Source organism: Vitis vinifera, chromosome 1 (assembly GCF_030704535.1).
Source record: "Vitis vinifera cultivar Pinot Noir 40024 chromosome 1, ASM3070453v1".
Lineage (NCBI taxonomy): Eukaryota > Viridiplantae > Streptophyta > Magnoliopsida > Vitales > Vitaceae > Vitis > Vitis vinifera.
The window spans coordinates 7,773,981-7,918,159 of NC_081805.1; the positions used below are offsets into that span (position 1 = coordinate 7,773,981).

The 144,179-nt window shown below is 33.1% G+C and overlaps 9 protein-coding genes and 1 pseudogene across 16 annotated transcripts in view; 4 read left to right on the top strand and 6 right to left on the bottom strand.

Moving 5' to 3' along the window:
* Positions 1 to 23,360: 23,360 nt before the first annotated feature.
* On the bottom strand, positions 23,361 to 26,429 carry LOC100243159 (polygalacturonase At1g48100). The gene is made up of 8 exons (XM_002266063.4): positions 26,053 to 26,429; positions 25,748 to 25,876; positions 25,423 to 25,590; positions 25,293 to 25,328; positions 24,886 to 25,093; positions 24,493 to 24,574; positions 24,207 to 24,315; positions 23,361 to 24,102 (listed from the first exon to the last, which is right to left on the bottom strand). Exons 1-8 carry the CDS (start codon positions 26,347 to 26,349, stop codon positions 23,692 to 23,694), a joined length of 1,440 nt encoding a protein of 479 aa, XP_002266099.1. The 5' UTR covers positions 26,350 to 26,429; the 3' UTR covers positions 23,361 to 23,691.
* Positions 26,430 to 38,299: 11,870 nt separating this feature from the next.
* On the top strand, positions 38,300 to 44,051 carry LOC100253407 (cysteine-rich receptor-like protein kinase 3). Its single transcript, XM_002265979.4, has 7 exons — positions 38,300 to 40,060; positions 41,252 to 41,365; positions 41,453 to 41,592; positions 41,680 to 41,887; positions 41,982 to 42,216; positions 43,053 to 43,197; positions 43,293 to 44,051. The coding sequence occupies exons 1-7, from the start codon at positions 39,283 to 39,285 to the stop codon at positions 43,620 to 43,622; spliced, it is 1,950 nt and encodes a 649-aa protein (XP_002266015.1). The 5' UTR covers positions 38,300 to 39,282; the 3' UTR covers positions 43,623 to 44,051.
* Positions 44,052 to 59,125: 15,074 nt separating this feature from the next.
* LOC100241439 (cysteine-rich receptor-like protein kinase 2) lies at positions 59,126 to 62,722 on the top strand. The gene is made up of 7 exons (XM_002265874.4): positions 59,126 to 59,982; positions 60,100 to 60,213; positions 60,559 to 60,698; positions 60,864 to 61,074; positions 61,267 to 61,501; positions 61,624 to 61,774; positions 61,901 to 62,722. Exons 1-7 carry the CDS (start codon positions 59,211 to 59,213, stop codon positions 62,240 to 62,242), a joined length of 1,965 nt encoding a protein of 654 aa, XP_002265910.1. The 5' UTR covers positions 59,126 to 59,210; the 3' UTR covers positions 62,243 to 62,722.
* Positions 62,723 to 63,028: 306 nt separating this feature from the next.
* Positions 63,029 to 71,423, bottom strand: LOC100246556 (2-phytyl-1,4-beta-naphthoquinone methyltransferase, chloroplastic). The gene is made up of 8 exons (XM_002269828.5): positions 71,061 to 71,423; positions 70,891 to 70,955; positions 70,699 to 70,789; positions 69,147 to 69,235; positions 68,784 to 68,917; positions 68,607 to 68,668; positions 63,403 to 63,502; positions 63,029 to 63,318 (listed from the first exon to the last, which is right to left on the bottom strand). Exons 1-8 carry the CDS (start codon positions 71,193 to 71,195, stop codon positions 63,218 to 63,220), a joined length of 777 nt encoding a protein of 258 aa, XP_002269864.2. The 5' UTR covers positions 71,196 to 71,423; the 3' UTR covers positions 63,029 to 63,217.
* Positions 71,424 to 77,085: 5,662 nt separating this feature from the next.
* LOC100251695 (cysteine-rich receptor-like protein kinase 2) lies at positions 77,086 to 81,816 on the top strand. Its single transcript, XM_002265793.4, has 8 exons — positions 77,086 to 77,269; positions 78,488 to 79,269; positions 79,386 to 79,499; positions 79,846 to 79,985; positions 80,149 to 80,359; positions 80,552 to 80,786; positions 80,909 to 81,059; positions 81,190 to 81,816. Exons 2-8 carry the CDS (start codon positions 78,498 to 78,500, stop codon positions 81,529 to 81,531), a joined length of 1,965 nt encoding a protein of 654 aa, XP_002265829.1. The 5' UTR covers positions 77,086 to 77,269; positions 78,488 to 78,497; the 3' UTR covers positions 81,532 to 81,816.
* Positions 81,817 to 82,045: 229 nt separating this feature from the next.
* LOC100256830 (2-phytyl-1,4-beta-naphthoquinone methyltransferase, chloroplastic) lies at positions 82,046 to 92,823 on the bottom strand. 6 transcript variants are annotated; one of them, XR_009466616.1, is made up of 6 exons: positions 92,417 to 92,823; positions 92,216 to 92,264; positions 90,557 to 90,655; positions 90,203 to 90,336; positions 82,262 to 82,362; positions 82,046 to 82,177 (listed from the first exon to the last, which is right to left on the bottom strand). XR_009466616.1 is itself a non-coding variant. In XM_059739735.1 (5 exons), exons 1-4 carry the CDS (start codon positions 92,549 to 92,551, stop codon positions 82,349 to 82,351), a joined length of 372 nt encoding a protein of 123 aa, XP_059595718.1. In that variant the 5' UTR covers positions 92,552 to 92,822; the 3' UTR covers positions 82,046 to 82,177; positions 82,262 to 82,348. The 6 variants fall into 6 exon arrangements, 3 of the variants coding, with proteins under 3 accessions (XP_059595718.1, XP_059595714.1, XP_010651640.2); XR_009466618.1 differs by lacking the exon at positions 92,216 to 92,264 and having other exon boundaries at positions 92,417 to 92,822; XR_009466617.1 differs by lacking the exon at positions 92,417 to 92,823 and having other exon boundaries at positions 90,557 to 90,648; positions 92,216 to 92,289.
* Positions 92,824 to 105,184: 12,361 nt separating this feature from the next.
* LOC104879716 (cysteine-rich receptor-like protein kinase 2) lies at positions 105,185 to 106,155 on the top strand (annotated as a pseudogene).
* Positions 106,156 to 112,520: 6,365 nt separating this feature from the next.
* Positions 112,521 to 115,302, bottom strand: LOC104879673 (2-phytyl-1,4-beta-naphthoquinone methyltransferase, chloroplastic). 3 transcript variants are annotated; one of them, XR_009466622.1, is made up of 5 exons: positions 114,846 to 115,296; positions 114,676 to 114,740; positions 114,494 to 114,584; positions 112,865 to 112,998; positions 112,675 to 112,749 (listed from the first exon to the last, which is right to left on the bottom strand). XR_009466622.1 is itself a non-coding variant. In XM_019220068.1 (4 exons), exons 1-3 carry the CDS (start codon positions 114,978 to 114,980, stop codon positions 112,878 to 112,880), a joined length of 321 nt encoding a protein of 106 aa, XP_019075613.1. In that variant the 5' UTR covers positions 114,981 to 115,296; the 3' UTR covers positions 112,521 to 112,749; positions 112,865 to 112,877. The 3 variants fall into 3 exon arrangements, 2 of the variants coding, with proteins under 2 accessions (XP_019075613.1, XP_059595728.1); XM_019220068.1 differs by lacking the exon at positions 114,494 to 114,584 and having other exon boundaries at positions 112,521 to 112,749; XM_059739745.1 differs by having other exon boundaries at positions 112,675 to 112,998; positions 114,846 to 115,302.
* Positions 115,303 to 121,231: 5,929 nt separating this feature from the next.
* Positions 121,232 to 131,629, bottom strand: LOC100246480 (homeobox protein knotted-1-like 6). The gene is made up of 5 exons (XM_002263277.4): positions 131,041 to 131,629; positions 130,345 to 130,464; positions 130,129 to 130,264; positions 122,422 to 122,657; positions 121,232 to 121,590 (listed from the first exon to the last, which is right to left on the bottom strand). The coding sequence occupies exons 1-5, from the start codon at positions 131,344 to 131,346 to the stop codon at positions 121,432 to 121,434; spliced, it is 957 nt and encodes a 318-aa protein (XP_002263313.1). The 5' UTR covers positions 131,347 to 131,629; the 3' UTR covers positions 121,232 to 121,431.
* A 10,309-nt stretch (positions 131,630 to 141,938) lies between these two features.
* Positions 141,939 to 144,179, bottom strand: part of LOC100249925 (protein trichome birefringence-like 2) — a 5,261-nt gene continuing 3,020 nt past the window's right edge. Inside the window, exons 4-5 of the mRNA XM_002265622.5 lie at positions 144,019 to 144,177; positions 141,939 to 142,551 (exon numbers count right to left, since the gene is read on the bottom strand). Of these exons, the coding sequence (XP_002265658.2) occupies positions 142,209 to 142,551; positions 144,019 to 144,177 (502 nt within the window). The 3' untranslated portion in view covers positions 141,939 to 142,208. The remainder of the gene's footprint in view (positions 142,552 to 144,018; positions 144,178 to 144,179) is intronic.

Below are 144,179 nucleotides of genomic sequence, written 5' to 3' on the forward strand. Positions count from 1 at the left end.
CAGTCGAGAGATTCAAGGCTCGTTTGGTAGCTAGAGGGTTTACACAATCCTATGGGATAGACTATCAGGAGACTTTTGCTCCTGTTGCAAAACTGAACACTATCAGGAATCTTCTCTCATTGGCTGTCAATCAAGATTGGTGCTTGCAACAACTGGACATAAAAAATGCGTTTCTGAATAGTGACCTAGAAGAGGAAGTCTACATGGAAATACCACCTGGTTTCGAAGAAAGTATGGCAAAGAATCAGGTTTGCAAACTCCAAAAATTCTTGTACGGCCTTAAACAATCTCCCCGAGCCTGGTTTGATAGATTCACAAAAGCAGTCCTGAAGCTGGGCTACAAACAAGGTCAGACTGATCATACTCTATTTGTCAAGAAGTCTCATGCCGGGAAAATGGCCATATTGATAGTCTATGTCGATGATATTATTCTATCTGGGAATGATATGGAGGAATTACAGAATTTGAAGAAGTATTTGTCAGAAGAGTTTGAAGTTAAAGACCTTGGAAATTTGAAATATTTCCTTGGTATGGAAGTGGCTAGATCAAGGAAGGGAATTGTAGTCTCTCAAAGAAAATACATACTCGATCTTCTTAAGGAGACCGGTATGCTTGGATGCAAACCAATTGATACTCCTATAGTCAGAAGAAACTTGGTATCGAGAAAGAAAGTACACCGGTAGATAGGGGGAGATATCAGCGGCTTGTCAGGCGCTTGATTTATCTCTCACACACTCGGCCAGATATTGGCTTTGCAGTGAGTGCTGTAAGTCAATTCATGCACAGCCCCACTGAGGAACACATGGAAGCAGTCTACAGGATTCTTAGATATTTAAAAATGACACCAGGGAAAGGTCTATTCTTCAGAAAGACAGAGAACCGTGACACTGAAGTATACTCAGATGCGGATTGGGCAGGAAACATCATTGACAGGCGGTCCACTTCTGGATATTGTTCTTTTGTCTGGGGAAATCTTGTTACCTGGAGGAGTAAGAAGCAATCAGTTGTAGCCAGAAGTAGTGCAAAAGCTGAGTACAGAGCTCTTGCACAGGGAATCTGTGAAGGGATTTGGATAAAAAGGGTTCTTAGTGAACTGGGACAAACGAGTTCATCTCCAATTCTGATGATGTGTGATAATCAGGCAGCTATAAGCATAGCAAAGAACCCCGTGCATCATGACAAGACCAAGCATGTTGAGATTGACAGACACTTCATCACAGAGAAGGTGACTAGTGAGACGGTTAAATTGAACTATGTTCCTACCAAGCACCAAACCGCTGACATCCTCACCAAAGCTTTACCTAGGCCTAACTTCGAAGACTTAACTTGCAAGCTGGGATTATATGATATATATTCTCCAGCTTGAGGGGGAGTGTTGAAATTTGGCATTCAAAGTTAGGGTTTTAATTTAGGAAAGTATTTTAGGAATAAAAAAGGAGAGATCATTTAGGATGATTCAGTTTCCTAATTTTAGGAGAGAATCAAGCTAGATTGATATTTTCTTATTCAGTCATTTGTGTATATATATGTGTATGGTGTGTATCTAAAAAATCAATAAAGGAATTCAGAAATTCTTCAGTTGTATTGCAAGCAAGTTAAACAGTTGCAAGCTGTCAAAGAATAAATCGAACACTAGGTAGTGTCAATGATTATTTGTTTGATACCCCGACTAATGAGAGCTTTGCAACTTTTTTTTTGCTTCTTTTTTTTCTTCTTCTTCCTTATAAGATTTTCATCTGTGAAACCATCTCCATGTAGCTCAGATTGAGATCGTCTCCTCAACCCAACCATGATCTTTGGCTCCTAAATCAATGTTATTAACTCAACTTGATTATCGAGTTAATCATAAACTTCCATTTCATATTTCTTCCAATCACTCACTCAGCCTTCCAAATCCCTATATTATTTAGCAGCAAGTGACAAACAAGCCATTTGAAGATTCTTACTATATAGCAGGAAAATGGATATGGACACAGAATTTCTTATAATAATAGTTGTGCAGTCCATGAATAGTTCACATAAATTATATGTGAGGAAGAAGATAACAATAAAAAGTCCTACTGCCATCTTATTTTCTTGACCAAGATGATATGAGCTTTCAAAATCAAATCCAATGATTTTAGATAGCCACTCATGTAGCATAGGAGTGGCGATATGTTTTTCCAATAAATATTTGAGGCTATGATGGTTAGTCTTAACCTTAAGTACCAACCCAACAAGTAACACCGCCACTTGAGAATGCCATAAAACCACTACAACATTTCTTTTTCATAGGTAGAAAGGGCTTGGTTTTCAGAGATAAGGTTTTGCTTACAAAGGCAATGGGTCTTCCTTCTTGCATGAGGACTGCACTTAATATGTTTCCAAAGGCATCACGTTATAACACAAAAATTTTATCAAAATTGGGCATTGTAAGATCTAGTATTGTACTCATAGCATGCTTGAGTGAGTCAAAAGCTTGTTGTGAGTCTTCCTTCTTGCATGAGGACTGCACTTAATTGGTTCCAGAAGCATCACATTCTACCACAAAAATTTTATCAAAATTAAGCATTGTAAGAACTAGCATTGTACTCATAGCATGCTTGAGCGAGTCAAAGGCTTGTTCTGCTTCAAGAGTCTAGTGAAAATTATCTCATTTAAGCATTGCGATTAATGGCTGACTAATCTTCCCATAATCTTGAACAAACCAACGACAGTAACCAACTATGCATGCAATTTTAGCAGGATCTACAATAACTCCATTTGACCACACAAACACTTAGCCAACTTTACATATAACTGATAATCTTTCAATACACCCAATACAGTACTCATATGGTGAGTGCGAGCATTCCAGCTACGACACTAACACAAGTTTATGAAGAAACAGTTTGAATACCTCATTTGAAGGCTTTGAAATGTAGAAGGTGCATTGGTTAGCACAAATGGCATAACTAAAAATTCATAATCACCTTCATGCGTCTGAAAAGCAATTTTATGAACATCATTGGAGTGTACTCTTATTTGATGGTATACAACCCGAAGATTTAGATTCAAAAGAAATTCTACACCATGAAGCTCATCCAGCAGTTCACCAATGGTTGGGATAGTTGTCCTTGATGTAACCCGTTTCAAGGATCGATAATCAACACACATTGACTAAGTATTATCCTTTTTTTTGACAAGCAAGACTGGAGAAGAAAATGAGCTCACACTGGGCCGAATAATTCTACCTTACAACAATTCCTCCACAAATCTTTTCAATCTCATTCTTTTGGGCATATGGATAATGACAAGGTCGTACACTAGTAGGATAACAACCAAGTTTCAGGGGATGATCCTAGGTTCTAGTGGGCCAAAGTTCCTTTGGCTTAGCAAAAATAGATTGGATTGTTCCAATACAACAACTAGTTGTGGTTGCTCAATGTCATTGAGTAAGATAACTTGGTTAGTATTTGGCTGATAGGAATTTGTAGAATAGGATTGTATGGAAAACAATTGTGCCAAGGCACCATGACTGGATTGCTTCAAGGTCTTTTGCATCCGTGTAGCATTGAGTACTCTTATAAGTCTAGATATTGCTCTCAGTAGCAGATGGTGCTTCCCCTTTAGCATAAATTCTATGCGAAGATTCTTAAAATCCAATGATAGAGTTCCAAGGCTATAGAGCCATTGTATGCCTAATTCCATATCACACCCTCATAATGCAAGCAACCTCATATCCATGAAAAAGTGGAGCCTTGCATGGTCCATGACAATCATTTGACGCAGGACATGAAGTAAAATGCAAGGAAAGCAGTGGTGTAATTGAAAGAACTCTAGGAATCCCTGTTAGAAACATTTACACGTCACACCCAAGTGCTCTTTGTATCACACAAAGAAAATAGTGACTACTGGAAATTTTATCATTTATTCATTGATTATTTTCAAAAGACAAATCAACTACTATATATAGACCTTTTCTAGGGACTTATAACTCCTTGGAACTAGTCAAATAGTAGTAATGCAACTTGAAAATAACAAAAACTTGGACTAAATACTAGACCATATTAAAGACTCTTGGAAAATGACAATATTAATGAATGAATATAGTAACATATGACCATTGACTAGGCCTATAATTTGATTTATGAAGAGGACTTTCTAGGTTGAACTCATATTGAATCATAGAAAATGCCAACTAAGCCCATTATGATCTAGAGAGTGCCAAATTAAAGTTTAGGCGTTGGAGCCCACTCCTTTATGCCTTAGATAAACTTTTAAAGGTGTCTACCCCTTGTCTCCATCAACTCCCCTCGACTTAGGAAAACTCAACCTTGACCAAGGCATGAAATTTCTCATAATGGCCTCAATTTTTGTTGGAATTCTCCATCTATGTGATCCTTGTGCAATCTGAAAGTGACCTCCCTCTCCATTTGACATGATACTTTTGATAGCCTCCTCCTTTAGTTGAAACAATTTGGTGATATCTCCAATAATGTCACAAGTTTCATGTCTTCTTTCAAGCAATCCTCAAGCCTGTTCATAGGGTATTGTGGTGCTTGAATTACCTCTTACTCTGCATTTTCTTGGTTGTTAGCCTGAGATGTTTCCTCTTACTCAACATGTGATGACTTATTAGCGAGCTGAGATATTCGTGTCTCAACGTTACTTAACTGAATATGGAGGCTATCAAGATGATCCACCATCCGAATCAATATCTCATCACACTAGCTATCAGTTAGTCTTCCTCTAAAACTCCTTCCAAATCGTGTAGCATAATCTCACCCTCACTTTGATACCAAAATCAATGTAGGACAAGAAGTAAAATATATAGAGAGTAGTGGTGTAATTGAAAAAACTCTAGGAATCACTCATAGAAACATTTAGACTTCACACCCAAGTGCTCTTTGTATCACACAAAGCAAATAATGGCCACTGGAAATTTATCATTCATTCATTGATTATTTTCAAAGACAAATCAACTACTATAAATAACTTTTCTAGGGACTCATAACTCCTTGGAACTATTCATATAATAGTAATGCAAGTTGAAAATAACAAAAACTTAGACTGACTACCATACCATATTAAAAACTCTTGGAAAATGACAATATTAGTGACCAAAAATAATAACTTATGACCATTGACTAAGCTTGGAATTTGATTTCTAGAAAGTACTTTATAGGTTGACCTCGTATTTTTTGATAAGTAAAAAGGAGAATATATTAAAAGCGCTTGTAAAATGGCGTAACAGTGTACACAGAGTATACAAAATATGCCAAAGAACAAGCAAAAAGAAGAAAAGGAAAAAAGGGAGCCAACACCAACCACCCTAACTAACTGACCATCCCTAAGAAACTTGAAGCCCCTCTTAACCCAAACACAAACCAAAACTCTCGACCAACCTCACAAAACAGAATTTGAATCCCAAAAACTCCTTCCCCTTCCCTTGATAGTGATTGAGGACTAATTCAATGAACACTTTAGTTTACGGATTTCTCGTTCAAGACCGGAAACTAAGGGAATACTCTTTTTTCCACCTAAAACCTTGACCTCATGCCCTTTTCTTGACTCAAATTTCTTTAGCAAGGAACTAATCTCCTTTTTAAACTCCTCCATAGGTAACCCTTAGAAGCTACTGAAATTGACAAAATTTGTGGGAAGGCTATCAAGAACCCCTCCCCTCCTTCGGGACACAAGCAATCACTAAGGCCTTCTCAGCATTTTCGGGAAACTCTAGCAAATTGCCATTTCGTAGCAACATGGTAATTGATCGGCTCGCCGATCCATAGTCCCCAAAGAAAAGAGTGAGGAAGGTCTTAGATACCTATTCGCTTTCGCCACGAGAGCTTTGTCGATGAACGCTACATATGAGCTCGCTGAAATCGACACTAGCACCACCTCAAGCCATACACCCCTATCTTCGATGCAACTGTATTGCGTCATCTCCTTGAAATTTATAGAGAAAACCATCCCTTTAAGAAGCCCTAGAGAGCCCTTCTCTCTCTCAGCCAACCACTAAGCAACGACCCTCATTTTTATCCTTTAAACCCATTAAAGCCACCCCCTTTGAAGTACAAGACTTACCCTGGGCTTGGCCTACTCTTAAATCATCCTCCACTTCATTAATAGAATTTGAATGAGCCTCTGAAGCTTCTGACCCACTAAGGCTTTTAGCCTGATGAATTGCACTGTCACTGGGACTTTGGTTCCCTTTAACCACTTATGGCCTAACCTTTGGGTTCCTAAGCTAGCCCCACTAAAGACACCCTTAGCATAGTGATTTTCCACCAAATAGGGTCTTCCTACAGCACCCGTACATCTCACACTACTTCCTTGGACATCCTCTTTTCCTACAGCATTTGCATGACAGAGATTTGCCTCCTTCCCTACCCAATGATGAAAATATCGGTAATTACAGATATATCGGTACTTGGATTTTATGAATATATCGAATATATCGGGGAAATATCGATAAATATTTTGACACAAAATATTTTTATTAAAAAATATTGATAACTTTATTTATGATTTTATATTTGTCTTATATTTAATTAGTATACAAAATATATTATAAGATAATTAAAATTAACTTATTTATAATAATTTTATTTTAATTAATTTATAAAATATATTATAACATATAAAATATATATATGTATAATAATCATATATATAAACAATTCTAAGCACATATATACCATAAAATAAGTTTGACTTAATGGTAGAAGTCATTTGTTTTAAACCTAAGCATCTGAATTCAAGTTCTTATCTTATATGAGATTTTTTCAATTTGTGTAAATAAGAGCACAATCCCACATTGAAACTTTAAGAGATTGCAAAGCTTTATAGCCTATATTTAAGGTGCTACCTTATACAACACTTGACCACAATAGATGGGTGGGTTGGGCCTAAGTCTGCCTTTAGCCCATTGTACTCAAGTTAAAAATTTACATTTATTAAGTCGTTGGACTTCATCCATCTTTTGACCCATTAGAGAAGATTAAAAAGTCATCATGTATAGGTTGGTTGGATTGATCCAACATTGGCCCATTGAACAAAGTTAAAAAGTTTTGGCCATTAGACATCATCGATATATCGCTGAAATTTCAACAATTTTTTCCATCTAGGGCCAATTTTTTGTTTATGTCGCCGATTTATCGAAAATCATTGATATATCGTCAATTTTTTCAAATAAAATTAGATATTTCCATCAGTCGATATATTTTATATATCGTATCCATCTTCTTCAATACACGATATATCATCAACAATGCACGATATATCGCCGATATATCCTAATATTTTCGTTCTTACTCTTGTTAGAGCAGCCTTGTCACATTGTTGCAGCATGTCAACGCTTGCAAGTTGTTGGGAGGGCCCTTCCTTTCCTACTCCCACCTCGACGCATGTATCACCCTCCACATCTCCTCCTACTTTTAGCCTGTGTGATCTACTGTAACTACTTTTTTACACCACCAAAGAAACACTAGTTGGAGCTTCCCACCACAACTATAAAGAGAAACTAAAAGATCCTACTACCACTTGAAGCGAGTTTGGCTTGACTCTCCCATTGGGCCTAACTAAAATCCTCACCCACTAGAGATGAGATAAAAATACAGTGTCTTCATCCACAACAATAAATCCCCTGCAATAGTCCCCTATTTTCTTAAGCATCTCCCAATTCCAAAAATGCAAAGGGAGACCCAACACCCTCACTCAAACGTCCTTAGCAAATCTCCCCTTAAGCAAACACCTAGCTTTAGGAGTCCACCTTACCAAATGCAACACCTTGTCCTTTAGTCTTCTAGTTCCTCTTTCGAGCACCCTCTTTGCCTTAGAGTTGTCTTCGAGGTTAAGCAAAAATAAAGTTCCCCCAAACACTAAGATCTTCACCCCCCCTCCCCTTTAAGGACCATAGGCCAGTCACCACATTTTTTAGTGAAAAGATATTTAGAAACGGGTCTAAAACCTTTCCCAACCATCCTATCAGACACTTTCTTAGCTGCTCCTCCCTACTCTTCACCTCACTCCCCCCTAACTGTAACCAAATGGCATCACCCACCATACTTGGAAACTTCCTAACCACCTCTGCATAAGTCTCATTAACAAGTCTCTCATTTTGAAAACTCCTCTCTTTTGAAGGGGAAACCACTCCCCTAAACTCATTTGAGGAGATGACTCCTAGAATATGAAGCTTCTTCGCCAAAATGGACCACCCCCCTTAGAAGCCCTTCCCTTTAGGGAAGATCAATGAGAACCTCATTGCCTCTTCAGTCACTACTAAACAAAATAATAACCTCTCTGCCCATTCAACCTACGCTCCAACATGAACCTCTTCCCAAGCTTGACTCCACCTTACCAAGTCTTCATCCCTACAACAATGTTCCACCCCTTCCAACAAATAGCGTAAGCCTAAATCTCCAAACCTAATCCACGTAGAAAGACCTTTTCCTCTTGCCTCAATAACACCTCTCAAATTCCTCCCCACCACTTCTACCGACAGATTGAATGACTTGGATTCCATTGCAAATCGACAATAGCCACCCCTCGTTGACATTTCATCCTTGCAACCTTGAACCTATATTGAATTATGTAAGATCCCAACTAAGCTCATTATCATCCAGAGAGTGCCAAATTAAAGTTTGGGCCTTTGAAGCACATTCCTTTGCACTTTTGATAAACTTTTAAAAGTGGTTGCCACTTGTCTCCATCATTGTCTACAAATAGCAAAGCTAATTATTTTGGCACCATTAGTAACAATTACCAAAAAGGGGTTGGATTATTGAACAACACACCTTGCTCTTTTTGCAACATTTGGGTCAAGGAAGTTGTGTGTGCTACCTAAGTCACTAAGGACAGTCACTAGCTTTTGTTTGATGTACACATGCACCCACATTATGTGGTAGGAATTAGAACCAACCAAATTGCATAAAATCCTAATTTAATCCTATTTTAATTCCAACTAAATTTCAACTAATATTAATCCTAATTTAATTCCAAGTAATACTAATCCTACTTTAATTGCAACTAAGACAAATTCCCTTTCTTGATATATATCTTTAGAGATTCATCCTCATCATAACCACTTGGATTGCTACCACTGAAGTAAGGAAAATCAAGCTTAGTGTATTTGGTTCAAACAAAATTATACCAAATTGTTGACATGGACTGGTGTGGCTCAAAGCATCTCCATGATCTCTTTCACCCGATTTGCTAACCAGTTGATTATATTTGAGATTCATTGCTATCACAAGTTGAGATATCTCTTTCAAGGTCGTTACTTGCTTTTCAAAGTTTTCATTCAGCTGCTGTTTCACCCATGCACCTAACTTCTTGTTGTCTAGTCCCTTCCACCATAATCACTTGACACTAGAGCGATGCTCTAGTACCAAATGATATGCCATGAAGAACATAACAACAACAATTCCTACTACTGGTAGCAATGGAATACAAAGCATAAAACCTCAGAAGTCTTGATTGCCTAATTCCTCTCTCCCCTCCCTTTTTATAGAAAAACACTTATTAAGATATTATTCCCATAATTAAGTCAACAGCTAATCTATAATCCTTGATTGAAGATTATGTTCCTCAATTTATGCTCCATAATCTATGATCTGCTCCTTTACCTTTCCTTCTATGACAATAAACCTTGATGCCATGTCTAAGGACTCTGTTACAGTGCTACCATTGAGACAATAAAGAGTTTCAACAAAATCATTCGAAGTAGTGATACTTGACCGAAAATTCAACTATGATAAGATTTGAACTAAAGCCTATGAACTAAATTACAAATCCTTAGATGGTTTTTAGATAACCTAACCTACATACATGCGGGCAGTCGATCCTCAATCTTCAACTCAAAGCTTTGACAGTGGATCCACTACCAATACAAGGATTAGGCATTGATGGAGCCTGGAGTGAGAGGTGATTAAGTGAATCTGATTATTTGAGTATTGGCATCTTATTTTTCAACATTTAACGAAAAGCATTATGAAACTCTACATTTACGGGCCAAAATAACACAACCAACATTAATAATAATAAAATAACAAGAACAACAACAGCAGCAACAACAATAATAAAAGAATAAACACATCATGATAAAAGAAGCAGACCACAGAGCAAAGGCATATCAATGAAATAGTTCTTAAAAATCAGTGTTTTGCAGTTCAATTAAATCGTGATCTAATCAGCATTCTAGATCAGAACAAGATGGCAAACATGTTTCAACAATATCACCGTCACTGCATGCCATATGCACCAGAAAATGTTGCAAAACATATCTCACCAAATTCGACAACACAAAGCGAGTCTCCAAACAAATCAATCTACTAATTACAGTAAAATGGCATTCAAATTCCATTGGCATTCCCAATTTCAAACAAAACGCATGCAAACTCGCAGTTACCACAATTTCCGTTCTAACCTCCGTTTGTTTGGCAAGAAAATGAGGGAAAAAGGAAAGAAACGAAGATTACGACTCCTACGTTTTTTTATTTGAAAAGAATGGATCTCTATAGTCCGTGCAATCCAAAAAGTTCAAAATGATGGCAAAAAATCTTGAAAAGTTGGACCCCTACAATTTTCTCATGAAACAATCAGAACAAGAATCGGAAAATCCACGCACCTGCTCCACAGAATGTCTCTTCAGAGAAAGAAACAACAAAGCAGGTGAGCAATGGAGCAAGAAAGCAATGCGGAAGTGAATGATGTCGCATCGTATCGAAGCATCTCCACATAAGGTAAGTGGGTCGTTGTCTATCCTAACGAGCAATAGTTATGCGTTGTTTCGGACTCCCAAAGGTCGCACTAAAGTGCCAAGGGTCGTCAAAGATGAGCACTGTTTCATTTTCTTCTGCTTTAGACTCCTTTTTGGCTTTTGCCACGCGTCAACTTATTATCAAATAAACAATGTTTATTGTTTCTTTATAATGAAAATTTGGCGAGACAGAAAATAATATAATAAAGTCTTGTAACATCGAAGTTTTTTATAAGCAACGATACGTTTTTTTTTAGATCCGTTAGCTTTATATACAAGTTTCATTCATTTGTATTTTAACCTTATTTTTATGTATTTTTTATTCAACTAAACAAATTTTATTATTCATTTTCAATCAAATAGCTTAATTTTTTTTCCAATGTGATATATTAATCTAAACACTATCAAATCAATTTTTTAAATATATCCATTTTCTAGTTTATATATCCAAATATAAGACAAAACCAAACATTAAAAATTCTTGTTACCTAAAATTATTTTTTAAATCAGCTCGTAATATTTTAAAATAAACTAATTATTATTATATATTTAGAATTTTTTTAATAATAATTTTAGGAAATATTTTTAATTTAAAAAGTATTTTTGAAAAAAAAATTTAGGTGTTTTATAAAATTTAGGACACATTTTTTAAATTTTGAAAAATCAGTTGTAATGATAAAAAAAAATTACTTGTAGTGTTGTAGACCCATGTTGGGGTGGATTTTATGTATTTTTGTTTTGCCAGGTGTCCAGATTTTGGGAAGCCACGTGGAGCTTGAAGACTGGCCATCAGGTAGTGCATTTGGCCGTTGGGAGAAAGCTGGTTGTAGCCATCAGAATGCGACACGTACGGAGAATATTCGGCAAGAGCATGTATTCTGTTTTGGAGGATAGCAGGCCATTAGTGAGGGTATTGGTGCAGGAGGTTCTCTGGCAGACAGGAGGTGGTGCTTTTTGGGAGTGTTGCAGGGAGATATTTTGAGGGTGGCTGCTTTTGCTTGAGGGGAGGTTTTTTTTTCGGGGAGTCTCCAGGCTGGTTACACAGAGAGAGCTTGAGAGAGGAGCCAGACGGGTTACAGAGAAAACGTAGAAAACCAGAGTTTTGAGAGGGTTACAGTGAGTATCAGGTTGGGAGTTGCAGGGAGGCATAGTGAGTTTTTTTAAAAGATATTCTGTGGAGAGTTACAGGGGGATATTCTCGCTTTCCTGAGGAGTAAGTTTGAGGAGAAAGAGGCTTTCAGGTATGACCATTTATGATTTTCCCGTATATTCTCATCTTTCATATTTCTCCTATCTTATTCTCTGTGATTTCAGCTTTGCTTGATGGGTTGCTTTGTTTCGATGATTGTTGGTTTAATATTTGAAAAGATGGTTGCATTTTTGTGTTTTACCTAAGCAAACCTCTTCCATCTTAACCCACTGATTGCTAAACTCATGGACAAAAGAATGAAATGAGGTTAGCATATTCGTCAAAAGGTTCCCTGCTTTGTTCCTATTTTTGTTCCCTTGCTCTTCTGTTTTCCTTTGAAAGAGACTTCCAAGCTTTAAGACTAGAAATCTGGGGAGATTGGCTAATGGAGAATGATGATGATAAGAAGAGGAGGTTATCAACTACAGAATTTGAATCTGAAAATGTCTGAAGCAGGTATCAGTAGTTTTTGGGATTCCAAGAGTCTTTGCTTGAGTATGTGGGTATCGATGCTAATAGTTGCAAAGTCCTAGCCAACATTGTACAGTAGAGCCCAGATGTTGCTCAAAGGGTTCATGGTCATCCTGTCAAGTGCCTAAGGGCAAATGGTGCTTGTGACCTAGGTCACATGTTTGGTTATGCCGTCACGGAGACCCTTGAACTTATGTCTCTAAGCCATGTTCTCTCTTCTAAGCTTGATGCCCGCTTGTTTGAAGAAATGGAGTAACAGAAACGATTAGAAGAAGAGGAAGAGAAGACAGAGTAAGGTTTCTTGCTGTTATTTTCAGTGCTTATATCATTACACTTCTGTAGTATTTATACACTTAGTTGTTGATAACTATAACTAACTTGAGAGGTTGGTTGTAAACAGAAATGATTGGTTGAAACTAACTGGACTTCACAACTAACTCAACTAGTTCACTAACAGCCCCCCTCAAACTCAGGGTGGACTTTGGTTGACACTGAGTTTGGCACGTATGGTGAGGAATATGGAGTTAGGAGTTGTCTTGGTGAAGACATCTGCTAGCTGATCGGCGGAAGGTACATGATGGATTTGTATTTGCTTCTGAAGAACTTTTTCTCAAACAAAATAAAGATCAATTTCGATGTGCTTAGTCTGAGCATGAAGAATGGGATTAGCCGAGAGGTACACTGTGCTGAGGTTGTCACACCAGATGACCGAAGTTGTGGAGGAAGATATGTTTAATTCTTTGAGGAGAGACTGCAACCAAGAAATTTCAGCAACTAAGGTAGCTACACTTCGATATTCTGCCTCGGTGGAAGACTTAGAGACTGTATGTTGCTTTCGTGAGTGCCAGGAAACCAAGTTTGGACCAAGAAAGAGGCAATATCCTGATGTGGAGTGGCTGTCATCAACATCTAATGCTCAATCTGCATCACAGAACCCTGTTATGTTGAGGTGTGAGTTGGAGCTGTGCTGAAGATGGAGTCCATGGTGAAGAGTGCCAGCCAGGTAGCGTAGAATTCTCTTGACAGCCTTCCAATGAGCAGTCAAAGGAGCTTGCATGAATTGGCAAACTCGGTTGACACTATAGGTGATATCTGGCCTTGTGATGGTGGCATATTGGAGGGCACCAACAGTGCTTCTATAGAGTTGAGTGTTGCTGAATGGAGCACTTCCAGAGTTGGATAGGGACTGATTAGATACCATAGGTGTATTAACCGGCTTGACATGAAGCATCTTGGTTTTTTTAAGTAGAATGGAGATATACTTGGCCTGTGATAAGTGCATTCCAGCGGATGTATGCTTGACTTGGATACCCAGAAAGTAATCAATATCTCCAAGATCTTTGAGAGCAAATTGGTTGTTAAGCTGAGTGATCACATGTTGAACAAACTGATCATTGCTGCCGGTGATAAGAATGTCATCCACATATACTAGAATGTAAGTGGAGTGAGTAGGTGTGATGTTGATAAATAGAGATTGATTTGATTTGGTGGATGAGAAACCAAGAATGCCAAGTGCTTGATGTAGCTTTTCGAACCAAGCTCTAGGGGCCTGTTTGAGGCCATAAAGAGATTTATTGAGCTTGCAGACATAGTTTGGGTTGACAGGGTCGATAAAGCCTTGAGGTTGATGCATGAATATGTCTTCATGTAGGTCGCCATTGAGAAAGGCGTTATTGACATCTAATTGTTGAACTTTCCATTGTAGATTTAAAGCAATAGTGAGAACAATGCGAATGGTAGTCGATTTGACAACCGGGCTAAAAGTTTGATTGAAGTCAAATCCAGCAATCTGATGAAAACCCTTAGCAACTAAACGGGCCTTGTATTTGTTTATAGTTCCATCGGGATTCTCCTTGACTTTGAACACCCATTTGCAGCCGATCAATTTACGATCAATGGGAGGAGGAACAAGATCCCAAGTGTTGTTTTGGAGGAGAGCGAGATATTCATCAGTCATGGCTTGTTTCCAATGGCTAAGTTGGAGGGCTTCACAGACTGAAGTGGGAGTTGTAGAAATGAGATAAGCCTTTGGTTTAAAGATGTCATTTTTGGATCGAGTGATCATATGATGGGTGGGAAAAGGAGGGGCAGAGGATGGTGGAGGTTGTGATGCTACGTTGTGCTTAGAGGTGGCAGGAAATATTGATGGATTGGTTGGAGAAGAGATTGAACCAGAGGTTTGATAGGGAAGGGAAGTGGATGAAAAGCTAAAAGAAGAGGTTGTCTGTTTTTGGGACTGCAGCTGGGCAAATGGAAAGGCATGTTCATCAAAGATAACATCACGGGAAATCAATATGTTACCATTAGGGCTGAGACATTTATAACCTTTATGGTTGAGATTATATCCAAGGAATGTGCAGGGAATGGACCTGAATTGCAGCTTGTGGTGGTTAAAGGGCCGGAGGTTGGGGTAGCACATGCAGCCAAAGACTTTGAGCTGAGAATATGATGGTTTTTTGTGGAAGAGAACTTCTAAGGGAGATTTGTTTTTCAGGACTGGAGTAGGCAATCGATTAATGAGATAAACACTGGTGCGAAAGGCTTCATCCCAGTATTTAAAAGGAAGAGAGGCTTGAGCAAAGAGGGCAATGCCATGTTCGATAATGTGTCGGTGTTTACGTTCAGTAAGTCCATTTTGTTCATGAGTATAAGGACATGAAATATGGTGGATAATTCCATTGGAGGTAAGATATTGAGTGAATGAACGATATTCTCCACCCCAATCAGATTGCACAGCTTTGATCTTGTGGCCTAGTTGAAGTTCAACTTGAGACTTGAAGTGAAGAAAGACTTGAAATGCTTCAGACTTATGTTTAAGCATGTAGATCCAAGTGAATCGGGAGTAGGCATCAATGAAGTGAATATAGTATTGATGTCCATGTGAGGAGGGTGTTGATGCTGGCCCCCATAGGTCAGTATGTATAAGTTCTAAGGGTTTGGTGTAGGAGGATGTTGAATGCAAGAATAGGGACTTATGAATTTTTCCCATGCAACAAGCTGAACAGATAAGAGATGGAATTTTATTAAGGTGAGGAAGATTACATTTATTGAGTACAAGAGAAACGATATGTGAGGAAGGATGACCAAGTCTATTATGCCACAATGTAAAGGGAGATGTAGATGAAGCAGGTGCTGTTGGTTCCTTGGACGGGAAAGCTGTAGAAGCAAAGCATGAAGAGTTGAAAGTTTCTACACTGTGAAGAGGGAGTTTTAGCTGTGTGTTATCGAACACATATAATCCCCCCTTAAGCTAGCCGTGCATGAGGATTGTCCGGGTGGAAAGATCCTTGACAAAACAAGAGGTATGATGAAATTCAAAAAATACATGATTATCAGCAGCAAACTTAGAAACACTAAGAAGATTCTTTGTAATTTCTGGTACATGGAGAAGTTGTTTTAAGGCAAGTGTTTTGGAGGGAATGAATGATGATGAAAATGAGGTGTGACCAATGTGATGAATAGGGAGACCCTTATCATTTCCCACGAAGACTTCGTCTGATGAAGGAAACTGTGATTTGGTCAGGAGATTGTTGAGGTCTGGTGTAAGGTGATGAGTGGCTCCAGAATCAGGGTACCAGTTGTTGTCTTGGATTATTTCTGTTGTTGTTAGTTTGACTGATGAGGTTCCTGGGAAATTTTTTTCAGATGGTTGTTGATGAAGATGAACCATGTTTTCTTGTGGACGATTTCCTTGAAGTTGTGAGGGTCCTGTGAAAGATTGATCAAATCGGTAGTAGCACTGCATGACAACATGTCCAATTCTTCCACAAAGTTGACATTGAGGTTTGTTGTTGCCTTTCCAGGAGCCTCGACCATGGCGTCCTCTTCCTTGTTGAGTGAAGTTCCCACGAAAGTGTTGCATTCTATTTCCAGAATGTGTAGGTGGACGAAAATTTGAGTTTCTGGTGCTAGCTCTGTAGTTGAAATGTGGATAACCATTTCTGTTAGTTGTGATGAGATGAGCCAAGTTAGGAATGGAAAGGTCTGCAATCTTGATGTTTTTCTCAATACGGCTTTCTTGAGCAAGAAGTAGAGCTTCAATTTCCTCAACTGTGTATGGATCAAGTCTGGAATTGATAGAGATGATGAAATTTTCATAATCTTGAGGGAGACCTTCAAAAATTGCATCTATGTGATCTTTGACAGAAATCTTGTGGCCAACCAGAGCAAGAAGGTCAACTACATTTCTGATTTTAAGGAGGTAATCAGTTATAGACAAGTCTCCCTTCTTGGTGTTGTGCAATTGCGTTTTGAATTGAGTTACTTTGGCTCTCACTTGAGTAGCAAAGTATAGTTCAAGGGTTTTCCATACCTGGGCTGAAGTGTCACAATTCACCATACGAGTGAGAAGAGCATCGGTTATAGATGCAAGAAGCCAAGACATAATAAGCTGATCTTGTTGTTCCCAATCCTGGAACTTGGGATTTACACGATTTTGGGTTTCATCATCTGAGGAGAGAAACTCTGAGGGTAGAACTAAAGTTTCAGAAAGGAAGTGTTGCAGCTTATGACCTCTTAATATGGTGAGTATCTGTTTTCGCCAAACCAGAAAGTTGTGATTGTCTAGTTTGGATGAGACTGGATGGGGAAAGGAAACTGGGAGAAAACTGGTGGTTCTTGAGGTTTCTTCCATGGCGGATAACTAAGCTAAAGCCTACTCTGATACCATGTTTGAAGAAATGGAGTAACAGAAACGATTAGAAGAAGAGGAAGAGAAAACATAGTAAGAGAAAAACAGAGTAAGGTTTCTTGCTATTATTTTCAGTGCTTATATCATTACACTTCTGTAGTATTTATACACTTAGTTGTTGATAGCTATAACTAACTTGAGAGGTTGGTTGTAAACAGAAATGATTGGTTGAAACTAACTAGACTTCACAACTAACTCAACTAGTTCACTAACACCGCCTTACTAAGGATGGGAGGACGGAACCTACTCACAGCTGAAACCCAGTGGTAAGATTCAAGTCAATGTTGAGTATCACAATGAGAATGGTGCCATGGTTCCTTCTTCGTGTGTACACTGTTCCCATCTCTACCCAGCTTGACTAGACTGTCACCAGTGATGAGATTGCTGCCGATACCAAATAATGCATCATCCAGCCTGTTATTCATGAGAAATACTTAGACGAGAAGTCCATCTTCCAACACCCATTAAGCCATTTCTCACACTACTCATTTCACCAATGATGCACATCCCTTCTAAACCCATCAAACCCGTTTCATCTCACCATCACCTTCCAGCAACCGCAAGTCTATTCCTCCCATAACCTATTTCATTAATAATGCCCTCATCTCTCATACTCAACATATCACCATCTCTTCATCTCCCTAACTTCCTTCACCCTTCCCACCGTTCATATTTCCTAACTTTTATGCACCCATGCAAGCCCTCCACGTCTATATATCATACTCAGCACGCCTATTGAACCATTTTCTTTCATCATATTCCGCTTCCCATCCTTCTGACCATATCCTTCTCCCTTTACACCACGCGCATGGCTATTATTCCATGCATATATTCACACCCACTGAACCCTTCAAATCCATTTTCTCTCCCCAAGTCTATCCATACCCCTTTCATACGTCCTGCATAGCCACTCTTATTTTTCCACCTTGCCCATCCATGAAAGCACTAGAATGACCGAAACCAAGGGGAACGCCCATAGCAGCAGCATCATGGGTTATCATGTTTGATGTGAGCTTCAATCATCTCCAAAGCTCACTGCCATCCGCCATTGGCAAAATGAAGCGCTCGGAACAGCTGGGTGTTGTCCATTACAATGTCACCAGTGTGATTCCACTCATCCAATCTCATCATACCCACTAATCAATCCACATGCCTGCGTGATGTCCCATGAAGTAGAGATATCACTACAATGTAGCAGACTCAAAGGCTTCATTGATTCTGGGGATAGAGATGGGGTCAACGAGGTTTTAACATTGATGGAGTGGATTGAAGCTTTCCTGACTTGTCGGCGAACCGTCTTTTTATAAATCTTGTTGGAAGTGAGTGTGGTGCAGATACTGCAGGTGATGATAAACTGACAAGAATAAAAGGTTGCTCGCCTTGATAGAATGCATTGGAGTTCTTGATTATTATCAAAGTCATATTCCTTTTGAGGAAGCAAGCCGACTGAAGTACTTAGGGATTCCTCCTCTATTGCAGTAATTAGAGCAATCATATGGGATGTCTGATGATGTTGATGACGACAATATGATCCAGTCCTTATATCGCGAGTGGTGGGCGCACCAGATTTGAAGAATCCAGCATATAGAGCTTATCTAGAGGGGCGACAAGTGTTCAGTTTTGAGGTGTTTGATTTGAGAAAGGAAGGCCTCATGAAGTTGCTTGCCGCTTGGGTCTCCTAATTTACTCCATTCCTCTCGGCTATCTTATACCCAATTCCAGTACTCTTACCCTCAGACCTACTATTGCATGAGTTGCATGGTCACTTTTGACGTGCAGTTGTGGTGACCACGTACCCTCTATTTTCATTTCATCATCCTTATTTTAAAATAAACCATCAAATTCCAATTTTCAAATGCTTTCTTAATTTCTAAATTCTTCAAATAATTTTGACTTTTTTTTTAAGTTCTCATCCTTAGTTTATTTTTAGGACCTAAAAGTCCTATTTTTATTAAAATTTGGCCGCCAATTTCTTTTTGGTGAGCCACTTTCGAATTTTTCATGATTTTAAAATGTTTTAAAATAAACATGAATTTAAATTCTGTAATTCCGAGTAATGAAATTTACGAAATTAATTCATGCAAAAATTAATTCATGCAAAAATAAACGGGCTTTGGTGGGGGCCCTATATATTTGATTTTATGATTGATTTATTGATTGATTGATTTGATTATTGCACATGACTGATTCATTCTGCTTTGACATGCATGATATTATTCTTTAATTGTGTACTAACCCTCTTTCTTGATAGCGCATTGATCGTTTGATACCAAGGTATGCCTCGTTCTCACTTTGGTCGTTCTTTATCGAGTGTTTTGATTCTCACACATGCATGATCACCTTGAGCATTCATTGATTTCCACATCAATTGTCACATCAGTTTCATTTTATTAGTAGAGACCTATTTTTAGGGACTTAGAGGAGTGCTACGGTCTTTATCGTACCTTCCTGATAAGTAACCTGACCCCCGAACCCAATCCGATTTTTCGTAAATCACATTTTTCAAAATAAGGAGTCGCACTTAAAGTTTTCTTTCTTATTTTGTTTACCCTTTTAAAATAAAACAAAAATAAGTGGCGACTCCAAGTCATTTTCTTAATTAATAAATTATTTTTCAAATAAAAATCGAGCTCGCTATCAAGTGGGAAATGCATAAGCCGAAATGCGGGGTCCACAAGTGTTTTTTGAAAAAATATTTGATATGTGATTATCTTAAAAACACCTTTAAAGTCTATTTGATCATTTGTTTTTTTAGATAATCACCTATAAATTGTCTTTAAAAAAACATTACAAGTAATTTTTCAATATTATAAACTATTTTTTATATTTTTAAAAGTGTTTCTTAAATTTTGTTAAACACATAAATTTTTTTTTTCAAAAATATCTTTTAGATTAAAAACACTTCTTAAAATCACAGTCAAATAAATTTTTAGAGTGTATTTGGTAATGATTTTAAAAAATATTTTTATTTTTTTTTATATTTGAAATTTTTTATTTTTAAATATTAGAAAAACTAGAAACACTTCTTAAAATTATTATAAAACACACTTAAAGTCCGTGTGACACTACTTCTGGTGTTTTATTTTACAATACTTTTGTAAAAAATGTTTTTATGAGAGTTTGAAAAATGATGCTAATAGTGTTTTTATCGGGTAAGGGTATTTTATAAATATATAAAAAATATTGAAGTATTTTTTTAAAGAAACATCTTTGAAGTGCTTCTTTAAAAAACATTTCAATTGTTTTGCTAAATTTTCAAAAATATTTTTCAAAATATTACCAAATATCTATTTATTTATTTTTTACCTTAAAAATGTTTGTAAGTATTTTTTAAGGCTAGAAATACTTTTAAAAAACACTACTTGACGAAACTTTAAATTACATTTGGTAGTGATTCTAAGAAACATTTCTAACATTTTTAATACTTGAAAAATAAAAAATTTTAAGTGTTAAAAAAATTAAAAACACTTCTTGTTTGGTAATGATTCTAAGAAATATTTCTAATTTTTTTAATACTTGAATGATAAAAATTTTCAAGTATTAGAAATGTTAGCTTTTTTTCCCTATAATGTGTAACCTTATATAATTATATTTATGTAAATATTATTTAAAAGTATCAATTGATAGGTAGGTGAATTAATTGATTGAGCATCCAAGAGTTTTATGTATGGAATGCTCAAATTATAAGTGGGGAGTTAGAAAATTTAATTTATATGAATGTGATGTTATAATTTTTGTAACCTCATCATTATAAAATTTAATTTGTACATTATGTTTATGAGTAATGGAGGAAAATGAAAAAGCATAACATATACAATTATATTAATGCATTCAAATTCATAACCCACCATTACTCATTAATTTATATATAATGGTTGTAAATGATGAGTATAACTCTCATATTGTCTTTGATGGAAAGACTAAGAGAAGTACAACTTTATAAGTTAAGGTCTCAGACCACACTCTCATTCTTATATCATTTTGTTGTTTTATTTTTAACAACATATACCACACAAGTGACTTATTCACTATATGAGAGTAGTAAGTTGAAGATATTGACAATATAATTCATAAGGTGACTCAATCTTACTGTAAAAGTGTTATTGGTATCATGGATCAAGGTAAGAATATGATTATTATTTTAGTACTTATATTTATTTTGTTTTATGTATCCAAAATTATTTTTTTAAATAATTATTTTTGCACAAAGTTTATAAAGTTTGATTAATAAGAAACGCTTCCTAAAATCACTACCGAATAAGTTCTTAATCATTTCGCTTAACGTAAAAAAACTTTTGAATCGACTTCAAGGAGGATAAAGGAGTTACAAGAGTTTTTTCCTATCTAATTACATTTTTAAAACTTCATGGGGTGCAGGAATGAGGAATTAAACAAGATTTAAACATAATAATAATAATAATAATAATAATAATAATAGGTATATCCACCGAAAATCTTTAATGACCATTTCAAATTTCTACTAATAATATTTTGATGTCTTCGTCTTTGCCTAAGCAATTAATTTATCTGCATAAAGGATCCTTCATTACCAGAATCATTCAAGTGATTCCATTTCTTTAAAAAATATCTTAAAATGTATCCAACTTGTTCATTAATTATTCCCTCTACCACACTTTTAATTTGTCCTATGGCATCAAGTACTTTTGACTTCAAATACTATTCAAGTAGATCATTATAAATGCTATACATTATTTTAAATTAAAAGGTTGTGGGTGGGCTAGCTATGATTAATTCGAAATTATTACTGAATTAATATTCTATGTTGGATTATCAAATTTAAGATTATCCGGATCACAAGTCTTATGAAAGAAAAAACCAAATAAAATGTAAATATGATTAAAGAATCTATAATTATTTGGAGAAGCTGAGTGTGTATCGAGGGTGAACGCAGTACATAGCTATAGGCAACAGAAAAATCAGCTTTAGAACAAAAATGGTGTGTGGCACCATAGGTTGAATGATTGAATTAAAGCTGCAGAAGTAGAAAATTAGGGGGTTAGGGACAGCCTCCACTTTTATTTCCTCTCAAAATTAAGAGACCATGCGCGTGCAGTGAAATTCTCCAAAGATTAATGTGTTGGGCGGTGCACGCTCCTCCTCCTCCTCCTCCTCCTCCACCTGGACCACCACCACCGTCCACCTTCCACCTACCACCTTCCACCCTCCAACTTCTACCAAACTAACTAAACAGCAGTACCATAAACTTTAAAGAAAATTAAGGAATAATCTGCTAGAATAGCACCATCCATGCGGCCCTAACTCTTTTTGCGGCTTGGTGTCAGGTCAGGAGGACTTTATGATGGTCCTCATATATGTAAGTTAGTGCATGTTTCCAGTGTCTTTGGGTTGTCCTTATTTGGTAATATTGGACCGTGTTGAGGCCCAGTCACTGAAATTAACTTTGGTCCCAAACCTTTTAGAAAGAACAAGTTGACGTGAGAGTTGGAGTTGATTAACATATTTCCGAAAGTGCCTTTTGATCCCTGAATGAGTTTTGTGGCCTTCTAGAATCATTTTCCTTCACACTCAGTTATGAGTCATCTCCGGATCAATTCCTTTTTATCGCCTTTTGATATATATATATATATATATATATATAATGGCCTTTTCATTTGGGGAATGGTCCCCGAAACCTGGACCACCTGACTTACATTCGATTCATTGATGGTGAAGCCTGTAGCCCCACCAATGTCCTCTAAGTCAAACCTTGCAAGATTTCTTAAACCCCTCTCCTGCTTCTGTCGCGGAAGACCCTGGTTCCACCATCCCACCCGGTGTCACAATCATTTTTCTTCCTTGGGAAAAAGGGAATGTTAAAAAAAAGAAGCTTAATTCACTCGTAAGACTCGTGACAAACCTTATCACTTACGAAGAATAGTTTGGAGAAGACAAATAAAACTAAAGGAAGTTCCTTCTAATAAACTCACTCACAATATTAGACAGAAAGCCCTCCCACAAATAGATCTGAAAGGATAAAGTTTTGGCTGCTCTCAACATTTGAAAATGACACAGTATCCGAGGATTAATCTCGGGTGGATGATTAGATGATCCCGTCCAATGGAGGCACCAAAGAACATCTAGACTGCTGCTAGCTTGACTGGAAGGATATAACCAATTTTTTTAGTATCATAGGATATATTTTATTGAGTTATCTATGAACAGTAGGAAAAGGTAAACGATAATATAAAGAATAAATCTTTGAAATGTGGGGTTTGAGTGGAAGTCGATGTGTTTTCCCTGCTACCTTTGGTTGTTAATATTTAAACAGAAATAAAGATATGAAACTGAGTTGAAACCTTTGATGTAGGGAATGGGCCTTTCCTCTTTTCTGAAAAAGTCCAAGAAGTGGAAGGTCAGTACTCAGTAGTGAAGACATCACCCTTCCCCGTGTCCGAAAGATAGCAGAAACATCATGGTAACTTGACTTAAAACCGGCTCGCTCATGAATTACAAATACACTGAAAATTATCAATCTAAGGCATCACCTTTCTACACAAAGAAAACAAGGCAGAAGGGGAAGCATATAATAGATACAAACCAACCAAAAAGCGAAAAAGAAGAGAAAAAAAGCCACTATATTCATGGTCTGAAGCTTCTTCATGATCGTTGGCATATAATCTCATGTGATTTAGCTATTTCCATGAAAGAACCACTATGTCTTCGTAAGCAATAATCTATGCTTGAAGGAACAAGGGGAGCTTGTGATTTGCCATAAGAGTTCCAACACAAGGCCTGTTGGAAACTTCGGTATCTTGGGGATGGATTCAACTGAATATCAATTAGATCGACGTCAGTGCATGGCACATTGTTGCTGCAAGCTAGATGAATGGGCTGCACTGAATAAGTCCCAATTATTTGATTATATGTAACCCCAGATATTGCCACGGCTCCTGTCTGGTTCTTGCAGATATGCTTGTCACAATAGTACTGGTCAATCATTATAGGCACCTTTACATCGGAGACCTGAATATTGGAAAATGACACATTCTTGACAGATCCAATACCACCCTGCCACACAAATTTTTCCTTTCTTAAAAAAAGGGGGATAAAAGAGGGAAAAAAAATCAATAAATTTAAGTTCGATTAATTCATAATGACTTTAAGTTAGATACCTGCCATGTTTTGATCCTTACTCCATATAGTGCATTTTGCACTGAGATGTTATCAACAACTAGATTAGAGACGCATGCCGCACTTTTTTCTTTCCCTAGTCCTCCTAAGCTGCGGATTACAAGAAAAAGAAATTGTACGAAGTGACCTTATCAGGCTGATCAGCAAAATGGAAATATATATAAATTCAAATTATATTTATGCCCTCTAACTTTGGTAAGTAGATATTATATTAACTTTATAGCTATCCTTTTGCTTTTTCTGATTTTAGTATATTGCTTTAGGTACCTTATTCCATGTCCAGGCCCACAGTTAATATGATGAACATGGACGTTAGAGCAACCAGTTTGTATGGAGACACAGTCATCTCCTGTCAAAAGAGAAAACCCAGAATTAGAAATCATTTTCAATATACTAGTTTCACTATTACGCGCAATTGTGTGGTTAATAATTAGATAATGACTCAGACCTTATGTCACAAAAGAAAAAAGCTTTAGATGTTCAGTTACTTTTTGTTCCTTCTAGTTTCAAAAGTTAGTCTAGCTAGTGGCCGTCTCCAACCTGTGTGTGCCATGCACCTTGGGCTGAGGCCTGAGCAGTGGAGTACTTTTCCTTCAAAAGTTCCTATATTTTATGGTGGGAATCCAGAGAGCTAAAAGAAGTGGTTTTCTTAATTCTTACCACATCCAATATTGGAATGCTGAATTTCCACATCTTGGGTGTTCTGCAGGTGAATGCCATCAGTGTTTGGGCTGTTCTCTGGTGAAGATATTGTGATATTGGTAACATTCACTCTGCCAGAGTAGTCAAATTTTAGATGGCACTGAGGGCTGTTTATGATTCGGATATTGCAAACGGTGACATCATAGCTGGCATAGAATCTCAAGGCCTGTAATGAAGGGAGAAAAATGTAAAACATGATTATAGTGGCTATTCCATAGGCGTGTAATTAAAGTAATCAGAAATTTCGTCAGCCACGAACTTGGAAAAGAAAAATGAAAAAGAAAAAGAGAAAGATAGCCAGGATTCTCATATGGGAAAAGATGATTATAGAATAAGAAGTAAGTGATTATTAGGAGGAATCTTACAGTTGGTTTCATATTTGGGATGTCTTTGGATCTCTTCTGCACAAACACAAAACAAAGAAGTTTAATTAGCTGCTATTTCATGTACTCTTCTTAGTTGATTCTTGAAGACGTCAATGCTACAAATGATCACCTGAATATAATGGATCTGGGAGAGGCTCCACCAATTTGAACCTTGACCATCAACAGTACCAGTACCTTGGATGGTGAAGTTATGGAGCCATTTAAAGTTTATCCATTGAAACAAACTGGATTTTGGCCAGGAAGCCACTTTTGGAGGAGCCAAGAGAGTCCCATCTATCTGTTTGGATTTAGTGACATTAGTATTTTATCAAGCCTTAAAATTGCAAATAAAACTAAAACATGTGGGAATTTATATGCCTTTTGCCTTTTCAGTATTTTATTTAAGTAGTCTTTATGAGACATAGTGAAGTAACACAAAAAGGAAGGACATCAACCTGAAGAACGAGGCGAGGCATACATGGGCCTTGTAGTGTTATGGGTTCAATAAGAAACTTGAATTCTGATGGAATTTCTAGAGTAGCCCCAGGTACCTTGCAGGCAGCTCCCCATGCTGCTAGAAGTGCCTGTTTGGTTAACGTTCTCAAGAAAGTTAGAATGCATCCTAGCAAGTAATATATATATATATATATATATAGAGAGAGAGAGAGAGAGAGAGAGAGATAATATATACTTGCTAAAATCATGATGACTCTATCTACACTCACTAACAAATGCAGTTAGTTCTACCCATTTTAATTACCTTAGAGTCGTCTGAGATTCCATCACCCTTAGCTCCAAAGGACAAAACATCAAAAATTCTGGACTGGGGCGGATAGGAAGCATAAGGAGGAAGAGGGGCTGGCGCAGGAGCTGGAGGATTTTCAGAATCAGGAGCACTGTTGCCATTGCCACTTCTGTGTTTATGATGCTTAGAATGGGATCTGCTCTTCTTGCTGTGATGCTTTCTGGCATCCACAGAAGTTATAGACAATGTGGTGAAGATTAGAACCAGAAAAACCAAAAGAAAAACAAGACGTGGATTCTTGTCTCTCTTCATCTATGAAATCCCTTTTGTTTTGCTTTCTTGGAAGCTCTCTTTAGAACAGAGCGATTTGCAACTCAAGAGAGTTCCAGATGTGGCACTGTACTTGAACCACGAGAGTAAGGTGGTTATATACAGTTTATATATAGTTGATGTTTAGGAAAATAGCCTCCACTGTGTTATAATTTACAAGCAAACCTCCATTTTACTCTTTTTTTTCTCCTCTCCCATATTCACTTTTCGAAGTGACTGGAACAATTTACAGCAGCAACAACCCATCAGTGGGGGAAACAAAATCTTCTAGCTACTCTGTCTAAGGGTGATTCTAGTTTCCATTAATTGATAGTTAAATATTTATATATAGGATGGTGCTTGTCCACCTCAGTCCACCTGGGTTGCATAAAATAATATCTTTTGATGATAGAATTGATTAAGTATACTTGCATATATTATCAAAGGATAGGTTGTCCCTCTAATTTATTTGGGCTCATCATTAGGAACTGAATGCTCATTGGGTTAGTGGAAACTGGAAAATACAAAAAGGACTATTATCTAACTCCCTAGCCTCATTTAATCATTTATAGATATTGAAGGTACCTCAGCCTAGAGAACACTGGATTGAAAGCTCCTATCTCACATTGAGAATAATAGGCACTGATGACCTGCCATTCAAACTGATCCTTGCAAATGTCTTTTTTTATTTATTTTTATTTTGACTCGCATGTATAGCAAGTACATGCCATGTATTGCTTTATTAGACTAGAAATGTTTTTACATTGAATAATATACATGAAAGAGTCTCTTGAGATTGTGATTCTATCATACTCATATTAATATGTCATAAAGGAACCACGAACATCACCCATGTATGGTATTTATCTCTTTCTGCAGAGTTGGAGGGTAGGTGGTCCTATAGATATGTTAGATTAGGATGTAGAAAAATAAGAGATGGCCACTGCAGGAGTCACTCAGTGAAGGTCAGCATATACCCAAAAAAAGGTTTCCCTCATGGAGCATTTGGAGGGAGCAATTTGGTCTTTTAAGAAAGTTGTGGCAGTTTTTTTGGTTACTAGGTAAGGACCCCATAACCAGCTTTTTTAGGGCATCTTGGTCGAGGTAGAGAGTGGGTCACACGTTGTGGTGTGGGGATAAAAAAAGTATTGTTCTAGTGAAGTCTACCCCTTTATGGGCACTAGGCAGCAACAAATGTTAAGGTATTCATCATGTTGTTGCACGCTAATGGGTCCCCTTGTGGGACCGGTCGGTGGTGCCATTTACACCACTGCTTAGTAGGGCCAACTTTCGTGGTTAAACCCATCCCGCCCGCGCGCCCCCCCCCCTTCTTGGCCTGGGTTGTAATTTAGCACATAGATGTTATTAAACCAAATTAAATTTAGTTCAAGCTTGGGTTAGGGGCTCAAGTTGGGTCGTACGTAGGTTTCGGGTTTGGGCAACATGAAGTGTGAAGCTTATCAATATTTGCTTTCCTCATCATTCTTAATTTCCTCAATAGGTTTTTCTATTGAAGAAATGATGGATAACACCAAGACCATAAATTAAGAGGGTGATTTGGTTTAGTTACAATAGGATATTTGTGGCGTTTAGCTTGATTGAGATCAAACTAAAACACTAATGAAAGGTTTAAATATTAAAGTTGAATTTTTTTTTGTTGAATAGGAAGACATGGTTTGTGATGGTAAAGAGACCCTTTCGTGGTATTTGATTATCATCATTTAGGTGACTCATCATTAGCTCAATAGTAACTAAGCTTTCTAAAGAAGACTCAATTCAAGCCTCCTTCCTTAACTTTGATACCATGAAGAGTTTGATAATTTGGTAATGAAAATGATGATTTCTATTTTTTTTTCATAAATTTATATGAGTTATATAAAAACAAAAATAACAAATATCCTAAAATTATGGGAATAAAACATTATTAATATTTGGTTACTCTTAATTTAAGGAATTATTTATTGAAACTGCGCATGCTTGATCTTGTGCATCTCCTTTATTATTTTAATTCTTATATCTCTTTATTATTTCTCTTAATATGATATAGAATTGAAGATTGATGCACCCAAAAAGATTTTGATTATTTGGAGTCAACAACGGTTAATTGATCTTTCTTAATTTTACTTTTATAGTATACTTTTGTTGTTATGTGAAAAATTGCTTATGAACTTTTAAGTTGCTTTGAGAAACTTATTAGAGAAATTATGAAGCCTAGTTTTGATTAATCTCGGTTATGATGATAACAAAATTATGCAAGAATCAAATGGTTATATTTAAGTATATTAGGCAAGACATATTTCCAAAGAGGAGGTATTCAAGAATGCATATCAAAAGTAAATCATGAAATAAAAAGAAGATATCATTAAAAATCAAATAAAGCAGCAAAATGAAGTTGAAAATCAACTTTGACTTTGCATTGAATTTTTTTTTATATTCTTATAGGAGTTATGAGTCACGTTACATATGGTTTCAAAGTTCGAGAAGTTAGTAATCCAACACTTTAAATAGTTTATAAATCGGAGTTGAGAGAGGAAGTTATGGTTGAATGAAATAAGTTGTATCAGTGTTGCCCATCCTTATGTAGTGAGTTACAAAGACCGTTTTGGCTCAACCCGTTGGTTAATTGGACCACTCATATCTCTCTTAATAGTCACTTGCAACACATTAAATGTCAAACGACTAGTTAGGTAGCTGACCAAAGCTTTTAGAAGATGTCTTTAATGGCTAATTGGCTTTTAATCTCTATATAAAGGATCATTAACTCTCATTGTTATTCTTAGAAGGACCCAATATTGATGGTCACTTATTAAAAGAGTGTTTTTCAATGCACCATTGTTTTTAAAATTACATTTTCATTTAGTATGATGCCTCAATTTTAGTGTGCATTTGTGAGTAAATTTAGAAAACATTTCTAGTATTTTTAATACTTGAATGATAAAAATTTTTAAGTATTAGACACTACAAGAAAATTGACTTTTAGCGACAAAATATTTTGTCACTGAAAGTCTAAATTTCGTCTACAAAAACATTCCCCAACGAAAATTCTTTCGTGCCTTGTTCGTTGCCCTAGACCCGTCGCTAAAAGTTTCGTGACAAAAATCTTATTTCGTCGCCCAAAGTTTTCCTTGATGAAATAAAATCTTGTCACTGAAGGTGTTTTCCAATGAAATATTTCATCGACAAAAGTAAGAATTTTTGTCACGAAAAAAATAAAATTTGTCCCAAAAGTCGTCAATATTTAATGCTGACGAATTTTATTTTTATTGCCAAATATTTTTGGTAACAAATTAATTTCGTCGGTGATAGTCTACCGTCTTTGTTAGTTGTCTTGGCCACGCCCCAGGCCTTCGCCATTCACCCATAGTGCTAGCTCACCCGTCAAACATGTGACCAAGCTCTGATACCACTTGTAGATCGAGGTGCTTCATACTTCCCAGTGGGTCACTCATCCTAAGATTTCTTTGACTGCAGCACGCTTAACCATAGAGTATTTTATGACAAGGCCCCCATTTGTCCTGAAAACCAATTGATGATTAGAATTGGGACCTTATATTATTTAAGGTCACTCTCCATAGTCGACATGAATTTCACTTGAACTCAATTATACTCAACCCAAAATCATGAAAGGGTGTTAGATTCAAGTCATATCAAATTTTGTCACCTCTAAAAAAACCTAATGTTGAATGAGAACAAATTAGAGGACTATAGTTTATTAATAGCTAGAATAAATTCAATTCCAGACTTATGGATTAAAGTGATAAATTTGAAATATAAAATAAAAGTATAATTGAAAGACAATGTTAGGAGAATGCCAAAGTGTAATACTCATATTGACATTAATAAAATAATGATCAAAATGAAATTAGGATTCTACATCATTTTTTTTTCTTTCCCTTTCTCATCTATTCCAAACAAAAATATCAAACATAATGAAACACTATAAATATAAATCATATAATAATTTATGATATATTTCAATTATTTTTATAACTACATTTGTTTTAAATATTTGATTAAAAATGCATACAAGTATAAAAACTCCTTTACAAGTTAGTAGTCATAGAAGTTACTATTTTGCGGTATAATTTAAGATTTTATTCTTAATAACTAATCAATTTTGATAAATTAGTAATTAATAATTAAAAATAATAAATATATAATTGATCAATAAAAAATAAAATAACCAATTATTAATAAAGATGTGGTTGAAAACTTTTAAAAAAAACTTTATATTTATATAGAATTTCATATGTGCTATATATATCAGACAATTTTTATTTTGTAAATATGAAAATAGAGCTAGGCATATAGTACTTACAATATATTATATCATATAATATTTAACTTATACTTATTTATTTATTAATAATATATGATATCTTTGTACACATAAATAATATTTGGAATTTTATGTAGGTAGAATGTTTTTATAGATACTAGACAATTTATTTGAGAAAGTTAATTCTGACCAATTATTTAAAAACCAAGTAATAATTAAAAAAAAATCTATTAATTTAAACTAGGTAACTAAATGTTAGTATAAATTTACTTCTTGAGTGGATAAGGTATGATTTTGAATAAATTTACTTATTCATAGCTAACATAAATTTAATACTACATTGGACTTGTATGGATAACTTTTACCTAATATAATAAAAATCATTTAGTAGTATTTATGTATGTGTAGCACCATATAATAATATTGAAATTTAAATAAATTTATATCATAGGATGTAATCTTACATATCTTGGATTATCTATTGTTATTATTTATATATATATAAATATAAATAACATATTACACTATAAATATTAATTGCTTAAATAATTTACATTTTTGTTATTTCATAACAATACTATTATTACATAATAGAACATTTAAATTTAAATAAATCTACATTCTAGTATTTAATTTTGTGGATCCTTAATTTTTATTATTATTTATATAAATAAAATATTATAGTATAAATATTAAGTGTCAACAAATATATATTATATTATTTCATAGTATAAATAATCTACTTATTTATTAATATTCTTTATTAATATCACAATTTAATAACATTATTTGGTGACAAAATTACTCAATTTGTCAGGAAATAATATAATTATCGACGAAACCATTTTGTAAGTAAAAATAGATAAAAGGTTGTAACTTTTAGTGAGGAAATTATTTTCATCACCAAAAATTATAATTAGTGATAAATATTTTCGTAGGGAAATAGTTTATTTTTGTTACAAAAGTGTTTGCGCAAAAAAAAAAGCGCCAAATTTTCCCGCCACATCTTTTAGCGACAAAAATTTCAAATTCGTTAGAAAAAGTTTGTAGAAAATTGACATTATTGACAGCATCTAAAATTTCATCGGTAAAAGTTACTTTTAGCGACAAAATTAGAATTCGTCTCTAAATTTTTGTCACGAAAAGTACATTTTCTTGTAGTGAGAAATATTAAAAACACTTCTTAAAATCATTACCAAATAAATTCTTAGTTTCCTTTGTATTCATTTGAACTAAAAATTATAAACTATGAACTTTATTCTTTCCAAAGCAATTTGTAAATTTTATGAGGATTATCAAGTGTAGGATCACCTAGAGAGTTTAAGAGTTGTTGTTTTCAGATGTATTTAGAGGGTTCCTTGGGATCGTAATCCAAGAGAGTGTTTGAAGTCAAAAGTCCAAAATTGTTGATTGGAACCACAATTCAATTGTAAACTTGGAGGCTTGGGTTAAAAGTTTTGAAATAATGAAACATTTCCTTAGTTAAGAGCTTGAGAAAAATAGATGGAAGTTGGACTAAGTCGAATCACTATAAAAACGTTTAATTTGCAATTTCTCTATCTTTTATCTTTTTATTTTTATGCAATTATTCTTCTATTATATTTACCACATAATTGCATATAATTGTTACTTGTATTTATAATTTCACTAAATTTGCAAGAAATGACTATCATTCTATTCACCCACTCTAGGGTGATTATTTTAGGTTGATTAGGTTATAAAAGTAACAAAAATTGTACTCCTAAATGGAAGTCTTCTAGAGGGTACTTTCCGATAATGATTAAAATATTAAAAATTATGAAAATATGAATGGTTGGATTTTATAGAAATGTTAGGAAATATTAGATAAAATTTGAAATAAAAAATATCAATGAAATAAAAATGGATTAAAACTCATAATTTACATATATTAAAGCATTGTTTTTTTTTTTTTTTTTGTTTAAAAATGGTGCTTATATTTCTTTACATTTTATTTGAAAGTTCATTACGAAAGTCTCATTAAAAAAATATCTTGTTAATTTTTAATTATTAAAATGATTAAAAATCATAATTTAGATATATTCAAGTATCGGTATTTTTTTTAAATGCTGCTTATATTTCTTTACATTTTATTTGAAAGTTCATTATGAAAGTCTTATTAAAAAAAAAATGTTGTTAATTTTTAATTATTAAAATGATTAAAAGCTATATTTATAATTTATTTTATCAAATTGATTTATATCTAAAACTTAGATTTCATAAAGTATTAAAAGATTTTATTAATTTTTTGAAATTTTTGTTATTTTTCAATCGCTTTGTCTCTTTTAATATTTAAAATGAAAATAAAAAAATTTAAAAATTAATATCACAAATGTGTATACAAAGTGTTTGGCGATCTTCTTTATCATTTTTAAAATAAAAATTAATGAAATAAATATGAAACAAGAGAGAAAAATAAAAAGACAATTTAAATAAAAATAAATAAAAAAGATAATAATGGATGATTTTTTGAAAAAAAAAAATACTGATTAAATTGCCGGTAAATTGGTGATATATTGCAAATGGGAAACGTGGCGCATTGTGGGTTGCTTGTTCCACTTCCAATACATCAACTATTTTTGCAAATTTCTTTAGAAAAATTGGTGGAAATTGCTTTGACCAAATTTCCAGTGTTTCATCTTTTCATGCCTCTCATTTACGTCATATTTTTTTCACATGGAACACTAGTGTAACTTCCCAAGTGGGCTTAGTTATTAGAGCTGTGAACATCAAGGCCAGCGCCACCTACAAGTATATTGTAGGATGGTTTTAACCTATGGGCATCGGCTAGAGTTTTCTCCTAGGCTTGGCGTAGAGTTGGATATAGGGATCACGGGCTGGGTTTGGGACGGGCTATTCCAAACCCATCTCATTTATTAAAAGTAATTCGCATTCTTATTTTATTAAAAAAAAAAAAAACGAGGTAAATATATGAATTTTTCATACTTGTTTCATTTAATTTTTTTTTAAAAAATTAAAACTTTCTTTAAATAAAATTTACCTTTTTTAATTACATTAAAATAAATATATTTTATAAGTAATTAAAATTTTATAATTTTTATAACTTATTTTATTAAAAAATAACATATATATATATATATATATATATATATATATATATATATATATATTAAAAATAGAAAAATAAAAATTAAATTAAACTAATTTTATATATAATTTGGACGGGTGAGGGTGGACAGTACATAAGCCCACCTTGAACCGGTCATGGGTCTTGGATTTTTTTTTAAACTTTCAAACCCACCCCTAATCCATTTCTTTTAAGTTTTAAATTTATCCAATTAAGAGTAGGGGTGGGGCAAATATCTGAAAAGACCCGCTTTATTACTATCTCTTGTTGGATATATTTTTGGAAAAATAAAATAAAAAGTTTATACTTAAATAGAAAACAAACCAATCTCTTAGTGATAAAATAAAAAGAACAAAAAATTTTGGTTTGATTTAACTTAAATGATTGATTAGATGCAACTTAATTTTTGCCTTAATTCTAATTTATTTTAAAAACTAATTGAAGTCAACTTAGATTTGGAAATTTAAAATATATTTAAATATTTTAGAAAATATATTTAAAATTTAATTTAACCCTAGTCTAAAAACAATATTATATATATATATATATATATATATATATATATATATATAACACTCATTTGATATTGAACAATGATATATAAATCTTATAATTTTAGTCTGACTTAATTTGTGTTGATTTTGGAGATAAGAAAAATTAAAAACGGTAAAGTTGGTTTTCAAAATTTTTTAATCGAATTTATCTTTATAATTATTGAAAATCAAATTGGTATAACTGGTTTTGATCGACATTGGTTACTTATTTTACTTACACTCCTAGATTTTACATCCCAACATCATATCACTATGTTGCTGCTCCTCTAATTTCTAATCAAGTATGGTTTAAAAAAAAAAATTAAAACATATAGAAAGAGGTTGCTTTTTGATACTAATAATAATATGTTTCACTTTTTAACCCTGCTAAAATTCATTTGAGGTATATATTTTATAACTAAATTACTAAATCTGGTTCTAAAAAACACTAAAAAAATAAAGAAAATTACTATAGTAAGCTTATATTTGGTTCAAAAAATAAGAAAAGAAAAAAAAATTAAGAACTTTTTATATATATATATATATATATATATATATATATATATATATATTTGATTTTGTTATAGAAAATATAAAAGAAAATTAAATAAAAACTTATATATTTAAAAATTATTTAATCTTTATACCAAGAGTTAAAATAAGTTAAATGGATTTGAAATAGTACAGAAAAGAATTTTTTTACTTTAAATCTTTTTATTTTCTTTTATTTTTCCTCTTTATTTTCTTCCCTTACATAACATAGTCTAGAATTAGTTATTCCTAACTTTTGAAAACACGGGAATGACTACTTTAATTTAATCTTCATCTGTGTAGAAATTACTGATATTTAATTTCATGTGGACTTATACATCCCGTTATACATTTAAATGTTGGATCATCGGGATGTGTTACAATGTGTGTTAAATTATCTTCCACTCATACAATTCTACGTTGAGTCACTACCCACACATACTGATATATGCATGCATTACACTGGAAGGATGCTGGGCACGAGCATTGACTCTCACCTTAGTGGATGTCCGCTTGTGATGGATGTTGAAGATATGCACCATCACCTGCAATTTGGAAGAGACTTGCTAATGAGACATCACTTTTTAGCCTTTATGAGGAGAGGATGATTGACCTTTTAAGCTCGTGAATATGGTTTCATAAGGTTCGTCGATCCAGGCCCCCACAAAGTAGTGTCAACCCGATCCCATATGCAAGGTTTGCGTTAACTTACTTTCCCACAAGGTGGTGTTGACCTTATCCTTTATATGGGTAATCTTATGACATGAAGAGTGAAAGATGTTTTTTTTTTCAAGTTTGTACCATCTCAGAGCCTTTCCACTTTGTCCCCGCAATCTCTTGAAGATGTCCCACTTCAGGCATGACATCCTAGTGCTATTAAGTGTGCCAAGTAAAGAGCAGGGCTCAAGAGGTATCAAAACATGTTTAGGGCCTTGCCTAAGTGGATCAAGTTGAAGGATCCTCAAAGGCAGGATAAATTATGCAAGCATGGAACCCATTTTGACCATGTTGAGAGGAAGGGAGCATGTTGCCACTGGGGAACCCACCACCATTTAATTCTATGTGGTATTGTGAACATGAGGATGTTGGTGCAAGAATTAGTGGATATGAATATGTGAACGCCTCTCATTAGTTGACCCCTACCAACCAATGAAGTTTAACCTTTGGTTTCACCAACTGAAAACCATTTAACTCGGTGAGACATTTGTGTCCATCACATGCGCAAGGAGGAACCCCTTGGTCTGGGCCCTCATGGGTATGTCTGAATTAGACCACTTTTTGGCCTAAATATTAGTAGCGTTCAATTAGTCGTTCTATCATCTATGTTGTTTATCATAATTCTCTTTAATATTTTAGGAAAAATATGGAGCTTCTCTTTTTTATTTTATTTTATTTTAAAACATTTAATAGACATAAATATCTTTCATATTTGACTTTGACCAAATACTATGACATCTCCTATGGCTGCTATCCATTGATGGAACACTTTGTTATGAATAAATACAAATATATTAGTATTTAAATTTTATAGGTATATTAAAAATATTTGGTGAATATTTTAAAAAAAATATTTGGTGAATATTTTTTAAAAAATATCAGTAAGATGAAAAGTATTTAAAATTTATGAAAATATTTAGAAAAATTAAAAGGAAAAATGATAAAATAAATAAAAATATATCAAAAATATCGATAAATACAAATATATTGGTATTTGAATTTTACAAATTTATATGTGGATATTTTGAAAAAAAAAATCAATAAAACGAAAAATATTTAAAATTTATGAAAATATTTAAAAAAACTACAAAAAAATGATAAAATAAATAAAAATATACATGTTATTTTTAAAGTGTAATTAAGATAAGTATAATCAAAGAGAAAAGTATCAATAAGTAAAGATAAATCAATATTAATAATTTATTATTTATTTAATTAAATTAATTTTATTTTATAAAATTTTAGAACTTTATTATTATTATTTATTTTAGTATTTTTTTTAATAAATTTATATTTTAAGTATTTCAAAATAAAAACATTCAAAATTAAATAGATAAATATAAAAAATTTAAAAGTGAAGTGATAGTAATTTTTTAAAATAAAATTAATGAGATAAATGATGACACATTTAATATTAAAACTATAATTTATTTAATTTAAATACATTCAATAACATAAAATAAATTATGATGCATATATTAATTTTTAATATTTATATTTTTTATATTTAATTATCATATAAATGATATTAAAAAATATTGTTAAGAAAATTATAATGATGGTTTTTATACATTAATTAATTAATTAAAATTTTAAATAAAATAATTAATTTTTTTTTTTAATAATAATCTTTGACATGTTTATTGTCAGCATATATTTATAAATGCACATTTGGCCTAATGAAACCAAACTTGAATCTAAACCTTTTGGCCTGAGTTCACATACCCTTGACCACCATATAAACAAGGTGGGCAGACAACTAAAAATATCGAGAAATTCTTATAAGAACTCCGATATTTAGGCTAAAAAAAATTATAAAAAAAAAATCTTCTAAAGATCGACTGATTATTAGCCTTCTCAACAAAAGACGATATTTTCGCGAAATAAAAAAAAAAAAAAACCATCGAAAAATCGACTGATTATCAGTCTTCTCGGATAAGTGAAATATTGGCATATTTCGTTGCCAAAAAATCCCTACATTTTTTGTTGCTGCAACAATTAAAGTACGCTGAGTTTCTGTAAAATATAGTTATAGTACCTTGGAAATTGACCACCGTCCACTCTATTGCACCAAAATATAGGCTCGGAGGGACATGATCTACTTTTAGGTAGTGTGATTATACGCTTTAACCAATCTTGACAAGTTCTCAAATCAATACTATATTTTGATTCTCATTTTTCTATGCGTTTACCAAATCATAGAGTAGGAGAGATCCTTTAACATCATCATGGTCGGGCATTCAGGTTCTTTGGTGTTCAAGTCACTTAAGAGATAGATTTAAGATGGACATTCCTATTCAAATGCTGTATAAAAATACATGACTTAAAACATGATTCTCCTTGATTGTTATCGGGCAAAGAATTTTCTTTCAAACAAAGTTAAGGGTTTGTTTGGTTTTTGAAAAATTTGAGAAAAAATGTAAAAAATAAAATAAAATAATAATAAAGGAAACTTAAAAACATAAACTTAGCAATAATATTTTTACTTAAAGTTTTTTTATTTATTTTAATAAAAGTGTTTTATTTGAAAATGTTTTTGAATAATCATTTACAAAATATTTTTTCAAAAATTATTATAATTAGTTTTTAAAAGTGTTTTTTAAATTTCATCTAATATTTTTCACATTTTTAAAAACATTTTTCAACCTAAAAATACTTTTTAAAATCAATTTAAACAAACTCTTACCCAAGTTTGGGACTGTTTGAAACCTAAAGGCTGGAGCGCTGGGGGGCTGCTTGCTGGTACTGATCAATGATTCTTTTCTAAATTCCCACCACCGCCACCGCCACCGCCACCGCCTCCACTCTCCCATCCTCACCATTTCATCTCTTCTCCACAAGGCCCTGCAAAGATTAAGATCAAGCCTCCGTATTTAGAAAATAATAGAAAATGGCATTCAGACCAGAAATGGCCGTACTTCAATTTGACCGTCCACCCACAATGTACTCTTATTCCTAGATTTGACCCTCACTTCTTCGTGACTCTGTCTTAAAATCTTTAGCCAGTTCACATCTTTTCTTATACTTTCTTTGACTTGTAAAGATGTGAATCCTGAAGCAAGGTCCAGCTCGCAATCCTGTCAACGCGAAGAGGTCGGCTTTCGTTAAAAATATGAACATTTTGTGGCCGGAAAAACAGCGCCAACGCGAGAAAATGGTGAAAGAGATGGGTTGTAAGTTACCCACCAAACAGGGCCTGCAAGTCAAACGCCAAGGCGCGTATTCTTTGATGAATTATCATTTACGAAACAGCGTTGAAACTTGAAACTCAGTTGGCCCTATTGTCCATCATCATGTATTTTCGTACTTATCTAGAGATCGATTAAGGGATCACTTAATTGCATTAAGTGGCTAGTAGTCAAACACCCATTAAATTAATTGAACAGAGTGGCTGTCAAAGTGAATGGATTCCCTTTCTCTTCTCCTTCCTGTCTCTTTCTCTTTCAGAGCGCCTCCGCTGGGTCGATGAGAAGGCGGAGTGCAAAGCAGAGTAAAATCCAGACCTTTTTTTTTTTTTTGCATTTTTGGGCTTCCAGAACATGGAAAGCTCAACCCTACTTTTCCCCCGATCTTTCGAGTCGAGGTTTTAGTTTTCTGAAAAATCTGTGATCAAAATTCTGATTTCTTTTCTTTTGCAACAGTTCTTTTGTGATCAAACCTTGTTTCCCTTCATCTTCTCAGCTATTCGAAAATCTCTAGAACTTCTCTCTGTTTGAACACTAGCTGAAACGTCTCCCCAAATATCAATACAATCTTTGAATCTAATTTCAATGTATTCTTCTTTCCCTTTTACCTTTTATCCCCTCTGTTTACTACTTTTGTGCTTCTTCATACCCCATTCTCTTTCTGATCCAAGAACTACACAAGTGGCCCTTATATGCTCCAACAGAACCGCATTAATGCCTGAGCGTCAAACTTTCATTGCAAATTTCTTAGAAGCTATGGACCAAGTGACTCCATTGATTAGCACCCAGAGATATGCAGACGTTACCAGTGGAACTGGTAGTACCGCAGTTTTTTTGTTTGGTGAATGCATGGAAGATCTTTCTCAGAATGATTGTAATCTTTGTTTTGCCCTCTGCAAAACCCAACTCCTCAGATGCGTCCCATTCCAAAAGTCCACCCGGGGTGGTAGAAGTTTCTATGATGGGTGCTATATAAGGTATGATGATTATAAATTCTTTGATGAGGCTTTGAGTGCTGAAGACAAGACTGTGTGTGGAACTAAGGATTTTAGTGGAGATCAAACTGTTTTCAGAGCTAATGCTATTGAATTGGTGAGGAACTTGAGTGTTGAAGCGCCTGGGAATGATGGGTTCTTCGTTGGCTCTGTGAATCGAAGTAATATATCAGTGTATGGGTTGGCTCAGTGTTGGGAGTTTGTGAAAGGGAGCGCCTGTGCAGAGTGCTTGGCGAATGCCACCTCAAGGATTGGCTTGTGTCCTCCCAAGGAAGAAGGGAGGGTGTTGAATGCTGGGTGTTACTTGAGGTATTCTACCCAAAAGTTCTATGACAATTCCACGAGTGATTTTGTAGAAGAGAATGAAGGTGAGTATAGAGCTTTATTTTCCTTTCATTTTTCTCACCATAATAGTATGATTTTTGGCCCATTGATATGTTCTTTGAACTCCTTAAACATCTGCTTCTTCATTTTTATTTTTTTTTCTCTCTTATCGTTTTGATTTGAATTCGGAGCAGGTGTTTGGACCCCTTAACTCCTGTATGCTTCCTATATCTAAGAGTCGAACATTTTGATTGTGCATAATTTGAATTGATTTATATGTAGAGGGTTGAAATAGTAGTAGATAGCCATAGATACATTCGTGAAATTATTTTTGAGATGATCTTATGAAGAATAAAGAATTAATTGAGATTGTAGTTAGGACAATGGCATGTTTTATTTGTTTGGGTCTGAATATGGTTATGAAAAAGAGAGATGTTATTTCATATGAGATTACAAATTATGGAATTGATACCATGGACAATTATGGGCTTGTATTATCTTTTCATGTTTGGGTCGGAGAAGGAATAGATGGTCAAAATTTCTGCCACCTGCATATTGGAATTGTGGTTGTTGTTATGTTTATTTCCCTTTCTAAGTTTGACAAAGAAACAAGAGCATGATTTATTTTCAAGTTTGTAAATTGGAAAGTTGGAATACAAGTGACTTTACCTTTTCTTGGAAAATTCAAGCCACAATTTTCTCAACTTCCCACTTTTAGGTTAAGGAAAGTTGCATTGAAGACACCACACTTAAGAAAAGAGCATATACCCTTCCTTTGAGGAGAAGCCAAATATCTTTTTAGATTACCGATTCATTCAGCCTTAATGCACCAATGGCTAAAAAGGGTACGTACCATAAGGTCTATTTCTTTTGGGAAAGAAGGACTAGAAGCCAACCTTGGTTTAGAAAAAGATGGAAGAGAAGAGGCTATGGGAACTGGTGAAGAAAGGTCCAAGCCAGTATATAGCTTAGCTCGTCCCATATGTTAATAGACAAAACGGGAATTTCAAGAGGTCTTTGAAAACATGTTTTTATTTCTTTGTATGCGCAGATTAAGGCCCATGTAAGGTAGTTGTATGATCGCACGGCATCCCTTCATAGAAGCTTGGAAAAATGCACTCATGTAGATTGCACTTGGCTCCATGCATTGTGATTCCTTAAAATAATTTCCAGTGAATGCTTTACATCTTCACTGATTATTCTGTTGGCAAAATTATTTTGTTTATGGTTTTTAGGAAGCAGCAGACTAGCTATTATTCTGGGTGTAACTTCATCTTCTTTTGCTCTTTTGCTGATCATCGCGATGACCGTTTTCTTTGTGAGGAAGAAACGTGCAAAGAGGAGGAGAGGTACCCAATTTCAAAATTCAATGTTATATAATCATTTTTGAAATGTTGTATAATATTTAAGGTATGTTTCTGTGTCATTTTCTTCAGAAAAAAAGCAACTAGGTGATCTGTTGGCCACTGTGAACAAGTCCAAACTCAATTTCTCATATGAAACTCTTGAGAAGGCCACAAACTACTTCCACCATTCCAATAAACTTGGGCAAGGAGGATCTGGTTCTGTATACAAGGTAATCTCCGATTTCCATTTATTCTTTTTGTGGAGATTCAGGTTTTGCTTTTATCGTTAACTGACTGTGTTTGATCTTGTTGGACAGGGGATTATGCCGGATGGAAAGGTTGTCGCCATAAAGAGGCTTTTCTTCAATTCAAGACAATGGGTTGATCATTTCTTTAATGAAGTCAATTTGATCAGTGGCATTGACCACAAAAATCTTGTAAAGCTATTAGGATGCAGCATTACAGGTCCTGAAAGCCTTCTTGTTTATGAATATGTGCCAAATCAAAGCCTTCACGATTATCTTGGTTGGTCTCTAATCTTTGAAATCCTATTTTAAGTACATAAGAATTCTCCCTCTTTGTCAATCCTTCTAATTATGCGTTGGTTGATTTTGACCAGTTAAAAGGAATGCTCCACCTCTAGCATGGGAAATGAGGTATAAAATTCTATTGGGTATAGCTGAGGGCTTGGCCTATCTGCATGAGGAATCTATGTTAAGGATCATACACAGAGACATAAAATTAAGCAATGTTCTGCTTGATGAGGACTTTGCAGCAAAGATTGCTGATTTTGGGCTTGCTAGATTATTTCCAGAAGATAAGACTCACATCAGCACTGCCATTGCAGGCACTCTGTAAAGTCAACACCTTTAATCTTATCAATTTCTTGTTTTTCTTTTCACTTACAGAACTAAACATGGAAAGCAAGCTAGAAACTGAAGGGGTTAGACTCAAGAATATTTTTTTTTTTGGTTTTATTAAGAGAAAGAGAAACTTAGATGAGATGGAAACATTGGAGGCAGCTGTTGTAAGTATCTTAACTAGGAAGTAGTCACTTTCAGCATGGAGACGGCTGTCTAATGGAAATCTCATAGAATGAAAATTGAAGCAATGAGTGATACTAATAGTCAATATGCAGGAAATAGAAATTGACAGGCACCTTCACAAGTCTTTTACGCACTAGGAAGAAAATCTTTATTGATTCTATGATTAGTACGCCTCTGGAGGGGACAATTTCGGTATAGGTCTTTGAGACATCAAATGGCAGATCATCACATTTCATTCATGTAATAGGGACACTTAACCAATTTTTTTGTTGTGAAGTAGTTATGATTCTGATAATATCATAAATGTTCCAGCTCCTTGTCTTGAGGAGACAATGACAAATCTTACCTACCCATTAGCAACAATTGTATCACGGCCCTTATTACATTGCATTTAGTTTGTCATGCCAGCGGTTGGGTCAAGGGTATATATATACTAATAATTCTCTTGCTTTTGAACATTAGTTTCTTTTTTCTTTTTCCTTCTTTTTAACTAATTTTAGGTGTATGGTATGTAATATTTTTGTATTTTAGACAGTATTGACTGAATGCTGATCTTCCATCTCGGGGCCAGTGTGATATTGGATTTATCATCTCTATTTGCATATGCACTATGACTATAGGATTAACGAAATTTATATGTACAGAGGCTACATGGCTCCAGAATATGTGGTTCGGGGAAAATTGACTGAGAAGGTGGACGTCTATGGTTTTGGAGTCCTTGTTATCGAAGTTGTCTGTGGAAAGAGAAACAATTCCTTCACTCAAGATTCATTCTCTATCCTACAAATGGTACCTCTTTCTCATGCTCTGTATTCATGTTCTGGTGAAAAATGTTCTCCATCTAATTCCAAGTGTTTTTAACTCATTAAATCTACCTTTCTCAGGTTTGGAACCTTTATGGAACTGGACGATTGTATGAAGCTGTTGATCCATCGCTTGGGGGTAACTTTCAAGAAGATATGGCATCTAGAGTACTTAAAGTAGGGCTACTCTGTGTTCAAGCCTCTGCAGAACTGCGTCCATCAATGTCATTAGTTGTGAAAATGCTTACTGAAAACCATGAAACTCCTCAGCCAACGCAGCCACCATTTCTACATTCTGGTAATGCAGAATCCAGTCCATTGGTAAAAGCAGAAACTTCCCATTCCCTGCCCGAGTCCGGCACTCAATCTTCCAAGAATAGCATGACACAAAGCTGGATTGAGCCTAGATGAAATATTTCCTTGCAAGATATTCTTGTAATATTGGGCTTAACTCTGAACTCATCTGGGCTGGGGTCCCCATTCACTGGGTAATTGTGCTGTTCCAGACATGAATCAGTCTTGCTTCCTAGATTTCCTTCCTGTTTGCTTCATTCCCGAGTTGGACATTATCTGGAACGGACCATTTTCCAAGCTGAGCTGGTTGCTCGACTTCCTGGGTTGTTCACAGCTATTCTGGATTTATGATGACGCTTCAACTTCAATCATCTACTGGAATTGTGCCGGTTCGATCCAAATGCTTTCTGTAAATTACATGTAAATCAGTGAATCTGCTATACTGGATGAATCTTTCTAAAACTTTTTTTTGTCTTAGGGGAATCTCACATTTACGAGCCATCTGATTTTTAGATAAGTCATGCCATTTGGGGCTGCTCTTCCTTATGCTTTCTTCAGAGCTTCATAATTTCTTTTTTCTCACGCTAAAGCTGTAACTTTTATAACGTCATGGAATGCCATTTTGCGAGAAATCATTCATCGTTCCTTGGCTTGCCAAGAAAGTCCCAAACTAGTCGGTTTCTATACCTTCTCGACCATCGCTAGTGGCATGACTTGCGGTGGAAATTTTGAACGGGAGAGAAAAAAAAGGTTAAGAAGCGGGCATGTGTCAAGGGCCGAAATGATTGACATATATATATATATGCCTTCTTGGAGGACTCTTTTAAGTCCAACCTGGCGTCAACCACGTTGGTACTTTGTTGCTGAAAATTTCTTAGTAAGGCTCCAAGTTGGGTGCGGGAGTGGGGAGGTGTTTGGATCACTGATAGCCAATTCTAGCATGATCTAAATTAAGAAATAATCACTTCAACCCAATCTAATTCCACTTCTAGACGGAGCTATTCAATATCCTTTTTTGGAGATTGGTTTTGAGTTCGGATTGAACCGATTATTTTCGTGTTAATTTGATTAGACTTTGATTAGTTAGGTGCCCATCTACCATGTTCTTTAAGGCCAGATTCATAGATATTTATACCAAAATTTAAGTAGTAAATAAAATAAAATTTTAAAATAATAAAAAAAAATAAAATAAATTTATATATCTTTCTGAAAAAATAAAAATAAAAAGTTCATAATTTGATTTTCTTTCTAAAAAATGAGTATTATTATATAGGTAATATATATTATAAAAATATTAAATTGAGTTGGGCTTATAATCTCAAACCCTTATCTTAATCTCTATTCAAATTGAATTTGATTTAAATAAATTGAAAAAATTTAACCCCAACCGGATGCAAATTTTTAAAAATGATTATCGAAACTCATTCAAATATTAAGTTATGATTAGATTAGGTTTAGGTGGGTCCTAGTCCACCCACCCTCCACTGACCTCTCAAATCATGTTTGATAACCATTTTGGAAAATAGTTTTATATTATCTAAAAATAAAAAACACATAGTTTTATATTATCTTAAAAAAACATGCTTCACAACCCCAAAAAATAGAAAATATTTTTTTTTTCAAAACAACAAATATGATATTTCCAAACATATTTTAGTTGTTCTAAATTAATTTTTAAGAATATTTTTTAAATAATTATATAAATATGATGAATAATTAAAAATAAATCGTAACATATAAAGTTATTTTAAAAATATTTCAAATTCTTGAACAAAATTTTATTTTATAAAACATTATTAAATAATTTTTAAAAATATCATTAAATAATTTTCAAAAAGTATTTTTGAAAACACTTCCTCAATTAAAACTATTTTTTTTTTGGAGAATTATCTTTTGGGGGTAGATGGGCCCCCAAATTAACAAAGGGTCCATGTAACTCTTCAAATTAAGTTGAAGGATATGAAATAATAACGGACAAATATACCCTTTAAGAACACATATAAAATATTTTATAAAATTAAGTTAAATAATTTTTTTAAAAAAATATTAAATTAAATAATTTTTTTTTCAAAAATATTAAATTATTTTTTTTTCAAAAATATTAAATTAATTTTTTTTTCAAAAATATTAAATTAATTTTTTTTCAAAAATATTAAATTAAATTAAAGTATTTAAAAAAATATTAAATTAAATATTTTTTAAATATTAAATTAAATAAATTTATTTTTAAAAAATATTAAATTAAATAAAAGTATTTTAAAAAATATTAAATTACATAAAAGTATTTTTTTAAATATTAAATTAAATAAAAATATTTTTCAAAAATATTAATTTTTTCTCAAAATCAACAAAGGGCATTTTTGAAAATACTGAAGAAAGATATCCTTCAACTCAATTTCCATACTTTCATTGGGTTTTGAGATCAATTTGAAGAGTTATATAAACCTTTTGTTAATTTGGGGTCATCTACCCCAAAACATAATTCTCCCTTTTTTTTTTGTCCATGAGATGAACAAACTATTAATGTTGTAGTTATGTTAATGATGTAATGGAACTAATTATTCTAAATTTTATATGCTTCGGTCAAAGTCATGCAAATTGGACTTCGGCGTATGAGTTGGGGCATACTCAAAAGTCAAAAGAAGTCGAAGTCATTGTTGACGCTAAATTACGTGTTCACATTAGTAATCTTATGGAAATATTGAGGAAAAGAAGGAAATAAACCTTAAACCATTATACACTGCAAAATTGCAAATACAAGTAGGGTATAAGGGTATAATTATAAATTCAATCATTTGAGCCTTAAACTTATATTGTCACTCCCATGGCGTAGGATTTTGACAAATGACTGATTTTTAATATTTAAAGGATGGTCGCATGGAAAGAAACCTAAAATTAATATTAATAATCATGGCTTACACCACATTTCAGAAGTTAAACGTTTCTTAATGAGGTTTTAGTAGATCCTTCGTAACCCTTTAAAGAGCAATGCCCGTTGACTCTCAAAAAAACCCTTAAACAAAAGGGCGGTGGTAGGGGTAAAATGGTATATCCGCTGTAACTGCCTTCGCCCAACTGTGCACGTCGGGCTGCAGTTAGTTTAAAAATATAATTATTAGAAAATAGTAGTTTGGGAAAAAAAAAATTTAATATGGTAATTATTGATAAATCTATGAGAATTTTTGTCATTTTTAAAGAGACACCTTCCATATTTTTTATATCAACTATATATATTAAAAAAAAAAATTTGAATTTACACTTTTTATAATTTCATAAAATTGAATTTATGTTAAATATGTCTCTTCAAAAGACACTTTTTATAATTTTTTTCTTATTTATATACATTAAAAAAATTAAATTTACACTAAAGAAATATTTTTTTACAATACCATATAATCGAATTTATACGAAATGTGTTTTTTGAAGAGACGTTTATTACAATTTTCATATCGACCACATAGTAAAAAAAATTGAATTTACATTGAGATTTTACAAAATTGAATTTATACTAAATGTGTCTTTTAACTAAAGAAGAAAGGGAAAATCATCTAACCATACACCAATTACAAAAAATATGAGAATTTGGAACTTCACTTTTTTCTTTTTAATTTTGGTGTAAAATGGAAAAAAATATTGTCTATTCATGCACTCCAATAGTGCTTTCAAATTTATTCCACAATTACCCTCAAAAGTAAAGGACAAAGTACACATCTATTTAATACCACCTATTAACAAGTACATGTGTCATTTATTTTTTATTATTTTTCTAAAATCAATAAATATCTCTTACCACTTGTCACGTTTCCACTTTTTACTTTTTTCTTCTTTTTTTCCTATTCTGCCACCATAATCCATTGTCACCTATTATAAGTTTTATTATTATTTTTCTTTTCTTTTTTCCTTCATATTTTTTTTAACATGCTCGTGCATTTTCTCATAAAACTTCTTTAATTTTAATTTATTTTTACTCTCTAATTTATCTATATTTATTGATTTTAATTATTTTTTTAACATATTAAACTTAAAATGATAATATATAATAAATAATTAATATAACAAATTAAATAAAAACAAAATATATAATGGACCCACAAATAATAATGATTTTAAATATTAATTATAATAATACATTTTATAAATTAAGGTTTAAATTTAAAAATTCCATTTTATTATTTAGAACTTTATGATATAAGATTTATTTATTTCGTAAATTCTATCACATGTAAAAGTAAAAATATCATTGCAATACTATTTTATTATTTACATTATTTTCCTTTTAATTTTCATTTTAAATATATCATATAAAAATCACAATAAGTGATGGTGCTTTTATCATTTTTCTTATGATTTTAAATTGATTGTGGATCTAACTTTTTTTGGGTTAAAATCTTTAATTTTTAATTAAAATAAAATATAAAAAAATCTATTTTTCATTAAAAAAAATGTATTTAACCTTTTATATTAATCTCATAAAAAATAGGTACATCCTTAAAAAAAAATAAAAATAAAAAAAGATAAATTAATGCTTTGGAGAACCGGAAACACTATCATACTTATCATGGTGTATATATTCCTTTGGGACCCTCGATAAGTAATTGGAGGTATTTGCCCACCCCAAAAAGAACTTTGGGATCCTAGGTATATCCATTCTTAGAAGAACCAAGACCTCTGTTTTCATTTTCATGGTTCATATATTCCTTTGGGGACTCTTGAAAAAGAATTAGAGGTTATTCCCCACCCTAAAACGGACATTGGAACCCAAGGTACATCCTAAAAACAATTTGGTATATCATTTATAAAATTTGGTATATATTTCATAAAATTTGGCACATCCTTAAAACAATTTTGTACATCCAATCCATGAGCTACCAAGACCTCTATATTATTACCCGTGGTTCGTTTTATTTCTTTAGGGATCTTTAGGAAGTAATTAGAGGTCGTTCCCTACTCCAAAACGAACTTTGGAACTCTAGGTACATCCTTAAGTAAATTTGGTGCATCGTTAAGAAATTTTGGTACATCCAATCCTCGGGCTATTGAGACCCCTATCTATCTTCCCATGGTCCATATTATCCTTTGAGGACCCTTACGTAGTGATTGAAAGTCATTCTCCACATCGGAACGAACTTTGGCACTTTTGGTACATTCTTTAAAAAATTTGGTTCATCCTTAAAAATATTTGGTACATACTTGAGCTATTGAAACCTCTATCTTATTACCCATGATCCGTTTATTCCTTTAGGGATCTTTGGGAAGTGATTGGAGATCGTTCCCTACTCCGAAATAAACTTTGGAACCCTAGGTACATAATTGAGAAAATTTGATACATCCAATCCTTGAGCTAACGAAACACTTATCTCCATTTCCATAGTCCATTTTTTCCTTTGGAGACCCTCAGAAAGTTATTGAAGGTTGTTCCCCACCTCATAACGGACTTTGGCAACATTGGTATATCCTTTACAAAATTTGGTACATCATTTATAAAATTTGGTACATCCTTCACAAAATTTGGTACATTATGAAGGATGTACCAAATTTTGGGCATGATGTACCAAGGGTTCCAAAGTGCGTTCCGAGGTGGGAATCGACCCCCAATCACTTTCTTATGGGTTTCTAAATGAAATTGTGGACAATCTATGTTTAGATGGGGTTCTCGGAAGCAATGAGTTCGGATGTACCAAATTTAATGAATGATGTACCAAATTTTGTGAAGGATGTACCAAGCGTTCCAAGGTGGGGATCAACCCCCAATCACATCCTTATGGGTTCCAAAATGAAATCATGGACCATTCATGTTCAGATGGGGGTCCTGAAAACAATAAGATCAGATTTACCAAATTTAATAATATCAAATTTTGTGAAGGATGTACCAACGGTTCCAAAATGCGTTCCGAGGTGGGGATCGACCCCCAATCACTTCCTTATGGGTTCCAAAATGAAATCATTGACCATTCATGTTCAGATGGGGAAGCCAGAAGCAATAGGATCAGATGTACCAAATTTTGTGAAGGATATACCAAGGGTTCCAAAGTGAGTTTTGAGGTGGGGATCAACCCCCAATCACTTTCTTATGGGTTTCTAAATGAAATTATTGACCATCCATGTTCAGATGGGGGTCTCGGAAACGATATGATCGGATGTACCAAATTTTGTAATTGATGTACCAAGGGTTCCAAAGTGCCTTTTGAGGTAGGGATCGACCCCCAAACAATTCCTTGTGGGTTCTAAAATGAAATTATGTACGGTCCATGTTCGATTGGGGATCCCGGAAGCGGTAGGATCAGATGTACCAAATTTAATAAAGGACGTACCAAATTTAATGAATGATGTACCAAATTTTGTGAAGGATGTACAAAGGGTTCCAAATTGCGTTCCGAGGTGGGGATCGGCCCCCAATCACTTTCTTATGGGTTTCTAAATGAAATTATGGACCATCGATGTTCAGATGGGGGTTCCGAAAGCGATAGGATCAGATGTACCAAATTTTGTGAATGATGTACCAAAGGTTCCAAATTGTGTTCTGATGTGGGGATCGACCCCAAATAACTTTCTTATGGGTTTCTAAATGAAATTATGGACCATCCACGTTTAGATGGGGGTCTCGGAAGTGATAGGATCGGATGTACCAAATTTTGTGAAGGATGTACCAAGGGTTCGAAAATGCGTTCCGAGGTGAGGATCGGCCCCCAAACACTTCCTTATTGGTTCCAAAATGAAATTATGGACTATCCATATTCAGATGGGGGTCCCAGAAGTGATAGGATCAGATGTACCAAATTTAATGAAGGATGTACCAAATTTAATTAAGGATGTACCAAATTTTGTGAAGGATGTACCAAGGGTTTCAAAGTGCGTTTCGAGGTGGGGATCGACCCCCAATAACTTTCTCATGGGTTTCTAAATGAAATTATGGACAATCCATGTTCAGATGGTGGTCCCAAAAGCGATAGGATCGGATGTACCAAATTTTGTGAATGATGTACCAAGGGTTCCAAAGTGCGTTTCGAGGTAGGGATCGGCCCCCAAACACTTCCTTATGGGTTCCAAAATGAAATTATGTACCATCCATGTTCGAATGGGGGTCCCGGAAGTGATAGGATCAGATGTACCAAATTTAATAAAGGATGTACCAAATTTAATGAAGGATGTACCAAATTTTGTGAAGGATGTACGAAGGCTTCCAAATTGCGTTTCGAGGTGGGGATCAGCCCCCAATCACTTTCTTATGGGTTTCTAAATGAAATTATGGACCATTCATATTCAGATAGGGATCCCTAAAGCGATAGAATCAAATGTACCAAATTTAATTAAGGATGTACCAAATTTTGTGAAGGATGTACCAAGGGTTCCAAAGTGTGTTTCGAGGTGGGGATCGACCCCCAATAGCTTTCTTATGGGTTTCTAAATGAAATTATGGACCATCCATATTCAGATGGTGGTCCCAGAAGCGATAGGATTGGATGTACCAAATTTTGTGAATGAGGTACCAAGGGTTCCAAAGTGCGTTTCGAGGTAGGGATGGACCCCCAAATACTTCCTTATGGGTTCCAAAATGAAATTATGGACCATCCATGTTCGAATGGGGGTCCCGGAAGTGATAGGATCGGATGTATCAAATTTAATAAAGGATGTACCAAATTTAATGAAGGATGTACCAAATTTTGTGAAGGATGTACCAAGGGTTCCAAATTGCGTTCCGATGTGGGGATCGGCCCTCAATCACTTTCTTATGGGTTTCTAAATGAAATTATGGACCATCGATGTTCATATGGGGGTTTTGGAAGTGACAGGATAGGATGTACCAAATTTAATGAAGGATGTACCAAATTTTGTGAAGGATGTACCAAATTTTGTGAATGATGTACCAAGGGTTCCAAAGTGTGTTTCGAGGTGGGGATCGGCCCCAAATCACTTTCTTATGGGTTTCTAAATGAAATTATGGACCATTCATGTTCAGATGGAGATCCCGAAAGGGATAGGATCGAATGTACCAAATTTAAGGAAGGATGTACCAAATATTGTGAATGATGTACCAAGGATTTCAAAGTGTGTTTTGAGGTGAGGATCGGCCCCCAAATACTTCCTTATGGGTTCCAAAATAAAATTATGTACCATCCATGTTCGAATGGGGGTCTCAGAAGCAATAGGATCAGATGTACCAAATTTAATGAAGGATGAACCAAATTTTGTGAATGATGTACCAAGGGTTCCAAAGTGCGTTTTAAGGTGAGGATCGGCCCCCAAACACTTCCTTATGGGTTCCAAAATGAAATTATGTACCATCCATGTTCAGATGGGGATCCCGGAAGTGATAGGATCGGATGTACCAAATTTAATGAAGGATGTTACCAAATTTTGTGAAGGATGTACCAAATTTTTTGAATGATGTATCAAGGGTTCCAAAGTGCGTTTTGAGGTGAGGATCGGCCCCCAAACACTTCCTTATGGGTTCCAAAATGAAATTATGTACCATCCATGTTCGAATGGGGGTCCCGGAAGCGATAGGATCGGGTGTACCAAATTTTGTGAAGGATGTGCCAAATTGTTGAGGTGGGGATTGACTTCATATTATGTGAGAAGTCAGTAAAAGGGAGGTTGGCCCATTAACACCTTTGGAAGGCATTCGAACATTTACATTGTACCCTTAGATTCAATGGAATTTTCTTTGTACAATAACATTAGTTTGGTATGTTATGTGTAGAAGGCAATCTAGGGGCGCACCTTCCATTTGAAAGGCATGCCTATGTGTAAATGACATTATATTACCATGCCACATGCAAAAAGTAAAGTAGGGGTGCACCCTTCGTTGCATTGGCATGCCCATGGGCATGATAACATTATTTTGGTGTACTATATGCAGTATGCAAACTAGGGGCACACCCTTGATTTTAGAGGCATGCCTATTGCTGAAACCATTATATTGGTAGGCTATGTGCACTAGTCAAGAGCACAAGCTTCATGGAAGATGCATGACTGTGGGTGAAAAACTTATTTTTGTTAAGTTATGTGCAGTAGGAAAAAATATAGGCATGACTCTTTGTCAGAGGCATGCCTTTAGGATGACTAGATTTGAAGTGTGGGTTGGGTAGTAAGGCAAATGGAGGCATGTTGATAGCTTGAAAGGTTGGCCCTTGACATTCATATGAAATAAGCAATGGAAATGATTGCTTGTTGATTTAAAATCATAGATTTTTTTTTAAAAATATTTATCATTTAAAAAAAAATTGTTCATTTTTAAATTTTTTTATTTTAAATCTATATTATTATTTTATTTATATTTTTTTTATTTTTAACTACTTTTTTTATTTACCTCATTACAGGAAACTAGCTAGTATATTTTGTTTCATTCACATAAATTTCAATATGTATTATAAAATGGTACCAATTGAATCTCTATACCAAAAAATTGGTACATCTAATCCTTGAGCTACTAGGACCCCTATCTTATTACCCATGGTCCATTAATTCCTTAAAGGATCTTTGGAAAGTGATTGGAGGTTGTTTCCTACTCTGAAATAGACTCTGAAACCCTAGGTACATTCTTAAGAAAGTTTGATACATCCAATCCTTGAGCTAACAACACACCTAACATCCTTCTTATGGTTCATTTATTTCTTTGGACAACCTTAGAAAGTGATTGGAGATTGTTCCCTACTTCGGAATTTGGTACATCATTTACAAAATTTGGTACATCATTAATTAAATTTGGTACATCCGATCCTATTGCTTCTGGGACCCCCATCTCAACAAGGATTGTCCATAATTTCATTTAGAAACCCATAAAAAAGTGATTGGAGGCCGATCCTCACCTCATAACGCACTTTGGAACCCTCGGTACATCATTTACAAAATTTGGTACATCCGATCCTGTCGCTTCCAGGACCCCCATTTGAACATCGATGGTCCATAATTTCATTTAGAAACCCATAAGAAAGTGATTGGTGGTCGATCCCCACTTCGGAACGCATTTTGGAACCCTTGGTACATCATTCACAAAATTTGGTACATCCGATCCTATCGCTTCTGGGACCACCATCTGAATATGGATGGTCCATAATTTCATTTAGCAACCCATGAGAAAGCTATTGGGGGTTGATCCCTACCTCGAAATGCACTTTGGAACCCTTGGTACATCCTTCACAAAATTTGGTACATCCTTAATTAAATTTGGTACATCCTTCATTAAATTTGGTACATTCGATCCTATCGCTTCTGGGACCCCCATTTGAATATGGATAGTCCATAATTTCATTTTGGAACCAATAAAGAAGTGTTTGGGAGCCGATCCCCACCTCGAAACGCATATTTGAACCCTTGGTACATCCTTCACAAAATTTGGTACATTCGATCCTATCGCTTCTGGGACCCCTATCTGAATATGGATTGTCCATAATTTCATTTGGAAACCCATAAGAAAGTGATTGAGGGTTGATCCCCACCTCAAAACGCACTTTGGAACCCTTGATACATTTTTCACAAAATTTGGTACATCCGATCCTATTGCTTCTGGCTCCCCCATCTAAACATGGATGGTCCATGATTTCATTTTGGAACCCATAAGGAAGTGATTGGGGGCTGATCCCCACCTCAGAACGTACTTTGGAACCGTTGGTACATCCTGCACAAAATTTGATACATTCTTTATTAAATTTGGTATATCTGATCCTATTGTTTTCGGGACCCCCATCTGAACATGAATGGTCCATGATTTCATTTTGGAACCCATAAGGATGTGATTGGGGGTTGATCCCTACCTTGGAATGCTTGGTACATCCTTCATTAAATTTGGTACATCCGATCCCATCGCTTCTGAGAACCCTATCTGAACATAGATTGTCTATAATTTCATTTAGAAACCCATAAGAAAGTGATTGAGAGTCAATCCCCACCTCGGAATGCACTTTGGAACCCTTGGTACATCATGCCCAAAATTTGGTTTATCCTTCATAATGTACCAAATTTTGTGAAGGATGTACCAAATTTTATAAATGATGTACCAAATTTTGTAAATGATATACCAATGTTGCCAAAGTCTGTTATGAGGTGGGGAACGACCTTCAATAACTTCTTAAGGGTCTCCAAAGGAAAAAACGGACTATGGAAATGGAGATAAGTATTCCGTTAGCTCAAGGATTGGATGTATCAAATTTTCTCAATTATGTACCTATGGTTCCAAAGTCCATTTCGGAGTAAGGAACAATCTCCAATCACTTCCCAAAGATCCCTAAAGGAATAAACGGACCATGGGTAATAAGATAGAGGTTTCAATAGCTCAAGCATGTACCAAATATTTTTAAGGATGAACCAAATTTTTTAAAGGATGTACCAAAAGTGCTAAAGTTCGTTCCGATGTGGGGAATGACCTTCAATCATTGCCTAATGGTCCTCAACGGATAATATGGACCATGGGAAGATAGATAAGGGTCTCGATAGCCCGAGGATTTGATGTACCAAAATTTCTTAACGATGCACCAAATTTACTTAAGGATGTACCTAGAGTTCCAAAGTTTGTTTTGGAGTAGGGAACGGCCTCTAATTACTTCCTAAAGATCCCTAAAGAAATAAAACGAACCACGGTTAATAATATAGAGGTCCTGGTAGCTCATGTATTAGATGTACAAAATTGTTTTAAGGATGTGCCAAATTTTATGAAATATGTACCAAATTTTATAAATGATATACCAAATTGTTTTTAGGATGTACCTTGGGTTCCAATGTCCGTTTTAGGGTGGGGAATAACCTCTAATTCTTTTTCAAGGGTCCCCAAAAGAATATATGAACCATGAAAATGAAAATAGAGGTCTTGGTTCTTCTAATAATGGATATACCTAGGATCCCAAAGTTCTTTTTGGGGTGGGCAAATACCTCCAATTACTTATTGAGGGTCCTAAAGGAATATATACACCATGATAAGTATGATAGTGTTTTTGGTTCTTCTAAGCATTAATTTACCTTTTTTTCTTTTAAGGATGTACCTATTTTTTATGAGATTAATATAAAAGGTTAAATACAATTTTTTATGAAAAATAGATTTTCTTTTATATTTTATTTTAATTAAAAATTAAAGATTTTAACCCAAAAAAAGTTAAATCCACAATCAATTTAAAATCATAAGAAAAATTATAAAAGCACCATCACTTATTGTGATTTTTATATGATAAATTTAAAATGAAAATTAAAAGAAAAATAATGTAAATAATAAAATAGTATTGCAATGATATTTTTACTTTTACATGTGATAGAATTTACGAAATAAATAAATCTTTTGTTTAGTATTAATATAAAAAATCTTATATCATAAAGTTCTAAATAATAAAATGGAATTTTTAAATTTAAACCTTAATTTATAAAATGTATTATTATAATTAATATTTAAAATCATTATTATTTGTGGGATAATATTTTCATTTTTGTCCATTATATATTTTGTTTTTATTTAATTTGTTATATTAATTATTTATTATATATTATCATTTTAAGTTTAATATGTTAAAAAAATAATTAAAATCAATAAATATAGATAAATTAGAGAGTAAAAATAAATTAAAACTAAAGAAATTTTATGAGAAAATGCACGAGCATGTTAAAAATAATATAAAGGAAAAAAGAAAAGAAAAATAATGACAATGGATTATGGTGGTAGAATAGGAAAAAAAGAAGAAAAAAGTAAAAAGTGGAAACGTGACAAGTGGTAAGGGATATTTATTGATTTGAGAAAAATAATAAAAAATAAATGACACATGTACTTGTTAACATATGGTATTAAATTGATGTGTATTTTATCCTTTACTTTTGATGGTAATTGTGGAATAAATTTGAAAGCACTATTGGAGTGCATGAATAGACAATATTTTTTCCCATTTTACACCAAAATTAAAAAGAAAAAAGTGAAGTTCCAAATTCTCATATTTTTTGTAATTGGTGTATGGTTTGATGATTTTCCCTTAAAGAAACACCTTTCATAATTTTTATTAGTCACAACAAAATTAAATTTATACTAAAAATATCTCTTAAAGGAAAACTTTTCAATATAAATTTAATTTTATAAAATTATGAAAAATATCATTTGAAGAAATACCTTTAGTATAAATTCAATTATTTGAATAGATGACTAAGACAATGATTATTAAATTCAATTATTTTCAGAGATATCTTTAATGTAAATTTAATTTTATAAAATTATAGAAAACGTCTAAATATTTTTAATATAAATTCAATTTTTTTACTATGTAATTGATATAAAAATTGAAAAAAATGTCTTTAAAAATATACTTTTAATATAAATTTGATTTTATATAATTATAAAATGTGTTTTTCAAGAATCTGTTTAGTATAAATTCAAAAAAAAATTTTACGTGTCAAACGGGAAAGATCATAGTAGATTTAAAAATATATTTTAATGTACTGTATTTTAAAAAATTAATTTTAAATACACTGTACAATTGTCAAAAATCCCGTCAACGTCCACATTTATCATTCTAATTTTTTGTCTAAAAAAATCAGTCTCCCAATTAGTCGTGCTTCTGCTCCACGTTTGACTTGTGCGTCCATTTATCTCCATATACTTCGAGGACTCTTTTAAGTCCAACCTGACGTCAACCACGTTAGTGCTTTGTTGCTGAAAATTTCTTAGTAAGGCTCCAAGTTGGGTGCGGGAGTGGGGAGGTGTTTGGATCACTGATAGCGAATTCTAGCATGATCTAAATTAAGAAATAATCGCTTCAACCCAATCTAATTCCACTTCTAGACGGAGCTATTCAATATCCTTTTTTTGAGATTGGTTTTGAGTTCGGATTGAACCGATTATTTTCGTGTTAATTTGATGAAATTAGACTTTGATTAGTTAGGTGCCCATCTACCATGTTCTTTAAGGCCAGATTCATAGATATTTATACCAAAATTTAAGTAGTAAATAAAACAAAATTTTAAAATAATAATAATAAATAAAATAAATTTATATATTTTTCTAAAAAAATTCATAATTTCTAAAAAATGAGTATTATTATATAGGTAATATATATTATAAAAATATTAAATTGAGTAGAGCTTGTAATGTTCATTCCTTACCTTGATCTCTATTCAAATTGAATTTGAGTTAAATAAATTAAAAAAATTTAACTCATGCAAATTTTAAAAATAATTATCCAAACTCATTCAAATATTAAGTTATGATTAGATTAGGTTTAGGTGGGTTCTAGTCCGCCCACCCTCCACTAACCTTTCAAAACAAATCTTGTTTGATAACCATTTTGGAAAATATATTATCTAGAAAAAAAAAAAACACGCTTCACAACCCCAAAAAATAGAAAATAACTTTTTGTTTTTCAAAATAACAAATATAATATTTTCAAACATATTTTAGTTGTTTTAAATTATTTTTTAAGAATTTTTTTTAAAATAATTATAAATATAATAAATAATTAAAAATAAATCAGTACATATAAAAGTTATTTTAAAAACATAAAAATAGTTAAAAATATTTCAAATTCTCAAACAAATTTTTATTTTACAAAACACTATTAAATAATTTTTAAAAATATCATTAAATAATTTTCAAAAAGTATTTTTGAAAACCCTTCCCCAATGAAAACTTTTTTTTTATGTAATGGAACTAATTTATTCTAAATTTTATATGCTTCAGTCAAAGTCATGCAAATTGGATGACACTTCGGCGTATGAGCCGGGGCATACTCAAAAGTCAAAAGAAGTCAAAGTCATTGTTGACGCTAAATTACGTGTTGACATTTGGGTCATCTCGAGTTGGTGTCAAGAATTTAAAGTAATCTTAAGGAAATATTGAGGAAAAGAAGGAAATAAACCTTAAACCATTATACACTGCAAATACAAGTAGGGTATAAGGGTTTCTCTCCCTTTTTTTCAGCTTGATTTTGAATATACGCCACAATTTTATTCGTTTTCCTGCAAGAAAAAATAAAAAAATAAAATCGCGAAATTCAACTGAAGCACGTGTTGAGAACTAAATTTTTTAATTCCGTGGGAGCTTACATGTGTTATGGTGGTCGGGTGTTCATCTCAGCCGTAGACGGCGGAGCTTACTTACTCACGCCATCACACAGGGTGGCACTGGTGGGAACATTTTTCGTCGTCGTTAGAAATGGGTTGAATGTCGTGCTGGAGGCTCTCACATTTCAACATTTTAACACCGACGTGACTTCTGGAAACCTTTACGACAATCATCCATTTTAATGGTGGACCCATGTGTGCATTACCAGTGATGATGATGGGATGTCTTGGATCACTGATCACTCGGTTTCAGTGTTTTGAGTCAGTTGACCCCCACTGTTTGTAGTTAAATTTTTATCAAATAAAACATATATTAATTCACTGTCCAAATTTAGGTGATGTGACTTACCGTCACAACCCTTGATCTCATCAACTCCCATATACTGAAATTGGCTGAATATTTATCATATTGTGAAATCTCAATAAGTCCAATATGGAACATAGTGCTTATTCATCGCCTTCCGACTTTAAGTAAGCCAAGGGTACCCAAGGGTCAATCCTAATCATATTGCCTTCACACATGATCTATCTCATTGTTTGTCTTCATCTTGAATTTTTCTTTCTAGCTTTCAATGAAGACTTTTTTCTTCTTTTCAATTATGTTGTTTCGCACTCCAAATTATTTCAATTATCTCAATGCTACTCTCTTTTTGAATTCCATCTCAAAACAGACTTTCAAAAATGAAGATGAAGCAAGCCAACCCATCAGCCCCTTCCCCTTCTCTTCTCTTCTTTTTTATCCTAACTCTATCGGTGATAGAACTATCCGCCGGAGACCCCAGATCACGAACGATCCAAATGATGTGCGGGAACCAGCGTGAGCACAATTCAACCATCTTCGTCATCAACTTTGTGGCTATGATGGAAAATATCAGTAATCAAATGCGCACTTCTGGTTTTGGCGTGGCTGTTCTTGGCTCTGCACCTGATGCTACCTATGGTCTTGCCCAATGCTATGGAGATCTGTCTTTGCTTGATTGTGTATTATGCTACGCTGAGGCGCGAACATTTCTTCCCCAGTGCTTTCCTTTCACTACGGGTCGCATTTACCTTGATGGTTGCTTTATGCGAGCTCAAAATTACAGCTTCATTGAGGAGTATACAGGACCAAGTGACCATGCTTTGTGTGGAAACGAAACCCGAAAGAACTCCACGTTCCAGGAGTCTGCAAGGCAGGCTATAAAGCAAGCAGTTGCTGATGCACCAAACAATAATGGGTATGCAAGGAGTAAGGTGATGGTGCCGGGAACAGCAAATGAGTCGGCCTATGTGCTGGCTAATTGCTGGAGGACTTTGAATGCAATATCATGTAGGGCGTGTCTGGAGAATGCATCGTCATCGATATTGGGATGCTTGCCTTGGTCTGAAGGGCGGGCACTGAACACAGGGTGCTTCATGAGATACTCAGATACAGATTTCCTCAACAAAGAACCAGATAATGGAAGTTCAAGGGGTAAAATACTGTGATTTCTTCTTACATTGTGTAGGCATGTTTCACGCAATAACATTCATTGTATTTGATCATGCCAGATCATATGTTTTAAGTGACAAAGCTTGCCAACATTTGCAGGGACCATAATAATAATAGTAGTATCTGCTGTAAGTGCTGTGATTGTTCTTCTAGTAGGGGGAGCGATTGGAGTTTATATCTTGAAGCAAAGAAAGATCCAAAAGAAAAGGAGAGGTAAAAAGATTCTTGCAAACAAATTTTTGTTTGAGAACGATAAGAGTATTAAACATACAGTCCCTGTCCAACACTTCTGTCACTCAAAAAGGACACCAACCTTAGAAGAAGTGTGGTAGTCATTGTGCTGTTTTATGGGTTAGGTTACTGGAATGGACTTCTTATACCCCACCTGTTGGGGTTTTCACCGCTTATTACTGGTGGAGTCTCTAAATAGGCTTGATGTCTATAGTAATCTAAGCCTCCTCAAATTTGATATTCCTAAAATTCAAGAGACGAAAATTTTTGGCAGCTCATTAGGATTGGAAGTGGTGCTTATTCCCTTGCTTTTTCTTATTGAGTTAGGTTCCAACGATGCTATAAAATTAGTTAAGACCCTCCATGACAGTAGCTTGAACTTCAAATATGCTACACTTGAGAAGGCCACAGGATCTTTTGACAATGCCAACAAGCTTGGACAAGGAGGATTTGGAACTGTTTATAAGGTAGTCTATTATTAATTTATTATCCACATCAAATGTACTATGCAGCTTTTTTTTTTTTGTTTTTTTTTTCCCTTTCATAAATGGCTTTTATAAATATTTTACATAAAGTCAGACAACATAATTTATTGGATTTTATCAGAGGTTTACTTGTTACTTCCATAACAGGGAGTTCTGGCTGATGGAAGAGAGATTGCTGTGAAGAGGCTTTTCTTTAACAACAGACACAGAGCAGCAGATTTCTATAATGAAGTTAACATAATAAGCAGTGTTGAGCACAAAAATCTAGTCAGGCTGTTGGGATGCAGTTGCTCAGGGCCTGAAAGCCTTCTCATCTATGAATTTCTGCCAAATAAGAGTCTTGATCGCTTCATCTTCGGTAATTACTAGAAATCTAATTAAGACTAATCTCTGAGATAAACAGATATAGTTTCCCTAGCAGAGGTCCAATATTTTGAAAAACGACTATCACTACTTGTCAAAGTAATTGCTACCACTCTTGGAGCATATCTTACTATCTTGATCCTGTGTTGATGAAGTCTGACAAATCGTTGACAAATAACTGTGGCAGATACAAACAGAGGTAAAGCACTGAACTGGGAAAAGAGATGTGAGATAATCACTGGGACAGCAGAAGGTCTGGTCTACCTTCATGAAAATTCGAAGATCAGAATTATCCACAGAGATATAAAAGCCAGTAATATTTTGTTGGATTCAAAGATGCGTGCTAAAATAGCTGATTTTGGGTTGGCCAGGTCTTTCCAAGAAGATAAGAGTCACATAAGCACTGCTATTGCAGGAACACTGTAAGTATCTCTTTTTGGGTTCAAGGAATTATAATAGCAGATCAACTTCTAGAACATATTAAGCTTTAAGGATTTATCAGCGTACATTTAAACTAGAAATATTTCCTTTTGTGAATCTATAGAGGATATATGGCTCCAGAGTACCTGGCCCATGGCCAGTTAACAGAAAAGGCAGATGTCTACAGCTTTGGTGTGCTCTTGTTGGAGATTGCCACAGGAAGGCAGAACAACAGGAGCAAAACTGCAGAATACTCAGACAGCCTAGTCACCATCGTAATTTTCATGACTTGATCTTTTTTAATATTTAATCAGTTTTCTTTATCATATTCACACAAAAAGTGCAAATGAAAGGGCTTTTTCCTCTTTTATCAAGTTGTTTTGTGCTTTTGGGTAAAACAGGCATGGAAGCATTTCCAGCTAGGGACCTTGGAGGAACTTTTTGATCCAAATTTAATGCTGCATAACCACGACAATGGCAACATTAAGAATGAAGTTTTGAGAGTGATGCAGATAGGACTTCTTTGCACCCAAGAGGTTCCATCGTTACGACCATCAATGTCAAAGGCCCTGCAGATGCTGACAAAGAAGGATGAACATCTTCCTACGCCCACTAGTCCCCCATTTATAGATGAAAGGACCATGGAACTTAATGAGGCATGTGAGAACCCATCTTACCCCCTCAATGCTGCCATTTCTGGTTCAGATGCCAGTATCTCCCACAGTTCTTTCTACCCCAGATGACCTTAAGAGGAGCTTGAAATGAATGTTTTACAGCGTACAGGTAACTCACAAGCTGTGGGCATGTAAATGAAAAACCTGTCTCAGGTTAAGCCCATTCTTCCTCAACTTCATGTTGTAAGCATCCCCCAAGCATATGTTGATGGGCACATGGGCAGTTGCTAAAAAACTAAAGGTTTATATCCAAGTGAGTTTACAATAGTCATCACAACACTAGAGGAGGTACAGGACAATGTGAAAATGGATTCTGATTCAATTTATGATAAATTTTGGGTTATTCCAATATATCTATATCTATATATATATATATATTTATTAACTTGTCCAGCTGGTTCAGATGATTTAATTTTTCCCCTCTGCAGGTTTGGAAGTTTGATTATCAATTTCTAAGAGTTCACAATATGCATTGGGCTGTTCCTATAAAATATTAACTAGTAAAGCTGGTTCAGATAACCTTCCTCTTGTAGGGTTAGAGTGAATTTTATTAGTTTACTTAAGGGAGAAATTCAGTCTTGCAGTTGAGTTCCATGCAGCATTTTGAACAACAGTTGGTCAACATCAAAACGATAAAAACAAGATAGAAATGTCATTTTTGGATTCTTAAAATGACCTAATTTAAAGAAAGTTTTGAAACATAAGAGATTTGCTATAATGCATTCTGGGCTTCAATTCTTTCACTATCTAAAGATATACCTTTCACAGAGATGCTCAAAGTTCTTCATTCTAACTGTAGCCATTTTCTCGTTTGGAGATGAAAAACAGAATGGCGAGAAGATGAGAAGGGTAAGGTAAGAGTATAAAATAATACTTAAATTGCAATAATTTAAAATTTAGATGAACACTTCAATGAAAAATCCTTTAACCTGAACAGTGAGCTCAAGGTACAATTCAGAACTCACATTAAATATATCCTTCAACACAGAATGCTAATCCTTACAAAATAAAATTAGAAAAATTTGCAAGAGAAGCAAATCCTACCTACCGTTTGGCTACTAAGTTCCCCATGATGCCTCCACCAATCTCATAATGTTTGGCATTGGAAAATCCCATTTCTAAAGCAAGCTTCTCCAACTCCTTCCCTAAATGACAGAACAGAACACAACACATATTTCAATCATCCACCAGATAGCATGATGTGCATAAGCAAATGAGGTGAAGTAAACCTGTTAAGAATTCCTGAACTGAGCTTTTCAAATATGCATACTCATCAGCAAGGCCATAACCAGTTGCAACAGGAACAACTACATTATCAATCATCCATTCCTTGAAAAAAGAGAAACAAATAAATAAAACATAACTCTATTACAACAAATACAAGTGAAAATTGAATTTAATGCCCAAGCTTGTATCATATTATTAACCCCTTCAGCCAAGCTTAACTGGCATGAAGATAGGGGATATCCCACATGTGATTCCATACACCAGAAAAATGATAATTACCTAAAAGGAAAAAAAAGATTGTTTGATGTTTTAGGATGAGGTTTCACCAATATAATGAATAGAGACAATATTTTCTCTTTCAAGTTGAGACTGGCCAAAAACATACATGATGAGCATAAGATAGAATAGCATGTCTATCGAGTGAAAAGAACTTCATTGGTTTCTGATATTCATCTGAGCAGTGATTATCCATTAAGAAGGAAGCTGCCTTGGAGTGGATAAGATGTTGGGATAGTATAGAAAGAGTAAGACCTCCTTCGAAGGAGGACAAGAGGAATCAAAATTTAGTTAAGGATAAATACAACCGTGTAGCTATCTAAAAAAAATCTAGGGTTCTTAGCTTAAGATAATGAGATACCTATACAAAATTCTTTAATCATATCGTTAATGCAGGCAAGAATGACAATTTCATTAGTAGTCTCAAAATCAATTAGGTTTGGCTTGCAGAAGAGGAGCTTAAGAGTGGGAATCATGTCCTATTTTCAAGTCTATGTTTGAAAAACCCCAAGTGAGGAGACCTAACATGGTAGTGTATCTATTTAATTGCATTGATAGATTAGATAGAGCAGTTTAGAGAGCTCTTTTTAGAGGAGGTGGTGTTAACTTTATCAAAGATGGGGGAGATAAAGTGTCAGGGTCAGATGGATTTTCAATAGCCTTTAAACAATTTTCTGGCCTACAGTGGGAAGGGGAATATGCAGCTCATTCTAAGTGTTCTATTTAATGTAGCATTAATGCTACATATAGTTTTGGGGGGGTGTTTGGTAATGACATTAAGGATAGGATTTGAGGCCAATTAATCTCATAGGAAGATCCTTGAAGCAGCTCTTATTACAAATGAGGTCATTGATTCAAAGAAAAGAAGCTATAGTGCATGTTTAGTTTTTAAATTGGATAGTTAAAAACAAAAAAACAAAACAAAAAAGAAAGAAAAAAAAAAGGCATACAAGTATGTGAATTAGAAGTTTCTCTTTTCAAGCTTGGAAAAGAGGGGTTTTGGTCATAAATGGAGAAAATGAATACATTTTTGGTTAATGACACTCCCACAAACTTTTTCCACACTTCTAGAGGGTTGCAGCAAGGTGATTGTTGTTCTCCCTATCTATTTGTGATGGTGATGGAAGCTCTCAACTAACTAATATCCAAGGTAGAGAATGGAGGATTCCTTAATGGTTTTAAGTTAGAGGGTAGATGGGGAGAAGGAATGAATGTCTCTTATTATTTGCACATGATACTCTTTTTCTTTTTATGAGGTCAACATGGATCAATTGAGACACTAGAGATGGAATGTGATATGCGTCAAACTGATGTCAAGTTTGAAAATAAACATGCAAAATAGTGAACTTCTTCCCTTGGGGGAAATGAACAAATTGGCTTCTCTATTCGGGTGCAAGGTGGGGAGACTCCTTACCTATCTTGGTCTTCCTTGAGGTGTATCTTATAAGTCTCTTGTCATGTGGGATGTAATAGAAGAGAGATGCAAAAGGAGATTGGCCTCTTGGAAAAAGCAATACCTGTCTCAAGGAGGAAGATTAGTGCAAATAAAGAGTACCCTCTTGAGTCTTCCAATATATTTCATGTCCCTTGTGTGATCCAAATATATATAACTATAGATAAGGATTAAATTGAAAAAAACAAATTGTGGGAAATCATTTGGAAGAAAAAAAGGTGCATCTAGTGAGTTGGTTGATTGTTTGCAAAGATAAGAAGTATGGAGGTTTAGGAATTAGGAGATTAAAGGTTCAAAGCCCTACTAAGCAAATGGTTGTGGAGGTTTGTCCCTAAGCCCAATAGCTTGTGGAAGATCATTCGAGGAAAATATAGGGAAATGAATGGGGGTTGAAGCACATAAGAGGTGAGGGGGAATTTTCGAACTAAGTTTATGAAAAGAAACTAGAAAAGGATGGGAAGACTTTAAATTCAAGACAACTACTTGGGTAAAAAATGGTAAGCAAAGTAAATTACGGTCAGATAGGTGGATGGGGGAGAACAAGTTGAAGAGGCTATCCCTTTGTTGTTTAGATTAACTTCTATCAAGAATACTAAAGTTGCAAAATTTATGGGAATGGAGAGAAAGTGGAGGCCATTGGTCATTGCAATTCAAAAGACTCCTTCAAGATTGGGAAGTTGAAATGGTGACCCAATTCTTTTGAGAACCTACTTTTTTGGTTAGGAAGCAGTTATGGAAAAAGATCTTAAGTATATATATTCTAATGAAGAAAAGGTGGACAATGGTAAATGAATGTAGTTGCTACAACGATAGTGAAGAATCAGTTGATCATATCTTGATATATTGTGATAGGACAAAAAAACTGTGGATATTTCTATTAGTAGTCTTTGGTCTAAAATAGGTGTTTCTAGCTTTAATGAGAAAACTTCTTCTTAGATGGAAGTCTAAGGAGTTGGATAAGAGGAAGAGGAAGGTATGGCATGTGGCTCCCCTATGCTTGCTCTGGAGCATGTCAAAAGAGCATGATGAAAGGGTTTTCAAGAACAGTAATATCAAAGGTTGGAGAAGAACTTCATTAATCCCCATTGGTGTGGTCCCATGTTTCACTGTAAATGGAGAATTACACAATGTTAGACCTCTTAGACAATCTTAACTATGGTTAGATATGTCTTTATGGAGGTTGTTTTGGATAAATGCTTTCAGCATGTTCTCTTTCACACTCATTAATATATGTTTTATTTGTCCATCAAAAGATTTTATACTTGTTGGAATCCAGAATAAAAAGGTTGTCCTAAACAAAAAAACATGACTTTATAAGGCTTACACTATGTTTTGACCCCCACTAAAAGAAAGATTAGAAACCAATTTCCACCCCTTAGAATCCATGATGCAAAAGGTTGTCTCAGACAAAGAAGATAAGTTTATAAGTCTCACCATATATTTTGATATAATTTTGTTGCTAGTGGTCATTTCCTAAGGGTGACATGCTCCAGAGGACATTATCCCAAAAACAAACCCCAATCTCTAAGCATCAATTTTCTTTTGAAAGTTTGTGGGCCTCACTTTCTAATAGATAAGGCACCATATCAATAAAGCTCAGGATTAGATATTTATTGACTATTGCCTTCTAGGTTTTGGCGGTAGCATAAAGAGTAAGACCTCTAGTGAATGGCATACTTGTTATTCTTTGGGTGATTTGTCTGGATAGAAACGTCAAGATCTTTGAAGATCAATATAGACCCTACAATTCGTAATTCAGGACTTGATATGTTTAAGCCTCAACATCTCAAGTCTTTCAAGGGATTTAGATGAACTTGATATGTTTGGATTAAAGATCCACTTGCTTATTCAACAGGTCATCTCTGGAGGTTTAAGCAAAATGGGAAACCCATCAAGAGGTTCACCTCATGCTAAATTTTGATAGTTTGCTCTTTTGGTAATTCAGGACTTCTTGGGACTGAAAGCGTATTCAAAATCTATAGGGGCCATATGATTAAGGCCATCATTGACCATTGAGGCCAAGATCCTCGCTTTGTTATAAGGCCAAACCCTTGTGATCTCAACAGGTTAAAACAATCTTTTGGTTAAAAGAAACTCGACGATTGTGATAGTTACTCTCTAGTATTTCATAGTACAAGAGAGTGTTAACCCAAAGTTTATTTAAACCTAGTTTTGATCATAACAAAACAAAGGCTTGATCTAATGTTTGATTTAAGCATAATACACAAGCAGATTGGTTGTGTAAATAAAGAAGAATCCATATAGCTAAGAAGCTTAAGAAGGAGCTATTAAAGGCAAGATGAAAGGTGTGAAGACATCATTTAGGCATCTTTTAGCCTTAGGATTGTTTAACTCACCTTGTGCAATCATAAGGGCATCCTTTTAAATTCTTTATGCACTTTTAAATCCTTTAACGACCTTTTGAAAACACTTTTTTAGAGCTTTCCAATGTCTTACAAATTCAACAATGGAAGTTATTCTTCAAAAATCAATAATAAATGCATGGTTGATGTACTTGCAAATGATGTTCTGAGAAATATTTACAATCTAAAAAGAGGAAAAAACGGAGTCATGGACCGTTATGTGGATGAGTGAAAGGTGGACAGGCCACAACTGATTGTATGTAACAACTAGTTTCTCACAAAACTATATATATGACCTTTTATGAAAGCATTTAGAGGCCACCAACAACACGTTGAGTCCAAACTTTCATTAAGCATCTATAGTGCATTAAATCCAAACTTATATACTCTTTGTTTGCACTCAAAGCCTTCAACTTGTAAATCTACAATTGAAGAGAGTCCTTGCGTAATACTCTTTCACTTCCAATTCTTGTCAAAGGTTGAGAGAACCCTGAAAGAGCTTTTGAAGCATAAAAATTAGAGAATAGGAAAGACACTACATTGTAAGAGATCCCTTGGTACCTTAACAAACCAATTGTGTACTTATAAGGTTTGGCATTAAGACTCTGTGCTAGTGAAAATTCTCAAGGTTTGGAAAGGTTTTTGGGAGCATGGATGAAGGTGGAGATTTGTCAAATCAAGATAAAAACTTTGTTTATGTTCTCTTACTCTATCTCTTTACTATTGTATTTTAACTATGACATTGTTCTTATTTGTTGGTATTTCTTCACTAGTGGCTAAGCATTTTGAAAATTGACCATCACTTAATTCAACCTCCACCCCCTCCTCCACTGTCCCACCACCCCTAAACCCAATCTTAGGTGGTTTTTCTTATACAAAGCAAACTTCAACAAGAGGGCACTCAGTCAAAAAAATGAATCTCATTATGACAAGTAATGCATGAGAACACTCAGTCAAAGAAATGAGTCTCATTATGACAACTAGTGCATGAAGAATCATAAAAAAATAACATCAAAATGTCATATGAATGTTAAAAGTTGCAACTGACTTCACCTCTCAATTTAATTCAAGACATAATTACTCCTAAAACTAAAACCCCTTATCTCAACAATACCTGAATTGATGTAATAAATGGTTTAGTGCTTTTATTGAAATCGAGGATGGATACCCTTGACCCTGAAATTTTCAGAAAAAAAATGACAAATCTTATCAAATAACAGAACAAGTTTTACCAAATCCCTTATCTCCACACTCTCACAAGAACAAAATAGAGTGATTGTAGAAAGCGAACCTGGTTTCAAGACTCGAAACATCTCTTGCATGGCCTTGCCTCTATCTAACACATTTCGTAGCCCATAACCCATGGTAATGGCATCAAAAGAACAATCAGAAAAAGGCAACTTAGTTGCATCGCCCTCAATCCACCTACAATGTAACACATGGCATCATTACCTCATTTTGTTGGTTAGCAATTCTTTTCAACTTAAACCGAAAAGGAATGAAATTATAATGGATTATATGAAATTAATCTATAGACAAATGGTAAGTTTTCGGGACTTATTCCATAATTTGTAAACATGAAATGCCTTTCCAAATTCTTAATAAGCACATTCCAGTTATTAGACTCATCAACACTAGATTTACCAATGCTCACTCAATGTTCTTGTAGCAGGCTTTTGAGAGCAAGTGTTGTCGAGATGAAGCAACCGATAATTGCTCCCTTGAGAAATCAAAACCTATCACCTGCAAAATTGAGGTACAAAAGAGAAAAAAAAAAAGAGAAAACCTAACATCAATTTCTTTCACAAGTTTCTGATGCTATAGGCTAAACTTAGGCTATAGTGTTGGGATGCCGCATCACAATGATTTCTAGCACATTTTTGTATAAAAAATAACATAGCATGGAACCTTGATTTAGTAAAGTCCAATAAACTGTTTAAGTCACAAGAATAATGAGCTCTTCTTTATTAAGCAAAGCCTTAATTAGTACTCACAACTAGAAAGGTGCACAAACCATGGTCTCGTCTGAATCTACCATAACACCCCTTTTAAAGAAAAAAGTTGTGCTCAATCATACGAAGGAAGTACCCCAATTGCTTTTCCAAATAGACATGATCACTAATCACATTTGACTAATTCAAAAAATTTATACCCATGCCATTGAGTCCATTACTTATGAGCTATAGTAATTTTCTTTAAAAAGAACCCTCTTGTGAAATCAATAAATTATTGACAATAACTGATCATGACTTTTTGGATGTTTCTAAGCTCAATGCACATGGGGCATAATGCATAGGATTACAAGGAGCATTTAAGTAAAATTCATTTAATTCAATAAAATAATTTTCACTATTTCTAATAAGTGATCCAATCATAGTAATGAATAAGAAGAGAAGTGTATTTCCCATTTTGATTCTCTATTTCAAACTTCCAAACGTTCCCCAAGTTATTTCACACAAGTATAAGAGTAGAGTAGGTGTATATAGACATAGACACAAACATTTGAAACTATAAAACTAAATTTTAACAATAATAGTCTATACTAAGGGTCTGTCCAACATAACTTTTTTCTTTATTTTGTATATTTAAAATAATTTAAAAAATATAAACATTAAATACTACCAGAAGAAGTGATATATTTTGCTAATTCTTCTTTTTTCTTAGAAGCAATTAATTCTTAATTTTCCAAGCAAGACAAAAGCCACTTATATTTTTGTGGCAACTATAAGAAAGCTTCATCAACAAAGAGAATTAAAAGAAATGTTTTCCTTTTTTTTCTTTCCCTTAGAAAAAGAAAAGTTATTTATGATTTTTTTTTTTTAATAATTTGTCTCTTTACATTTTTTTAGCATATTTTATTTAGCATAGTTCTCTCTCTCTCCCTTTTTTTTTCCATAGAAATAATACAGAAATTTGTATTTCTACTTCAAAAATATATAAGCAATTTGCAAGTCAGACCAATATAAAGAGTTTCAAACTTGTTTTATTAATTTACACTCTCTGAATGTGTGTGTGTGTTTTTTTTGTTTTTTTTTTCATTTCTAGTGTTTTATTAAGTACTAATAATTCAATAAAATTAAATCAATCAAGAGATATTGAAAAATATTGAAATTCATAAATAGAAAAAATCTGCATGTGAAAATAATAACAAATACGTGATTTCAGATTTTAAGGAATTTTAACTTAATCAAGAATTTGAAAGAAACCTTGCCATCAGACCCAACTCTTTCTGATAGTAGAAATGCCAAATCCCCACTTCCACAACACAAATCCAACACATCGTCTCCCCTCTTGGCCCTGACCCAGATTTTCAGAAAGCAAAATTAAAAAAAAAAAAATTGATAAATCAATAATAAAAGAAAACAGAGAGAGAGAGAAAAGTGAAATACAAAAATTACCCGCTCCATGATACCGCCATTCTTTTCCATATCCGGTGCTGCCCCAAACTCAAGAAATCATTCAGCTGTAAATGTAATTGAGAAATAAAAAATTAAAGAGACAAAAAAGAATTCAGAAAAAATAGAAACCGAAAATTTGGTGGGAGATGATGATGAGGGGGAAGGCGTACATTATCGTAAACAGGAGCAATGCGGCTAAACAGCGCCTGGCGCTCGTTAGCACATTGAACCGGTCGAGATCTGGAGGGTAAAGCGAGAAGATTGGGATTGGAGGATGGGCGAAGAAGGAAGTGAAGTGAAGCCATAGGAGGTGAGTTTATCTCCTCTCCGCCCGATGAAATGAAAACAGAAAACTGAAAACTCTAATCTATATGCTTCCTCAAATTAAATCCAATCACCCATCCCGATATGATGTAATCCGGTTTTCCCTTAAGCCCACTCCAAAGTTCACATTAGCGCTTGGGGCTGAGGTTCAACCGTCAAATTTACTTGCCATGGGAAGTGCGCTATTTCCCCATTTTTTCCCTTTTTTTTTTTATTGTTTTTTTTTTTTGACAACAGAAAAAATTGTTGTCAAAACAATTACCAAACTTGCTCTTAAAAACAGTTTTCTTGTTTTAGAAAAAATATAGCAATATTTAACGGTTAATTTCATAAAACAGTTTTTAAAAATAAATTAGCATTTATCAGAATAAAAGGCAAAAATTTTTACATGTTTTTAAAAATAAGAAAAAATAAAAAATAAATATATTTTAAAATTTTATTAAAAACAAATAAAGTAAAACATAGTTTTTTATCTTCTTTTAATTTTTTTTATTTAATAATCAATACGGAAAATCTTTGATTTATTAATAAATGTAATAATTTTGAACTCAATTAGTACAAGAAAATAATAACCAAAACGGATAAGGAATAATTCATGACTTTATTATTTCTCTTATATATACAATTATATTCTTCTTAATTTTCTTACAACACAAATGAATTCTAAATCAAATAAAATGAGAATTAATGTTTTACCTTTTCTAATAAATTTACTAATTTTAAAAAATAAATTTTTTAATAAATTTATTAATTTTAAAACATAATTCAAAATTCAAAAATATGATCCAATTAATTGTAGAAATAATCAAAACTAGTACAAAATATTATATATGTAATTAAGTACTAAATATATATGTGGTAAAAAAATTTGGCTTAGTTTCTAAATTTATTTTCAATAAAATATTATTAACCATTATTATTTTTATAGTATTACTATTCATTTTAAAACAATCAATTATGCCTTTATGAATATATTAATATCTATATTTTATATATACTAAAATAGTATTATTTTTTAGTAAAAAAATATTATTTGTGATGTTATTATAATTTTATTATTCATATTTTACTAAAACTATTTTTAAAATTAAATTTAATTAATAAAGTTTTTACAAAATCAAAATAAAAATTATTTTTAAAAATAACCAAAATTCATTTATGTATATGAGGTTTTTGGTTTTTAGAAATGTTTTTTTCTAAATTAGTATCCTTGCCTCCAACTTATTTTCTAGCTCTAGAGATGATGGAAATTAAGTATCTTAATGGGATGCATGTAAATGAAACTTAAAACTTGAAATTTGAATTATAGGATTTGTAAATAAAATATAAAGGTTCATTTGATGAAATTTGACTTATAGAATATTCTCAATGCTTCATTAATGATTTTTTTTTTTCCTTTACATTTTTTATACAAAAATTTATGGTCACAAGTGTAAAATCTTATGTTTGTTAGTACACCTAGAGTCACAGCCAAAAGCCAATCATGACTACTAGAAGCACCTGTTACTGAATTATGCAATGTTTTCATAACCATTAAAATAATATATATATATATATATATATATATATATATATATATATATAAATTTTTAAATAATTATAAGAAATTAAAATTATATATGATTAAAATTTTTAATAGTAATTCATTTTTATATTTGATATATCAAATTAAATGATGAAGATAAATATAAATATATTAATATTTTAAATTTTATTAAATAGAACATTTATAATATTTTGTAAAACCAAGGTTTTATTAATCTTGATTTTGATGATAACAAAACAAGGTTTAGAACTAATGATTATATTTCAAGTGTGATTAAGCAAGATGATTTTTAAAGTGGCAATCACAGAGACAAATCAAGCCAAGGAGAAATCATGAAGAAGAAGATAACCTTAAAGAGAAGTGTTTTTTCAAGATCCAAGTTTTATAAGATCTCTTTGTAAGGTTGTTGGTACACTAGGATTTTCATGCATTACATTCTTTACTTATGCACCAAAATCATCCAATAGTTATTTTGTTTTAAATATTTTATGAATTGGATGATTTCATGTTTTCAACTAAAACATTGTGTTAAATGTCTTTCAAACTTGTTTTAAAAGGTTTTAAGTTGAAAAAGTTGGTTGTTGAGCCAAAAAACGACTCAATCGGTTGAACCGGGTGAGGAACCGGTCGACCGTAAGCTCAATCGGTCGAGGTTCGGGTCGACCCACAACTCAATCGATTGAGGGTGCAAAAAACTATCTCTTTCTTCCAAAACGGTTGTTCAACAGGTTAAGGTCCGGTTGAAGTTCAACGATCACCTGCCAAATATTAAATACTAACGGCTAGTCAATCGGTCGAACCCCCAAACGACTAGTTTGGTTTTTCTCTTCTATAAAAAGGCTTCAATCTTCATTGTTTAAAAAGCTTAATCTTCCCAAACCTTTCTTGATTATATTTGAACCTTGGAAGAGTGTTTTTTAGTGCACCATTATTCTAAAACTTGCATATCTTTAGTGCATCCTTCAATCCTAGTTTTCTTATATCATTTGAGCTTAAAGGATTTTTGTGAGATCATTTATTTGTAAACCTTTGAAAGGAAGTTTCTCAAGAGTGTGGTATCCCCTGAGAAGTGTAAAGAGTGCTTGGAGCCAAAAGTCAAAGAGGGTGAATTGGAACCATAATCCATTTGTATTGCTTGAAGGCTTGATTTGGAAGCCTTGAATTAGTGGAACCTCAAGCTCGAGATTGAAGTTAGAGAAGAGTGGATGTAGGCCGGGTTGCGCCGAACCACTATAAATTCTTGTGTTTGCATTCTCTCTTCCCTACTCTTTAATTTATATGTAATTGTCTTTATATTGCTTATTATATACTTGCATATAAATTGTCTCTTACTATTGCATAGTTTAAATTTGCAAAAAGAGACCATCACCCTTTTCAAACTCCCCCCAGGGTGATTACCATAGGTTAGATTAGCCTCATATTTATAACATATTTAAATATAAAAATACATTTAAAATGAATAAAAATTATAATATTTAATTTCATTTCGAAGTCTTTTGTATTTTATTATTTTGAAATTATTATATTAACTAATTTATATTATTATTTTTAATTATATTATATAATTATTATAAAAATAAATGTGAAATGTTTTATACTCTTATACAATAAAAATTTGAAAAAAAATATATTAATTTTGTTATATATTTTTATTTGCAAATATAATATAATAAAGAAGTTTCATAACTTAATAGTTAAGTTTCAATTTTTACATTGGAAGGTCCTAAGCTTGCAAATTTTTTTTTTCTTCTCACTAACTAATCCCACATCGAAAATAAATAAATAAATATATATAGGAATTGTGGGTTATAAAAGACATGCAAGAATCATTAACTTGTAATGGAACATTCATGCAAACAAGATAGAAATGGAAGTATGCTTTCAAAACAAATAAACAAATGGACATTTATAATGGAAGATGCATAGGATCCACAGTCGAGGATTTCTAGTGTTCCTCCCGCATAGTATAACTTACCAATCTAAACTTTCCATGTGGTGAAGAATAGGGTATGGAGAGACACCAAGGCAATTGAGGGTAGCTTTTTAAGCCAAAGAAGTAGCCCAAATATCGAGCTAGGTGGAACCATTCATGGTAAATGAAACCACAGGAAAGGAACAAACTACAGGATCGAGCCAGCCAAAATCATTTTAGTTTTGTGAATTTTGTTTTGTTTAATTGCAGGCTAATCATTTCTCTCTCAATTTTAGAACACAGATGGAAAAGCAATCTCCACCTACAGTAAGTTCTTTATGTTAAGCACGTGAATATACAGACAAAAATAAAAAGAAAAGGACTATAAAAGGAGTACGCGTCCCTGCTATCACTGTGATAACCAAGTTGTACTGCACATGGCAAATGGCAAATTGTATGGTAGCAGATTTGTTGGTTTCCAACAGCAAACATGATACTAGATAATGACTATGAACTCCTTCCATGTCACAAACATATACCAAAAGGCATAAATAAATAAGAATGACCACATAATTAGTAATTCAAACTAAGTAAAACTTTCATTATCAGTATAGGTAGGGATAGCAATGAGGCGGGTCTTTTCGGGTACTCGCCCTACTCCACCCCTAATAGGATGAGGTTTAATTTTAACAAATGGATTTGTGAATTTTTTTAAAACCCCGAACAGGTTCGGATATTGCCCTACCCCGCCCCAATTATATATAAAATTAAATTTAATTTAAAATTTAAAATTAATTTAATTTAATTTTTATTTTATTATTTTTAATATATAGATAATAATAAAATATTTTTAATAAAATAAGTTATAAAAAAATATAATAATTTAATTATTTATAAAATTTATTTATTTTAATATAAATAAAAATTCAAAAAAAAGTTAAACGGACCGATATGGGAATTTATCATACTCGTCCGCTCCCGTTTAATTTTTTAAATAGGACGGGGATGTAAATTGTTTCAAATAAACGGGACGGGGTTGGAATGGGGGCGACCCATCCCGAACTCGTCCTGTTGTCATCCCTAAGTATAGGTCAAGTTCAAGAATATACATTAAGCAAAATAGGGAATTTTAAAATCAATTCTTTATGCAAAAAGTGCATTATGTTATTTCGTTCAGTGCCTTTTAAACATCTAAGGCTGTTTTAGATTTTACACATGCCAATTGCTTGACATCCACTCCTTGTGAATGGAAACAACAACAGCTTTTCTCTGATAGAGATTCTTAAAATTGCACCAACTTCACGCCAAGCTAAGATTTGTAGTTTAAACCAATAAAGAAGTTACTAAATCAACAGTATCAATGACAAAGGCTGATTGTAGGCTAAGTGTACTTTGTTTACTTGTTTATTGTTTCAACCATTATTTAATGATATAGACGGTGACACAGATCAAAAGGAGATTCAAGAATTCAACAAAAATAAAAAGAAGAATTAGATGTCAAAGAAGTAAAAGTGCGGAAGCACATCATCAAGCCCCAAAACATCAGTCCTTTTAGAAAGTTGCAGAGATCAATGTTATCACGTGAGTAGTGAGATTCCTATTTCAATCTATTATCATTGATGATGAGGATGATTAAGGGTAATAATGAAACAATTTTTAAAAATATCATTAAATAATTTTCAAAACCCATTTTTGAAAACACTTACCACCCAAAGAAAACTAAGGCTATGCTTGGTTCTCAGAAAATTTAAGGGAAAATGTAAGGGAAAGAAAATACAAAGGAAAAATAGAAGGAAAGAAAAAGTGAAGGAAAATAAAAAATTGATTAAAAGTTGATAAGTTATTTTTATTTTTTACTTCAAACTCATTTTATTTATTTTAACTCATTAATATAAAGATTAAATAATTTTAAAATAAATAAATTTTTAATTAGTTTTAATTATATTTGATTTTCTTTTATATTTTTTATAGGACAACCAAACATGAAAAAATCATTTTTCTTTGTATTTTTTTTTCTTTCCTTAGTATTTTTTGGGAACCAAACATAACCTAAATATTTTTTGTTTCCAATGATAATTTTTTGCCCGGTAGCTACATGAGATGTTGACTATTAATGTTGTAGTTATGTTAGTGATGTAATGGAGCTAATTTATCCTTAATTTTATATGCTTCAGAAAAAAGTCATGCAAATTGGATGACACTTTGGCGTATGAGTTGAGCATACGCAAAAGAAGTCAAAGTCATTGTCGGCGCTCAATTACGTCTTGATGCTCAATTACACGTTGACTCACAAAAAAACCCTTAAACAAAAGGGCGGTGGTAGGGGTAAAATGGTATATCCACTGTAACTCCATTCCCACAACCGTCAACGTCCCCCGCGCCTCGATGTTCAGAGTTTCAAACCGCGTTTACCCAGAAAATTACTTTTATTATTATTATTATTGTTTGACGAAAAAAAATCATTCTCACAATTAGTCGTGTTTTGAAGATTTTTTTAATTGCGGTCTGCCCCAAAGCTTGCGCGTCATTTATCTCTTTATACTTTCAACTTCATCGTTCACACAACTCCGCTCTCTGCAGATCTCGTGCACTAAAAGGTAAGCGTTCGAATCTACTCCTCCTAATCAATTTCTCACGCTTTCTCTTTTATTTTCGTGTTTCGAATTTATTAATTTGCTCTCGCTTTCTTGCTCGTTTACTATTGAAAAAGATTTGCTGCTTGATGTTCGATTATGATGATGTTCTTCCTCAACTGCAACATCTTTTTCCAGTTGGCTATTTGATTGAGTTTGGTGGTTTTCTTTTCTATGCGATCTCTGTTTCCTTGAATTTAATTGCTCAACTCCTCCCTCGTTCTGCGATTTTAGCTGCAATCAATTTGAAGAAGTTGTTCTTCTCTACCCAGAAAACTTAAGATCGTGGTATTCAGCCAAGTATTGCGGTTTTTTTTACTGAGAGCTTTTGATTCTTTGAACGAACGTTCTCTCTCTCCCTTTTTTCTCAGCTTGATTTTGAATATACGCCAAAATTTTATTCGTTTTCCTGCAAGAAAAAAAAAATCGCGGTTTGCGGCGAACTTCTACTGAAGCACGTGTTGAGAAATTAATTTTTTAATTCCGTGGGAGCTTACATGTGTTATGGTGCTCGGGTTTTCATCTCAGCCGTAGACGGCGGAGCTTACTTACTCACGTCATCTCACAGGGTGGCACTGGTCGGAGCATTTTTCGTCGTCGTTAGAAATTAAGTGGGGGTAGGTTAGATGTCGTGCTGGAGGCTTTCACATTTCAACATTTTAGCACCCACGTGGCTTTTAGAAACCTTTACAACAATCAGCCATTTTAATAGTGGACCCATATGTGTGTTACCAGTGATGATGATGGGATGTGTTGGATCACCGATCACTGATCACTCAGTTTCAGTGTTTTGAGTCCGTTGACCCCCACTGTTTGTACTTAAAACTTTTATCAAATAAAAGTATAAAACATACATTAATTCACGGTCCAAATTTATCATACTGTGAAATCTCAACGACTCCAATAAGGAACATCAGTGCTTATTCATCGTCTTCTGACTTTGAGTAAGCCAAGAACTACAAAACCATTGAACCCAACCCATGGGTGCCCAAGGGTCAATGCTAATCATATTGCTTTCACACATGATCTATCTCATTGTTTGTCTTCATCTTGAATTTTTCTTTCTCGCTTTCAAAGAAAACTTTTTTCTTCTTTTCAATTATGTTGTTTCATCTCGAGTGCACTTGAAATTATTTCAATTATCTCAATGCTACTCTCTTTTTGAATTCCATCTCAAAACAGACTTCCAAAAATGAAGATGAAGCAAGCCCACCCATCAGCCCCTTCCCCTTCTCTTCTCTTCCTTTTTATCATAACTCTATCGGTGATAGAACTATCCGCCGGGGACCCCAGATCACGAATGATCCAAATCACGTGTGCGAACCAGCCAGAGCACAATTCAACCATCTTCGTCCCCAATTTTGTGGCAATGATGGAAAATATCAGTAACCAAGTGCGCACTTCTGGTTTTGGCGTGGCTATTTCTGGCTCAGGACCTGATGCTAACTACGGTCTTGCCCAATGCTATGGAGATCTGTCTTTGCTTGATTGTGTATTATGCTATGCGGAGGCGCGAACAGTTCTTCCCCAGTGCTTTCCTTACAATGGGGGTCGCATTTACCTTGATGGTTGCTTTATGCGAGCTCAAAATTACAGCTTCATTGAGGAGTATACAGGGCCAAGTGACCATGCTTTGTGTGGAAACGAAACCCGAAAGAACTCCACGTTCCAGGAGTCTGCAAGGCAGGCTATAAAGCAAGCAGTTGCTGATGCACCAAACAATAATGGGTATGCAAGGAGTAAGGTGATAGTGCCGGGAACAGCAAATGAGTCGGCCTATGTGCTGGCTGATTGTTGGAGGACTTTGAATGCAAGCTCATGTAGGGCATGTCTGGAGAATGCATCGTCATCGATATTGGGATGCTTGCCTTGGTCTGAAGGGCGGGCACTGAACACAGGGTGCTTCATGAGGTACTCAGATACAGATTTCCTCAACAAGGAACCAGATAATGGAAGTTCAAGAGGTAAATTACTGTGCTTTCTTCTTACATTGTGTAGTCAGCCTTCACTCAATAACATTCATTGTATTTGATCATGCCACATCATATGTTTAAGTGACAAAGCTTGCCGACATTTGCAGGGACTGTAATAATAATAGTAGTACCTGCTGTAAGTGCTGTGATTGTTCTTCTAGTACTGGGAGCGATTGGAGTTTATATCTGGAAGCAAAGAAAGATCCAAAAGAAAAGGAGAGGTAAAAAGATTCTTGAAAACAAATTTTTGTTTGAGAACGGTAAGAGTATCAAACATACAGTCCGTGTCCAACACTTCCCGTTACTCAAAAAGGACACCAACCCTACAAGAAATATGGTAATCTTTGTGCTTTTTTATGGGTTAGGTTACTGGAATGGACTTCTTATACCCCACCTGTTGGGGTTTTCCCCGCTTATTACTTGTGGAGTCTTTAAATAGGCTTGATGTCTATAGTAATCTAAGCCTCCTCAAATTTGATATTCCTAAAATTCAAGGGATGAAAATTTTTGGCATCTCATTATGATCGCAAGTTGTGCTTATTCCCTTGCCTTTTCCTATTGACTTAGGTTCCAACGATGCTATAAAATTAGTTAAGACCCTCCATGACAGTAGCTTGAACTTCAAATATGCTACACTTGAGAAGGCCACAGGATCTTTTGATAATGAGAACAAGCTTGGACAAGGAGGATTTGGGACTGTTTATAAGGTAGCCTATTGTTAATTTATTATCCACATCAAATATACTATGCAGCTTTTTTTTTTGTTTTTTTTCCCCCTTTCATAAATAGCTTCTATAAATATTTTACGTGAAGTCAAACAACATAATTTATTGGATTTTATCAGAGGTTTACTTGTTACTTCCATAACAGGGAGTTCTGACTGATGGAAGAGAGATTGCTGTGAAGAGGCTTTTCTTCAACAACAGACACAGAGCAGCAGATTTCTATAATGAAGTTAACATAATAAGCAGTGTTGAGCACAAAAATCTAGTCAGGCTGTTGGGGTGCAGTTGCTCAGGGCCTGAAAGCCTTCTCGTCTATGAATATCTGCCAAATAAGAGTCTTGATCGCTTCATCTTCGGTAATTACTAGAAATCTAATTAAGACTAATCTCTGAGATAAACATATATAGTTTCCCTAGCAGAGGTCCAATATTTTGAAAAATGACTATCACTACTTGTCAAAATTATTGCTACCACTTTTGGAGCATATCTTACTATCCTGATCCTGGGTTGATGAAGTCTGACAAGTTGTTTACAAATAACCATGGCAGATACAAACAGAGGTAAAGCACTGAACTGGGAAAAGAGATGTGAGATAATCATTGGGACAGCAGAAGGTCTGGCCTACCTTCATGAAAATTCGACGAACAGAATTATCCACAGAGATATAAAAGCCAGTAATATCTTGTTGGATTCGAAGATGCGTGCTAAAATAGCTGATTTTGGGCTGGCCAGGTCTTTCCAAGAAGATAAGAGTCATATAACCACTGCCATTGCAGGAACACTGTAAGTATCTCTTTTTCGGTTCAAGGAATTATAACAGTAGATCAACTTCCAGAACATATTAAGCTTTAAGGATTTATCAGCATATATTTAAACTAGAAATATTTCCTTTTGTGAATCCATAGAGGATATATGGCTCCAGAGTACCTGGCCCATGGCCAGTTAACAGAAAAGGTAGATGTCTACAGCTTTGGTGTGCTCTTGTTAGAGATTGTCACAGGAAGGCAGAACAACAGGAGCAAAACTTCAGAATACTCGGACAGCATAGTCACTATCGTAATGTTCATGACTTGATCATTTCTAATATTTAATCAGTTTTCTTTATCACATTCACAAAAAAAAAAAGTGCAAATGAAAGGGCTTTTTCCTCTTTTATCAAGTTGTTTTGTGTTTTTGGGTAAAACAGGCATGGAAGCATTTCCAGCTAGGGACCTTGGAGGAACTTTTTGATCCGAATTTAATGTTGCATAACTACCACAATGGCAACATTAAGAACGAAGTTTTGAGAGTGATGCAGATAGCACTTCTTTGCACCCAAGAGGCTCCATCATTACGACCATCAATGTCAAAGGCACTACAGATGCTGACAAAGAAGGATGAACATCTTCCAACACCCACTAATCCCCCATTTATAGATGAAAGGACCATGGAACTTAATGAGGCATGTGCGAACCCATCTTACCCCCTCAATGCTGCCATTTCTGGTTCAGTTGCCAATATGTCCCACAGTTCTTTCTACCCCAGATGACCTTAAGAGGAGCTCGAAATGAAAGTTTTACAGAGTACAGGTAACTCACAAGCTGTGAGCTGTAAATGAAAAATCTGTCTCAGGTTAAGCCCATTCTTCCTCAACTTCATGTTGTAAGCATCCCCTCAGTATATGTTGATGGGCACATGAGCAGTTGCTAAAAAACTAAAGGTTCGTATCCAAGTGAGTTTACAATAGTCATCACACTGCTAGAGTAGGTACAGGACAATGTGAAAATAGATTCTGACTCAAATTATTATAAATTTTGGGTTATTCCAATTCCAATATATATATATATATATTAAATTGTCCAGCGGGTTCAGATGATTTAATTTTTCCCCTCTGAGGGTTTGGAAGTTTGATTATCAATTTCTAAGAGTTCACAATATGTGTTGGGCTGTTCCTATAAAATATTAACTAGTAAAGCTGGTTCAGATAACCTACCTCTCTTAGGGTTAGAGTGATTTTGATTAGAAAATATATCCTTCAACAAAGGGTGCTAATCCTTTAAAATTAGAAAATTTTTGAAGAGAAGCAAATCCTACCTACCGTGTGGCTACTAAGTTCCCCATGATGCCCCCACCAATCTCATAATGTTTGGCATGGGAAAATCCTGTTTCTAAAGCAAGCTTCTCCAACTCCTTCCCTAAATGACAGAACACAACACAACACATATTTCAATCATCCACCAGATAGCATGATGTGCATAAGCAAATGAGGTGAAGTAAACCTGTTAAGAATTCCTGAACTGGGCTTTTCAAATATGCATACTCATTCAGCAAGGCCATAACCAGTTGCAACAGGAACGACTACATTCTCAATCATCCATTCCTTGAGAAAAGAGAAACAAATAAATAAACATAACTCTATTACAACAAATTGAAGTGAAAATTGAATTTAATGCCCAAGCTTGTATCATATTATAAACCCCTTCAGCCAAAGCTTAATTGGCATGAAGATAGGGGATGTCCCACATGTGATTCCATACATCAGAAAAATGAAAATTACCTAAAAGGAAAAAAAAAAAAGATTGTTTGATGTTTCAGGATGAGGTTTCACCAATATAATGAATAGAGACAATATTTTGTCCTTCAAGTTGAGACTGGCCAAAAACATACATGACGAGCACAAGCTAGAATAGCATGTTTATTGAGTGAAAAGAACTTCATTGATTTCTGATATTCATCTGAGCAATGATTATCCATTAAGAAGGAAGCTGCCTTGGAGTTGATAAGATTTTGGGATAGTATAGAAAGTGAAAGACCTCCTTGAAAGGAAGACAAGAGGAATCAAAATTTAGTTAAGGATAAATACAACCATGTAGCTATCTAAAAAAAAAATCTTGTGGAGGCAAAAATCTAGGGTTCTTAGCTTAAGATAAGGAGATACCAATACAAAATTCTTTAATCATATAGTTAATGCAGGCAAGAATGACAATTTCATTAGTAGTCTCAAAATCAATTGGGTTTGGCTTGCAAAAGAGGAGGAGCTTAAGGGTGGAATCATGTCCTATTTCAACTCTATGTTTGAAAAACCCCAAGTGAGGAGACCTAACATGGTAGTGTATCTCTTTAATTGCATTGATAGATTAGATAGAGCAGTTTAGAGAGCTCTTTTTAGAGGAGGTGGTGTTAACTTTATCAAAGATGGGGGAGATAAAGCACCAGGATCAGATGCATTTTCAATAGCCTTTTGATAATTATCTGTCCTATAGTGGGAAGGGAATATGCAGCTACTCAAGGAACCTCATTCTAAGTATTCTATTTAATGTAGCATTAATCCTACATAGGGTTTGGGAAAGGGGGGGTAATGACATTAAGGATTTGATGCCAACTAATCTCATGGGAAGATCCTTGAAGCAGCTCTTATTACAAATGAGGTCACTGATTCAACGAAAAGAAGCTATAGGGCAAGTTTAGTTTTTTAATTGGATATTTAAAAAAGAAAAAGAAAAAAAGAAAAGGCTACAACTAAGTGAATTGGAAATATCTCTTTTTAGGCTTGGAAAAGATGGGTTTTGGTCATAAATGGATACATTTTTTGTTAATGGCACTCCCACAAACTTTTTCAACACTTCTAGAGGGTTGCAACAAGGTGATTGTTGTTCTCCCTATCTATTTGTGATGGTGATGGACGCTCTCAGCTAACTAATATCCAAGGTGGAGAACAAAGGATTCCTTAGTGGTTTTAAGGTAGAGAGTAGACTAGGAGAAGGAATGAATGTCTCTTACTTATTATTTGCACATGATACTCCTTTTCTTTTTATGAGGTCAACATGGATCAATTGAGGCATTGGAGATGGAATGTAATATGCGTTGAACTGATGTCAAGTCTGAAAATAAACATGCAAAATAGTGAACTTCTTCCCTTGGGGGAAATGAACAAATTGGCTTCTCTATTCGGGTGCAAGATGGGAAGACTCCCTACTTATCTTGGTCTTGCTTGAGGTGTATCTTATAAGTCTCTTGTCATGTGGGATTTGATAGAGGAGAGACTCAAAAGGAGATTAGCCTCTTGGAAAAAGCAATACCTATCTAAGGGAGGAAGATAAGTGCTAATAAAGAGTACCCTCTTGAGTCTTCCAACATATTTCATGTCCCTTTATGTGATCCAAATATATATAAATATAGATAAGGATTAAATTGAAAAAAAAAAATTGTGGGAAATCATTTGGAAGAAAAAAAAAAAGGTACATCTAGTGAGTTGGTTGATTGTTTGCAAGGATAAGAAGTATGGAGGTCTAGGAATTAGGAGATTAAAGGTTTTAAGCCCTACTAAGCAAATGGTTGTGGAGGTTTGTCCCTAAGCCCAATAGCTTGTGGAAGATCATTCTAGGAAAATATAGGGAAATGAATGGGGTTTGAAGCACAAAAGAGGTGAGGGGGAATTTTCGAACGAGTTTATGAAAAGAAACTAGAAAAGGATGGGAAGACTTTAAACTCAAGACAACTATTTGGGTCAAAAATGGTAAGTAAAGTAAATTATTGTCAGATAAGTGGGTGGGGGAGAACAAGTTGAAGAGGCTATCCCTTTGTTGTTTAGATTAACTTCTCTCAAGAATACTAAAGTTGTAAATTTATGGGAAATGAGAGAAAGTGGAGGCCAATGGTCATTGCAACTTAGAAGACTCCTTCAAGATTGGGAAATTGAAGTGGGGATCACTAGAAAAGAGAGATTCAAAAGGAAGTTGGCTGCTTGTAAAAAACAATACTTGTCCATGGGAGGAAGACTTACCCTTATTAAGTGCACTCTTTCAAACCTCCCGATCTATTTTATGTCGCTTATTGTAATCCCAAAGAAAGTGAGAATCAAATTAAAGAGAATTCAAAGGGAGTTTTTGAGAGGAGATTTGGAGGAGAGGAGGAAGATCCACTTGGTAGGTTGGTCAGTTATTTGTAAAGATAAGAAGCATGGAGGGTTAGGGTTAAGGCACTTGGAGAGATTCAATCAAGCTTTGTTAGGAAAATGGCCGTGGAGATTTCCCCTAGAGAGGGAGAGTTTTTGGAGGAAAGTCATTGTTGACAAATTTGGAGGTGTGGACGGGGGTTGGACCATTAGAGAGTTCAAGGATTCTTATGGGATGGGCCTTTGGAAAGACATTAGAAAAGAATGGGAGGATTTCCTTCTTAGAACTAGTATCCATATTGGAAATGGTAGACACACGAGATTTTGGTGAGACATTTGGGTTGGGGGTTCTAAGCTAAAGGATTTTTTTCCTACATTGTTCAAAATTGCAGCCCATAAATCTGCTTCAGTAGCTGACCTATGAGGGAGGCAAGGAAACGGAGACGGAGACGGAGACGGAGACGACTGTTGGGAGATTGGGAATTGAATGAGTTGACTTGTTTTTTGGAACATATTTATGTGGTAAAGGTTCAAGAAGGGAAGGATTCCATAGTATGGAAGAATGATGAAAGGGGAAAGTTTAGTGTCAAATTGTATTATAGGTCTTTAAGGGCTGAGAATAGCTTTTTATTCCCAACTTAGAACTCATTTTTTTTCTTGGGAAGCAGTTTGGGAAAAAAATTTAATAGTAGACATGTTAATGAAGAGGGGTTGGTCCATGGTCAATAGGTACAACCTTCGTAAAGGTAGGGAGGAATCGGCGGACCACATTCTGATTCATTGTAGCAAGACAAAGGAGTTATGGACTTTACTATTATCATCTTTCAAACTGGTGTGGATGTTCCTGACTTCAGTGAGAAATATTTTATTGGAATGGAAAGTTAAGGGACTAAGGAAGAAGAGGAGAGTAGTTTGGAGATTGGATCCTATTTGTCTTTTCTGGTGTATTTGGGGAGAATGAAACTGATAAATGTTCCAAAAGGAAGAGTTGTCAGACCAAAGTTTGAGGAACCTCTTTTTCTGTTCACTTTTAGAGTGGTCTCAGCAGTTTTTGGATTTAGACTTTTTCTCTTTTCTGAATTTTTTAGGTCATTGGCATGGTGGCAAGCTTTATCTCTCTCTAGGTTTTATCTTTCTTTTTGTAGCCTTGTTTTGGCTTTTTTTTGTACACTGCCAGTATACGTAGGGTGTGCCCCTTGTTTTGGCGTTTTACCCCCCCTCCCAAACTTATAGGATGTTTTGCACATTACCCCATCGAATTCAAAATCGAGTAATGTACCTTTCATTCTTTATAATTGCATGCAATGTGCATTTTTTAAAGATGACGTTATTTTTTTGGACAGAGAAGCACGTGCTCTCCGAATGAGTAGGGGTAAAATGGTCATTTTCTTAATAAGTGAAGGCAAAAAGGTCATTTCATTTTAACCTTAATCTACAACTCTCCTCTCTCCTGTCTCTTCTTCCTCTATTGCCTGGTGAAGCCCCAAGTCAAAGCCTTCCTCCCCCAAGGAAGATAATGCAAGGTTGACATCGAAGAGAAGACATGGAGTTCGGTGGTAATTTTTTTACTTCCAATTCTTTAATGGGTAGAAGCATGTCAGGAAAGAGGGTTAGGCTTTTGTTTTGATTTTTTAGAAAATTTTGGGAGAATAAAACTAGGCCAAATTGAGGGTTAAGGTTTTGTTTGATGTTTCAAAAGAGTGAGGCAAAGTTTGGGGAAAATTTGGGGATTTTAGGGTTAGAGAAATTATTTGGTGATTTTGCAAATTTCCACCCCACGAACAAGGAGGAATAATGGACAAGGAGAAATTATGTGGGATTTTTAGCAGCAACTTTGTGGGATTAGGATTTTAAGGCTTCAATGAGAAGGAAGAATAAGGGAGAAGAGCTTCGGCTTGGGGCTTCATTAGCAGCAACAGGGAAAGAAATGGTTGATCGATCGGAAAGAGAAAGGCTATAGATTGAGAAAAAAATTATCATTTTGCCCTTGGTCACGCAAAAAACACATGCCTTTTGGTCCAAAAAAAATAATGTCGTTTTTAAAAAATGCACATTGCATGCAATTATAAAGGATGGAAGGTACATTGCTCGATTTTGAACTTGAGGGGGCAATGTGCAAAACACGTTATAAGTTAGGGGAGGTAAAGTGTAATAAACCAAAAAAAAAAAAACAAAAAGGGAAATTGAAGTGGTGACCCAATTCTTTTGAGAACCTACTTTTTTGGTTAGGAAACAGTTATGGAAAATGATCTTAACTATAGATATTCTGATGAAGAAAATGTGGACAATTGTAAATAGCTAGTTGTAGCATTAGTTGATCATATCTTGATATATTGTGATAGGACAAAAAAACTATGGATATTTCTATTAGTAGTCTTTGGTCTAAAATGGGTGTTTCTAGCTTCAATGAGAAAACTCCTCCTTAGATGGAAGTCTAAGGGATTGGATAAGAGGAAGAGGAAGGTTTGGCATGTGGCTCCCTTGTGCTTGTTCTGGAGCATGTCAGAAGAGCATGATCAAAGGATTTTCAAGAAGAACAGTAATATCAAAGGTTGGAGGAGAAATTCATTAGATCCCCATTGGTGCAGTCCCATGTTTCACTGTAAATGGAAAATTACACAATGTTAGAACCCTTAGATAACCTTAATTATAGTTAGATATGTCTTTATGGAGGTTGTTTTGGATAAATGCTTTTAGCATGTCCTCTTTCACACTCAGTAATATACGTTCTATTTGTCCATCAAAAGATTTTATACTTGTTCAAACCTAGAATAAAAAGGTTGTCCTAAAAAAAGAAACATGAGTTTATAAGGCTTACACTATGTTTTGACCCCCACCAAAAAAAAGATTAGAAACATATTTCTACGCCTTAGAATCCATGATGCAAAAGTTGTCTCAGACAAAGAAGACAAGTTTATAAGTCACACCATATATTTTGATATAATTATGTTGCTAGTGGTCATTTACCAAGGGTTACATGCCCTAGAGTACATTATCCCAAAAACAAACCCCAACCTCTAAGCATCAATTTTCTTTTGAAAGTTTATGGGCCTCACTTTCTAATAGATAAGGCACCATATCAATAAAGCTTAAGATTAGATATTTATTGACTATTGCCTTCTAGGTTTTGGAGGTAGCATTAAGAGTAAGACACATACTTGTTATTCTTTGGGTGATTTGTCTGGATAAAAACATCAAGATCTTTGAAGATCGATATAGACCCTACAGTTCGTAATTCAGGACTTGATATGTTTAAGCCTCAACATCTCTAATCTTTCAAGGGATTTAGATGAACTTGATATGTTTGGATTGGAGATCCACTTGCTTGTTCAATAGGTCATCTCTAGAGGTTTAACCAAAATGGGAAACCCATCTAGAGGTTCACCTCATGCTAAATTTTGATAGTTTGCTCTTTTGGTAATTCAGGACTTCTTGGGACTGAAAGTGTATTCAAAATTTATAGGGGCCATATGATTAAGGCCATCATTGACCATTGAGGCCAAGATCCTCACTTTGTTATAAGGCCAAACCCTTGTGATCTCAACGGGTTACAACAATCTTTTGGTTAAAAAAAACTCGACGATTGTTATAGTTACTCTCTAGTATTTCATAGTACAAGAGAGTGTTAACCCAAGTTTATTTAAACTTAGTTTTGATGATAACAAAACAAAGGCTTAATCTAATGTTTGATTTAAGCATAATACACAAGAAGATTGGTTATGTAAATAAAGAAGAAGTCATATAGCCAAGAAGCTTAAGAAGAAGTTATTAAAGGCGTGAAGACCTCATTTAGGCATCTTTTAGCCTTAGGATTGTTTAACTCACTTTGTGCAATCATAAGGGCATCCTTTTAAATTCTTTATGCACTTTTAAAATCCTTCAAGGACCTTTTGAAAACATTTTTTTAGAGCTTTCCAATATCTTAAAAATTCAACAATGGAAGGTATTCTTCAAAAATCAAAATAAATGCATGGTTGATGTACTTGCAAATCATGAATATTAAAACCAATGTCATAAATACTTTTTGAGTCATGTTTTCAAAGTTTAAAAAACTATATACTATAGTTCTAGACCAACAGATCAACCTAATCCCCTTTTTCATTTGAAAATAAAACAAACAAAACGGTCAATGGATGACCTATTTGGTTGATCATATGGTCAATTAGATGATCAATCAACTACATTAAATACCTAATGACTAGTTATGTGGATCAGTGAAAGGTGAACAAGCCACGGCCAATAGTATGTAACCACTAGTTTCTCACCAAAAACTATATATATATATATATATATATATATATGACCTTATGAAAGCATTTAGAGGCCACCAACAACTTGCAAATTATTATTACATTGAATCCAAACTTTCTTTAAGCATCTATAATGCATTAAATCCAAACTTATATACTCTTTGTTTGCACTCAACATCTTCTACTTGTAAATCTACAATTAAAGAGAGAGTCCTTGTGTCCTCTTTCACTTCCAATTCTTGTCAACGGTTGAGAGAACCTTGAAAAAACTTTTAAAGCGTAAGAATAAGAGAATAGGAAAGACACTACATTGTAAGAGATCCCTTCGTACCTAACAAAACCAACTGTGTACTTATAAGGTTTGGCATTAAGACTTTGTGCAAGTGAAAATTCTCAAGGTTTGGAAAGGTTTTTGGGAGCATGGATGTAGGTGGAGATTTGCCAAATCATGATAAAAACTTTTTTCATGTTCTCTTACTCTATCTTTTTACTTATTGTCTTTTAACTATGACATTGTTCTTATTTGCTAGCATTTCTTCACTGGTGGCTAAGCATTTTGAAAATTGACCATCACTTAATTCAACCCCCACCCCCTCATCCACTGTCCCACCAGCCCTAAACCCAATCTTAGGTGGTTTTTCTTATACAAAGTGAACTTCAATAAGAGGGCCCTCGGTCAAAAAAATGAATCTCATTATGACAAGTAGTGCATGAGAACACTCAATCAAAGAAATGAATCTCATTATGACAACTAGTGCATGAGGAATCATAAAAAAGAATTAAAAAAAAAAAACATCAAAACGTCTTATGAATGTTATACAAAGCAACTAACTTCACCTCTTAATTTAATTCAAAACATAATTACTCCCAAAATTGAAACCTCTTATCTCAACAATATCTTAATTGATGTAATAAATGGTTTAGTGCTTTTATTGAAATCAAGGATGGATACCCTTGACCTTGAAATTTTCATAAAAATAAAAGACAAACCTTATCAAATAACAGAACAAGTTTCACCAAATCCCTTATCTCCACACTCTCACAAGAACAAAATAGAGTCATTCTAGAAAGAGAACCTGGTTTCAAGACTCGAAACATCTCTTGCATGGCCTTGCATCTATCAAACACATTTCGTAGCCCATAACCCATGGTAATGGCATCGAAAGAACAATCAGAAAAGGGCAACTCAATTGCATCGCCCTCAATCCACCTACAATGTAATGCATGGCATCATTACCTCATTTTGTTGGCTGGCAATACTTGTCAACTTAAACCGAAGAGGAATGAAATTATAATGGATTATATGAAATTAATATATAGACAAATGGAAAGTTTTTGGAGGCTTATTCCATGATTTGTAAACATGAAATGCCTTTCCAAATTATTCATAAGCACATTTTAGTTATTAGACTCATCAACACTAGATTTACCAATGCTCACTCAATGTTCTTGTAGCAAGCTTTTGAGAGCAAGTGTTGTCGCAATGAAGCAACCGATAATTGCTTCCTTGAGAAATCAAAACCTATCACCTGCAAAATTGAGGTACAGAAGAGAAAAAAAGAGAGAAAACCTAACATCAATTTCTTTCACAACTTTATCATGCTATAGGCTAAACTTAAGCTATAGTGTTGGGATGCTGCGTCACAATGATTTCTAGCACATTTTTTGTATAAAAAATAACATAGCATGGAATCTACATTTAGTAAAGTCCGACAAACTATTTAAGTTACAAGAATAATGAGCTCTTCTTTATTAAGTGAAGCCTCAATTAGTACTCACAGCTAGAAAGGTGCACAAACCATGGTCTCGTCTAAATCTACCATAACACCCCTTTTAAAGAAAAGTGTTGTGCTCAATCATACGAAGGAAGTACCCCAATTGCTTTTCCAAATAGACATGATCAATAATCACATTTGACTAATTCAAAAAATTTATGCCCATGCCATTGAGTCCATAACTTATGAGCTAAAGTAATTTTCTTTAAGAAAACATCCTTTGGGAGAAATCATAATGTGTTCTATCATTAGAACCCTATTTGTGAAATCAATAAAAAAGAAAGGGAGAAATCATAATGTGTTCTATCATTGGAACCGTCTTTGTGAAATCAATAAATTATTGACAAGAATTGATCATAACTTTTTGGATGCTTCTAAGCTCAATGCACATGGGGCATAATGCATAAGATTACAAGGAGTAATTAAGTAAAATTCATTTAATTCAGTGAAATAATTTTCACTATTTCTAAAAAGTGATCAAATCATAGTAATGAATAAGAAGAGAAGTGTATTTCCCATTTTGATTCTCTATTTCAAACTTCCAAACATTCCCTAAGTTATTTCACATAAGTAGAAGAGTAGGTGTATATAGCCATAGACACAAACATTTGAAACTATAAAACTAAATTTTAACAATAATAGTCTATACTAAGGGTCTGTCCAACATAACTTTTTTCTTTATTTTGTATATTAAAAATAATTAAAATATATATATAAACATTACCCCTAAATACTACCAGAAGAAGTGATATATTTTGCTAATTCTTCTTTTTTCTTAGAAGCAATTGATTCTTAATTTTCCAAGCAAGACAAAAGCCACTTATATTTTTGCAGCAACTATAAATGTTTTCCTTTTTTTTTCCCTTAGAAAAAGAAAAGTTATTTATGTTTCTTTTTTTTTTTTAATAATTTGGCTCTTTTCATTTTTTTAGCATATTTTATTTAGCCTATCAAAAGAAGTGATATGTTTTGAATCCTTTGATAGTTCTCTCTCTCTCTCTCCTTTTTTTTTTTTTTGCAAGTCAGACCAATATAAAGAGTTTCAAACTTGTTTTATTAATTTACACTCTCTGTATGTGTGTATGTGTTCTTTTTGTTTCATTTCTAGTGTTTTATTAAGTAATAATAATTCAACAAAATTAAATTAATTAAGAGATATTGAAAAATATTGAAATTAATAAATATAAAAAATCTGCATCTGAAAATAATAACAAATGCGTGATTTCAGATTTTAAAATTTTTTAACTTCATCAATAAATTTTTGAAGTAAATGCTTGCAAACTGCACACACCGAGAAAAAGGATGGAAATAAACCTTGCCATCAGACCCAACTCTTTCTGATAGTAGAAATGCCAAATCCCCACTTCCACAACACAAATCCAAAAAATGATGGTAGAAATAAATCATTCAGCTGTAAATGTAATTAAGCAATAAAAAATTAAAAAGACAAAAAGCAATGCAGAAAAATAGAAACCCAAAATTTGATGGGAAATGGTGATGAGGGGGAAGGCGTACATTATCGTAAACAGGAGCAATGCGGCTAAACAGCGCCTGGCGTTCGTTGGCACATCGAACCGGTAGAGATCTGGAGGGTAAAGCGATAGGATTAGGATTGGAGGATGGGCGAAGAAGGAAGTGAAGTGAGGCCATAGGAGGTGAGTTTATCTCCTCTTCGCCCGATGAAATGAAGCAGAAAACTGAAAACTCTAATCTATATGCTTCCTCAAATTAAATCCAATCACAAATCCCGATATGATGGAATCCGGTTTTCCCTTAAGCCTAATCCACAGTTCACATTAGGGCTTGGGGCTGAGGTTCAACCGTCAAACTTACTTGCCATGGGAAGTGCGCTATTTCCAGTTTTCCTTTTTGTTTTGGACAACAGAAAAAACTGTTGCCGAAAAACAGGCTCTTAGAAACGGCTCTTAAAACCAGCTTTCTATTTTAGAAAAAATATAGCAATATTAAACGGTTCATTTCATAAAACAATTTTTAAAAATAAATTAGCATCTATCAGAATTAAAGTCATTTTCACCTGTTTTTAAAAAATAAGAGAAATAAAAAATAAATATATTTTAAAATTTTATTAAAAACAAATAAAGTAACAAACTAGAACATAATTTTTTTATCTTCTTTTATTTATTTTTATTTAACAATCAATATGGAAAATCTTTGATTTATTAATAAATGTAATAATTTCGAACTCAATTAGTATCAAACCTATAAAAAATAAATTGGGACTTTATTGTTTCTCTTCTATATACAATTATATTCTTCTTAATTTTCTTACAATACAAATGAATTCTAAATCAAATGAAATTAAATCAAACTAGAATTAATGTTTTACATTTTTTTAATAAATTTACTAATTTTAAAAAATAATTCAAAATTCAAAATTTTGATCCAATTAACCATATAAATAATCAAAACTAGAACAAAATATTCCATATGTAATTAAGTATGAATTCTAAATCAAATCAAACTAGAATTAATGTTTTACATTTTTTAATAAATTTACTAATTTTAAAAAATAATTCAAAATTCAAAAATTTGATCCAATTAACTGTATAAATAATCAAAACTAGTACAAAATATTCTATATATCTAAATTCATTTTAAATATAATATTATTAATTATTATTATTTTTATAGAACTATTATTCATTTTTAAAAAATCAATTATGTCTTTGTGAAGATATTAATATCTATATTATATTTATTTATATACTAAAATAGTATTATTTTTTAGTAAAAAAATATTATATGTGATGTTATTATAATTTTATTATTCATATTTTACTAAAAATATTTTTTTAATTAAATTAAATTTTATTTAATTAATATATTTTTTACAAAATCAAAATAAAAAATTATTTTAAAAGATAGCTAAAATTCATTTATCTATATGAAGTTTTTGGTTTTTAGAAGTGTTTTTAAAAATAATTCCTTATATGCCCTGAGTCTGTTCACCTTATATGACAAGTTTTTAGACTCCATCGATGATAGGCAAATAGAAATGTTTAAACACAATATAAGAAAATTGGTGATAGATTGATGAAAATTCAAGGAAAAATAAAGTAAATATAGAAAAAAAATAGATGGAATGAAAAAATATAAGAAAAAAATTAAAATTATTAAATTATTTTTATATATTTTTTAAACTTATTTTATTTATTTTAGTTTTTATATATAGAGATTAAATAATTTAAAAATATATAAGTTTTTTAGAAATTTTATAAATTATATTAGTAAACTTAGCTCGACCTCTATTCAAATTGAATTTGAGTTAAATAAGTTGAAAAAGAATAACCTTGACTGGGATCCTAATTTTAAAAATGATTATCCAACGTCATGCAAACATTGAGTTATGATTAGATTAGGTTTAGGCGGGCTCTAGTCAACCCACCCAAGTCCAACTCCTATTATTTGGTTAGCTCCTTTAGTGTAATCTCCCCTTCTTAAAAATTATAAGCTTTTTGGACCTTATTTGGTAATTCTTTTTAAAAATAGTTTTATGTTATCTAGAAAAAAAAATACATGTTTGACAATCTTAAAAAACAAAAAATAATTTTTTGGTTTATGTTTGAATACCCCGAAAAATAGAAAACAATTTTTTGTTCAAAAAATATGGTATTTTCATACATATTTTAATTGTTTTCAATTGATTTTTAAAATTTATTTAAAAATAATAATTATATAAATATAAAAAATAATTAAAAATAAACGTTACATATAAAAGTTATTTTTAAAATATATTTAAAAATATGAAAAATTATTTTAAAACATTTTAAGTTCTCAAACAAACTTTTATTCTATAAAATGGGGTTAAACCATTTTTAAAAATATCATTAAATAATTTTAATAAACTATTTTTGAAAACACTTTTTGAACAAAAACTAAATTTTTTTTTTCTAATGACATTTTTTGCCCGGTAGCTACATGAGATGTTAACTATTAATGTTGTAGTTATGTTAATGATGCAATGGAATTAATAATTCTAAATTTTATATGCTTCCGTCAAAGTCGTGCAAATTGGATGACATTTTGAAGTATGATTTTGGGCAACTCAAACGTCAAAGCCACGGTCAATGCTCAATTACGCCTTGATATTTGGGTCACCTCGAATTGGGGATTTTTTATAAGAGTACAGTAATTTTAAAAAGTAATTCTTAAATTATCGTAGTAGGAAAAATAATTTCAAATTTATGATAATTTTTACTAAATAGGAGGAAAGGAGATTTATTTTCTTTATCAACTTGAAAATCGTCTTTTCAAAAGATGATTTCCATCAAAATAAATATTAAAAAAAATATTAATCACTCAAAAATCATCTTTTGAAAAGATGATTTCCATTCAAACAAACATATAAAAAAAAATAAACCACTTAGAAATCATCTGTTGAAAAGACGATTTTCAAAATTTAATATATTTTAATACCATTAATTATCCATATATCTATATATTATAAAAAGAAATAATACAATTTAATATAAAAATATATTATAAATCCATTTTAGAATTAAAAAATTAATTATACTCATACAATTATCATAAATATGTATTATAAAATTAATTAATTTAATTTACTAAATTTAATATAAGATAAATAATATTTATCTATTTTTTTTCTTTCACTTTGCAATTAAAAAAAAACTATTATCAATTTATGTAAAAAAATGAGTTTAAAAAAACAAATTTGTTATTAATTTATTAAATAATTATTTACAAAATAAACAATTTTGTTTTGTTTTAATTTTTAAATTAATTTTATTATATAAATTTTAAGAGTAAAAATATTAATCTTTTAAGTTAAAATTTTATGTGTTGTCATAGCTCTTATAACTTATTATAATTCATCACACCAATCTGAATACCGTTTCTTACCCTCATAGTTAGCATGTGTTGTCATTTCCATCAATTTAATACTCCACCAATTTACTCCATCAATCTGACCGTTTGAAACTCAAACATTAACCCCCTATCCTACATACTACACTCATCTTATCTTTTTCCAACTTCTTATATAATATAAATTACCTTCAACCTTCTTCTTCATTCTCATTTTCTCCATCTTTCCCACTTGAAACTCGATTTTTCACTTATCGGTTTTTCACTTCTACCACTTCTACCCCCTATCCTACAGACTACACTCATCTTATCTTTTTCCAACTTCTTATATAATATAAATTACCTTCAACCTTCTTCTTCATTCTCATTTTCTCTATCTTTCCCACTTGAAACTCGATTTTTCACTTATCGGTTTTTCACCTTCTATCACTTCTATTTATATCACTTGTTCTCTTTGGGAGACTTTTGAGCATATCTCTTCTCTTTTCTTCGACACTTACGTTGCTTATAAGGTAATATTTTTGCTTTATTTTTATTTTAAGTTATTTTGTAATATATAGTTTTTATTATTATATAAGTTTTTAAATTTATTTGGATTATGTAATATTTGTTTGAATAATATTTATTGGAAATTATTATTTTAAATAGATTAAATCATTCAAAAAAATAAAAGATATATTATTTTATTTGTACGTAATATTTTTGTCTTTATTTCATATTTATTGTGTAACACATGATAGATATTTGTTGCTATATCTTTTTTTATTTATTTAAATTTATTGGATTTATGGTAATTTTGTTAGAATATTATTTGTTGTAAATTATCATTATATAAAGATAAATTAATTAAATTATTTTTAAAAAAAAAATGATATTAGTTTATTTAATTAATATGAAATAATAAGATTATTGCTTATATTTATCAATCAAATAATATGTTCTATAAAATATTAAAATTTAAATTTAAAAATAAAATAAAATATTAGTAAAATGAGAATGAAAAATAATAATAATAGAATAATTATATTTCTATATATTTTGCATCATAAAAATAATAATAATAGAATAATTATATTTCTATATATTTTGCATAATATAAGATTTAAAAAATATTAAAATTTTAAAAATAGAAATACAACATTATCTGAAATTATGAATTTATCTTATATATTTTTTAAAATTAACATTAGTTTTAAATCATTGAAAAAATTGTTGTAAAACAATGAGATGTAAAAATAAAAATATAAATAAAACAAAAATGTTATTTGAATTATTTAAATAGATATTTAAATGTATAATATATATATATATATATATATATATATATATATATATATATATATATATGTATAAAGTAACTGTGTATAATATAAAATAGTAACTGTGAGTATTAAAGATATATAATATATATTTAAATATTAAAATATTATATACATTTAAATATCCATTTTAAAAAAAGAAAAGAAAGATATAATTGTAAAATGTTAGAATATATAATAAAATAAAATAAATAAATTTAGTAATGGTTGTTAGTATTAAATTATTTTTTTGCATATAATATTATTTAAAAAATATTAAAATATAAGAAATATAAGTAGAACATTATCCTAAATTATGAATTTATCTTCTATATTTTATAAAAATTAATATTAGTCTTAAATTATTGAAAAAATTCTTGTAAGATATTGAGAACTAAAAATAAAACTAAAATATTATTTCATTTATTTAAATGGATATTTTAATGTATATAATATATATATATATAAAGTAATTGTGTATAATACAAAATAGTAACTGTGAGTAATAAAGGTATATAATATATATTTAAATATTAAATGTATATAATAAATATTTAAATATTAAAATATTATATTTGTTTAAATATCCATTTAAAAAAAGAAAAGAAAGATATAATTGTAAAATGTTATAATATATAATAAAATTAAATAAATAAATTTAGTAATTGTTGTTAGTATTAAATTATTTTTTTGCATATAATATTATTTAAAAAATATTAAAATATAAGAAATATAAGTAGAACATTATCCAAAATTATGAATTTATCTTATATAATATGTAAATGTACATTTAAAATGTTACATTATATACATTTAAATATCCATTTTAAAAAAGAAAAGAAATATATTGTAATGGACAATGCACCATAATATTAGTAAAATAGATTTGCAAAATACATATTGTATATCAATTATTATCATAAAGTTTATTGATGATGATACTTCTTTGTTGATCTTTTGAATAGATTTGATAATGGACGGTTACACCATAGTATTGTGTTATACTAGGGGTGAAATTATTGATTGTGAATTTGGGGTATGTTATAATCATTCTCCTAAGAAAGGTGTTTCAATCAATAGTATGATAACATTTGATGAGTTAGAAACAAAATTGTGTCATGCTCTGAATATTAATTGTACTTACACTGAGTTAAATATGGTGTTCCGATATCTAATCCCCTTTCCAAATGGAAGGGGTGCTGTTAATTACGTCCCTTTGCCTGAAGATAGAGATATATCTGGACTAAGACTTCGTTTGACTTGGTTGATAGAGCATTTTCCTTCATTGCCACCTGATGCTGATGTGGAGTTCGTGAGATGCTATGCTAGGGCATTCATCTTATAGTTGATTGAAAGTTTTCTTTTTGCGGATAAATCGAACAATATGGTACACTTAATTTTTTACCATTACTTGAGGATCTTGGAGTTACCAGTACTTACAGTTGGGGTAGTGCTTGCCTAGCTTGGCTATATCGAGAGATGTGTCAAGCATCTTGTATTGATGCACATGATGTATCGGGTCCTTTCATTTTGTTACAGTTATGGATATGGGATAGATTTCCCTTTATAGCACCTATGCGCTTACATTCAGCCCTACATGATGGAGTACTGCCACAACTACCTTTACGCACGCGGTATGTATTCAACCTTAGTTATATCATATGTAAACACATATATGCATAAATAAACAATTATTCAAACTTTTAATATATATTCTTTTTGTAGTTGGAGAGATGAGTTTTAAACTACTTCAACGCCTATGCATGTGTTACCCTAATATAGGTATCTACTTGATCGACTTATGCCAGAGCAGGTGAGAAATTCATTATTTTTAATAATTTTTTAAATAATTTGTAATCAAAATATTATTAAATAATGTGAGTCATATTTCAAATTTAATTGCAGATTATATGGGAGCCATATAATGATGATGTCATCTGTGGACTTCCAGATTACTGTACTATTGCCTCTGACTTGTGGTCGACTATTTCACCCCTTATCTGTTTCCACATAGTGGAGTGGCATAGACTTGATCGTGTTTTGAGGCAGTTTGGGCTACTACAACATATTCCTAAGCAATGCGATACAGAATTGAGATTACATAAATATGATTTGAGAGGTCAACATGATTTGGATTGGATGAGTATTTATCACCACTATATTCAAAGGTGGGAGGCTGGGTACGATCATCTTGCTAGAACTGAGGCAACATGTACTTGTTACGGGTATAACCACCCATATATGGTGTGGTATCATTCTATCACTCGCCTTTTTCTGACTTCAAATGGACCTTCACGGGAAATAGTGGTAATTACAATGTCTTTTTATTTATTATTTTATTTTCTTCTAATTAGAAAAACATCTAACTTTTTATTCTTAATTCTTACAGAACCGTAGTTTGCAACATATACATCTATGGACTGGTCCAGATACACCGAATATAGGTCATCGTGATGACATTCATCAATTATGTGCAACCACTTTAAAGGCTATACACGAGGTTGATAGGTTGCTTATTCCCTCTAATGTTGTTGATAGAAATAGACAATCATCGGATGAGGAGGTAGTGATGAGAGGTGGTGAGGTACAAACTAAAGGTGGTGGAGTGTGGACTAGAGGTGGTGGGGTACGAACCAAAGGTTTAGAGATACACAAGGCCGATAGGTTGCTTATTCCACCCTAATATCGTTGATATAGAGAGACAATCATCGGATGAGAAGGTGGGGATGAGAGATGGTGGGGTACGAACTAGAGGTGGTGGGGTATGGACTAGAAGTGGAGGTGTACAAACACGTGGAGGCCATATTTCTGATGATCCACACTTCCCTATCGATGATGCATCGCTAGATTTTCCATCATCATCGTCTCTACAACATTCTGCCTTCACTTTTTCTATACTACTTGACCAGTCACTACCTTATTCATCAGTTCCATCCATTGATGAGAGGGTGATATAGGAAGATGTTGGGACATCATTCATGCAGGAGCTATTGCATTCTTATATTGATGGGCCTTCTTTTCATATACCTATGTCTTCTAGTATCGAGGTGCCATTTACTTCACCTACAACACCACTCATTGCTTTGTCACCACAATCATTAGGACATCCATTTAGAGATGATTTGGCGACACAAATGCAATACTTTCCTACACTACTTATTGAACAACAGGGAGAGGCTCATGTTCAAGATCAAGGACATGGTTGAGGAAGAGGTCGAGGTTGAGGACGAGGATGAGGAAACGGAGCAACATTAGATGGTCCCTCAGATCAATCCGAGTTGGAAAGATGTTACCAATGCCCACAACGAAGAAGGAAGCCTCCTTATGTGGCACACATTGATGACTTTTATATCTTTTATCGAACATAAATTGATGATACATGTTGCTCTTTTGTTGCTTGTTGGTTTATTTGTATTGATGATGCATACTAACTTTTATCGGTTGTTAGTTTATTAGTGACGTATGTTAATTTATCGTCTACTAGTATTAAAGTTGTCATCTAGTAATATTGAATTTTAATATTTTAGTTTTATTGGTATTCATCATTATTATTTTGTTAGTTGTTACGATAATTGTTGGTTTATTAGTTTATATATATGGACAAAGTATTACTTTTTTTATTCATAATAGTAGTTGATTTTTTATCATTTATTATTTGAATACGTTTGATTGTTTAGTAATTGAACATATTAATACAAGTTATCGATATATATATATTTTTTGTTAATGGTTCAGATGAATAAGGTTATTAGTTTTTTTGCATTCACGATAATAATTGAATTTCTATCATGGTTGATATTTTATTAATTGTTGGGTTATTTGTTGGTTTTTTAACATTTACATAAATAATGTTATTGGTTTTTTATAATCATGATATTTTTTTATTATTATTTTATTCCATTTTATAGTGAAATTTGAAATAATATTTTTAATTTTAAAATTTATATAATAAAATTTAACTAAAAATGAAAACAAAATAAGATTATTTATTTTATAAATAATTATTTAATAAATTAATAACAAATTTTTTTTTTTGTAAAATCATTTTTCACATAAACAAAAAAAAAAGATAAATATTATTTATCTTATAAATAAAAAACAATATCAAACTAAATTAATTTTATTAGTTGTAATTAATTGAATTAATTTAAAGAAAAATTGAAGATTAAGAACAATTAAAATTATTTAACTTATTTTTTTTTTATATTTTATTCATTTTATAGTGAAATTTTAACTTAAAGATTAATATTTTTAATCTTAAAATTTATGTAATAAAATTAATTTAAAAATTAAAACAAAACAAAATTATTTATTTTGTAAATAATTATTTAATAAATTAATAACAAATTTGTTTTTTTTAAATTCATTTTTTCACATAAATTGATAATAGTTTTTTTTAATTGCAAAGTGAAAGAAAAAAAACAATAGATAAATATTATTTATCTTATATTAAATTTAGCAAATTAAATTAATTAATTTTATAATATATATTTATAATAATTATAGGAGTATAATTAATTTTTTAATTCCAAAATGGATTTATAATATATTTTTATATTAAATTGTATTATTTATTTTTATAATATATAGATAATTAATGGTATTAAAATATATTAAATTTTGAAATTTTGGTGGAAATCATCACTTGAAGAGACAACTTCCAATTATTATTATTATATATATTTTTTTAAAATAGAAGATTTCCATTTGTTTTTTTTTTTTTAAAATCGTCTCTTCAAGAGACTATTTCCAATGAAAAGATAAGTGGTTATTTTTTTGGAAATCGTCTTTTCAACAGACCATTTTTTTGGTGGAAATCGTCTTTTAATTTTTTTTTTTATATGTTTGTTTTGGTGGAAATCGTCTTTTCAAAAGACGATTTCTGAGTGGTTATTTAATATATTTGTTTTGGTGGAAATCATATTTTCAAAAGACGATTTCCAAGTTGATAAAGAAAACAAATCTCCTTCCCTCTTACCTGGCAAAAACTATAGTAGATTTGAAATCATTTTTCCTACTATAGTAATTTAAGAATTATTTTTAAAAATTACTGTACTCTTATCAAATGTCATGAGTATAAAGTAACCAATATGGGGGAAAATACGAAAAGAATGAGATAAATAAAAAATAAATTTACATTTAATAACTTGTTTTTATATTTTATCTCATTTAATTTTTATATAAAAATAAAAATATTTAAATATATAAAATTTTAATTAATTTTAATTATATTTTATTTCTTTTCCGTTATGTTTTATTCTTGGAAAATTTGAGGGAAAATGCAAAGGAAAGAAAATAGAGAGAAAAAGTAAAAGGAAAGAAAAAGTGAAGGAAAATAAAAAATAGAGTTAAAGATGATAAATTATTTTTATTTGCTACTTCAAACTTATTTTATTTATTTTAACTCATTAATATAAAGATTAAATAATTTTAAAATGCATAAGTTTCTAACTAATTTTAATTATATTTAATTTTCTTTGAAATATTTTATAAGATAACTAAATATAAAAAAGTTATTTTTCTTTACATTTTTTTTTCTTTTCTTTATACTTTCCAGGACCAAACATAATTTCATGATCTATATAATAAAAATCAAATATGAAAAAAAAATTCTCTTAATTTTTTTTTCTTTAGCATTTTTCGTCAACGGATCATTGTCAAAAAGTCCCGAACCGTGACTTTAAACCATTAGTCACTCGTGGTCAAATACAAATAGGGTATAACTGTAAATTCAATAGTTTAAGCCTTAAAATATGTTGTCATTCTCATAACCTAGGATTTTGGGAAATGACTGATTTTTAATATTTAAAGGATGGTCTCATGGTCCTATGGAAAGAGACCTAAAATTAATATTAATTAGGACTTACACTGCATTTCAGAAGCTAAAGGTTGTTCTAATCAGGTTTTAGTAAAGCTGACCGCCTCAATGTTCGGAGCCGCAGACCGCGTTTGACTTGTGCGTCCATTTATCTCTCTATGCTTTCAACTTCATCGTTCACACAACTCCGCTATCTGCAGATGTCATGCACTAAAAGGTAAGCATTCAAATCTACTCCTAATCAATTTCTCATGCTTTTTCTTTTATTTTCGTGTTTCGAATTTATTAATTTGCTCCCGTTTTCTTGCTCGTTTACTATCGAAAAACATTTACAGCTTGATGTTCGATTATGATGATGTTCTTCCTTAACTGCAGCATCTTTTTCCAGTTGTGTTCCATCCGACTTGATATGTTCTTGCTATTCGATTGAGTTTGGTGTTTTTCTTTTCTATGTGATCTCTGTTTCCTTGAATGTGATTGTTCAAATCCTCCTCGTTCTGCGATTTTAATGGTGGACCTATGTGTGCATTACCAGTGATGATGATGGGATGCCTTGGATCACTGATCACTCAGTTTCAGTGTTTTGAGCCTGTTGACCCCAACCGTTTGTACTTAAAATTCTTAGGGAGAATTACCCTTTACCAAGAAGGGTGGGTAGATTTACAATATTACAAGCAAAGAAAATTTTACAACAAATACAAAATAAATAAATAAAAATTATAATTAATTGAAACATATTCTATATAATAAAGAACAATATTTATTGTATATTAGACATGTTAAGGATATGTTAAAGAACCCACAACTATCCAATTTCATAAGAAATTTGAAAATTTTAAAATTTTACCTTATTATAATATATCATAATGTTGTTGTATTTGTATTGTAATTGTAGTATATTTTTATTATACCTTTATATTTTTATATAAAAAGAAATTAATTTTATATATATATTTTGATACATAATTGGATTACTATCAACAAATTCATGTATTTAAATTACAATAGTGTATTTTTGTTGTATAGTAAGAAACGAATTTAATATTTTGTCATTTTGGTATATTGTAATGTATCATAATGTTAATATTTTTTCATTGTAACTATATTGCATTTATATTGTAATTGTACTTTATAACTGAAGTAATGGTTTTTTTTACACAATCTTTATACTATTAGGCATTCAACACATCATACCAAAATAATACTTATACAAAATTCATAATTAAAGACAAAATGGTCCCATACAAAAAGGATTTTAGTTTTCAATGAAAATCCAAATATGTTCATAAATACACAAACAAAGTGGTCCAAAACAAGTATGAAACAATTGAGAAAATTTTTTCTTCTGCCATGTCAAACAAGTCTCAACAACAAAACTAAAGTGTAAACTTTTTCACTGGAAATCAATAATAATCATATCAAATAACCCACTCGAAAAATAAATTAAAAATAAAAACACATCTTCAATATGACCAAAATAATATAAAAAAAATTCAAAAAAAAATTTAAATAACATTTTATACAAAAAATGTAATTTCTTTCTCAAAACCTTCTTCGATATTTCAGATCTAATATCTTAAATCTACATTGTTAAAATTATTAATATTTCATTCCTTCAATCCGATTTTTAAATTATTATTATTATTTTTTTGCATAAACTGACGTTTTTTTTTTTGGCATTTAAGAAAAAAAAATCTTACATTTAATGAATTTCTTGCTAGATTCACAAAAAAAAAAAAACAAACAAACAAACTTTGTGAAGATGGTTTCGTATCATAACCTAAAGTGTTGAAGTTTTTTCCTCTTTCCTTTTTTATCTTCTTCAATATCGATAAGCTGCAGCTGGGTTAAAGAAAACTTTTTTTTTTTTTTTTTTCTGTTGCTTTTCACTTATTAAAGATATTCTTGGCATTTAAATAAAATAAGGCATTTGAAAGAAATATCACAATTTCACCCTATCCTTCATAAGAATTATCAAATTTACCCATCCTTCTCCGACATTTTTTTTCCCATCTTAGGATAATTCTCCCAAATTTTTAGCAAATAAAATATATATTAATTCACTGTCCAAATTTAAGTGATGTGACTTACCGTCACAACCTTTGATCTGATCAACTCACATGTACTGAAATTTACTGAATATTCATCAGTGAAATCTCAACAAGTCCAATGTGGAACATATTGCTTTTTCATCGCCCTTTGACATTGAGTAAACCAAGAACTACCAAGCCATTGAACCCAATCAGTGGGCGCCCAAGGATCAATGCTAATCATATTTCTTTCTAGCTATCAATGAAGACTCCTTTCTTCTTTTCAATTATGTTGTTTCGTCTCGAGTGCACTTCAAATTATTTCAATTATCTCAATGCTACTCTCTTTTTGAATGACATCTCAAACCAGACTTCCAAAAATGAAGACGAAGAAAGCCAACCCAGCAGCCCCATCCCCATCCCCATCTCTTCTCCTCCTTTTTATCATATAATTCTATCGGTTATAGAACTATCCACCGGAGACCCCAGATCACGAATAATCCAAATCATGTGTGTGAGAAACAGCTAGAGCACGATTTAACTATCTTCGTCCATAACTTTGTGCTTATGATGAAAAATATCAGTGGTTTTGGCGTGGTTATTTCTGGCTCAGGACCTGATACTAACTACGGCCTTGTGCAATGCTATGGAGATCTGTCTGTGCTTGATTGTGTATTATGCTATGCTGAGACGCGAACAGTTCTTCCCCGGTGCTTTCCTTTCACTGGGGGTCGCATTTACCTTGATGGTTGCTTTATGCAAGCTCAAAATTACAGCCTCATTGAGGAGTATACAGGACCAAGTGACTATGCTTCGTGTGGAAACGAAACCGAAAGAACTCCACGTTCCAGGAGTCTGCGAGGCAGGCTATAGAGCAAGCAATTGCTCATCCACCAAACAATAATGGGTATGCAAGGAGTAAGGTGATAGTGCCGGGAACAACAAATGAGTCGGCCTATGTGCTGGCTGATTGCTGGAGGACTTTGAACGCAAGCTCATGTAGGGCGTGTCTGGAAATGCATCGTCATCAATACTGGGATGCTTGCCTTGGTCTGAAGGGCGGGCACTGAACACAGGGTGCTTCATGAGGTACTCAGATACAGATTTCCTCAACAAGGAATCAGATAATGGAAGTTCAACAGGTAAATTACCGTGCTTTCTTCTTACGTTCTGTAGTCATGTTTCACGCAATAACATTCATTGTATTTGATTATGCCACATCATATGTTTAAGTGACAAAGCTTGCCGACAATTACAGGGACCATAACAATAATAGTAGCATCTGCTGTAAGTGCTGTGATTGTTCTTCTAGTAGTGGGAGCAATTGGAGTTTATATCTGGAAGCAAAGAAAAATCCAAAAGAAAAGGAGAGGTAAAAAGATTCTTGAAAACAAATTTTTGTTTGAGAACGATAAGAGTATCAAACATACAGTCCCCGTCCAACACTTCCCATCACTCAAAAAGGACACCAACCCTACAAGAAATATGGTAGTCATTGTGCTGTTTTATGGGTTAGGTTACTGGAATGGACTTCTTATACCCCACCTGTTGGGGTTTTCCCGCTTATCACTTGTGGAGTCTCTACATAGGCTTGATGTCTATAGTAATCTAAGCCTCCTCAAATTTGATATTCCTAAAATTCAAGTGATGAAAATTTTTGGCATCTCATTATGATCGAAGTTGTGCATATTCCCTTGCCTTTTCCTATTGACTTAGGTTCCAACGATGCTATAAAATTAGTTAAGACCCTCCATGACAGTAGCTTGAACTTCAAATATGCTACACTTGAGAAGGCCACAGGATCTTTTGACAATGCCAGTAAACTTGGACAGGGAGGATTTGGAACTGTTTATAAGGTAGCCTATTATTAATTTATTATCCACATCAAATGTACTATGCAGCTTTTTTTTTGTTTTTTTTTTTCCCTTTCATAAATGGCTTCTATAAATATTTTACATGAAGTCAGACAACATGATTTATTGGATTTTATCAGAGGTTTACTCGTTACTTCCATGACAGGGAGTTCTGGCTGATGGAAGAGAGATTGCCGTGAAGAGGCTTTTCTTTAACAACAGACACAGAGCAGCAGATTTCTATAATGAAGTTAACATGTAAAAGACAAAATATTATTAACCCCTTGGTGAAAATAGGGGAAAATTGAATTTAATGCCCAAGCTTGTATCATATTATTAACCCCTTCAGCCAAGCTTAACTGGCATGAAGATAGGGGATATCCCACATGTGATTCCATACATCAGAAAAATGATAATTACCTAAAAGGAAAAAAAAGATTGTTTGATGTTTTAGGATGAGGTTTCACCAATATAATAAATAGAGACAATATTTTGTCTTTCAAGTTGAGACTGGCCAAAAACATACACGATGAGCACAAGATAGAATAGCATGTCTATTGAGTGAAAAGAACTTCATTGATTTCTGATATTCATCTGAGCAGTGATTATCCATTAAGAAGGAAGTTGCCTTGGAGTTGATAAGATGTTGGGATAGTATAGAAAGAGTAAGACCTCCTTCGAAGGAGGACAAGAGGAATCAAAATTTAGTTTAAGGATAAATACAACCATGTAGCTATCTAAAAAAAAATCTTGTGGAGGCAAAAATCTAGGGTTCTTAGCTTAAGATAAGGAGATACGTATACAAAATTCTTTAATCATATAATTAATGCAGGCAAGAATGACAATTTCATTAATAGTATCAAAATCAATTGGGTTTGGCTTGCAGAAGAGGAGGAGCTTAAGGGTGGAATCATGTCCTATTCCAAGTCTATGTTTGAAAAACCCCAAGTGAGGAGACCTAACATGGTAGTGTATCTCTGTAATTGCATAGATAGATTAGACAGAGCAGTTTAGAGAGTTCTTTTTAGAGGAGGTGGTGTTGACTTTATCAAAGAAGGGGGAGATAAAGCGCCAGGGTCAGATGGATTTTCAATAGCCTTTTCACAATTTTCTGGCCTATAGTGGGAATGGGAATATGTAGCTACTCAAGGAATCTCATTCAAGGTATTCTATTTAATGTAGCATTAATCCTACATATGGTTTGGTAATGACATTAAGGACTTGAGGCCAACTAATCTCATGGGAAGATCCTTGAAGCAGCTCTTAGGCAAGTTTAGTTTTAAATTGGATATTAAAAAAAAAAAAAAAGGCATACAACCATGTGAATTGGAAGTTACTCTTTTCAGGCTTGCAAAAGATGGGTTTTGGTCATAAATGGAGAAAATGGATACATTTTTGGTTAATGACACTCCCACAAACTTTTTCCACACTTCCAGAGGACTGCAGCAAGGTGATTGTTGTTCTCCCTAACTATTTGTGATGGTGATGGAAGCTCTCAGCTAACTAATATCCAAGGTAGAGAAGAGAGGATTCCTTAATGGTTTTAAGGTAGAGGGTGGACGGGGAGGAATGAATGTCTCTTATTATTTGCACATGATTCTCTTTTTCTTTTTATGAGGTCAGCATGGATCAATTGAGGCACTGGAGATGGAATGTGATAGGCGTTGAACTGATGTCAGGTCTGAAAATAAACATGCAAAATAGTGAACTTCTACCCTTGGGGGAAATAAACAAATTGGCTTCTCTATTCGGGTGCAAGGTGGGAAGACTCCCTACTTATCTTGGTCTTCCTTGAGGTGTATCTTATAAGTCTCTTGTCATGTCGGATCCGGTAGAGGAGAGACTCAAAAGGAAATTGGTCTCTTGGAAAAAGCAATACCTATCTAAGGGAGAAAGATTAATGCTATACAGAGTACCCTCTTGAGTCTTCCAACATATTTTGTGTCCTTTTCCATCTCCAAATATATATAAATATAGAAAAGGATTAAATTGAAAAAAAAAAATTGTGGGAAATCATTTGGAAGAAAAAAAAGGTGCATCTAGTGAGTTGGTTGATTGTTTGCAAGGATAAGAAGTATGGAAGTCTAGGAATTAGGAGACTAAAGGTTCTAAGCCCTACTAAGGAAATGGTTGTCAAGGTTTGTCCCTAAGCCCAATGGCTTGTGGAAGATCATTCTAGGAAAATATAGAGAAATGAATAGGGGTTGAAGCACGTAAGAGGTGAGGAGGAATTTTGGAACTGAGTTTATGAAAAGAAACTAGAAAATGATGGGAAGACTTTAAACTCAAGACAACTATTTAGGTAAAAAATGGTAAGCAAAGTAAATTATGGTAAGATAGGTGGGTGGGGGAGAACAAGTTGAAGAGGCTATCTCTTTGTTGTTTAGATTAACTTCTCTCAAGAATACTAAAGTTGCAAATTTATGGGAAGAGAGAGAAAGTGGAGGCCATTGATCATTGCAATTCAAAAGACTCCTTCAAGATTGAGAAATTGAAGTGGTGACCCAATTCTTTTGAGAAGCTACTTTTTTGGTTAGGAAGCAGTTATGGAAAAAGATCTTAACTATAGATATTCTAATGAAGAAAAGGTGGACAATGGTAAATAGATGTAGTTGCTTCAATGATAGTGAAGAATCTTGTTCATATCTTGATATATTGTGATAGAACAAAAAACTGTGGATATTTCTATTAGTAGTCTTTGGTCTAAAATGGGTGTTTCTAGCTTCAATGAGAAAACTCCTCCTTAGATTGAAGTTTAAGGGGTTGGATAAGAGGAAAAGGAAGGTTTGGCACGTGGCTCCCCTGTGCTTGTTCTGGAGCATGTTAGAAGAGCATGATCAAAGGATTTTCAAGAAGAACAGTAATATCAAAGGTTAGAGAATAACTTCATTAAATCCCCATTGATGTGGTCCCATGTTTCACTGTAAATGGAAAATTACACAACCTCTTAGATAACCTTAATTATGATTAGATATGCCTTTATAGAGGTTGTTTTGGAAAAATGCTTTTAGCATGTTTTCTTTCACGCTCATTAATATATGTTCTATTTGTCCATCAAAAGATTATATAATTGTTGGAATCCAAAATAAAGGGGTTGTCCTAAACAAAAAAACATGAGTTTATAAGACTTACACTATGTTTTGACCCCCACCAAAAGAAAGATAAGAAACCTATTTCTACCCCTTAGAATCCATGATGCAAAGGTTGTCTTGGACAAAGAAGACCAGTTTATAAGTCTTACCAAATACTTTGATATACTTATGTTGCTAGTGGTCATTTACCAAGGATTACATGCCCTAGAGGACATTATCCCAAAAACAATAGATAAGGCACCATATCAATGAAGCTCGGGATTAGATATTTATTGACTATTGCCTTCTAGGTTTTGGAGGTAGCATCAAGAGTAAGACCTCTAGTGAATGGCATATTTGTTATTCTTTGGGTGATTTGTCTAGATAGAAACGTCAAGGTCTTTGAAGGCCGATATACACCCTATGGTTCGTAATTCAGGACTTGATATGTTTAAGCCTTAACATCTCTAGTCTTTCAAGGGATTTAGATTAACTTGATATGTTTGGATTGGAATCCACTTGCTCATTCAGCAGGTCATCTCTGGAGGTTTAAGCAAAGTGGGAAACCCATCTAGAGGTTTACCTCGAGCTAAATTTTGACAGTTTGCTCTTTTCGTAATTCAGGACTTCTTGGGACTAAAATTGATGGGGGAAAGCCTTTTAAAGTTTATTCAAGGAAGAAAGGGAAGACCTAAGTAAACTTTAAGTAGGATTAATATTAATTAGAATTGAATAGGGATTGGTATTTGTTGGAGTCTAATTAGGATTAGCTAGTTGAATTATAATATAATTAGAATTTGAGTCATGATAGGTTATTAGAGTCCTAGTAGACTTTGGATGTTATAATTAGAATTAGAATCATAATAGGTTATTAGAGTCCTAATAGACTTTGGATTTCTTAGAGAAGCTTATAAATAGGCTAATCAATGTAAATCAAAGGAATGAATTTGATGAATAATATTATACTTTCTTTTATTGCAAGGTTGCAACCCTCAATGGTGAGACTCCTAGAAGGCCTTAGTGAGACTCTAAGGTTTTCCATCTTTTATTCATTGTTTCTTCTTTCTCTTTATTTCTTATCTTATAATTTTCTCTACCGTAAAGTTTATTCCTTGTTCCTCTCCTTACACCCTAAAAATAAAACCCTAGCCCACCTACCCTTGAGTGTAGGCAACCATCCTAGGGTTGTCCTACATCAAAAAGTGTATTCAAAATTTATGAGGGTCATATGATTAAGGCCACCATTGACCATTGAGGCCAAGATCCTCACTTTGTTATAAGGTCAAACCCTTATGATCTCAATGGGTTACAACAATCTTTTAGTTAAGAGAAACTCAACAATTGTGATAGTTACTCTCTACTATTTCATAGGACAAGAGAGTGTTAACCCAAGGTTTATTTAAACCTAGTTTTGATGATAACAAAACAAAGGCTTGATCTAATCTTTGATTTAAGCAAAATACACAAGAAGATTGGTTGTGTAAATAAAGAAGGAGCCATATAGCTAAGAAGCTTAAGAAGGAGCTATTAAAGGCAAGATGAAAGGCATGAAGACCTCATTTAGGCATCTTTTAGCCCTAGGATTGTTTAACTCACCTTGTGCAATCATAAGGGCATTCTTTTAAATTCTTTATGCACTTTTAAAATCCTTCACAGACCTTTTGAAAACATTTTTTTAGAGCTTTCCAATGTCTTAAAAATTCAACAATGGAAGTTATGCTTCAAAAATATATAATCAATGCATGTTTGATGTACTTGAAAATCATGATTATTAAAACCAATGTCATAGATACTTTTGAGTCATGTTTTCAAAGTCTAAAAAGCTATATGTTGTAGTTCTAGACCAATAGATCAACCTAATCCCCTTTTTCATTTGATAAAAACAAACAAACAGGCAACGGATGACCTATTTGGTTGACCATATGGTCAATTAGATGATCAATCAACTACATTAAATACCTAATGAGAAAGATGGACAGGCCATGGCCAATTGTATGTAACAACTAGTTTCTCACCAAAAACTATATATATGACCTTATGAAAGCATTTAGAGGCCACCAACAACTTGTAAATTATTATTGCATTGAGTCCAAACTTTCTTTAAGCATCTATACTGCATTAAATCAAAACTTTTATACTCTTTGTTTGCACTTAAAGCCTTCTACTTGTAAATCTACAATTAAAGAGAGTCCTTGTGTAATCCTATTTCACTTCCACTTCTTGTCAAAGGTTGAGAGAACCTTGAAAGAGCTTTTAAAGTGTAAGAATTAAAGAATAGGAAAGACACTACATTGTAAGAGATCCTTGGGTACCAAACAAAACCAAGTGTGTACTTATAAGGTTTGGCATTAAGACTCTATGCTAGTGAAAATTCTCAAGGTTTGGAAAGGTTTTTGGGAGCATGGATGTAGATGGAGATTTGTCAAATCATGATAAAAACTTTGTTTGTGTTCTCTTACTCTATTTCTTTACTTATTGCCTTTTAACTATGACATTGTTCTTATTTTTTTGGTATTTCTTCACTAGTGCCTAAGCATTTTGAAAATTGACCATCACTTAATTCAACCCCCGCTCCCTCCTCCACCGTCCTACCACCCCTAAACCCACTCTTAGGTGGTTTTTCTTATACAAAGCGAACTTCAATAAGAGGGCAATCAGTAAAAAAAAATGAATCTCATTATGACAAGTAACGCATGAGAACACTCAGTCAAAGAAATGAATCTTATTATGACAACTAGTGCATGAAGAATCATTAAAAAATGACATCAAAATGTCATATGAATGTTAAATGCTGCAACTAACTTCACCTCTTAATTTAATTGGAAACATAATTACTCCTAAAACTGAAACCTCTTATCTAAACAATACCTGAATTGATGTAATAAATGATTTAGTGTTTTTATTGAAATTGAGGATGGATACCCTTGACCCTGAAATTTTTAGAAAAAAAATGACAAATCATATCAAATAACAGAACAAGTTTCGCCAAATCCCTTATCTCCACACTCTCACAAGAACAAAATAGAGTGATTGTAGAAAGAGAACCTGGTTTCAAGACTCAAAACAACTCTTGCATGGCCTTGCATTTAGCTAACACATTTCGTAGCCCATAACGCATGGTAATGGCATCAAAAGAACAGTCATAAAAAGGCAACTCAATTGCATTGCCCTCAATCCACCTACAATATAACGGATGGCATCATTACCTCATTTTGTTGGTTGGCAATACTTGTCAACTTAAACCGAAGAGGCATGAAATTATAATGGATTATATGAAATTAATCTATAGACAAATGGTAAGCTTTTGGAGGTTTATTTCATGATTTGTAAACATAAAATGTCTTTCCAAATTCTTAATAAACACATTCCAGTTAATGTGTTCTATCATTGGAACCCTATTTGTGAAATCAATAAAAAAAAAAAGGAGAAATCATAATGTGTTCTATCATTGGAACCGTCTTTGTGAAATCAATAAATTATTGACAAGAATTGATCATAACTTTTTGGATGCTTCTAAGCTCAATGCACATGAGGCATAATGCATAAGATTACAAGGAGTAATTAAGTAAAATTCATTTAATTCAATGAAATAATTTTCACTATTTCTAAAAAGTGATCAAATCGTAGTAATGAATAAGAAGAGAAGTGTATTTCCCATTTTGATTCTCTATTTCAAACTTCCAAACATTCCCTACGTTATTTCATACAAGTAGAAGAGTAGGTGTATATAGACATAGACACAAACATTTGAAACCATAAAACTAAATTTTAACAATAATAATCTATACTATGGGTCTATCCAACATAACTTTTTTCTTTATTTTGTATACTAAAAATAATTAAAAAATATAAACGTTACCCTCCCAAATACCACTAGAAGAAGTGATATATTTTGATAATTCTTCTTTTTTCTTAGAAGCAATTGATTCTTAATTTTCCAAGCAAGACAAAAGCCACGTATATTTTTGTGGCAACTATAAGAAAGCTTTATCAACAAAGAGAATTAAAAGAAATGTTTTCTTTTTTTTTTCTTTTTCCTGAGAAAAAGAAAAGTTATTCATGATGTTTTTTATAATTTGTCTCTTTACATTTTTTTAGCATATTTTATTTAGCCCACCAAAAGAAGTGGTATGTTTTGAATCTTTTTATATTTCTCTCTCTCCCTCTTTTTTTTTCTTTCCTTGAAAGCAATATAGAAATTTGTATTTCTTCTTCAAAAATTTTTAGGCAATTTCCATGCCAGACCAAGATAAAGAATTTCAAACTTGTTTTAGTAATATGTGTGCGTTTTTGTCATTTCTAGTGTTTTTCACCATCTTCTTAAATCATTTTGATATCATAAAAATATAATTTGATATTCAACACACATAAAAATGAGACAAAGTAATCAATTAAAACATTTCCTAGTTATCTCATATTAAATATAATTATTGATTAAAATAGTCATTATATTTTAAAAATGATTTTTAATACCAATCTGAAAACGTAAACTTTTGTTTGCATATTCAAGGCCTACGGGTTAAAGTAATAATAATTCAATAAAATTAAATTAATTAAGAGATAATGAAAATTATTGAAATTAATAAATAGAAAAAATCTGCATGTGAAAATAATAACAAATACGTGATTTCAGATTTTAAGGAGTTTTAACTTAATCAAGAATTTGAAAGAAACCTTGCCATCAGACCCAACTCTTTCTGATAGTAGAAATGCCAAATCCCCACTTCCACAACACAAATCCAACACATTGTCTCCCCTCTTGGCCCTGACCCAGATTTTCAGAAGCAATTAAAAAAAAAAATGATAAATCAATAATAAAAGAAAACAGAGAGAGAAAAGTGAAATACAATAATTACCCGCTCCATGATACCGCCATTCTTTTCCATATCCGGTGCTGCCCCAAACTCAAGAAATCATTCAGCTGTAAATGTAATTGAGAAATAAAAAATTAAAAAGACAAAAAAGAATTCAGAAAAAATAGAAACCCAAAATTTGACGGGAGATGGTGATGAGGGTGAAGGCGTACATTGTCGTAAACAGGAGCAATGCGGTTAAACAGCGCCTGGCGTTCGTCGGCACATCGAACCGATCGACATCTGGAGGGTAAAGCGAGAAGATTGGGATTGGAGGATGGGCGAAGGAGGAACTGAAGTGAAGCCATAGGAGGTGAAAACAGAAAAACTAAAAACTCTAATCTATATGCTTCCTCAAATCAAATCCAATCACCAATCCCGATATGACGTAATCCGGTTTTCCCTTAAGCCTACTCCACAGTTCACATTAGGGCTTAGGGCTGAGCTTCAACTGTCAAATTTACTTGCCATGGAAAGTGCGCTACTTTACAATTATGAATTAGGGCTGATTAACGCACATAATGGATCAAAGTTCTACATATTTAGCATAATTAATGCTACATGAAATATGAAAAACAAAAATATCATTGAATGAAATAGAAAGGAAAAAAAAAATGAATATGTTCGTCGGTCTCGTTCTATACTCTCCCATTTTGATCTCTAAGTCTCACATTTATTTCACATTTTTTATTTCTTTTATAAAATTATTTTAATGTTTTTCAATTTCTTGAAAAATGGAACCTCGACGTATTAATAAACGTTTAATTATATCTTTTAAATTTTAAAATTTTCTAATTTAATTTAATTTTTATATTTTACAATTAAATAAGTTAAATTTTAAGTAAAAACAAATATTTTATATAATTTAAGTTTATTTTTATTTTTCCATTTTATTTCATTATTAAAAATATAACATTAGTAACACTATTGAAAGTAATTAATAAAACTTGTATTAAAATATAATATTAATAATAGCATTTTTAAAATGTAATTTTCATATTTGAAAGAGAGCAATAGCTGTTTTTTTAGATGTTTTACATATATTTTATAATTTTCATACCTTATATATTGTTATCATATGAAATAAAAAATCATATTGAAATCATTTAAAAATAATTTTAATGTTTTCATTTTAAATTATATTTTAAAAAATAATTTAAAGTTATATATTAAAATAAATTTTTTAAATCAAGATTTTACTTTGCATGTGGGTTTAATTTATTCATTTTTATCATTTTAAAAAATAAATCACTAGAGAATATAAAAACAAAAAAACAAAAAAAAAACAAAAAATAAGTATGGTGAATTATAGATGATACAACATAGTCACACACTATAATTCATTTTATACAATTTCCATATCTTTCGGGTATTTTTAGTATTACAATAAAATCATATCATTCACTTCAATTATAAATATTTGTTAACTTTTGAACTGAATTTTACACTTTTGTTGATATTAGGTTCGTTATTTGCTTTAACTATCCCTAAAACATAATTGTCACTTATTAATAATTTTTCTTTACATATGATTATGTTTTTTGAATTTTTTCATAAAAAAATATATTTTTTAATTAAGAAAAACTTTTAATATATCAAATTTACTAACAAATCTAATTTTCTTTCTTAAAAAAATAATAATTTGAAACTCAAATATTCACCTAATTAATACAAAAAATTTATGAATAAAATTTGTTCTATAATGACTTTTTTTTTATTACTTAAAATTATATTTTTCAATTTATTTTATTAGAAGAATAAACTTTAAATCAAGTAAAACTTAATACATTAAATTTGTTAACAAGTATATTGATTTTAAAAATAATTTAGAACTCAATGAACAAACAAATTATGGTTATAAATTCACAAAATAAATTTGTTTCAGGGTGACTTTATTGTTTCTCTTCTCTATATAACTTCATATTTATAAAAATAAATTATTAGATAAATGAATTTTAAATTGAGAGTTAATGTGTTTGATTTATTAATGATTTTAATCATTTTCAAAAATAATTTGAAACTCAATTAATAAAAAAAAAGTAATAGACAAAAACTGATTGAAAATAATTCATGACTTTTCTCTTCTATATACAACCATATATTTCTTAATTTTCTTAGTACACAAATGAATTCTAAAGAAGGTGAAATCAAATCAAACAAGACCTTCTAGGCATGACTCCCGCATTGCAATCCTTCATTTTATGGCTCCACCTATAGCCACGCTTTGTTATGACTTATTTTATATAGTCACCTCAACTTCTACCTATAGTCATAGTGAGCACCCATGACCATGGACCTCCTTTAATATAGTGTGCTTATGGTTTATTGTTGTAATTTTTTTAGTATTGATTTTATTTAAGTTTGATGATTAAAAAGTTCTAATTCTAAGCACACAAAAGGACCTTGTATGCACGTAGGTCCAACATACATGTACAACCATTCAAAGAAGGAAGATACAAGAGCATTCATCAAAATATATCATAATTTATTTGAAGTTATTATAATATTTGAAGAGAGTGGGGTGACTAACTCTTCAAAAAGTGCTAGACTATTATAATTGAATATTAAATTTTTTTACCATGCCCATATGTCATACCAGCACATTATTAATATAATATAATAAAAAAAAAAATCTATGGGTTCGATTTTTGATAAGTTGTCGATATCTTCAACCCATATCAACCCTAATATTTTTCTTTAACCCCCTAATCCTAACACGTTCAAACCTTGCTTACTTAAACCTTAAGTTGGGCACAAGTTAAACGAGTTGGTCTATCGAAATTACAACCCTAATTATAATAAAAATAGAAAGGAATGAGTATTTCACTTTTATTATGAAATGATCACTTTCACTTTAATATTTGTTTAAGATGAAATACAAATGAGAAAAAAATATGTATATTTGTTTTAATATTTATTTAAAATAAAAAATTAATTATATAAGATAATCAAGCACTCTCACATAAATAATTAATTAATCCTTTTTTCTCTAAATGTTGAAGTAATCTGTCATTTACAACCAATTACAAGTTTACATTTAGCTAATTAAAATGAAAGGTTGGGAAGAGTTATTTATGTTCTTCATAAAGAATAATTTTTTAGAAATTAAAATTTTCTTATTTTCATTATAATGTACGGTAGTGTTAAAAATAAAATAAAATAAATAGCATATAATCCACTCTGTTAGTTTTTTCAATATTTTTAGGTCTTTTTCAACAACAAAATTGAAAATTTCTTTTTGTTATCAATCAAAGTAAAAAGAAATTTGTTAAAAATTATTTTTCTCTTTGTTTTCAGTGTTTTAAATATATAAAAATAATAATTTTTATTCTCTTAATTTCCCACTTTCTCAATAATTAAAAATATTAGAATCAGCCTAGAAAGTACAACCTTTGAAACAAGTAATGTAATTAATTATATGAGTGATTTATTTTGCACACATTTTATGGATGTTTAATTTAATTGAACATCATCTTTGTAAGTATTTAGTCTTATCAAGTATACCAAATATAGCTTGGGTTTATAGAGGATATATAGAATGCACAAACCATGAGATTTCTTGACTTATTAAGTTGTCATGAATAGGCTTTAAGTTATATCATGAATTTCAACAATTTAGTGAAAGTTGTAATGCATCACAACTTATCAGTGTACATGTTTTGTACATTAAACAATACTTTAATGTCATGTCTTAATTCAATAACATAAAGATAAATCCAAATCCAAATCACACAAAGAGGAATATGAAATTCTAAAGTGATTTGATCAACTATTGTTACATTCACGAATGAGAAAGAATTGTGTTACTATAATATATATCACGTAGATATTTTAGATAATATAATAAAGTGATTCTCTTTGATCTACAAATGTTGACATAATTGGTTAAACCATATTAAAACTTTATATGCTTATTTATATGATTTTGCTTTATCTTTATATTATTACACTAAAATATGACATTCCATTTATTTTTTATCTTTAGGTTATTGCACTAAAACATGACATGTTTCTTGTACAACATGTGGTATCATAGTTTTTAGTGGCACAATACCTTGCTTGTCCTTTCACCAATGCCAAGTGTTGTACCATGTGTGCCATTGAGCTCATGGATTGTATAGAGGCCCGATGTGTGTCAAGCCCCACTTAGCACACATCCTTGTTGCAATATGACCCATGTTTGCCAAGCATCCTTCTTAGCCTATAACCCATATTTGTTATATTGTTGGCCTCCATTTATTAACATTGTTGATTCCTTCCATCTAAGACATGCTTGACCTATCTCGTGTGCCACAATCATAACCCATGGGTTATATCGTATTCATGGCATTACACTCATGCATGTGTGCTAGCAAGGTTCATCATTATACTTTGGCCTTGTCTAAGACCTCATGTTGCGCCCTTTAAATTGCATGGTTATTATCATCTAAGTTCTATCACCACCTTTAAAGAAAATGTGAAGTCAAAGTTCATTAAATCTTTGGTGAATATCCAAGAAATGGGATGAATTGATTGTTCATCTACTTCTACAAATTTTGATAATTTTAATATAAATAATAATTAACTACTCAATAAGAAAATTAAAATAGAGAAGGGAATATAAACACAAACTGGATTTTTATAATGGTTTAACAATTGTATATGTACATTCCTTCTTGTTTCATCTAAGTTTAAGGTTTCCTCTACTAATTCAAGGCTTTCTTCAATTGAAACTTTCAAGTCTTCGTACAATTGAATTCAAAATTCTAATAGTCCTTTACACTCACTCAAGTGATCTCTCACACTTGAAACAAACTTCGCAATATTGAAAAATTAAAATTATAACTAGTCCATTTTCATGCAATCTCAACCTAGTGCACATCAACCTCACGTTTATAAAGTCCTAAAAATAATGCTTATACTTGCATAGATTCTTTTGGTGCATGGTCTTCTAATTTTGGATTAATTTTATCTTTCAAAAATCAAAAGCTTTATCAAATTAATAACCTGCTTGGACAACACTTAAACACACAATTACATGTTTATCATTTGTTTGTTATTATCAAAATTCATGATAGAAAACCTTAGGAGAGTCACTCTTCCTAAAAAAAAAAAATTAAGCCTTCTCAAATTCTAATGCAACAAGACATCATAGGTGCTTCCACAAACATAATGGATTTTGTTTGGTCATAAACAATTTTTAAAAATATTACATCATTTAAAAACTCTCTCAATGCATCAATTTTGAAGAAAAAATCACAACTCCATGAAATCTCATACTTTAATTTTGCCTAATCTCTCCCAAATGGTATCTTATGTGGGCATGTTGCCATGATTACTAAGCCAATGCTCAAACACTCATAGCACTCCGCATGCATTGACATGCTATCAAGTCTATCAAGACCCCTGGCTTTTCTTCTTGTCTAAGTTATGACATGTCTCTCTCCCTGCATGCCATACGTTATCGCAGACACATATCCATCCATATTTAAGCTCATTTGGAAGGAAAGGTAAACAGGACAAAAAAAAAAAGATGCGATTCAATAGTGTAAAATCCTATTTCATTGGTACCAACCTTTCACGGGACATATTGGTCACATAATCCAAACTTAACCAGAATACAAAGTTTAACAAACCATGGTGCTACATCATTTCCATTCCATGTAGCAACAGTAAACTCGTATTTTCCCACCCCGCATCTTATGAACTTCGCAACCCACTGAAATTATACTGGGATAGGTAAAAAAGAATTGCTCCACCCATTCCCAAAGGTTCCATTCCATGGCCCAAACATATCCTAAATTCACTCTAAATTATCCAAAATTTATCAATTAGGTTTTCAACAGAAATGTATAAAGTTTGAGTTAACTTGATATTTCTTGCAAGTAGAAGTAGACGACTAAAAGAATTTCCACTAAAAAGAAAATGTTTCTCCTACCGAAAGGCTATTCCAAACTATATAGAAAGGAAGTATGCATTCAAAACAAATGGGCATTTATAATGGAACATGAATAAGATCCACACCTTGAGATTTTCTAGTGTTCCCCCCGCATAGTATAACTTACCAATCTAAACTTCCCATGTGGTGAAGAATAGGGTATGGGGAGTCATCAAGGCAATTTAGGGAAGCTTTTTAAGTCGAACAAGTAGCCCAAATATTAGGTGAGCTAGGTGGAACCATTCATGGTAAATGAAACCCACAGGAAAGGAACAAACTACAGGATCGAGCCAGCCAAAATTATTTTACACCGAATTTTTAATTGTTTTGTGAATTTTGTTTTGTTTAATAGAAGACTAATCATTTCTCTCTCAATTTTAGAACACAGAAGGAAAAGCAAATCTCCACCTGCAGTAAGTTCTTTATGTTAAGCACGTGAATATACAGACAAAAAAAAGGACTATAAAGGAGTCCTCGTACCTGTTATCACCGTGATAACCAAGTTGCGCGCATGACAAATTGTATACAAGAGCAGATTTGTTGGTTTCCATCAGCAAACATGATATTAGATAATGATTATGAACTCCTTCCATGTCACAAACATATACCAAAGGGAATAAATAAGTAAGCATGACCAGATAATTAGTCATTCAAACTATGTAAGCATTTCATTATCAGTATAGGTCAAGTTCGAGAATATACATTAAGCAAAATAGGGATTTTTTTTTTCTTTTCAGAAAACAAATATTTCAACTTCACCGACATCATATTTCAGGATATACACATGAGCCCAACACAAGCATTGGATTATGAGTAGGCACATTTAAGAATATACAAGCACCTCAGTCATCTGTAAAGAATTGTCCTGAATGGTTATCCATAACAGCAAATTGCATGTTCTCTGATGGTTTCCAGTGCCGCTTTCGTTGATTTATAAACCAATTGTTAATTTGCTTCTGGTCCAGACCCGTTGTTTCAGCAAGTGCAATTTTATCAGCTTCCTGGATTATTATATAAGAAAAAGCGGTATGGTCAAAGACTCAGAAAATAGTATGCATTCCCACCCTATAAAGGAAATGAAAACACAAAGTGCAGACTTACAAGCACAATAGCAACATATAGGTAAACCAAAAGTACAAGATCCATCACAGCAGCAAAGCAAAAATACTGCCCAAAATTATTTGGATGACCATTAGGATGTCAAATGGAAATGTACTTGTTCCATTCTGTTGTCCAGGAGAATTAAACCAGCTCAATCAGTTTTCTGAAGTATTTGCAAGAAGTCTAATATGTAATGAGCAGTTTCATTCTCAGGACTTGAAGTAATAACTTCTTCTGTGATAACCTAGTTCGACCTGGTCCATAGGCTATTATATTGTCCCCACTTTAAGTGCTGGCAACAAGTGGCAGTCAGTGAGCTATCCACACAGTTACCGCCTAGAAAAAGGAAGAAATGAAATCAAGCAAATTTTACTATAAATTTCCTTCCATTTTAGCTGACTAACCTCTGGAAATAATTTCTAAAACGTGGATGGGTTGGGTTTGTGGCTCAACAGAGAAAAAAAAAAAAAAAAAAAATCATTTCCATGGCATCATTACCACTCTCATTCGGGACACCATTACGACTCCAACCCCTTTAAACCTATATATAAGATGACATTTCTTCCTCTTTTAAAGATGGGTCATGGTTCAATTGTGAAAATGAGCCAAACCAAATACAGCACTCAAAAGATTCATTGTCATCGGTAAACACTCCGGAAGAACAAAGAGTTCAAGAACAACATTTAAGGTGGTACAGCATAGTTAAGGCGGAGACTGACTGGAATATTTACCGTTGGGTATGGCCATTTATAATGAAGGTTCCACCACTCAAGTAGTGTTTGCCTTGCTTCTTTTGGCAGCTTTCCTTTTTTCTTCTTTTTTGAAAACTCCAGCTTGAGGGAACTTATTCGACCACCAAACCTCCGTAAGAGCCTCTCCTTAAGTTCTTGGTCTTCACCCCTTGGTTGAGCCTCTTGTACCTCCTCTCCTCCACTAAAATCCTCATCAGATGACACAACAGCTTCATCTGGCCAGATCATTGCACAAGTAAACATAATGAAAACAACTTAATAACCTGGAGAAACTGCAGAAAAAGCTTAAACTTTAAAAAAATGGCAATACCCTCATCCACCCAACACAGAGCTACACCTATGACCCAATTTGAATGATGTCTCAAGATAAACAATTAAACTCGCCAAAATTCCATAGACTAGCAGGGAATCATCTTTGAGCTTTAAGAAGGGATTTAAAGACCAGTTTAATTTTCTAGAAGGCAATCATGCACGCTGCACTTGGACATCATATTCTCAAAGCAAATTAATTTCAAGTGGCTTTTCATCTCTAGTTTCATGAGTAATGCTTATGTTTCTCATATAGTTTAAAATTGACTATAGTTTTTTCATAAACACATGTATTAAAAGAGGACACGTCAAGATTATATCAACAAATTATATCACTGGTATTTATGTGCTACCATTTATCAAATATGATATATTATTTTAGAATACAAACTAGCATAAACGAATCAATGAAAATAGTAACTGAATTAATTCAGTTTTAGCTTTCCTGTTTCCATTTGAAGTTTACCTAAGTAGATCCAAAATGGGTTATGAACAAGTTTCCATTAAACAAAAAAAAGTATTGCAGCTACTTTTGTCATTGAAAAGAAGCAAGCACCCACTCAAACCCACCATATCCCTCAAATCACATTCAAAGAAGTCGCTTGCATCAATCATCTACATGACATTTTCTGATACAGTAGAGACAGGTAAGGTTTTGATTTATTTAGTGTCCTTAGCTCTTATACCAATCATTCACATAACTTCTAATGGATGGACGAGTCTTTGTGAAGCTGTGTAGTATGTGGCTATTGTACTAAATGTAGATTTATGGTAAAGCATCAAAAGTAAAGCTTATGATAATAGCTGCCACTACCCTATACAGCCAGCATCTCGATCTTCCATGTTAATGATGTGTGAATCATTCTATTGCATGTTAAGGATGCATGAATCCTTCCATCAGTGTTTCCAGCCAGTCCAACGGTTAATAATGGATGGGAACTTGGGCAGTGGAAAGGACATTAAAATAATTGGCACACGTGAGAAAGTAATCAGTCACAAATTCGATTAGGGTGCCTAAATTCTGATGATGTAAACTTCGTATTGGGATTAAAAAATTAAGCCAAAAGAGAGCCTATTTGAAGAGGAAATCGAAAAGGTTGATTACTTTAATATTCAATTAATCCATCTTCAATTTACCATGAATAGCACTGAAGAAATCACAGCAAATAACCTTCAGCAAAATAACATGGAGGGTTATACCTAAACTTGCATAAATGATAATATCTGAAAGAAAATAATAATAATAATTATTATAATAATAAGCAAAGAAAAATAAAAAAATAAAAAAGCTTAGCATGCGTGGTTTGACTCACAGAACACAAAACCAAACATGGAGGACGAAGATGGAAGGCCACATAGCTCTCTGACCGCCAAACCAGTTGCAAAGATTAAAATTATAATTATTTAAAAAGAAAGAAAAGGAGGAGATATTGCTCCGTCGTTTCTGAGTCAGTGTCTACATTATTGACGAGACGGTACGGCCATCAAATCAAAGTGGCAGAAAGCCCAGACTAGCACTGTGACAAACTCGGCAATCTAGGTAACACGACCACTGTGGCACTGGCCACTCTTCAACCCAGCCCATACTCCCAGTGGCATTAGGTGTGATCAGAGCAGATGAATCGGTTTGACACGAGTGCAAGCCTTTAAATTATATTACATCTTTTTCCATTAAAATTTAGGAAACTGCCATGATACCATCCACATGATCTGGATTCTGGACCTCTGAATTGCATCATAAAATCTGAACTATTATTAAATGAGAATAATTATTATAATATTAAATATGTCTACAGACCCATCAAAATAATTTACCATTTATTAAAATATAAAACTAAGGACTAACCATAAAATGTATGGACTTAGAACCTAGATAAAATCAAAAGGTAATAAAACCATTTCCAAATATAAAATAATATACCTTTCTAAAAACACGTCAATTTTCTTTGGATTGATGACGACCTTTTTCCATAAGATATTGACAAAAAAAAAAAAAAATTATCATACTGTCACCAAACCCCAAAATTTATTCCAGAGGCACCTTGCATGGGTGGAATAAAATCTTGGAACTTTAGCTGACAAGCTCCTAGAAATGCTAGCTAGTAGTAACTTTATGGTAAGTAGGTACACATAGAACGAATTGCACTACTCCAAAATTAATGATAATAGCGCTCATTTTTTTTTCTTGTTTCGGAAAGAATTATAAAAAGGCACATTCGATTATTGTAAGTTGCTAAAAAAAAGTCAAAATTAATTAAAGTTTTATTTATTTTAAACTATTTACTTTTATTGAAAAATGTAAATAAAATAAATTTTTAAAAAATACGTGTAAAAATAACTTACTAATTTTACATCTATTTTTATTCAAATATTTCAAGACCCAAAAGAGAAAAAGAATAGAATTAAAATAATACAGAAATTATAGGCCACCACGTATTATCATTATAGAGATGGAACGTTCTGTAAATTTTCAAAAATGTCAGTCACTATAAAAATAATTTTAAAAAGAAAATTTACACTTTCCCCTCACAAATTTGATTCTCTACGCTCTACGCTGCCTAAGGATTACAGAGAAAAGAACAAAACAATTAGAAAAAGACTCTACGCCCAAGCTGCCGAAAATGAATATAGGGAAAGAAACAAGTGGGGGTTAGAGGGACCCACAGAAAACTCCAGTTCGCAACTAGAAAGTAAACACGTTCACATACATCATCCGGCACAAAGACCCAGAAGTGAACAAATGTCCATGGAAATGACAAGCACTACGCAGCGGCAGAAGCTGGGGTGGGTGGGAGAGAGATGGTGTTGATGAGGCCCCTAAAGCTGATTCACAGCGGGAGTCCATGTGAAATCCGAACACCCGCTCTAAGCGGAGTGGGCCTCGTAAAGTTGGCCTACACTACCCCCATAACGCCCTTTTCCTTGACGTTCCATACAACCTCCTCTCACTCTCCACCCCACATCTAATAACCCGGTGGCCCCATAACGCGCTTTGGAAGGGTTTCACAAGACGGAGACCAGTTCTTTTCTCCCTCCCTCTCCCATCACATGCTTCAGTGTATCTATAGTCCAGGCTTCTTCTCTGAAACTTTTCTTGGGAAACCATCACAACGCCCATTCCAATCTTGTTGTGTTGTATCACTCGGGAGAATAAAGACCCTAAAAGCATTTACGAGACTCTTGGACAAGCTTCTTTTCTTTCACTCAATGGTCCTCTAAATGCAAGCCTATTATAACTGGAGAAAGCATCTCTAAAGGCAAGCAATGACATGGCGCTTCGAAATGCTCGTGAAAATTCATCTAGCATTATTCATTCTCATTTCTCTTATCAACTGATTCTTGTCAAGCAAATCTGGCCTAAGGACTCGATAATTATTCTTGCCTGTAATTTAAACTCAGCAATAGACTCTTTATGCAGCAAAGAGAAAATGCACAGGGCAAGAGCTTTTCCCGTTGTGGCCTTAAAAAAACTTGAAATGCAATGCAACTAAAGAAGCATCATGTTTGATATGGAAAACAATGAAAATAAATTGACGCAGCTCCGAACCAACCCAGTCAATTATTCCCAAAAAAATAAATTGGGAAAAATTGAAGACCAAAGGAATGAGTAAGAAGCAAAGAGATCCAGTTATTGAACTGCCAGCCCTCAGACCAACTAGGATGAGCAAACCTTGCTTGTCACCATTCCAGAAGGAACGGATGAACATAGGACCTAACATTTAATGGTACATTTTTGTAATTTAATGTAATGCCAAATCCTGGATCCTTGTTATTCATTTCGAATTCAATAATGTTCCTGTCGACAGCTGCAGACTTTTAATTGACTATAGCAGCAGAAATGCTAGGACTAAATAATACGAGATCCACACAATCAGTCCTTGAAAATGATAAGTTTCAGGGATTCTCTTCTTTTTCCTAAAATCATTGCAGCAATTCCCCAAGATCTGAGGACTTAACAAGATCACAGTAACTTTGAACCCTATGTTAAAAAATTATCATGCTTCAAAAGTTGAAGGGCAAAAGCAATAGACTAACAATTAACAATCCTGAGGAGAACAGTTTTGTTAAAGCACTTGTCGAAGAATGCATCTGATGGAGAGTTAAACAAACATAGAAGATGGCTGCACAACAGACCAGAAAGAGAAGCAAAGACCAGCAGCCTGGCAGATCACCACCTTATTCAATGGAAGCATGTGAATATATGCCAACAAAATGTCCTATGTGGACATCTGCATTGGTGGCACGTCTAAAGAAATATTAGATCTGCTAAAGAGACTGGGATAAGAAAGAGCCAGTGAGGCATCCGAGAAGACAAAGAGAACACGAGGCCAACTAACAATTGTAGTAATAACATTACTGGAAAAACTAATCCGTAGTTTGAAACAAAAACAATAATAGTTGCCAACCATAACCAACCTCATTACAGTGATATACAAGACTACATCCTTTTTTAAATCAATTCTTTATGCAAAAAGTGCATTAAGTTATTTCGTTCAGTACCTTTTGAACATCTAAGGCTGTTTTACACATGCCAATTGCATGACATCCACTCCTTGTAAATGGAAACAACAACAGCTTTTCTCTGATATAGATTCTTAAAATTGCACCAACTTCACGCCAAGCTAAGATTTGTAGTTTAAACCAATAAAGAAATTACTAAATCAACAGTATCAATGACAAAGGCTGATTGTAGGCTAAGTGTACTTTGTTTACTTGTTTATTGTTTCAACCATTATTTAATGATAGAGACGGTAACACAGATTAAAAGGAGATTCAAGAATTCAACAAAAATAAAAAGAAGAATTAGATGTCAAAGAAGCAAAAGTGCGGAAGCACATCATCAAGCCCCAAAACATCAGTCCTTTTAGAAAGTTGCAGAGATCAATGTTATCACGTGAGTAGTGAGATTCCTATTTCAATCTATTATCATTGATGATGAGGATGATTAAGGGTAATAATGAACTAAACTTGGCTTTGGTTCAATAAATATGCATGATTTTTTAAAATTATCCAATACAACCTTCAAGAAGATATCTCTATGGGAGCAAATATTACTTTTACCTATTAGACAATTCCCAATGCCCATTTAAATTCTCCCACATACTCTATGCACAACTTATGCATGCTCTATTGGAACTTGAAATTCTATAAAGTTACCAGACCAGATCATTACAGGCCATTACCATCACCATTTAAAGAATAAGCAGGCCCTTTTATTTTACAACAGACAACTTAAAAATAGATGCAATACAGCATGAAGACTACATCCATGTTTTGATTTTCAAAGCTTCTAACTGTTTTTCACCCATAGAAAGAGCACAATCCAATTAATTAAAAAGGATAACATACATGAAATGTAAACTAGAAAATGCACATACAATTAGGTTAGAATTTTTTATGTATTATTCTAGCTTTTAGGATAACTTTAAAATGATAGAATTTTGTGAATACAACGCACACACACATATGCATGCTATTTAACTAGCCCAACAACTCTTAACATGGGAAATATCTCCACCACAACAATCAAGAAAAAGAATCTCACACTATTAATTAAATTAAATAACTTTAAATCAGCACTTGGAAAGGATTTCCTATGGAGCAAACAAAGACAACCTCCCCCTTTTCCCCAACACATGCCAAGGAAATGGAAAGCAATTTTAACTCCCATGTGAAATCAAATACATAAATTTTTTTTTTCATCCTGCCCTACCTAGAGACCTTGCAAATCTTTCTCCATCATGGAACTTTCTATTACAGAAGTATACAAATTTTCCTTATATTAGAATTTCATATATTCTCTTCACCTTAGAATCTCATATCCTATGACTTCAAATAAAAACCACAAAAGCAAGGTAATATCATTTATGGATAAGCCAACACTCTATCCCCACTTTTTAAGAAAACTAGAAAGGTGGTAACTCTTATTTTGAGGAAAGATGATACTGTGTAAGGTCATACAATATCATATCAAATAAGAAGAATAAAGAAACAAATGGAACACCAATGATCTTATTTCCCCTAAAACTATATTAAAGGCATTTTTCTAGACAGGAGTTTTCATGTATAATAATGGTTCCATTCAAATTCAATAAATTGATCAAATAGAGAAAGTAAAAAAAAAAAAGGGGTCTCTCAAAAAAAATTTGTAGCATGCAAAAATGAAACAATGAGGGTGTTTACAGTTTCTTTGGTTTGGTTCCTCCCACACTCATAGTTATGTTTAGCCTAAAGTTCAATTACTTGTGCTATGTGTCCATCAGCAGGAAAAATAGGGACACCTGTTTGGAGTCTTTAGCACTACTTTTACATTTTATCAAAACTTAAATTTCAAACCAGTCTTGTCATAAAAAGGTATGCTAGTTACAGTGACATGGATTAAAACAAAATATAAAATTATAATCTGACAATATCATAAATGAGAAAATCCATTGCTAATCTAAAATTAGAAGAGGAAAAGGACTGGAAGAGAGGCAATTAAGTCAGATTTACAGTTCTGGCTAATTGCAAACCAACACCTATGCCTCAAAAGTTTTAACTCGTTTTAAAAGAAACCATTCATCTTCAATGTATTTAAACTATCAAACTACTATTCAGTATGTCATCAATGAAATCTGAAACGTCAAAATCAGAATCTCTAATACTTTCTAGCTTCATTTTCTCTGACACGGAAAAAAATAAAAAGAAAAGGGAATTGAAGAGAAAACGAACACAACAAACGATATGAACTGGGAATTGCAAGTAAACCTAGCCCCATATACCACTGAACTGAAAAGGCACAGCCCCAATACTGTTATAAGGTCCATTGCTGCAGTGCCATTTAACTTTATTATTTGTTTATTATTTTATTTATTTGATCAAAATTTTCCCTTAATAAATGATATAACCACAAACAAATAAAACTCACAGATTATTCTTCTTTTTTTTTCAAACCAGAAGCAGTGAAGTGAGACAACCTTCATTAAGCTAAGACATGGGTCTCTTTCATTTCTAGGGTTTTTTGTTGTTGGTTTCTTTTTTATTATTGCCATATCCAAAAACAGGAGTATTCTCTGAGCATTATTGGTGTTCTCAATAGGTGGGTTCATTGTACAAACAGCAAGAGGATAGACATTAGGACTAGGACTGGGACTAGGAGGAGTAGGAGGGCAATGGCCAGCCCTCCATGGTGTTCATTATGCTAGCTTGAGCCGGCAACTCACGCTATCGTGTTTCATGAACAGCCCATCTGTCTAAGCGATTACAGTGAAAAGATTTATGGTGATTTTCACATGAGTTGCTTATACAGCTCAAAAATCAATAATATGTGTGTGAAAACATAAATAAAAAATAAAATAAAATCCCACGATTAAAGCATCCGACGGAAGAAAAACTTACCGGGAAGGCTTCGTATGGATGCATCGTTGCAGAGATTGCCCAGCTGCATTTCAATCTTGTTCAAGAAGGTCGTAGCTTCATCAAAAGGCCTTGCGAGATCTGATTTATACTTCTCCAACATATCACAGTATGTTTCCTAGCGGGAACGAGAGAAAAAGAGAGGAAAATTAGAAATTGAAGACAAACGGTTAGAGAGAGGGTGAGAGAGAAAGAGACCATGAACTCGTCGAGCTCAGGATCGGCTCCTAAGCACGTTGAAACAGCGTCTCTCTTACAAACGTCGTTTTCTCGCCGGATTTCGTCTAACAGACACGCAATTTCCGGAGGCGCCCCTACCTGAAAAGGCATCCAATAAAACCGAAAGCTTAAAAAGCGAAGTACAAATGAACACAAAAGCGACTAGAATTTTCCTCCGAGAAATTACAGGAAAGTTAGATCAGTAAATACAAAGGACTTTCGCGGCACGTTGCCAGGGAAATATAGCGAAATTGACAGGAAAATAATGACAATTTTGAAAGGTTTTCAAAGCAAACGAAAAACGCAATTCATTATACACTTTTCTTTTCCAAGAAAACAGAAAAAGGCTTAGATCTCCAAAGTTAAAACGAAAGTCAAAAACAATAAATCCGCCATAGAAGCCATAAACGCAACGTACGACGGCCAAATCGGAGTTATTTGGATAATGTAAAGCTCATTAACTTGAAATCGGATGACTAAGAGAAAAGCGCCATCACTGTACATAATTCAATGCTCTAAACAAACTTGGTTTCTCTATAGGCGACTGGAACCACAACCAAAACTTCGAAAACTTGAATTCGAGTTTGAAAAACTAAAAACACTTGAAACAACTCATGAAGACGCCCCATCTTAAGCCTCATCCTCGGATTCATCACCATGAAAAAGAAGTTTCACCTTCTGACAATCGATGTAAGCTTCGAGCAATCTCGGGTAGCAAGGATGGGAAGCGATTTTGGCTTTGATCACAGAAGACACATCTTCTTCTCGTTGAATTTCGGGCGTGATCGAAGCAGTCTCTGATATAGCAGAAGCCACCGAAATTAGCTCGTTCGATCCAAACACGGGAATCCGATAGTCACGAAAGGCGGCTGCGGAGGAGAAGAAGCTCTGGTAATCCGCCGGCAGTATCAGATTCTCCGGCGACATCAGCACCTTGTCGGAGTAGTCGGACGTCGAATTGAGACCGTACACTTCCTCCATGATTCTCTTCTAGAAGAACGATGAGAATTGCAGAAGATTAAAAGGCCAATATCACATGAACTGTGGAGTAGTAGAGAACCTTTGTATTATAGTTGTTTATATTTATAATTTTATATACATATATATTTCTTTAAAATAAATTTAATTCCCACCCCCATAAAAAAATAAAATAAAATATAACATAAAGTTAACTGGAAGCTCGCATTTGCTGTAATGCAGAAATGAAGTGCGAGTGTGATTTTCACACGCGGGTGCCGAGAGGCAGAGCTCTGAGAGCCCCTCAAAGCTAATCCGGTAATCCCTTTTCCTATTTCTTTATATAATAGTTTTTATACACATCACTTCCCCCGTAATTCTTTTATTTTTTATTTTTTATTTTTTATTTTTGTAAATTATTAAATAAAATAAAATCCCCTTCAAATGTCTACGCAAAGTCATCGCACAAGCATTACTTTCTATGGCAAAAATGCGCTGTCTCCACTCTTTTATAATATTAAAATGTAAAGAGCATGAGGGCATGTTTGGATGTTTTGGGAATATCGAATGACTTGAATTGTTTTTACCTTCAAGCTTCATCACATACCATCCACAAATTCTCAATATTCTTTCCAATCTACTCACAAAGTTTAGCCAAAAATGAAACAATTGAGAGATGAATAGAGGAATCAGCAATAAAATGATAACGCTGCACCATACAATTGACTTGAAACATGAACCTAAAAAGAAATGTCATTCGCAATAAAGTCAAATGTAGGTGATGGATGATTAAGGTTGAAAGGGCATGCAAAGCATAAAAGGGGGCATTCAAAAATTTCATCTGAAGTCCAATGTCCGAATGTGCCCTAATCATAACCCTCCCTGTCAATTAGCAGCATCTTTGTTGTGTTTCACGGGTATGGCTTGTCCTATTTTTTGCCAGCAGATGCGTTCCATGCCATCTCCATCTTCTGTGCCTTTGCTTATATTTAAATTTCATTTTTATAGGATTTTTAATTTAAAATATTTTAAATTTTACGCAAACATAACCCTTAAATATAATCATTTTAAAACTATGAAAATGGAAAAATCATTGAAGAATAATAGACAAATAAAGATTCATATGTTATAACTAAATATTAAAAAACAATAAAATGGAAAAAGAGAATAATAATAATAAAAAACATACGCAAATGAGATAATATAAGAAAGTTGGTTTATCAAACATGTGCAAACCAATATGAACTAATACACGAGAATTTAGAAAGTATTGACCACGTCTTATACAACTCTAAACTAGGAACCTTTCAAAGTTTGAAATTTTGAATTACAACTCAAATAGTAACATCAACAATTCAATATAATGATTGATCGTTGAACTAAAAATTGGGAATATTTTAAATGTTTCACATTGGGACAATATTCCGCGCGAGACTTTAGACTTTAAAGGTAGAGTCCGAAGTCATAAATGCAACATAGAACAAATTTTCAATAAAAAAAATTCAGAAAAAGACTTTTAACTACTTCGTTTGTAGGATCAAGGAAAAATAAACTAACGCCTCCATAAGAAATTCTATTCTCACTTCATAGATGAACAATTTCTTCGATTTCTTAACCAACCATATAAGGCAAAGGATTGGATCGGATGATTTTTTAACTTCTAATAGAATTTGATTCTTAAAATTTGGACGTAAAAGTTGTGAATATGTGTAGTTGATGAAGTTTTTTGTTTTCAACTAAGTTTTAAAAAGACTACAAAATCTAGGATTGGCAATTCACTCATATTTTGCATAATGAAACATTACTCCCTGCTACCCCACCCTCCATATTTTTCAAACTTCCATCTATTCAATCCACCACTGATGATAAGAATCAAAGATATTCCGAATATTATATCACTAGGATTGCTATTGGAATTGAATTTTTTATATCATACATCATACATACCATCATATGCATGTACAAATATTATATTCCTTCGATGTATAAAATTTTGATAATTTAAGCAACAAAAACCTAACCATGTATCTAAGAAAAAAAAAGGAACAAAAAAAATAAATTATATTATAATCCTGTATAAGAATTCATCTGATAATGATTTTAGGAAACACTTTAATTTTTCTAACTATTCAAAAAATTTATCATTCAAGTGTTAAAAAAATTAAATATATTAGGAACATCGTTTAAAATTAATGTCAAACACGTTCTCAATATTTTATATTCTATTATACCACAACAACTTAAATCATCTTATTTGAAATATAACTGAAATTTATCACTTAATATTGATTCCCATTATTTTTCCTAATCATAAATAGCTCATTTTCAATGGAAGATCGTCATATTAACATGTCAATGTGTTTTAATGACTAATTTTTAGGAAAAACCGAATTGTATAAACAAAAACGAAATAAAACGTAGAAAATCATATAAATACAAAATTAAAATAAAGTGGTGGGCAAGCCCAAAGAGAGGTGAGGAAGAAAGGTGACCAAAATAAAGGTTGCCAACAGAGGAATTTCTTAAGTTAATAATACATTAGAAGATTCCAAGGATGAATAAGGTTTGTGAATTACCATGCCATCTACTGTGGCCCACAGGAATCTGGTTGTTCCATACACCCGATTCATTCATTAATATTCATCTCCCACTCCACAATTATTCTATATACTTCATAAAAGATTTTTTTTTTTTTTTTTTTTTTTAATTTCTCACTTTTTGCTTTCCTTGACAAGGAGAACCCCAAGGTTTCTTCCTCACGCTTCATCTTACAATTTTGTAAGTCATGTCATGAAAAAGTGATAAAGAATTTAAGTAATTAACTAAAGTTAATTAGATATCTTTATATATCTTGCTTTCTAAATATATGTGATAACGACTTAAAGTTATAATAATTTAATTTAAATTGAATAAAATTTATATTTTATACACACATGCAAAAAGCTAAAAAAGAACAGATTCATCCTCTCATCTAATTTTTATACACATTTAGGGTGATTTTATTTAAACCCTATTTGCATTTGGTCCTTACTAATTTTCTATGCTTTTTCAAAAAAATTTCAAACCAATTTCTCTTTTTTTTCCTCTCTTCTATATAAAAGTTAAATTATTTTAAAATAAGAAATTTTAATTATATTTTTATAATAAATTAAATATGAAAAATTATCTTTCTTAATACTTTTTTTTAAAATATTATTATTTAATGAGCTTATTATTTATCAATAAAAATAATAAATGTGTTCAAAGAATAATACATACACCCCTAAAATATTCTAAAAAAAATTAATTATTAATTATAAAAGATAAAAAGAATTCCAAAAATTTCATAATTCAAAGAAATAGTTGAATGGTTACCAAAAATGTTGGAATTGGATAAAATTGAATTGTAAAATGTAACTCAATATTATATTATATATTTTTATTTTATTTTTACATATTTCACCGGTTAATCTTTTCTTGGACCTTGAGGTATGTTTGGTTTTGGAATTTTTTTTTTTTTAGAAAAAAAGAGAATAAGGAGAAGGAAAAAAAAAAATATATATATATATATATATATATTTAAGATTAATAAATTATTTTATTTGTTACTTTAAATTTATTTAATATATTTTTTATTTTTATATAAATATTAAATAATTTAAAAATATATAAATTTATAATTAATATAAATTATATTTGATTTTGTTTTATATTTTTTTATGTTAAAATTAAATGTAAAAAAAATTATTTTTTTTAACACTTCTTTTCCTTTTTGTTATGGGATAAATATAGCCCAAAAGTTACTATATGTATTTTTTTTTCCTTCTATAATATAATTTATCAAACATCTTCTTATCTCTTATTTTTAGAAATACAAAATTCATATTCATTATTTATAAAAATAAAATATTTAAATTTTTATATTTTAAAAATGAAAAAAAAAACACACAACACACAATTATCCCTGGGCCTAAAATATTTTATTTAATCCACGACCAATTTTGATAAAAGATTAATTTTAATAAAAATAAAGCATAAATTCTGACTAGCTTTAATTTATATTATTTACTGTATTTCTATTTCAGAAAATAATGATGCCACATTTTCCCTTAACAGACTATTTGCAAAAATGCTAATATAAAAGTTAGTATTATTTAAATAAAAATAATAATTTTTAAATTCGATTAAGAATTTTATTATTTAATTTCTTTTTAAGAATAATTTTTAAGGGGATAAGGTAAAATCTATATATTTTTTAATAAGAACGGGTATTTTTATATAAAAATTTTAATTTTAAATAAAAAATATATTCAAAGTTCAAACTTAGATTGGTCTAGGCAGGTGATGGCTAAGAATGGAGCAAGTATGCTTTTCAAAATTTAGGGCCCCCATGTACAAATAAAAACAAAAGGAAGTCAAGTATTCACGGGTTTCGACTCTTTAGGCTTTCCATCTTTCTCTCTCTCTCGGTGGAAGCAAGCAAAGCAAGCTAAGCTTAGGGGTCATTACAGTTTTGATGACTGATTGATTGATTTGATGACTTTGATGGGATCAGTGAAAACTGCAAAAGGAAGCCTCATGCCAGTCACCCAAACCCCCTCCGTCCCCCACTCCCGCTCCCCCCATTGCTCTCGAAGTTCACAAAAGCACGTATTTTGAGGCTCTAATCCTATGCATTCTTTACAGGCGGTTTGTGCATGCCCAAACACGCCTTAAGCCAAGCAAAACAAGCAGTCTTAAACACAGGGAAAGGAAAAGGGGGGTGGTACCTGGAGAGTGGAGAGTGGAGAGTGGAGAGTGACAGTTTTTGGTAGAAAGTTGAGATATGAAAGGCAGATCAGCGGCTGGATCCATGCCTTGATACTGGATGAGCAGAGCGAGTAGAGGCTGAGCCGCTGCTGTACTCTTCCATCGCTACTCATCAGCCATCAACCCCCCAATCCCATACTTCTTTTCTTTTGTATTTGGAAGTGTTAAAAGAGCTGGAAGCGAGCCAGTGAGATGTGAGAGAAGGGAGAATTCCGTTTACTTCTCCAGGGACTCCATCCTTTTATATACACATTGTTTGGCAACGCTGCCTCCCCTCCATGGCCCATGGCTCCATCCATGGCTCGCTTCGTCAACATCTTATATTATTATTCCATCTATCTTGTCATATTCGCTCCAGCCCATTGCTTTAATCACATAAAGTAAGAGGAAAACCAGGGGGAAAAGAAAAGTTTAAATTCTTAAAAGACGTCTTAATCAATCATACAAGTAACATGTTAATAAATGTAAAATAAAAAAATAACTAATAACTGCCCGTCTAACGAATAGTTTGATTTAGGACGAAGACCAACAGATCCGACCTCCCCCACCCCAGGGCCGAAGGCGCATTCACCATAATTAAAGAAAAAACATATGCGAGATGGTGCTCCACGTAAAACCCTCACAATTCGACCATGGGAGTCAAAAGCCGCAGAAAGATGAAAAGAAATATAATAAACAAAATCCGACACGTGTTGTAGGCAACGCCCGCTAAGTAAAAAAGAAATGAATTAGGAGGGCGTGATTAGTCCAAACTAAGGCTACTTAGTACCAAATTGTCGGAACAAAGTGGATAGGCAGCGCAACATAACCTTAATATGGGGCATTTGAGAAAGGGAATGTCTTCTTTGTTCAATAATTGAAAGTCAAACACACGTGGTGGGGAGGCTTACGTTCAAAGTGACCATTCCCACTGTCTAAGATAGAAAGATAGAAAGAGAGAAAGATACCCCCTCCCCTTCTCTCTCTCTCTCCCTATAAATAAAGCCTTGTTTGTTTGACAAAGTTATTTTAACTAATTCAACATCTTATCAAGATAAAAAGTCACACCATCCCGACAAATGTTTTCTCTATTGCACAAATTCACTCCTTAGGTGGCCGTTGGCCTCCTAGTCCACGTAAAAAATATGATCATAGAATAGATTTCACTTTTGTTTTTCTTCCACATGGAGCAGGTTTGACCATACTTATTTGCCTGTTTTTCGAGAAAGTATGGTTAACTCTCTCTTTCGCATTTTTTTTGCTTTTGGGATTGTCTAGTAAAGCACAGCATTAAGCAAAATTTTAATCTCGTATCATCTTCCTTTGTTGTTGTTTTGTCTCTTCTTTTTATCGTAAATTTTGAATCAAATCCGATGTGATTAGACAGTTTCCATGGTTTGTGTCAAAAACTTCAAATAATCAAAACCATGGTTTTCACGAGTGTACAAGGAAACCAAGGGTCTGTTTGGAGAAATATTACCCAGGTGGTAGGTGCTACACAGCATATATAATTTTTGTTTTGTCCAAACATCACTTGTCATAGAAAAGGTGATGGTAAAAGAAAATGGAAAGAGAATAATTAGGGTATTCATGTGTCACGTAGCTTTAGGTAGGCAAGGGGTCAAAGTTCATGAAATTGCATGAAAAACAAGGGCAGAGGAGTGGAGTTTGTGGCCAGGCTGCGGTGCATTGATATGGCTTCACTGTGCAATTGGAAGTCCCACAAAAGTATGAAAGAGACTGTTTGTGGTCAAAAGAAGAGGATTCTCTTGGCCCATTTTGGGAGAAAAAAATAATAATTTGTCATGCCATTCTGGGAGACAGAAATGGAAGTTGCATCAACTTGGAGGGTTGTTGATTATAAGTGATATCTTAATTAATAACAACATTCCCATTATCTTTTTGACCTAACACCCCAATTTTTTTTTAAATACTTCCTCATAGAGAAAAGCATATCATATAACATACTCAGGGGTATTGTGATTTGCGCTGTCTCATTAAGATAAGTCAAATTAAGATACTACCGACTTATGTACTATACCCATGTAGTGTTATTGGATAAGACCGCCCCCGGTCCACGTCTCGAACTTCTTAATCGGTCGATTTGGTCCTCCAACAGTGCAGTTTGGCCCAACTCCTGAGGCCTAGAGTTTCAGGCTTATTGGGCCAAATGACATGCCTAATGAAATCAGCGGGGAGGTTGAATCTGGAAACAGTGTTGGGCCTGGAGAATCTGGCCTTTACAACAATTCGAGCCTTTAAAAGTTGTCACCATTGAAATAAAGACATATCTTTTGGATACGATTCTCCTTTATTCAAGTCATTTCAATCTTCCCACAGTTTTTCTTTGTCCCCAACCACTATTTCTGAGTCATTTTTTAATTGTTGTTAAAAAAAAATCAAATACTTTCTCTTAGGATTATTTAACACAACATTTCGTGTGCTAATTTTGATTAAAAAATAAATAGATTTGTCTTCATGGCTCCCTTCAACATTCGAGTATTGTAATTTAAAAAAAAAAAAAATTATGCCAAAAAAGTTGCAAGAAATTGTGATCGTTCTTTATGGGTTTAGGAGGGTGAGAGGTTATTGTCTTGGTAGGTCTTTTCAATGGCTGGACCCGATGGCAGACCCACATGTTGCATCATTATATTTTAGAAATATCTCGTAAGATTCACTCATCATTTTCATGAGGTTTTGTCCATGTTATTCAACAATCAATTATCATTTTCTCACCTGTCATAATTCAGGCATGGATGGAGGTTGCATTCGTCCACCTCTATGAAGATACAGCACGTTTCAAGTCGCAGAGCAAATCTTACTCGTCCTTAGAATGAAACGTCCTTGCAGGTTAAGCCTGAGAAAATAATGGTTGGGATGAGTCAAAGTTTGTCATCATGTTATCAAAGAGGCAATTAATTGTAAGAGATTTTCCTATGACCGTATAGAAAGGTGGGGTGGGGATAATGATGATTACAATCATGACAACTACAAAGGTAATTATCCAAAAAATTGAATCCAACTTAAACTAAACTCAGTTGCTTCAAAACTATGGTCATCAACCAATAACCCAAAAGTATCATGGCCACTGGAGTCATATCCTGGAGACTAACTTCAATTTCTCGACATGGACCTGCACCTTTTCCTCTATCTTAAAGTGGCTTTGTCTTTCATAATAATAGCTATATAGATTATCCTTCAAACAACATCCTCCATCTGCCTTCTCACTATAATATAAGGATTTTTGCGCTATGTTGGCATCAACAAGTATATGGGCAAAGTCATGAGATTCTCTGGAAGAAAGATTATAGTGATAGTTATTTGTTTGTTAGCATTAAAGAAAAGGCAGGAAAAAAGAATGAGTGGATAGTCTAACTGTAATTGGGTGCATATCTGAGGGGGAGATCACTGCCTTTTGCATAAAATCCATTCAGGGTTTTGAAGGTAACATGATCAGCAGCAAATAAAGGAAGCATGCAAAAGGAGAAATGACAGTCTCTTTGTAAGCTGATGACATGGATAGCCACACCCACATAGGTGATGACACGCCTAGTTTGCTTGTCGATAATGGGAAGAGTGTGGAAAGCCCCCCCGAATGAACCCCACACAAGACTATTTAAAAAAGAAAAGACTGAAAGTGACTGTAATTAGCTTTGTTGGATCTGCAGTTATCGCTACGACTGTGAGTCCCTATTATGACTTGGTTCAATATATGATCAACCCACCGACATGGCAGTAGGCCACTTTGGTTTGAACAAAAAGGTGGGCTTCTTAGTTGGTTTGGTATTGACAATCCCTTAGTGGGTCAGAAAAAGCAAGGCCAGGGGGGATTTGGCCTTCCAGAAAAAAAATGTGGTTTTCTGATTAGTGGGAAATTAGGAGGATTTGAAGCAGGAAAAAAAAAGTTGAAGATGAGAATGAGTTAGTGGATCCACTGACTGATGCAACACCAAAAAAAAAAAAGACTCCAATAATCAAAAGTAATGCGCCAACAAAAAGTTGTCTTCTAGGTCCCAATATTTTATGCATAGGCTGAAATAATACCCCTCTGTTGCCTGTAAAATTTCCACTCAGATTCCCTCCCCATGGAAAACTGATATGAAAAAGATTATGATTGAGGAGTAGTTTACTGCTTTAGCCTCTTTCACTGAAACCATTTTTCAATCTTGTACAACTACATGAGGCCTTCACGCGCCCTATATGTCAGCTAGTTTTACCCTAAGCTCCAGGAATGCAGCATAAATGTGAGATTCCAGCCTACCACCACACCTGCAGGCTATTGGGCTACCAGGTATGCACGTGTCCGTCAAAAAATGTGGTGTAAGATGGGCAAGGATGAGATAGTCATTCTGTAGTAACGCGTGCAAATTAATATACCATGGCAACTTGGAAAGGAAAAAGAAAAAAAAAGGGTGAGAGGCTGTTATGGATAATGGAGTAATGATGAATCAGTTCTGGTACCGATCACCACTTCTTCAATCATCAGCTATTTAAAGGGTTGGGACAGAGACTAAATTCTCTACCAGCTTTGTCAAGAGCCCATTGGATGTCCTATAAACTATCCAGCCTATCAGTTCGTTGAATCTGATAGGCATGGATACTCCCGATATGGAATCCATCCATAACTTGTACTCTTGAAAAAGTATGGGATCTGGGGGTGAGGGATTCTAAAGCCCTCCCCCCATAATTCAACAGTTTGCTTGTGCGGGATCAGCCACCATCCACTCAGGTATCAGCTACTAGCCGCAGCGCATGATCTCTCTATCTCTCTATCTGAGGTTTTGGCTGACGCCAAGCAAACCGGCAAGTCACAGAAAGGCATGGACTCAGTTAGGGCTCGTTATGGTTTTAATTTATTTTCCTTTTGCTTTTCTTTTTAAATGTAATGTTGTAGTCGTTGCATGAGAGTATAATAAAAGTTTGGTGTTGGTTGCATGAGTATTTGGCTGGCAGGCAGGCTTGTGACCGCGAGGCTCCTAAGTAATTGACTGCTGATGATGAGTTTCTGTAATCCCATTACAAAATGAGAAGATCAATCTCTCTCTCTCTCTCTCTCTCTCTCTCTTCTCTGAGATGTGAGCAGTGAACACCCATATGTCATCCATGACGAAATTGTAGATGGTGGGGTTTCTGTCATCCTTAAGTCATATATAAATTAAATATAAAGGAAAAAAGTCCTTAACCTCGTTTAACGAGTGAGTGATTTAGAGATAGAGAAGATCTGAAACCTTGATACCCGGTGAAATGGAGCTCTTCCATTTTGTTAATTAACCATACCATTGTAAGCAGGGAGTAAAGAACCATTTTAAAGGGAAGAGTCACTGAAGAAATTCAGTCATCACCAGTAGTGGCTGGCTGTCTTCTCTGGTGGACAGCCTCATTGCAGATGCTGTGGAACACAAAACAGCTCTTTTCCATTTTGCATCCTCTCCTCCTACGCTAGTTCAAAAGGAACCTAGCTACATTATTATATCTGTTCAGGCAATCCACATTCCATGCTTTTACCTTGTGATAAGTTGCATTCTATGCTTTTATTTTGTGATGAGAGGAGACTCTGTCTTCCTCAGACTTCCATCCATATCCTCTCCACAGTTGGTTTTCAAACATAATTAATGTTAAAACTGTAATCTAAACACCATGAACCCATGGTCTCCAACTTCGCTATCCTTCATGATTTTTTGCGAGTATTCCATGGATTGTTTTCGCATGGGCAACTCCACCTATTCCAGTATAACATAATTTAAAATGAATGAGAAATCTTGGCCGCGGACATTGTTTTGAGAAAAACCAAAGATTATGCTTCATCAGGTCATCATACACTGGGTAGGACAAAATTAAAAATGGCAATATCACCACAAATCATGATTTCCATTTAACTAGAAAGTAAATGAACTTCATTTTCCACTATTGGTGGCTAAAATGAGAAATATACAAACTGATTTTGTGGACTCTATATCTCCTGCACTTGCACAAGCTCAAGTGCAAGAACCTCAACTTGTCACCATCTGGATCAAGATACAACTTGCAAGCTAATATAAGGAAGGCTCAAAATATGCATGAAATAAAAGAAATGAAGAAAAAGAATAACAAATTACATAATGTGCTTTGTATAAATCTCTTCAGCTTCCCCAGGATCCTCTTCCGATCTGTAGGAGAGATGCATATAGTAACTCGTTCCAAGTATCTGGTACTCCAGGCAAGCACCAATGGCTGCAATCCTGAGAGTGCACAGCTGCAATCTCTTCTTCTACTGTCTTGTATTCTTTTCTGTAAATAGAAGGGTGCCCATCTTTTCGATAATCTGTAAGCCTACTTACATTTAGGTATGTTACCGGTGTTCTCATCATCTGGAGCACAGGCTCTAGAGCTCTCATTTTTGAAGGGTACTTTCGTATGAAAGCCTCATTAAAGATTGGCTCCACTTCTTTGTGACACTGTCCTCCTGAGTTCCATTGGCCTCCTCTGCAACCACATCAAACATGTAAGAAACCCTTTTTCCACAGCTAGTCACATGGTACAGATATGAATTTCTTTCCCTTTTTAACTGAGCCATTTACATATCCATAATCCACATATCATCCATCATATTACAGGGCCTATAAAATCCAAAGAATGAAGAACAAATTTTTGGACAAGTTTTTAGCCTATGGTTGTAAACCAGCATTAAATGGCTCAAATTATTACTTTACACTTCCTTCCCAGATGTTACAGTCAGTGCTAATCACTACAGTATTTAAAACAGGTTTCACAACTCTGATTTTCCACAATATATGAGTTCCACGCATTGTACTGATCTATATCACTTGCTTTTGCATTTGCTAATATATTTGAAGTTTACAACTGTGGATTTGGTAGAGTCAAATGTATAACTAAAAAATTCCAAACAAAGTCAAAGCTATTTGTAAATATTCTCTTGTAGTTAGATTTGCAAGAAAAGGTCACGTGAAGAGGAGAGGGGTGGGGGTTAGGTTGGTTCAAAATAGAAAAGCCAAGTCAGTATTGGTTGAAAACACAGTTAAGATTATTAGCCTTATTTGTTAGCTAACTTGATATAGATCGTTGACCTATTACCTAATAACCTAAGCTTTTGGGTTAAAATGATAGCTTAATAAAGTGTTAAAGCCTTGATTTCTCTATGTTTTGGGTTCAGACCTTCCCACTTGCTTATTCCTTAATTTTTCTGAACTAATGTTCAGGAGGAGGCCACAGATGAGGCTAGACATTTTTAGGTTTAAGCCAACAGTAACAGCTTTAAGCAAGCCTCAGAGCTATGAATCTAATTAAGCTACTGTAAGCTGAACTTGAGGCATTTTATTAATTTTGCTTCATGTGTCACCAAGGTGGCAACATTTCCATGATTATATAAAATGCTGAAATACACACTCTTCTCTTAACAGCCAATAACCATATCACCAAGGCATAAAGTACACTTCAGAATTCAGTTATTTAAGAACATATCAAGAACAGAAAAGTATACTTGACTAGACTACCAAATCATTCCAAAGAAAAATAGAATTCACAATGCAAAACTCTCATCATAGCATGCCTCGTGTATTCCCTGTTGAAATCCATCATTAAATTTGTTTGTTGACTTGCTTCATAAATTTTACCAACATTGTATGCTTCTCAATTATCCCTCTCTCCTGAATCTAGAGCTTTTACCACAAGCCCACACCATTTCTACAATCAGTACTATATGTAAAAATTATTCAATATTTTCTTTTCATTAGCAAGCAAGCATCTCAGAAAGACCAAAACCAGGTCTACCCAATCTTATATTTTGTACGAGAATAGGTGATGTAAAGTTAAGTTCCATGCTGATCATTTAGAATCATTAAGATGATAGGACACAGAAATTGAAGCAAACAGCAATAATAACTTGAGAGTAGAGGGTTTTTCACAAGAGAGTCGATTCAGAGTGTTCCTTACTTGAAATGGGTGATTGAATATCCTCTGAAGAAAACCTGAGTCATGTTGCTATTGATGTTCTTGTCAACCCACCTTGCCCAAGTTGTAAGGGCCTTTGTGTATGCTTTAAGGACCTTCAGTCTTGGGTGCACATAGTTGCCCTCTTGGTAATAGTATTCTCT

What these genes read in the sequence shown, in the direction of transcription:
- LOC100243159 (XM_002266063.4), bottom strand. Translation starts at nt 26,349, where the DNA reads ATGAAGAGAGACAAGAATCCACGTCTTGTTTTTCTTTTGGTTTTTCTG. An exon ending in GAATCTCAGACGACTCTAAG is followed by an intron (nt 25,877 to 26,052) that starts GTAATTAAAATG and finishes TTAACCAAACAG; the next exon opens with GCACTTCTAGCAGCATGGGG. An exon ending in TCCCAAATATGAAACCAACT is followed by an intron (nt 25,094 to 25,292) that starts GTAAGATTCCTC and finishes CCTTCATTACAG; the next exon opens with GCCTTGAGATTCTATGCCAG.
- LOC100253407 (XM_002265979.4), top strand. Translation starts at nt 39,283, where the DNA reads ATGTATTCTTCTTTCCCTTTTACCTTTTATCCCCTCTGTTTACTACTT. An exon ending in TTTTGTAGAAGAGAATGAAG is followed by an intron (nt 40,061 to 41,251) that starts GTGAGTATAGAG and finishes TATGGTTTTTAG; the next exon opens with GAAGCAGCAGACTAGCTATT. An exon ending in GATCTGGTTCTGTATACAAG is followed by an intron (nt 41,593 to 41,679) that starts GTAATCTCCGAT and finishes CTTGTTGGACAG; the next exon opens with GGGATTATGCCGGATGGAAA.
- LOC100241439 (XM_002265874.4), top strand. Translation starts at nt 59,211, where the DNA reads ATGAAGATGAAGCAAGCCAACCCATCAGCCCCTTCCCCTTCTCTTCTC. An exon ending in AGATAATGGAAGTTCAAGGG is followed by an intron (nt 59,983 to 60,099) that starts GTAAAATACTGT and finishes CAACATTTGCAG; the next exon opens with GGACCATAATAATAATAGTA. An exon ending in ACTGCTATTGCAGGAACACT is followed by an intron (nt 61,502 to 61,623) that starts GTAAGTATCTCT and finishes GTGAATCTATAG; the next exon opens with AGGATATATGGCTCCAGAGT.
- LOC100246556 (XM_002269828.5), bottom strand. Translation starts at nt 71,195, where the DNA reads ATGGCTTCACTTCACTTCCTTCTTCGCCCATCCTCCAATCCCAATCTT. An exon ending in TTGCTCCTGTTTACGATAAT is followed by an intron (nt 70,956 to 71,060) that starts GTACGCCTTCCC and finishes TTACATTTACAG; the next exon opens with CTGAATGATTTCTTGAGTTT. An exon ending in ATGGCGGTATCATGGAGCGG is followed by an intron (nt 70,790 to 70,890) that starts GTAATTTTTGTA and finishes AATCTGGGTCAG; the next exon opens with GGCCAAGAGGGGAGACGATG.
- LOC100251695 (XM_002265793.4), top strand. Translation starts at nt 78,498, where the DNA reads ATGAAGATGAAGCAAGCCCACCCATCAGCCCCTTCCCCTTCTCTTCTC. An exon ending in GATCCAAAAGAAAAGGAGAG is followed by an intron (nt 79,500 to 79,845) that starts GTAAAAAGATTC and finishes CTATTGACTTAG; the next exon opens with GTTCCAACGATGCTATAAAA. An exon ending in GATTTGGGACTGTTTATAAG is followed by an intron (nt 79,986 to 80,148) that starts GTAGCCTATTGT and finishes CTTCCATAACAG; the next exon opens with GGAGTTCTGACTGATGGAAG.
- LOC100256830 (XM_010653338.3), bottom strand. Translation starts at nt 92,551, where the DNA reads ATGGCCTCACTTCACTTCCTTCTTCGCCCATCCTCCAATCCTAATCCT. An exon ending in TTGCTCCTGTTTACGATAAT is followed by an intron (nt 90,656 to 92,416) that starts GTACGCCTTCCC and finishes TCAATTTTGCAG; the next exon opens with GTGATAGGTTTTGATTTCTC. An exon ending in GCTTGCTACAAGAACATTGA is followed by an intron (nt 90,337 to 90,566) that starts GTGAGCATTGGT and finishes ATTACATTGTAG; the next exon opens with GTGGATTGAGGGCGATGCAA.
- LOC104879673 (XM_019220068.1), bottom strand. Translation starts at nt 114,980, where the DNA reads ATGGCTTCACTTCAGTTCCTCCTTCGCCCATCCTCCAATCCCAATCTT. An exon ending in TTGCTCCTGTTTACGACAAT is followed by an intron (nt 114,741 to 114,845) that starts GTACGCCTTCAC and finishes TTACATTTACAG; the next exon opens with CTGAATGATTTCTTGAGTTT. An exon ending in ATGGCGGTATCATGGAGCGG is followed by an intron (nt 112,999 to 114,675) that starts GTAATTATTGTA and finishes GTTATATTGTAG; the next exon opens with GTGGATTGAGGGCAATGCAA.
- LOC100246480 (XM_002263277.4), bottom strand. Translation starts at nt 131,346, where the DNA reads ATGGAGGAAGTGTACGGTCTCAATTCGACGTCCGACTACTCCGACAAG. An exon ending in CTTACATCGATTGTCAGAAG is followed by an intron (nt 130,465 to 131,040) that starts GTGAAACTTCTT and finishes ATGCCTTTTCAG; the next exon opens with GTAGGGGCGCCTCCGGAAAT. An exon ending in ATCCATACGAAGCCTTCCCG is followed by an intron (nt 122,658 to 130,128) that starts GTAAGTTTTTCT and finishes TGATCTGGCCAG; the next exon opens with ATGAAGCTGTTGTGTCATCT.